Source organism: Indicator indicator, chromosome 17 (genome assembly GCF_027791375.1).
Source record: "Indicator indicator isolate 239-I01 chromosome 17, UM_Iind_1.1, whole genome shotgun sequence".
Lineage (NCBI taxonomy): Eukaryota > Metazoa > Chordata > Aves > Piciformes > Indicatoridae > Indicator > Indicator indicator.
This window is the reverse complement of record NC_072026.1, coordinates 15,043,577-15,165,472: the sequence shown is the minus strand read 5'-3', so window position 1 is coordinate 15,165,472 and position 121,896 is coordinate 15,043,577. Positions and strand designations below refer to the sequence as shown.

Below are 121,896 nucleotides of genomic sequence, written 5' to 3'. Positions count from 1 at the left end.
AGTCCAGAGGAGGATTCCAGCATTTCGGGTTGTGTAACGTGGCACGACCTACTTTTGGAAGACTGCACAGAAATAGGCCCAGATGTACCAAATATTGAGTGGTGCAGCATATGGGTCAGACAACCAGTGCAAAGTGGAATGGCCCAAACAATCCCAGAAGAGCTAACCCAGACCAGCCCAAAGAGCTGGCATCACATGTGTTAGTCATAGCCACCTAGGCAAGACAGATGAATGGACCTTATTGTGGCCTTCCAGTATCTGAAGGGGGCCTACAAGGAAGCTGGGGAGGGAGTTTTTAGGATGTCAGGTAGTGATAGGAGTAGGGGGAATGGAGCAAAACTAGAATTGGGTAGATTCAGATTGGATGTTAGGAAGAAGTTTTCTACCATGAGGGTGGTGAGACATTGGAACAGGTTGTCCAGGGAGGTGGTGGAAGCCCCATCCCTGGAGGTGTTTAAGGCCAGGCTGGATGTGGCTCTGGGCAACCTGATCTAGTGTGAGGGGTCCCTGGCCATGGCAGGGGGCTTGGAACTAGATGATCCTTGAGGTCCCTTCCAACTCTAACAATATGACCTGAAATACTGATGGTCATCCTCAAAAGTGGCTGAGCCCCTCAAGAAAAGGCACTGAAGATGTCGGTCTGCCAGCAGAGCTGGTCTTGCAGGAATGGTTGTGTCCTGAAATGGTTTCTCTTAGTGCCACCATGTGCTTGTCTGCATCATGGTGCTGCCAGGAAAGAGTTGGGAAGTGCAAGCTGCACTGTGATCAGACCAGAAATGGGTATCTACAGCTCACACTGTCTATACAGGGTTATTTCTACACAGTATCACAATGGCAGGGATTGGAAATGAACATCTGGAGATCATTGTGTCCAACCCCCCCCTGCTAAAGCAGGGTCACCCACTGCAGGTTGCACACGATCACAATGTCCAGGCAGGTTTGGAATCTCTCCAGAGAAGGAGACTCCACAACTTCTTCAGGCAGCCTACTCCAAGGCTCCAGCACCCTCACAGCAGGAAGTTTTTCCTCAAGTTCCTACACAGGACACCTGAGCAATAAGCTCCAGTGCAGACATCTCACTGGGGAGAGGGTAGCCCCATCCCTGTTATCAAGACAGCTTCAGTGGAGCTGAGTCTGTTCAGATCCCTGATGTCTTCAAGCTATGGGCAATGCCAGGAGGTTATGGTCCTGCTGACCTGCTTTGGAGTTGAGTGTGTGAAATGGGTTTGGCTGTGAATTTCCTTAAGCAGGATACAAATGGTGAGGATATGCTGAGATGCTTAAAGGGGAGAGGATGGTGTAAGAGCATAAAGGTGTGAGGAGGTGAACCTTGCTACCTGCACCTGAGGTGCCCAGCTGTCCATCTGCCCTCCAAATGTGGCCTGTGGTCAAGACCTGAGTTCCATGATTGTCAAGTGCTTTGCCATACCCTGATAGTATCACCATTGTGTCTGTGTTAATGCCACCCCACAATGAATGCTGCCTGGTGACTGCTTAAATGTTGTGCTGAACTTTCACAAGCCATTCTGAGCTTCCTCTAGGCCCAACAGCCCTGGCCAAGGAAAGGCTGTGTGGGGATCACAGGGGCTCTCTGCCTGCAGGGAGATACCAAGCTTTAGCCAAAAGCTTTTGCAGACATCTCTTTGTATCTCAGAGGGTCAAGGTCAGAAATGAAAGCACCTGGTGAGCACTAAGCATCAGCAGTTTCCTGGTCACCTGTAGTACACCATCTCCCTGCCTGCTTTGGTCATCCTCTGTTCCTGCTCTGACAATCAGCCCTGCTGATGTCAAAGGGAGCTTTCCCTAAGGAAAGGAGGGGGGCAAACTAGAGGATGTGGCCCATGGTGGGATACCCATGACCAAAGCCTTTCCCAGTCACTCTTGCCCTCTCCTGCATTCATCCTGCTCCTCCATTTAAGCCCCACACTTAGCACCACAGCCCAGATGTGGAGCTGCAGAAGGTGTCATGTCTGAGGGACAGCAGACCATTTTGTGTTTGTCAAGAGAAGGGAGGGCTCCTGGGAGTGTTTCTCAGCAGCTGGCCAGGCATTCATTGCATCTTGCCATGAAAGGTGGCTTACCAGGAGGAAAATGAGCAGATGCTTGGGACATCGTTCAACTCTAGCATTTCTCAGGGGGAGTTTAAAGGTGGATCAGCCTCTGAGCCTTTTGGGTCCCAGCCATATCCTCCCACCTCTTCTACAGGTCTGGTCACTTCTAGTCAAAATACTACTTCTGTAGCCATCACCTCCATGGCTACTGGGAGAGATGGGCAGGTGAGCTCAGAGCCCAGCTTCTCCCTAGAAGACATGCAAAGTGGGGACTTGTCTTTCCCCCCATTCAGGGACTTGTGGTATGTGAGAACACAAGAAAAGACCTCAGGATGCTGTGTCAGGCAAGTGTGACTAGTCCTGGCCAATTTTCTGCTGGTGGAGAACCTCTTCCAGCTCTCAGTTGCTTCTCCCTCCTGATATTTCCACTGCTCCTCATCCCCTTCCCTCTGCCTTCCCATGTCTCCTCCCTTTGTAGCTGTGTGAAAAGCCTTCAAAGAATCGTGGTCAGGGACAGGGCAGGATTAGTGCCATGGTCTGAGTTGATCTCAATTGTAAGGATGCAGTTTGTGAGGTTGCAAAGTGCAAGCTGAGAATTTACCTCAAATCAGCATTTTGTCTAATTTTTTTTTTTTAATTAACACTGAAATGGTGAAGCCCTAAAACCAAGAAGAGCTAGGCTTGCGAAAGCTCCATGGGCACTTCTGCTTTCTTATCAGCAGCCCATTTTGCCCCCAAGAAGAGCACGTGTTGAACCTCTCAAACTTCACCCTTTTCTCCCAGAAAAGTGGTCCTAAGGATAGATATTAGCTCAGGTCACCAACACCATGGTCTTCTTCAGGGAATGCCAACATGATGGTGCCCATCTCTATGTGACTGCTATGAAATGTGCTGTATTGCTTTATGGGGATTGAAGTTCCTGCCCACACATAGTTTTTGGAGCTGCCTGATCCTACAAAAGTAGGCAAGTAGATCATCTCCAAACCAAGTGCATGGCCCATGGTGGCAGCAGTTGTGCAATCAGGCTGCTTCTTCATGAGCTCCTCATAAACATGTTTAACATCTAGCTGAAAAAGCACTACTGCCTCTGGGTTTTCCTTCTCTATCAAAGCACTCTCTGGTCTTGCTCCAGCTGTAAACCCAGCATAATTCTGCTAACAGGAAGAAGTTTTGAAGTCATTACACATGAAGGTGCTGCTAATTTGTGGTCTCACTGCCTCCAAGGTGGATCCTACCAGTGCTGCTGCCCAAAAGGTTTTGGACATGGTATAAAAGCAAAGCTCCTTAAAGAGTGGGGGCCACCTGCACTTGTTGGCATCGAGGAGTGGGGAAGGTGCCTATACACACCTGGGACAGAGCTGGGAGCTCTGTGCCAGTCCAGCCCCGGGGCCCCTCAGTCTGACCACTCGTTATCGTCTAGCTCGGAGTCATCGTCGGACTCGCTGTACTCCACTGCGATCCGGCGGGACAGGATCGTCGCCACGTCATTGCCCACAGGCTCTTTTTTGGCCTCTTGTTCCCACTGCTCCTGGACTTTCCGGAGTTGGATTCCTGTGGTAGGGAAAGAGGGAATGCTTTAGAGGCAACACGTCCAGCACTCATAGAATGGTAGGTGTTGGAAGGGACCTCTGGAGATCATCAAGTCCAATCCTTCTGCTTATAAAAGATCATCTAGAGCAGGTTAGCCAGGATCACAATCTCTAGATGGGTTTTAAAATTCTCCAGAGGAGGAGACCCCACAACCTCTCTGGGGAGCCTGCTTTAAGGCTCCAGCACCTGCTCACCTGTGGCTCATCTTTCACTCAACAAAGCCAACAGCACCCAACCCTGCACCACAAGGTACTTTGCCACCATGCTAGCAGCACTGGGGACCTGTCTCCTGCTTACCAATGCCACCACTTACCCCTACGGATGGCTGCCAGCAAGTCGCTCCGGGCATCGCTCATGGGCATCAGTGGGATCTGCGGCTTCCGGGGCTCCATGGCAGGCGCCGGTGGCGATGCCGAGTGCGCAGGTGAGGCGGCAATGGCAGGGGGACCAGGCGGTGGTGGTGGTGGGGCCACCGGGGGTCCCATGGGGCCAGCTTGCGGCGGGGAAGCAGAGTAGGGACCAGGGGGTGCAGGGGGTGGTGAGGGTGCATAGGATGGGGGAGCAGCTGAGCCAGAAGCCAGTGCAGGGGGAGCTGAGATGGGGCTGTCAAAGGCGGTCTGAGCCGAGGGAATGATAGGAGGTGGGGGTGGTGGGGCAGGAGGCACGAAGTACTCTGCCATTGGCATTGGCTGCGGGCTGCAATGGGAGGGCAAAGCCATGTCAGTGGTACATGAACAATGGCACCTACCACCTGTTTTGTGTACCCACCACCCAATCCCAGGCACCTACCACTCTTCCTAGGCATTCAGCACCCATCCCAGGCACTTAACACATCCTGGATACCCACCATCCACCCTTGGCACCTACCACACATCCTGAGTATCCACCACCCGTCCCAGGAATCAACCAGCTGAGATCTGGCTTGGTTTGCTCTGGATACTCATGTAAGCTCAGTCCCCATGGAGGCTGGAAGGGGGTCTGCTGGTTGGATGGGCTGTGGGGTATATAGTGGTTGGAAGGCAGTCAACATCCCAGGGAAAAATGGTCCTCTCCATCCACCTTGTCCCTTTATCTGGGATGAGGTTACCCTAGAAGTGTTCCTGTTTGGTTCAGCCTTAGGTCTCGCTGGCAGTTTCAGAGCATGGTGGCCATAGAGAGGGCTCTCTCCAGTTTGTCAGTCCAGAAACTGGGGACTCTAGACCCCCACCAAGCCCCTCTTTCCCTGGACGTGCCTCCACCAGGACAGAAGAGGCAGAAGAAACCTTACCCATAATCCTTGACTAAGTGAGGTCTTGGCCCATTGAGGACAGCTTCTGGGGGCTGTGGTGCGTGGGGCTGCTGGAGGCGGTTGAGGCTGTTCTGCCGGCTGCCCGCTGCCGGGCGGTAGATGTGCTCCTGGGGGGTGGCAGCCACCAGCACCCCCTCCTTGTGCTCAGCTGGGGCCAGGTGGGACGCTGGGGCCAGCAGCTGTGCAGGGTGGTTGGGGCTTGCTGGGTACGAGTGGTCAGCCACGTCTGATGCGTAAGATCTATGGCACAAGAAAACCCTGGGGTTGGAGTAGATGACCTTTGAGGGTCCCTTCCAACCCAAACCATTCTATGATGCTCATGGATGTGCTCCTAGGAGCAGGGGTGGATTGGTTTGGAGGTCAGAGGGGCATGAGTTTGGGAGGTGTTTTGTGGTTAGAATCACAGAATTGTTTTGGTTGCAAGAGAATGTTAAGCACATAAAGTCCAACCCTTAACTCAGCACTGCCAGGTCATCACTAAACCATGTCCCTCAGCACCACATCTCCACAGCTCTGAAACCCCTCCAGGGATGGGGACTCCACCACTGCCCTGTGCCACCTGGGCCAGGCCTTGACAACCCTTTTAGGTGAGAAATTGTTCCTCATGTCCAAACTAAACCTCCCCTGGTGCAACTTGCTTGAGTCCATTTCTTCTTGTCCTATTGCTTGTTCCTTGGGAGATCAACCTCCACCTGGCTCCAATCTCCTTTCAGGGAGTTATAGAGAGCCAGAAGGTCTTCCCCCAGTTTCCTTTTCTAAAGGCTGAACAACCCCAATTCCCTCAGCTGCTCCTCACAAGCCTTGTGCTCGTTGAGACAGTAAGACAGAAAATTGCCACAAAAATACAGACGTACAAGAAAGCAGAGAGACAGTGGAGGCGACGTGGATACCAAGGCAGCTGAGGTAGTCTCTTTCTTTAGCACTCTGACACCTAGGCTGCTCCTGAGGTCCAGAATGTGAATCCTGGGGCTGTCTATGAACCTACCATGGGTTTACAGCTTATCACCCCCAACCCTGCTGCAGGCAGCACGTCTCCCAGAGATGGAGAAGAGAAAAGCAAAGGAGAGGCAGTGAGCTAAACGTGCAGTAGGTGAAACCTGCCTATTGTCTGGGGACAGTGATCCTTCCGATGACGCCATGTGATAGGGGGATGGTGAGAACCTGTTATCGGGTCGGAACTCTTTATCATACGCCATCATGTTCCACTCCAGGCGCCGGTTTCGGGCTTTCCTCACTTTCTTCACCTCTCGGGTGGAGTCTTCCACCAGCCGCTGCTCCTGGGGACACACACAAACCATGGCTCCATCTCCAGCCCACCCCCTTGGGACTGAGAGCGGTAGGTACCCAGGGAGCATCACGATGCCCCCACCAGAGCAGGAAGGAGCACATGGGTTGCACTAAGAAGGTGATGGTCCCCCAAGTCCTGGACAGCTCGGTCCCCCAGCTCCAGCCCCCCCAGTGTCCCTCATCTGCTTGTTACCTTCTGCCTGCGCTTCTCCTTTCTCTTATCTTCTGTTGCCTGCAACATTTTCTCCTTCCATAAATTGAAGAAGTATGAGGGGTCAGTGTAGAACTTGAGGCCATCCTTTTTGTCATCCCTGAGGGGTGGGAAAAGAGGAGTTATGTGCCACAGGAGAAGACCTTCCTTCCACTGAGCAGTGGGTTTGGTATGATCACAGCCATAAGCTGTTGCCCCACCATGACCATGTCCAACGTGGTGGTCACTACCTGCAGTATCACTGCATGGGGTCACTCGTCCCAAGTGCTCTACAAATGGAGACGATGGCACAGCAACCAGAGAAAACAGCCTCTCAGCCCTCACTAAGCAGCAAACAGGGTGCACCTCTAGGTGCCTCTTCTGGAAAAGGCCCTCCCAGAACCTCCCAGGATGCCCTTGGTGTCCCCAGGGAGGGATGCCCCAGCCACCCTACCTGTAGGGTGTGAGGATGTTGAGTGGTGGGGGCTTGTCGCAGCGCTGGTACATCTCCATCACTGGGTTGGGGATGGAGTTGCGAGACACAACCTGCTGGTTCTGCACTGTGGAGCTCTTGAAGGCTTTCCGCATGTTGATGTCCTGCAGTGAAACTGGGGGTGCAGGAAGGAGATGGAATGTAGGGGTGACCTCACACCCCCAACCAGGCACAACAGGTGGTCTCACCCTGGACATGGGTCTCCCACCCACTTGCACCCAGCCACCATCTCAAAGTAGCCCAGGCCCCTTACCTTCCTCCACGGTGGAGTCCAGCTGTGTCACCTTGATGACCAGCAGGTCCACCCTCTCCTGCAGTGAGTTCATCCGCATATAGAAACTATTGGCTTCATTGAACAGCTCACCAAAGATGTCCTCTGCGTGCCTGCCTGGCAGAGGACAACAAGAACTGGTCAAGGGCAAGGGTAGCAGGCACACAGCCCTCTCCCAGCCCATCCCCTGGACCACAGCTCTTCTCAAGCCTTGTTTTTTTTGGGAGCTGAGCCTCATCCTCTCCCAGACCTGGCAAAGAGCTGCATGGAAGGAGAGGAGCACAAGCCAATCTATCCTACACACAGGAGCATCCTTGTCAACAAGAGCGGTGCCTGTGGGAGGCACCAAACCATGGTGATGATTCTTTACTCTGAGGGTAGTGGAACACTGGAACAGGTTGCTCACTGAGGTGGTAGAGGCCCCATCCCTGGAGACATTTAAGATCAAGTCTGAAGGGGCTCTGAGCAGCCTGATCTAGTTGGGGGTATCCCTGCTTACTGCAGAGGTGGGGGTTGGAGTAGATGACCTTCCAATACAACCATTCTATGATGTTCATCCTAAAAAGCCTTTAGATCTACCAGGCTAGATGCAGCACAAAAACCCAGCTGTCACCACACCACCTGGCCATCCAGCATCATCTGCAGAAATCCAGCCATGAAGGTGGAAAACAGAGAGCAGGGAAGTGGGGAGAGTGCCAGAGCAGGCAGAAGGCTCAGTTTCATTTTAGCACACGTTTTCCTGCAGTGCTTGGTGCATTGCTGGGACAGTTTTATTAGGACCGTTACCACCTCAGGGCTGAGCAGAGCATTGCTGACACCTGCAGGCTACAGGACCTGTTCCAGCCCAGCACCCCAGTTCCTCAAGGTTTCCTCCAAAACCATGTAGCAAATAGCTCCTAAGATCAAGGTATGTGTGATATCTGCTCAGCTTGGCCAATTGTATTTGATCTCTTTTCCTCTGGACAAGGTAGCCACGGCCTGAACATCCATGGGTGCTTCCAGCAGCTCCCCAAATTCAGGGTTTATTTTTCTGGGAGTGTCCTCAAGAAGAATTTCTTTCTGGAGGTGGGAAAAAGGTGGAGAGAGCCCTGAAGAGCCTGCATTTCTCTCTCTACGTTGATATTCGGGCAATGAAATCATTTACTCCTATTAAACCTTCACACTGGGATGTGTAGTGCCTTGGTTCTCCACTTTCCTGATGGAATCAGTCCAAGCGCAGAAAGCTGAGGATTTAGACCTTTTATATCGACCTCTCCTTCTCATAAAAATAATAAGTTGGGGTTTTTTAATCTTCACCTGACCTATTTCTGACCAAGTTTTCCATCCCCCACCACAAAGACCAGCTACTGAAGGACCCAGCATTGGAATAGGTTGCCCAGGGAGGTGGTAGAGTCACTGTCTCTGGAGGTGCTCAAGAAACCTGTGGACATGGCTTACTGAAACTGTGGGACATGGTTTAATGACCATGGTGGTGCTGGGCTGATGGACTTGATGATCATGTAAGTATTTTCTAACCAAAACAATTCTGTGATTCTCTGATTCTAACATCACCAAGTCCCCACATCAGGCTTGGTCCTGAGCATCCTCCTTATTTAATTAACTGGGGAATTCCCTCTGAATTAAGGGTGGCTCTCACATAGCCCCCATTTCTCTCTGTTTGCACCTGAAACAAGTGACCATGGCAGCCCACCAGAATCTCACCAACATCCCACCACTCCATCCCTCCTCCCCATCCCATACCAGGATCACTGTGTTGTGACTTACTGAGACTGCCCAGCTGCTTGATGATGGCAGCCAGTGTGCTGTTGGTGACACACTCCAGCTCACTTGTCACCCCCTCAGGAAGAGCTCCCCGGCACAGGTGCCGGGGCTCGATGTTCCTCTTCACCAGCGGCATGCTGCCGGTGAGGCCTCACGCTTCTCCTGGGTAAGGAAGAGAGAAAACCTAGAAAAATTTGCTGCTTATTTTTATCCCCATTTCCCTCTGCTCTCTGCCCAGGGACTCATCCTTCCCACACCGGGATATGGAGGATGCAGTACACACAGCACCAGCCAAGGCCCTTCCACATGGGATGCTCTGTGGGTGCAAAGCAAAGCTCCAGATGCCAGCAAGTACATGGATGTCTCATGGAGATGTTGCATAGAAGGTAGGACTTGATGATTTTTAGAGGTCTTCCCCAACTTCAATGATTCTATGGAGATGAGCATCACACCAGGCCTTGTTCCTACCACTGTGCTCCCTTGACACCCCACCATGCCCAGACAGCCTTACCCATGTACCTTCCTGGAGCTGTGCTCAAACCCTCATGTGCTGCAGCCCTTCAGCTGACCCCAAAAGGCCTCAGCCAACCCAAAGAGCAGCCAGAAGCAAGCGAGCAGCTCATAATGTTGTTACTTCCAGCTGGCTGCAGAGCTCTCTGGGGTCTTATTTGCGCATGCACTGCACCCAGGCAAACTGCCGCAGCCAGCTCGCCCTGCTCTCCGCTCCATCCCCGCATGGTTCCCACAGCATTCCTCTGTGACCCCCACGGCATCCATGCATGCTTCCATCAGCAGCTCTGTGTAACCCTCAGAGCATCCCTGCGTGGTGCCCAATCTGCTGACATGCCTGGATGGTTCCTTTTCTACACAGCTCAAGGAGATGTAGGGAGATTCCCACACCTGATGGCCTCACCTCCAGTGAAAGCACCCACGGGAGCTGATGAGGAAAGATAAAGGATGGGCTCTGGTTTCTCTTCAGATTGTGTACATCTCTCCCCTCTTAGTAAAGATTTCCATGGAGAAGAACACAAAGCTTTCAGGGTCAGGCTTGATGGGGCTCGGAGCAACTTGCTCTAGTCGGGGATGTCCCTGCTTCTTGCAGGGGGTTGGACTGGATGACCTCTAGAGGTTCCTTCCAACCAGTGCTTCTATGGTTCCATGATTCTGTGGTGGGATATGGAGGACACTGGGGCAGGTTACCCCCATGAAGGACAATTGGTACCAAACAGGCTGGGAAAGGAGAATAAAATGTAGAATTCGTTGACTCTGGTGGCATTACCTAAGGTGCTGCAGCATGGGACTGGGGACAGAGAAAGGCACAAAGCAGGAAGTGACCCCAAAGGCTTGCAGAAGGAGGTCTTACACGACACAAGTGTGTCAGGCCTCAGCTCCACGCCCAGTACAAAGGCAAACTGGTGGGTTTGAGCACTGAAATCACCATGAATTAGATCCTGGAGAACACAAAGAGCCTTCCCAGCTCCTGAACACAGCCACCTGAGTCCCTGCTGCTTCACACCCTGGACACCACCCCACTTTCACAAACCCCCACTCTACTTTGGCAGCAGAGAAGAACCAGCGTGCACAGAGCTGTTGGTAGCTGGGAGCAGAGCAGCTGAGCACTGCCCCCAGCAGCTCTCACCAGGGCTGGAGCCAGCAATCTGCAGAGCTCACACTTGCTGGCAGAACAGTTTTCCATTGATAGCAGCCGGCCAGTGCCCTCGTCCCCCGCCAGCTCCTCTGCAGTTTTCAAATGCAAATGCAAGTTCCCTTCATGAAAGAGCCCCAAACTGGATTCTGCATCATTCAGATGGAGGTTCCCAAAGGGCTGATTGTGCTTTCAGGTCTGTCCATGCTGGGGGTGACTGGCTGAGCTCTGTTCTGCCCCAGGGCAGCCAGGGTGCCGTGGGAAGGACCCCAGCCCTGAATCCTCTGTAGGGTCACACAATGCTTCAGGCTCAAAGTAAACAGTGTGTCCCAAAGCCACTACACATGGATGACAGGGCTGGTACTGCCCCAGGCTCAAAAAAAAAACCCACCAAGAGGCTTTTGCCAGCTGCTTATTTTTCAGCTGAGAAAACTGTGATGGAGTTTGCAGAAGAGGCCCTGTATGGACACCTATCCTGGTCACATACAACCCTCCTTTCTGGGCACCCCCCTGAACGTCTCCTAGGGCTGTGTATAGAGGTGAGCAACACTGGCAGCTTCATCCCAAGCTTGCTTTGATGTGTCACCTCAAAACCCACACTTGGAGGCTGAGCTCTGGCACGTCTCTGCGGGGGGTTCCCCGCCAAGCCGCGGATGCAGGGATGGGATGACGTGGAGCAGGGCGATTAACAAGTTGCTGGGGCTCAGTAATTAGAACCAGGGAACAAAGAGCCATTCTCAGCATCCGCCTGGGACACAGCCTCCAGCACCCAGGGCTTTTTGTCCCGGTGCCAGGAGGAATCAGGGCCACCCGCACCTCCATCCCCCACGGGGAACCTATAAGGGAGTGAAGAAAAAAAATCATTTGAGGTCCCAGTAGGGCCAGACCTGAAGAGGAGAAGAAGGTGGGTATGTGGTTTCTCCCAAGGAACAACCAGCAAATTGACTGCAGCATCCCAAACCCCAGAGCTGTTAGTGCCACTGGAGAGCAGCCCCTGGTTTTCCAGACCATGCAGGAGAAGCCTGCAGGAGGGATGGAAAAGAAACCCTGCCTCAGACCACCACTGTCAAGCCCTGATCCCTGCAGACCAGACTGGCACAGTGTGACTTGCAGATGCTGGCTCACAGGTGACCCCTACAGCTGGGTCCTTCCAGATGTCACCCTTCATCTCAGCAGCTGCCACGTCTGTCACTTAAGTCCCTGGGGTCAGAAAAACACCTCTTGTTTTGTAAGAGAGTTACAAAAAATAGAGTTTTGTGTCCAGCCACTGTTCCTTATTTCCTTTGTGATAATTTTTAATGTACAAAATTGCCTCCTCACCTTCACTGAGTCTCCAAACCCTCTTGTTCTCTCCCACTGGGCAGGTGATTAAGCTGTTACTTGCAAAGCCAAGATGGATTTCACTGGCAGGATATAAAGTGGCCTGAAGGATCATGTCTGCTCTGTATGGCCCTGTAGAGAAGGACAGGCTGGGTGACAAAATGTTTCTCAGGTGCTGGCTAACCTCCAAGACATATTTGGTTTGATAAGTGCCTGATACCTGTAGTCTCAGCCCCAGTGACCTGCTTCACTTTCCATGGAAGCAGAGCCATCATCCCTGGAGGGATTTAAAAGCTGTGTAGATATGTTGCTGAGGGACAGGGCTTAGTGGTAGACTTGGCTGTTATGAGCCAATGGTTGAACGTGAGGGTTTTAGAGGTCTTATCACAACCTAAATGATTCTATGATTCATATTTCAAGAGAGAGAAGTTCCTTGCTGTCACACTCCATTACTGGACCAAGGTGGGATAGAAGGCAATTTTTGGGTTTTCTTTCTAAGGCTGGGAGCATCCCACAGGAAAAACCTGCATTGCAATGGACTTATGGCAGAGATGAGCAGAGCTGGCTGGGAAGGATGTCCATGCTTCACACTACCAGCTTGCAAAGACATCAGCCATCAAGGTGTCATCAATACCTTGTGTGATGATACTGAAGCATGGCTGGATTGTGTGTGAAGCAGCAGCTGAGCTTGGCCAAGGGGAACTTAATTCAGTGTGTAGACAACCAGGGGAAACCCTGAGCTTGGATCTGGGGAGAAGGTGGGTAAGTGTGCACTGAGCACAGCCATGACAAACACCTTAAATCTGGCAGTTTGCATCAAACCTAAGCTCAGTTCTGGGACAAGCCTTGGAGCCAGTCTGTTTGCTCTACCCTTGCAGTCAAAGCTCTTACCCACACTGGGCTCCCTAGGGTGCTGCTGTGCCCTAAGGACCAGACACTGCCAGGAACTGGAGGATTTTGCAATGGAGCAAGAGCTTTGGTTGGATGCCAGGAGCCAGAGTAGTGCAAAACCCTTGAGGAGGTGTATGGACAATCTGTTCTCCTGGAATAGAAGCTTGCAAGTGAATATCAGAAGTGTCAGATCTTCCAATGCCTGCTCAGGACTGACACCTGTGTTTTGGTGCAGGTGGATTGGGAGTGGTAAGGTGAGTAAGTGCTGCAAGGGTAGGAGGGAGAAGGAGACACAAGGCAGTCCCAAAATATTGAAAGGAGATTCAAGAACCACCTCTGGAGCTGGGAAGAGGACAAGAGGTGGAGGTGACACTCAGCTGGCTCATAGGTGCCTGAAGGAGCTCGTCCTGTGGAGCTTGGCAGGACAGATCTGGTACAGACGGGGGCTGGGAAGGATCCCTGCAGCATGCAATGTCTCTGAGCAGACAGAAATAAGTGGGAGCTGCAAAAGCAGCAGGGTTTTGAGTTGCTCATTTGTGGAGCTCTGCCACCAAGTGTGCTGGAAATGGGTCCAGGAGTGTTCAAGGAGCAACAGGACAAACATGCAGAGGACAGACAGTGCCACCAGCAGCTACCTAATGGATGAGGAGCAACCTCCCTAAACTCCTGCTTTTCCACCCCAGATGTTTGGCTGTGGGCCATTAGCAGCCTCACAACGGAGAGCAGAGCCTATAGGTGCTAAAGCTTTGGTATCTCAGAAGAAAAATCAACCAGTGAAATCCATGCAGGTGGCTGTTTGCAACGTGGAGAAACCTGCTTGCTAAAGCCAGACCAGATCTGCTGCTTTCCTTCACACAAAATGGAGCGTCAGCTGCACCCCATGGACTCCTTGCTCTAATTTACCAAACGCATCCGTGACCACTCCTGAGTTTGTTGCTCACCCAAATGACTGTGAGCACAACCAGCACGACAAATGTCATTGCTCCCTGGGAAGCTGAGAATCACTCCAGAGCCTCTATCCGGAGGTTAATTAAATATATTGAAACTGGCTGGATTCTGAGCATTCCCCTTGCTTAAAATAAACCAGTGAGGGTAAATTTGTGATTGCACTGAGGATGATGGGCATGGAGAAGCAATGCTATTGCCTGGCTCCTTCTTGAGACCTTTTTGGCCAGAAGTCTGGCTTTACAAATGATCTGGGGCTAGGGAAAGGATCCCAGCTCCATCCTGAGCATCTCTCATGGCAAAGAATTAGGAACTGAGAAGCCCCAGGATGTGGGATGCTGTCTGTGGTCCTCCATCGGTGAGTTACTGGGCTGGGGGAGACTGGGTTGGGGAAGACTGCTGTGTCTTGCAGCACATGTGAAATGAATTGAGAGATCTCAGCCCAGATTCCGAGTGGCACAGAGAAATATTTGCTGCAAAGCAATGTGGGCTGAGCTGTGATCGCAGGGAAAGGGTCAGTGCCTCCAGCCAAAGGGAGGAGGGAGTCCTGGGGCAGAGCTGCATCACTGCCAGAGCTGGGGCCAAATCGGTGCCCTGTGCTCCACCAGGAAGGCAAGGCACATCACCCACCCTGGCTGGGAGTGCTGCCCACACCTCTCCTCCAGTCCATCTGCAGCCCCCCTCCTCTGCTCACTCAGCCAAAGGCAGCTCCACCATGGCTCACAACTGCCAGGCGGCTTCAGCAAACCAACACTTCCCAGCAAAGTGCAACACAATGTTAAATCACAGCTAAAAATATTCCTGAAGTGTTTTATTAGCAAATGCCACAGGATTTATTTTTATTTATTTCTCTTTTTTCACTCCCTTTCTTCTACTGTAGCATGTTTCAGCTCTAGGAACAGCACTTGACTAAATTGCCTCTAAATCACAAATGCCTCTGAAGGCTGAGCTCTGCAACACCAACCTTTGCCAAAAAAACCTGCTTAGGAGGATGCCATAAATGCAACAGCCTCCTTACCTCGGGATTGGGATAAAAAGCTCGTCCTGCTGCAGGGCTGGTTTCAAACAACCAGGCTCCTTCACGGGTTTTATCTCCGTGTTTTTTCTTTTGGACTTGGCAGCACTGGGTTAATGGTTGCACTTGATGTTAAAGGTCTTTTCCAACCTAAATGATGCTGTGATTTACAGGTAGGCAACTAACAAGCACCACATTGTCAAGTGGGTTTTCAGGCAGGTGTTTCCTATGGGTTTTGATGCGGGGCTTGGGTTCTGTCAGTTGATTTCTCAGAAATGCAGAGCCCTCAGTACTCCTCCACGTTGGGAGGTGAGGGTCACTTCAGCAGGTCCTTCCCATTCCCCATAAGCTGCTGCCAGCCTCTGGGCAGATCCACTACCCCTCTGCTTTAGATACAAGCTAAACCCATGCAAATGCAACACCAGCTTGGATTGCAGGGCAGGGGGTCACACATGGCAGGTGCCACCATGCTTCTGCCCTGCTTGGTGCTGCTCCCCCTGTTTCCCCAGCCAGGAGGTGGTGAGCCCTGCTCTACACTGGCTGCAGGTGCCTCTCCCTGTGCCTTTCACAGAGATATGAAAATGAAAAGCAATGGTGCATTCTCCCTGCCCAAGATGCAATGGTAGAAGTGATGCCCTAATGGTCTAATGCTGAAGGGATAAAGGGATGGCTAAAAGGTGTGGATGAAACTATGTGTTATCCTCAGTCATCCTTCAGCTGCTCCATGCATGGCTCCTGTGCTAGCGCTGCCTTGGGAGCAGCCTTGATCTTCAGAGGAGCCAGGGCATGGAGTGGTGGGAGCCACCACAGATACCAGCTCTGTTTTGGCTGGAAAAGATCCCTGCTGGCCCAAGAATCATGTGTTGTTTTCAACGACTCTTTATCACCAAAGGAAAACCTTCAATGAAGGTTATTCCACCCCCCTTTTGTGCTCAGCTCATTAACAGAAGGATCTCTCTGGCTGGCTGGCGTGAGCAGGACGCTGCTGAACAAACCAGCCTTTTTCTCCCCAACATAGAAGGCGCTTTGATAAACCCAGGAAACCCTCAGAGAAGCAACAAGGGTCTTGCTGGAAACCCAGTGCTCACTCCCTTTGGGAACAGCCACAGGACCAGCCCCTCCAGCCACAGAGCATTCCCAGCCAGCTCCCATGCCATTCCCTGCTCTGTGCCTGGGTGATCCCATCCCTTTCCATGCTGTACGTGCAGCCCTGCAAACATCTCAGTGGGATTTAGGGCAGTGGGACCAGCTCCTGCCTAGGAAGCGGCCTCTCAGACATGCTGCACCTCACACCCATGAGGTGCAGCTCAGAGGGTGGCTTTTGGGATGAGCAGCTCTGCAAAAAGAAGATTCTTTTTAATTTCTTTTAACACTTTTTGGCTGGAGGGCTGTTGTTCATAACTTGTCAAGATCTTGGCATCGGCAGCTGATTTGTCATCCACCATAAAATGGAGGCTGAGCATCTTTTTTTGGTTCAGAACTGGGCCAAGGGAGATGACAGCTCGAAGCAAAATATGCTTCAGCTCGAGTTTTCTCTGTGGGCTTTAGCTCCTTGGGGAAGGAGCAGACATTTGGGGTCTAAGTTGCATCACAGGGATTGTGTGTAAGAGCCCTTGGCATGCTCAAGAGCATGGTGCATATTAACCTTCTAGCTGCCAGATTAATTTTGCTGTCTTCACCCTCTCCTCACCACCAAGCTCCTTCAACCTGTCACAGGGGATGCTCCCAGGATACAGAAATGCCACCAAAATATCTATTTTTTTCCCCAAATGAAATCAGAAACCTCTCTGAAATTCAGGCAAGGAGATGCAGCAAACAAGGAGCATGCTGAAGTTTGGGAGATGAATTATTAATTCTGTTATTTCCATTCTGTCCATATATCCAGGTCCTGTGCTTCCCTGCTCCAGACTTATGTCCAGCAGTGGATCTGGCAGTGTGTGCCAGGCAACCCCAGACAAAGCATCCACAAACTGGATGGCAAAGCATCTAAATCCAGAGGTATTCCATCCCGCTGACACCACCACGAGGCAGCCACAACTCCAGTTTGAAGCCATAAAACTGCAAGTAGCTGAATCACTGAGCATGTGGAGGCCCCAGACATGGCATCCTTAAAGGGGGTGTGCCTGCCTGCAGCCTGCATCTGTGGGTGCCCCAGGCTTGGGGTGTGGGGGTGGTAATGGGGGGACCTCGAATGCCAGGGACTGTCCCAAATCCCAGGGAAAGCCCAAGGCTGGATCAGGGGTGGGGTTGGTGGGGGCACACATGACAGGTGCCACCGTGCTTCTGCCCTGCTTGGCCCTGTTCCCTCTTCTTCTCCAGCCTCATACCAGGCTGTGTGATGCTCCCCACTCCCAATTTTGCACCCAGAGAGTGGGGAGACCTGCCCTGTGCAGGCTGCAGGTGCCTCTTCCTGCCCAGCTTCTCCTCCAGCATAGCGATGTGAAAATGAAAAGCAGTGGTGGATCCTCCCTCCCCTAAGATGCAAGGATGGAAAGTGATGCCCCCCCTCTCCCCAATGCAAGGATGCAAAGAAGCCAGGTACCTCCCTTTCCATGCAGGAATGCAAAGTGACAGCACTCCCCCTGCCATGCAAAGAGGCCTGATTTCCCCCTCCCCTCCACCTTAGAAGGTTTTAAATCCAGTAGGGTTCCCTCATATAAGATGCAAAGCAAAGCACCCCCTACCCCAAAGGGTTCAAAGAGGCCCAGAGCACCATGATGGTGCCAAATGATTTGAGGATGCCCCCCCAGACAGCCAGACATGCACCCACGTAAAAGACCCCCCCCAGCCCACGATGAATAGGTGCAAACTGAGAAGGGAATCCCCCCACGAAAGAATGGAAATCAGGTTGGAGAACCCCCTCCTAATGCAAGGGTGCAAAGTGACATGCACAACCGCTCCTTCTCCCCCCGCCCCTAGTATAAAGCTATGGAGGACACCCCTGCAAAACAGGGATGCAAAGTGGTGGGGACATCCCCCACTTCATTTAAGGGTGCCAAGAGATTGACACACACCCCCCAGTCCGTGCAAGGGTGCAAACCAATGGAGAGCCCCACCCCCACCCCACGCAAAGGTACAAACCAGTGGAGACACCCCACCCCCCCATTTAAGGATGCAAAGCAGTAAAGCAGCCTGCTCACCGCCCCCCATCCCCTCCCCCAAGAATGCAGAGCCATAGGGGATACTCTTCTATGCAAGTATGCCCCCCCCAAATGATGGAAATCCATGAAGAACCCCAATACAACGAACCCCGCATCACCTCCTCTTTGCAAGCTCCCCCATTTTGAGGTTCATGCTCCCCCCAACCTTCGCCATTCGCATCCTCCTCGCTCACCTCCGCCCGGTTTCGTTTTTCCCTTGGGGGAGTTGGGGGTGCGATGTCGTCCCTTCGCAGCAGCCCCGCGGGGGCTGTGCAGGGCTGCGGCTGCCGCCGCGCTCCCGGCGCTGCTCCGCTCCGCGCCGCTCCGCAGTGCGCGTACGGCGCATGTGCCCCCCCCCAACACCAACCTCCGCCCCCGCTCCGCCCCGCTCCGCACGATAGGCAGCGGGGTGCGCACCCTAGCTCCTGCGGGTGCCCGCTGTGGCACTGGTGAGGCCACACCTCCAATGCTGGGGTCAGTTTCAGACCCCTCACTCCAAGAAGGACATGGAGGTGCTGAAGTAGGTTCAGAGAAGGGCAATGAAGCTGCTGAAGGGTCTGGAGAACAGGTCTGGTGAGGAGCAGCTGAGGGAACTGAGCTCGTTCAAACTGGGCAAAAGGAGGCTGAGGGGAGACCTTGTGGCTCCCTACAACTCCCTAAAAGGAGGTTGGAGTGAGGTGGGTGTCAGGTTTTTTTTCCCTAGTATCAGGAGATCGAATGAGAGGAAATGGTCTGAAATTGTGCCAGGGGAGGTTTAGGCTGGATATTAGAAACAATTTCTTTCCTGCAAGAGTGGTCAGGCACTGGAACGGACTGCCCAGGAAAGTGGTGGAGTCACCATCCCTGGAGGTGTTCAAGAAATGTGTGGACATGGCACTTGGGGACATGGTTTAATGGCCACAGTTGTGTTGGTTTGATGCTTGCACTTGATGACCTTTTACAACCAAAACAATCTATGATTCTTCCAAAGAACAACCAATAGGACAAGAAGTCCACTACTAAGCCATATCCTCAAGCACCACATCTAGATGGCCTTTAAACACCTCCCTGGGCAGCCTGTTTCAATGCCTGATAACCCTTCCAGTGATTTTTTTTTTTTTCTAACATCCAAACTAAACCTCCCCTGGTGCATCTTGAGGCCATTCCCTCTTGTTCTACCACTATTTACTTAAGAGGAGTGTCTGGTTAGTAACTGGCAGATGGGATTTTTAGGTATTGGAGGAGCTGAAATGTGGGAAACTGTGTTTGCTTCTCCTGTCCCCTTCCTCTCAGCCTTGTGGGGGAAGAGGGAGAGCTTCAGCAGAACAAGGGATGTCCTTGACACAAGAAGGATATTGACCTGCTGCAGCAGGTCCAGAGGAGGGCCATGAAGATGATCAGAGGGCTGGAGTACCTCTCCTATGAAAACAGGCTGAGAGAGTTGGTGCTGTTCAGCCTGGAGAAGAGAAGGCTTCAGGGAGACCTGAAGGATACTACAAAAAGGCTAGGGAGGGACTGTTTGCAAGTGTATGTAGCTCTAGGACAAGAGACAACGGTTTTAAGCTGAAGCAGGGTACATTCAGATGGGACATTAGGAAGAAGTTCTTTACTGTAAGGGTGGTGGAACACTGGAACAGGTTGCTCAGAGATGTGGTTTGAGGCCCCATTCCTGCAGACATTCAAGGTCAGGCATGATGGGGTCTTGAGCAACATGATCCAGTTGAAGATGCCCCTGCTCACTGCAGGAGGCTGGACAAGATAACCTTTGGGACTCCCTTTCAGCCTGAGGGATTCTGTGATTCTATGATTCTGTGATCTGTGACATAGTTTGAGGTTTGGAGTGGGATGATTTACATGTGGATGTTGTGGGTTTTTTGGAGCGCTCCAGGGCTGGATTAATCCCTGTTTGTAAGGAAAGCACGGCAGTGAGTCCTTGGAGGCAGTGGGGTGAAGCTCCCTGTTCCTCAGCACATCAGGCTGCTGCACCCCCAGCACTGCTGTGATCACTCCTGGTCCTCTTCAAGAAGAGGAAACAAGAATGGATGCATGGTGAGGACATGCCACAAGGGACAGCTGCCATCTCTTGCTCACTCACTAGGCTGGACCTAGTGGTTTGGCACAAGGCTATGTCCTATCCCGATTCACATTTCTTCTGCAGGCAACACTTAAAGGCAGCTTTGATGTGCCCAGAGGTGCTCAGGCAGGTCTGCAGCATATGCTAGTCCCAGTTGCTGCACCCTCATGCCAACCCCATCTCTGGGTGTCTCCAAGGACTTTCCTGGAGGTGCTGGGACAGCTTGGCCACTCAGACCACTTTCTTCAGATTCAGCCTGGGCTTGCTTGGTGGCCTGTGCATGAGCTGGTGCTAGCAGAAGTGTTTTCACCTCGAATGAAGTGGAAGTTTTCTCTTACCCTTGCAGAGCCAGAAGTGCAGCCGGTTGGGGCAAGAGAGACTGACACTCCTCCCTGGACCAGCACAGGCTGTGTGGGCACCACCTCATCACAGGTAACAGGGATTTGAGGGATTCGTCTTTAGCTGGGAGGTGTAAGCAGTCCCACTGCCATGGCTTGTTGTGTCCAAGCTGAGAGCTTTGGTCTCATCTAGCCTGTCCTTGAAGCAGCTCTAGGGCTCTTTGGGCTGGCAGGAGAAGATAACACATCATGAACCCACACTGCCAGGAGCAAATCTGATGGGTGTCACAACCACCTCAGACCTCTGTCCCAGGAGCTCCTGGACCATCTCCTGTACCACCTGGATGAGCATGCTTACAGCCTTGGCCTATGTCTGAGCTTGGAGGGCACAGGTAGTGAGCAGGCAATGTGCCCAGGATGTCCCACGCAGCTTGGCCATCTGGTCCACATGCTGCAAAGATGAGCAGAGGAAGGCAGCATGATGCTTCTGTAGCAGATAGCCAGAGAGCATTAGCTCCGGTGTGTGAGGCACCTTTGCTGTCGTCTCATGGGAGGGGGACATTTTGTTGATAGGGGGTCTTTGAAGATCTTCTCTGCCTCTTTACCAGCTCTACAGATGAGGAACTTCTCTTTCCATGCTGGGACCTGTGGGAGGAGATGCTTTGTGCCTTGTGCACAGGCTGGCAGGAGCACTCATGGAGCTGAGCAGCACCCTCAGCCTGGAGCCAGCTTCTGCCCAAGCTCTGGGCAGCAGGTGTGGAGCTTTCACCCAAGCCTTTTTCCTTCTGCACATGCAGGTTGGGTCTTAGACTGGTGATGCTCTCCTGCTTGACCTATGTGAACCGACTACACTGATGCTCCTGTGCTCCCACTTGCCTTGAAGATGTTTATGCTGGCTTTGCTCTGGGCCATGTGGCAGGAGCAGGCAGCCCGCCTGGCCACGCAGCTTGTGGAGATGGTTTGGGCTTCCCATGAACAGTGTGGGATGCTGAAGCTGGGATGTGCCCCCCCAGCATCCAAATCAAGAAGCTGATGGGGAATTCAATCTGTGCCTAGATTAACTACGCAATTACCAGTTACTACCACTAATTAATGAACCATGGGAACAATTGATCCTGGGGGGGTGCATCCACCAACTTCTCCAGTAGTGATGCCCTGAAGACCTGGGGGTTTTACCTACTTGGAATCAATGATGGCTCCCACATCAGTGTCACTGGGGACAAACAGGCACATGCTGGCACAGAAGTGCCAGGGTAAGTACCCAGCCCAAAACACTGTAACTCCAACCTTTCCTCACACTCAACTCAAGCACTGTGCATCTAGAGTGGGATGATGGGAGACTGCCAAAACCCAGTTTAGCTCACAGACCCCCATCCAGTGAAGGAGGAGGTGCCAGGTGCCATGGCACCTCAACACACGCTTGCCTCCCGTGCAGGCTGTTGCAAGGGCTGAGGTAATCCTGGGTAATTCCTGACTTCCATGGAAATGCCTTCAGGCCGTGATGATTATCACTGTAATTAGCCTCTCTGATTTTTCTTGGTGTTCTATAAAATATTAATTTACAGCTGGATCCTTGCCGCCTTTGTGCGCTGGCTTCAGCTCCTCCCCTTCAGCAGTGCGTCCCTGGCACCTCTCGTTGAGGTCTTGTGGGGTTACACGGCGGAGCTGGAGCGGCCACTAGTGGCTGGACAATGGTTGGGGTTGGAGGCTTTATCCAGGAAGTTCCATTTCCCAACAGGAACGTGCTCTTGCAGCTCCTGTTTTAAAGGAAACACTCAAAACAACTGAAGCACTCTTCAAAAGTGCCCTTCACATCTCTTCATCTGAAGGTGAGCAGGCAGATAAACTGGTCCAGAAGCCCTTTAACACAACACAGATATGTCCCATTGCTCTGTTTGGGCCAGAAATATAATTTTTGCTCATCTGCAGCTGTGGGACTAAGACAACCCTCCATGGCCAGCTATTGACAGCCGTCTTTCCACAGCCAGCTCTTCAGAGTCATCTCTCCAGGGCCAGATGTTTGTGGGGTAACTCTAGACAGCCAACCCTGCACAGGGATGACTCCAGACAGGTTGGCAGATTCCATCGGTCTGCTCCATCTGTGTGTTTTGGGCATTTCCACCACCCAAAATGAAGCCAAATGCAGGGCTCGGTGGCACATCATGCCCTGAGAACCCACTGCTCACACCAGTGCTTTTCACCTGCCTGGTTTTCCAGCCAAAGTGAGCAGAATCAACTTTAATCTCACTAATGAGGCAGAAGATGCCAGCTCTAAGATTTTGTTCCCAAACATTGGGAAGGTCAGGTGGAGAAAGGATGCTATTGTGTGGGTTTTGCCCTGGCTGGGTGTGACAGGCAGCAGCCCAGCAGTGCAGCCCATGCCCTAGCTGCCTACCTTTGGGGTTTCTGTTCTCTGAAGGTAATGCTGGCAGTACACCAAGCCCTGGTACTCTCATTGCTTCTCACCATGACAAGCCTTGGGTATCAGACCCTATGTCCCAGCATCCCTACCAGTGGTTGATGGCTGTTGTGTTCCTTCAGGCTGTCCCCAGGTTGTTTGAGGGTTGGACTCTTCTCACATATGACAAATGATAGGACAAGAGGAAACAGCTTCAGTTTGTGCCAGGGGAGTTTCAGGTTGGACACAGCGAAGAGTTTCTTCACAGAAAAGGTTGATGAGTACTGGAACAAGCTGGTGGAGTCACCGTCCCTGGAGATATTTAGATGATGTGTGGATTTGGTGCTGAGGAATGTGGTTTAGTGGTAGTAGCTTAGCTTTGATGACCTCAAGGGTCTCTTCCAACTTCAACAATATTATGATTATTCCTCTGGGATAATATATTTGTTGTCTCTGTCAGGCTAGATGTAATGACTCTCTTAATTATGGCTGAAATCTAAAGAGAAAAGTGTGGCTGTGATGGTAGGGGGTTGTGCCCAGCATGAGCATGTCTTTACTGGGAGCTGCTCACTACTGGGACTGTGCTTTTGCCCTAGCAGGAGACATTGTCAGTGATGTTTTGTCCTCAGGACAGCTCTACATGTCCCTGCACCACGGCACAACGCCCACTGAAAGAGAGTCAGGTTGCAAACCTGGCGGGAATTTGTATTCTCCTCCAAGGCCACGTCCCGCCACAGTATGTCCCAAGGTGTTTGCATAAGATAATTCCCTTTGGTCACTCCTCCCTTTCTGCAAAACCAAACACACATGTTTTGTGGCTGCCAATCCTTTTGACAAAGGCTCTGGCACCATGTTTCGGAGACAAGCAACAAGCTGCTGACAGCCACACTTTGGCTGGGCAACTAGCGGCCTGTCTGCTGCGATACAAGGTGCCAGCTGCAAACTCTCCAGTGATGAGAAGAAATGGACTCAAGTTGGACCAGGGTAGGTTTAGGTTGGATATTAGGAATAATTTCTTCACCAAAAGGGTTATCAGGCATGCCCATGTAGATGGTGGAGTCACTGTCTCTGGAAGTGTTCAAGAAACGTGTGGACATGGCACTTTGGGAAATGGTTGAATGGCCATGGTGGTCTTAGGTTGAAGGTTGGACTCGATGATCTTAAAGATCCAACTGAAACAATTCTATGATTTTATTTTTGGACTCAGTGATCTTAAGATCTTTTCCAACCAGGTGATTCTGTGACATCAGATGTGGGTCCTGGAGAGCCCAGCTCAGCCACAGCCATCCACCATGTCCCTTATCAAGCACAGCTTTGAGGAAAGATGTGCTGCTGACAGAGAATATTTTATCAGCCAGGGAAGAAGAGCTTTATCTGTTTTTTTTCTCTCAACATGTGGTTAGGGAGCTCAAACCCTCTGGGTGTGATGCTCCAGTCTAAATAGAAGCTGGTTTTACACCAGTGAGAAGGAACCATTTCTGCCTGATGCTACCAGAGCTTTCCAGATCCTTCCTGATTGAAGTCTCTACCAGCCCACCCAGCCCAGCCCTTTAACCTCTGCTTCATTCAGCCTCCACCAGGGATTTTAGCCCCCAACACCCTGCTGGTGTTGTTCAGCCCAGCCCTGAATGCTGCAGTGATGCCTGGCACAGCTGGCACCAGAAAGTGCTCTATCAAGGACAAGACACAGTGCATCCAACATGGAATCATAGAATGATTTGGGTTGGAAGGGACTTTAAATTTCCACCCCACTCTCCACCATGGGCTGGGACACCTTCCACTAGATCAGGATGCTCAGAGCCCCCCTGTGAACATCTCCAGGGAAGAGGCATCCACAATCTCCTTGGGCAACCGGTTCCAGTGTCTCACCACCCTCACTGTAAAGAATCCAGGAGAAAACAGCCAGGAGAGATGTTCCTCACTGGGTTTTGTGTCTGGTGCAAGGTCCACAGTTACTATTCAACACCCTCTTCCCACTCCACAGGAGCTTTCCACAGCTCCTGAGGGGAAAAATCTCCACTAAATGGTGTCTTCTGTGGCAAAGGGCTCTCTCACCTCTATCTCTGTTTTTAATCCAACCTCAAGCTCTGCTGCTGTGGGGAAACAGCATTTTGGGGGGCAGCTCTCCTGTGTACCTTCTAAACCCCTTTCCTCTCCCATTTCTGGGGGTTACAAAATAACCCCATCAGGCCAGCAACCTCAACTGCCGTGTGACAAAATGGTTATTAAAACCGAGCATTGCAGCTGCTGGTGTCAGCAGAGGGCAGTGGAAGATGCTCCCAAACCTCCCAAGCTTTCTCTGGCCTTGCTGCAGAGATGGGGATCCGGGGAGGAGACTCCACCAGGGAGGAAGGGAAATAAAAATGCAGTTCCTCCAGCAGCGAGCCTGACCTGAGTGCGGTGTTACTGACAGTCACCTCGCTGGGTAGGGGGAATTCGAACTCATCCATCAGTGAAGTGGGATCACACCATCACACCTCTCAAGCGTGGGTGTTCCCACCACCTGTGGTCACCAACAATCACTGCCCCACATGCCCTGGGTGGGAGGAAGCAGGTGGCAATGGAGCAGTCCTGGAGCCCGCAGTAATTTGCAGCCAGGGGCGGGCAGGCAGGCATGCCATGGGGAAGTTTTTCTGGCTGTGACAATGTCCTAGAGGGTCTTCACCAAGGTCTGCAAGATGCAGCATGCAGGCAAACATGTTTGCAGCCTGTGACCCAGTGCTGGCTCTCTGAGGTGGCACGGGAAGCAGGGAGATGATGGGGCCCTGCCTGCCACCTCACTCCACAGCCTGCGAGGAATTATGCTGGAGGTGAAGGAAGAGCAGCATGAGTTTGGGATGTATTATTTTACCCTGATAGGAATCTGACACAGCCAGCAGGGTAAAGAAAGAATAATAACTCAGACTTGGCATCTAGGAGAGGCTGGATAGCTACAGTGTGTGAAAAGACATTGGTGAGTTTATAAATTATTTACTGAAAGAAGGGAGAAGGTAGAGATGGAAAGCGAGGGTTGGATTGTCATCACCTGTCCTGCTTGGCCAGCCCCAGTGCTGAGGTGAACCCCAGTGCTGGGATGATGTGGTGTGACTTGGTGATCTCAGAGGTCTCTTCCAGCCTCAACAGTTCTATGATTCTATACGACACACAGCCCCAGGGAACATCTTACTGTGGGTTCTAACCTTGCTGGGAAGCTTTGCATGGTCCTAGGTGGATGCTACAAAAACAACACACCAAACTTTTCAGGGTGGGGGATGCAGCTGAGCCAAAAAGCCCACTGCAAATGAGCATGAAGCAAAACTCACAGCCCTCCCCGGAGCTTCTTTTTGCCACCTTCTCGGCCTGCTCCCGGTGTGGTGGCAGGAGCAGCATCATCACCCCGCCGCGGCCATCAAGGTCCCCCCTTCGTTGTCCCCATTCCTATTTCAACCACCCCGGGTCCGCAACCGGGGGACAGGGCTCGACAGGGCTCCACAGCCCGGTGAGAGCCCGGTGAGAGCCCGGTGAGGCCCCGCGGAGGCGGCGCTGGCGGCGGAGCCCGCCCCGGAGCTGCTCCCGCCGCAGGATGCAGCAGCAGCGGCGGCGGCGGCCCGAAGAGCGATACAGGGCCGCGGCAGGGCCCGGGGCCGCCGTTAATCCCGGTGGGGCGGGGGAAGCACCGCCCGGGGTTAACCGGATTGGCCGTTGGGGCAGGGGCGAAATTAGCTGCAGGTAAGGACCCGGGTGTGATGATGGAGGAGGAGGAGAAGGAGGAGGATGGAGGCGGTGGAGGAGAGGCGGGGAGTGAAGCTGCGGCAGGAGGGGGCGGGCGGGGGGGCCGGCCGGGGGGGCGGCGGCGGGCATGTGGGACCGGCTGCGGGGCAGTCGGGCGGCGGGCGGCGGCCAGAGTGCGGCCGCGATGGCGCAGCGGGACGAGAAAGCGACGGGGGAAGGCGAGGGCGATGGAGAAGCCCGTGCCGGGGTTCAGCCGAGCGGGGCCGAACGGGGCCCGAGCGGGGCCGCCGCGTCCTTCCAGCCCCCCGAGGGCGGCTTCGGCTGGGTGGTGGTTTTCGCTGCCGCTTGGTGCAACGGCTCCATCTTCGGCATCCATAACTCCTTCGGGATCCTCTATATGATGCTGCAAAGCGACCTGGGAGAGAGCGAGAAGGACCCCGCGCTGGAGTTTAAAACAGGTACGAGCTCCCTGTTTCCTTCCCAGCCCCTTTTCCCGGCCCCTTTTCCTGGGAGGGGAGGGGAGCAGAGGAAGGTGCGGGGGAAGGTGCGGCGGCTTGTGCGGCGGCTCGGCTGGCTCCAGCCTTCCGAAGCACAACGAGAAGGAGGAGGTGGAGGCGGTGGGGTTGAAAGCTCCTTCTTGGATGTGTTGAAGCGGGATTGTTCCCTGCCCCCTCCGACCTTTTAGCCGTGGCTATATTTATCTCCCACAGCATCATGTGTTTCTAAGCTGCTGTGTACTCAATTAAAAGTAATTCATTTGAAAAGCTTTCCCTCAGCAAGTCCTGCCTGCATGTGTTTTGGAGGAAGGAGAACAAGGGCTGGGTGAATCCAGCAGCTGCTGTGTGAGAGCCACCCCCTTCGTTTTTCATTATCCTTCTTATCTTGTTATGGGGTTTCCATATGGTTGCCTTATCCGCTGGGCTTGGTGCAGGAGAGCATCAACCTCACCAACACGCGTCCGCCCAGTCAGTTCAGTGAGAAAGCCAATGTAGGGCAGGTCTGGCAGCGCCACCGGCATGGTCACACAGAGGGTGGTGCAGGGTCTCAGGTAGTTACCATCCGTTAAGAGCAACACCCACAAACTGCACCCAGCTGTGTGTTTTGGAAGGACCTTTGCAAGGCTCATCCAGGGTGGAGATGGTGTGGTGTTGACACAGAGAAAAGAGATGTTTCTCATTGCAAAGACCTCACTGCCTAAATAGACTGAGCATGATGTCCATGGTGGACACAGGTGGCTCAACCTTGTCCCAGGTCATGGTAATTCTTCCTGAGAAGATCATATCCCCATTATGGACAATGATGGCCCACCTTGCTTTTATCTAGTGGGTAGAGGTAAGCACTCGGCATTGAGGGAATGTGCTTGTGGTGTTGTCCTGGCTCTGGATGGGATGTGAGCAGCAGTCAGGAACTAAAGTGGGAGCTTGCTGCAGAGAGAGTCACTGCTGAGGGGCACCGGAGGACCTGAAAGTCTTATTCTGGAGACCAGTTGTTGTGCCCAGCTGTAACCTTTCAGCTGACATACAGCTGATGGTGATGGCCATGAGCATGAAAGGAAGAAACGCATGAGGAGATACACCCCATCTGCAGATCAGAAATGCACTCACCAATGCTGTAACTGGAGAAACGCTGCAATCGGATAATTGAGGGTAGTAACAGAGTGCGGAGGGGAGCTGGGGGTGAGTGGCCATTTGTAATCAGGGTGATTGATGGGCTGTGTGAGCCTGCGTGTGATCCGCAGGAAGCTCATCGCCTTGTCCTCCGTTTCCTGCTCCCTGTGATCCGTATCTAGAAAGCCTAAGGCAGGGCTCTAAAGGTAGAAGCAGTAACAAAAGGAATTAAATACTGCAAGTCTGGGTGATTTAAAGGCTCCATGCCCAAGAGGGAGGTTGGAGGAGTCAGCATCTGCCTCTTGCTCCTTGCGATCCATTTATTTATGGCTATGACCGTGCAGAGGCCTTGAAAAAGAACTGTGTGTGGGTGTGTGAGGTGAGCCCAGGCTCGGTAATTAAATTGCCTGGGTGATGAATATATGCATTTTGGTCCAGGCGCTTAAGGAAGAGGCTGTTAATAAGCCCTGTGCTGCGATGCCTCTGCCCTTGGAGGCAGCAGTGCAGGGGTTCCAGCAATACCGGTGGCGGCAGAAGAGAGGTGACGGTGATGGAGCACATTTGCAGCAGGGAGTGCAGTACCTCAGGGGCTGCAGCTGCACTGTCTGGGGCTGAGGGCAGCAGGGTGCAGCATGGGGGCCCCCTGCAGTCCTTCCTCTTGTGCTCCCACCCCTCCCCGCTCAGGGTTGCATAATTTCCCTGCGGCGCTCACTTGCGTGCAAACATAATCAGGAAAATATCGTAGCTCCTTTCCAAGTGCTAAGTGATATGGCCTTCCTGAAAAGACCGGTGCTGTCTGTCCTCCAATGTTAGTCTGTTCCTGCCTGCTGCAAGCAATAGCCATATCCTGGCGTCTGGTCAGGGGACCAGGAGCAGGTCAGGGAGACAAGGACCTGCTCCAGCACCAGCATTTTCATGGCCATGGACACATCACTTAGCTCTTAAATCTCCTCTTTGGTCCTGGGAAGGTGAGTTTGTATGAGAGACCTCATTGTTCTATACAGCTCCCTAAAAAAGGAGGTTGGAGTGAGGTGGGGGTCAGTCTCTTCTCCCTAGTATCAAGTGACAGATGGCCTGAAATTGTGCAAGGGAAGGTTTAGATTGGATATTAGCAAAAATTTCTTTACTAACAGTGGTCAGGCATTGGGACAGGCTGCCTGTGGAGGTGGTGGAGTCACCATCCCTGGAGGTGTTCAAGAAATGTGTGGAAATGGCACTTTGGGACATGGTTTAATGGCCATGGTGGTCTTAGGTTGACAATCGGTCTCAATGATCTTACAGGTCCTTTCCAACCATCCCAGTTCTATGACTATAGGAAGGTGGGGATTTGGAGGTAAAATGGGGTGTGATGTTGTAAGGTGGTCAGGCATCATGTTAAAAATAGGGTTGTGTTTATGCTGAAGCGTGTACTAGTCAGCACTAAACAATAGCCGCCGCAGCGCTCGGCTATAATTATCAAGGTTTATTTCTTGTTTGCATCGGTCACGTTTTTGCTCGCGTTTGATCTTTGAGAAACGCAGGATCCACGGAGTTCAGGTCTGGGGTCAGGCTTTAAAAACAAACCCTTGGCCCAACGATGCATTGAATGCATAGGCTCCTCTGTTTAAAGAAATATACTGCGCCGCATAGATCAACAAGCAGCACGGGGCTGAGGCAGGCTGGCTGCTGCGACCACCGCGTGCCCCTTCACCGCGGGGTGCCATTGCTGCTGGGCCTTTTGCAAGGCACACTCTGTGCTGTTGAGCTTGTTTTCTTTCAGGGGGGAGAGGAGGACTCATGGCTGAATTGCTGAGACTGGAATTTAAAAAAAATAATATACATGTGAGCACTTGGCCAGGAAAGAATCCGTATCAGTCTGCTCTGCTGGAGAGGTGTTGAGAGATCCTTGCAAGGGTTTGCTGGGAGATGAATGGTGGCGTTTCCCTCCGGTTCCACACAGCTTGTTCCGGTGCTGAAGGATCCATGGGGCACATCCACTCCTGGTGCCAGCTTTGCCAGACATGGGTTGAGCCAAGGGATAAATGAGCCACGCCAGCATGGTTGCCTTCCCCAACTCCCAAAGCCAATTTGGGTGACAGAATTATCCTGATAAGCATTAAGTGAGCATTGACCCTTTTTAAATCCATGTCTGCTCTGCTGCTGCTTGGATGCTCTCCCAACCTTGTGAGAAGTGAGCACAAGGTCCCTGACCTGGGCTTTGCCTTCAGCTGAGGAGGTCTTACTTGCCCTCAAGCTACTTAGCAACCTTCTCTCTAAAGTTCACTGAAAGGAGGTTGCAGTGAGGTGGGGGTCAGTCTCTTCTCCCTAGCATGAGGTGATAGAATGAGAGGAAATAGCCTGAAACTGTGCCAGGGGAGGTTTAGGTTGGATATTAGGAAACATTTCTTTACTAAAGAGTGGTCGGGCATTGGAACAGGCTGCCCAGGGAGATGGTGGAGTCCACATCCCTGGGGGTGTTCAAGAAATGTGTGGACATGGCACTTTGGATCATGGTTTAATGGCCATGGTGGTGTTGGGTTGAATGTTGGACTCAATGATCATAGAATTGTTTTGGTTGGAGAAGATCTCTATGATTCAAGGGTCCCAGTGGTGTGCTGTGGCTATCCAAGGAGAGACAGGACAGCAACACGTTTTGGTGCATCTTGTTCCTCCAAACACATCCTTGGTGCCATGCTGGGATGCCTGGCAAGCACTGGAGAAGAGCATTGATTTTTTTTTTTTTTTTTTTTAAAGAATGCTTATTTATCTTTTTCTTCTCCCCTCCTCCACTTTGTGTCAATATCCCAGGTGTAGATTAACTCTCTTTGCTTAATATTTAATGTTTTGGTTGCTGGAAATGGGAGCAGCAAGCACTCACAGGGATGATAGCCTGAGGAGCTGGTCTGGTTTGGCTGCAGCTCCTCTGAGTGTGTCTGTGTGTCTGGCAGCATCCCTCAATCTGTGTGTGGGAACTTGGGGAGCAGATGTTACCAGCATGCGGTGTTTGGGGAAGCCAGGCTGGTGCATGGACCATAGCCCTTGATTTATCATATCTCATTGTGCTCACAAAGCTAAGGCATTGATGCTGTCAAGGCATAGCTGATGTCATCTTTATCCCTCAATTCCCATCTGATTTGGTGGGGAATTTCTTCATGAGCATTGGCTTCATGTCCTTAGGACAGGGAAACTTAGCTGGAAAAGGCTCTTCTTCCTCTGACATTGTAACAGAAGCTTGGTAAGAAAGGCTGAGTTGGTTTCTTGAGGAAATAGAGCATTTCAGTGTTAATAGTCATAGTGAGAGACGAGGAGAAGCAGCCACGGATTCCTCTCTGGGCTGAGCAAGGATCCCAGGTTGTGTGAGGGTGGCTGGAAGTGTAAAGGGAAACCTCAAGGAGAGCATAAATCACAAGAGGAAGTTCTTGCAAATGGTTCCACCTAAATTATGGCAGTACTCATATCCTGGGTGAGACCCAACAGGGGCGACTCTCACAAAACTGCACTTGATTTAGCTAGCTGCAATGAAAGATTTTTACCCCAGTTTGGGTTTGGGCTTTAAGGACACTCTTACTGACACTCCTAACTACAAATTACAGCTGGTGTTGGATCTGAGAGCTGTGGTGGATGTTGTCACTCAGCACTGGTGCTTGGAAGGTTCCTGTCTCCTGAGCATTCTCACAGGTTCACAGAAAGGTGAAGGTTGGAAGGGACCTCTGGGAACCACGTCCAAGTTCCCTGAGACATGCACGGTACCAAGTGTATCAGCACTTAAAAACAAGTGATAATATTTTGTCCCAGTGCTGATTGTTGGGGAAAATATTTATGTCAAGGATCTAAACACCAAACAAGGAAAGAAAATACTTACACTGACCTAGGTGTGTCACACTGTGATGAAAGCCAAACCAAACAGTTTAGGTAGAATAACAAAACTTACGAAAGTACAAAAATATCTCTGAAGGGACATCTCTCCCTAAGAGCATTCTGTGTCTTAGCACTGATGGGATTTTGAATGGCATCTTTCATAATGTAGTAAGAGGCCACCAAACTCTTCACAGAATCACATCATGGTAGGGTTTGGAAGGGACCTTTGCAGATCAACCAGTCCAATGCCCCCACTGAAGCAGGGTCACCCACAGTGTCTTGCTCAGAATTTCAATGTCCAGCTGGGTTTGGAATCTCTCTAGAGAAGGAGACTCCATAACCTCTCTGGGCAGCCTGCTCCAGGGCTGCAGCACCTGCACACCAAAGAAGGTTGAGGCCCCTTCCCTGGAACTATTCTGATTCTCCCCCTGTTCAGATGAAACCTCCTAGGTTCCAGTTTGTGCCCATTGCCCCTTGTCCTATCACTAGGCAGCAGTGAAAAGAGCCTATCCCTGTCCTCTTGACTCCCTCCCTTTAGCTATTCATCAGTATTGAGAAGATCCCAAAATGTGTGGTTATGGTACTGGTGGTCACATTCTTACCCAAATCTGGAGGATTTGGTGCTTTTATTAATTGCCAGAAAGCTGTGCTGGCCCCGTTTCACAGACATCTTGGGTGTGGGAGCTGTGGACTTCAGTGTTCCTGGGGTCTTCCTCTCATCACTCTCGGTTTCCGTCCATCTTCCACATTCCCTAACCCTGTGGAGAGATGGGAACAACATTTTCGTAGCCCAGATGGGAATGGAAATCTGGTGAAAAAGAGACACACAGAAAGCTTTTAATCACCTAACCCTGCTAGCTGGGGAGTCCAAAGGGCACTGGGGAGCTTACCCAGCTTTACTGAGGGTCTCCTGTGGTGGTGATGTCAGTGTGCCAGCACTGGGCTCTTCGCAGCTGAGGTCCTGCCATTCTGGGAACTGAAGCTTGTGACTGGAGGGGAACAGGGAGGAATTTCAGAGAGAGGAACTGGATTTTTGTGGCTTGAGCTGAGTACAAGGTGCGGTGTGAGATAAAGCAGCCTGGAAAGCAAACAAAGCCCAGCCGTGGCATTAAATGCAGTTCTTGGGGCTGGCGGGAGCGATTAAGGTTATTAGGAGGCCAGAGAGTTGTTTCTAGGGGAGGTTCTTGTTTTCACAGGCTGCAGGGCCCCTCTCAGCCACGCACTTGCCACTTTAGTGAGGTTTCATTTATTTTTAAGCATTCCTCCACCAGCTGGCAAAGGAGATGCTCCACTCTGAGTTGCGTTTTCCAGTGTCCAGTGTCCATAGGGAGGAAGTTCTGCACAATGAGGGTGGTGAAATACCGAAACAGGTTGCCCAGGACTGTGGTGGAGGCCCCATCCCTGGAGATATTCAAGTTAAAACTTGGTGGGGCCCTGAGCAACCTGATCTAATGTCCCAGCTCACTTCATAGGGGTTGGACTAGATGATCTTCAAGGGTCCCTTCTAACCCAATGTGTTCTATGATACTATTTTTCTGCCCTCAGGTGGTATCAGCTCTTGTGACCTGGCTGTGGTGCATGAAAAAGCAGCACATGGGCTTGCACAGTTTGTTTAGTTTGGGTTTTTTGGGGTCCTTTTAGTTACAAAACCCAAACAAAACTACCCCACTTGGCTGGGATTTCATTGTAGTTGAAACTTTGAAATCACTGGGTTTCAACTCCATGACCAAGACTGGGCTGAGAGGAGGAGGAGGAGAAGGGTTTGGAAGGTGAAGAGGGTGCGTGCTTCAGGGTGCAGGACCGAGATGGATGCAGAGGTTCAGCATGAGATGGATCATAGAATTGTTTTGGTTGGAAAAGGGTTGGGAAAGGTCCTCTAAGATCATCAAGTCCAACCTTCAACCTAAGACAACCATGGCCATCAAGCCATGTCCCAAAGTGCCATGTCTACACATTTCTTGAACACCTCCAGAGATGGTGACTCCACCACCTCCCTGGGCAACCCATTCCAATGCCTGACCAAAATGGATGTGACACCACAGGGCTAGGGTGCTCAGCAGCTAAGGTGCCATTTCTTTTCCCCTTCTTGGGGGAAATCTAGGAGATTAAGAAATCAGCCTTGATTTAATCCCCTCCAACCGCCTCTGCAGCTGGAAGCTGGCCATCAGCAGGGACAGTTGACATCCAGCACCTTAAAAAAAACCTACCCCATCAGGATGGGTGAAGCTTCATAGCCAGAAGGCACCACTGACCTTGCTGGTAGTGCCCGTTGAGCCGGCTGCACATAGCTCATGTGGGTGTTGTCACCAGCATCCCGCCCCACGTCCCTGAGGCAGCTCCCCTCCCTCCCTCCTTATCCCATTTGTTATAGACATAGCTGTTCACAGGACTCATCCAGCTTGTAGGGCAGCACCATCAGGTCCCCCATCCCATCATACACTTGGTGAGCAGTGTGAGAAGATGTCTTCCCAAAAATCTGATGGTTTGATAGAGACCAACAGGCTGACTGGACATGGAGCTGGGGCTGCTGGATTTCCTGTGGGATTTGTATGGCTGTTTTGGGGAGGAGGTTTCCACAATCCCAAGGCTGGTTTTGTATCCTGCAGTGCACAAAGGCAAGTTCCCACTGGGGGCATGGTTGGGAGGAAACAAACCCTGCTCTCATCATGCTAACAGGGAAGTAATCCCAGTGGGATGGTGGCACCTGCTGGGATTTGGATCAGTCAGCACCAAGGCCTGGATAACCTTTAGCTTTTTTATACTGATGACTCCTTAGGACTTGTGCCAAAGCGACATGGCATGTGTGCCAGCATGGGAGTGACAGTGCAGCTGGGCTGGGTGTTGTGTGGGCTGATGGACACCTCGGTGGCATTGGGACCGGTGCCACAAGTGCTTTCTCTTGCCTGCTGCTCCCCATGTGGGCTCCCAAAATTGTCCCCCCTTGCTGGAAACAGCTGAGGCTTCCCCCTGGCTCCACAGCTGAGGGGTCGCCCACTTCTGGTTGGTGGCAGTGTGCCGTGGGGAATTGTTTGGCACATCACCAAATAGCTCAGTCTCTCCTGCTCACTTTTTTTTGGGATAATGATTCCTCAGGGCTTTCCTACGAGCTGGGCAGGGCATGGAGGAGGATGACAGCATTTCCTGATCAGGGCAGTGGCCATGCAGCCATCTCTGTCAGCCAGAGCTTTCCCTGGGGGATCACTTTCCCTTGGTTTTCTGCATCTATGAGCCTGTGCATCCATGACATCTCCATTCCTCCTCTGGCAATGGTGAGAGGACAGGTACACCTTGTATGCCAATAGAACACGTGTGAAAATACTGCTGCACCTGCTGCAGCAGGCATCTGCTGGCTTTCCCTTCCTCTTCCTCGAAAGATTGATTCTTCCCTGTTGCAAGGGAAGGTGATACTGTCTGTTAGCATTTGATACTAGAGAAGGGGAGATTTAGGTTGGATATGAGGAGGAAGTTCTGCACAATGGAGGTGGTGGAACACTGTAGTAGGTTGCCCAGAGAGGTGGTTGAGGTCCCATCCATGAAAGACATTTAAGGTCAAACTTGACGGGGCCCTGAACAACCTGATCCAGTTGGAGATGTCCCTGCTGACTGCAGAGGGTTGGACAAGATGACCTTTGAGGGTCCCTTCCAACCCAATGCATTCTGTGATTCTGTGATCCCTGTGGAAAATGTTCTGATGGAGGAGCGTGTGCCAGGCTGGGCATCACTGTGGGTACCCTGCCCAGCTGTGGAGCTGGGGCATTGCCCATGCACACCGTGGGTGATGGAGAGCTCGGTTCACTCCGGGGCTCCTTCTGTGCATCCGCCCGGTGACAGTAGAGGTGGTTGCAAAACCCACATGACGTGTGCTGGGAACTGCTGCAACACGCTCGCTGCCGGGCGCCAACCTTCCCCAGCTCTCTCCCAGGCACCTGGTACAACAGGTCCTGCCGGCTGCCTGGGCAGGCAGGACAGGAGGCTGCCCGCAGCTCCCTGCCTGCACTGCCGCATGCCCCTGGTCCGTGCTGCAGGCAGCAAAGCTCCTGCTGCCTCTGTGTTCTCCATCAAGCACACACACAGGGCAGGGGTGCAGCCAGGGAGGGTGGCACAGCCCTGGCTTCCCTTAGTGCATTTTCAGGCTTGATTTTCCTCTTTCGCCCTTTTGTTTGTATCACAGAATCATAGAATTGCCTGGTTGGAAGAGACCTTAAGATCTCATAACCTAATGTCTTCCTGTGTACAACTCTTAGACTACGTCCTTAAGCTCCTCATCCAAATAACTTCTAAACACCTCCAGGGGTGGTGATTCCACCACATCCCTGGTTTGCCTGTTCCATTGCCAAATGATCCTGTTGGTGAAGAAATTTTTTTCTAATCTCCAATCTAAACCCTGCCCTGGAGCAGCTTGAGGCCATTTCCTCTTGTTCTATCACTTGTTACCTGGGAGAAGAGGCTGGCCTCTACCTGTCACCAAACTCCTTTTAGGGAGTTGTAGAGAACCACAAGATCTCCCCTCAGCCTCCTCTTCTTCAGGCTGAACAAGTCCAGTTCCTTCAGCTGCTCCTCACAGAACCTGTGTTCAAGACTCATCACCAGCCTTGTTTCCCTTCTCTGGACATGCTCCAGCACCTTAGTGGCCTTCCTCCAGAGTCCTAAAAAAATTGCCTCATGCAAAATCTGCATCTAGCAGATCACTTGAGAGCCAGAGTGGGATGAAACATGGAAGGAAAGACCTCAGGAATGGCTGTCAGGTCACAGCAACTTTGGGGTTTGTTATGCTGGGACTTGCCTTTGGCATGCTTGGCACCCATGCCATATGATGTTGTCTTGTGTGAGGGTGCTCTGAGCAACCTCCTGGGCTCTTACAGGACAGATAGGGCAATGGTGGTGATGTGGTCATGTTGGAGTCTCCTTCTCTAGAGCCTTTCAAGACCCGCCTGGATGTGTTCCTGTGTGGCCTGCCGTAGGTGATTCTGCTTTGGCAGGGGGGTTGGACTTGATGATCTCCAGAGGTCCCTTTGAACCCCTACCATTCTAGGTTTCTGTGGTGGCAGCTTGACCCCATCACCTCTTTGCACCTTTGCTTTACATACCCCAGGGGAGCTCCAGCCTGGAGATATCCCAGACCTACATCCCTGCTTCCAATGCAATGTCCCAGTGCAGACACCTCAGTGTGAGGTGGAGATGGTGTTTTAGGGTCAGTGTTGCCAGCAGTGTGGCTTTTTTGAGCATCTGGTCCTCAAAACCTTACAGCAGAGGAGGCAAGCTTACCAGACTCGGTTTCTACTCATCTTTGGGCTGTTTTTTTTGGCACTGGGTTTCCTTTAGCAGCTCAGTGATGGATTTTGGCATGCTTACCTTGGTGCAGAGTAGAGGGACAGGGAAGCCCCATGTGCTGCATGGGCTAACTTGTCGAGGTTCACCCTGGGCGAACACTGGGGCCATCCTCAGGGAGGAGGAACAACCCTCTTGCAGTGCCTGCAATGAAGGAACCTGCTGTGAACACCCACCCATCACCTATCTCTGGGGACCAGTTGGGATGAGGACATTCAGTGCACACAAGCCCCCCAACACCATCCATCAGCATCCCCCAAAAGCCCTTTTTCTTGGCCACCTTGCATCAGGCACCAAAATAAAGCTTTTGTTTCAAGCTCTTTGCCTTAATCTGTTCGCCTGCAGATCCTGTGCGTTTTAAAAGCGAGGTGAAATCCTTCCCTCTGGGGGGGACGTTGTGTGAGTGGCTGTGTTGGTGCTTGCCAAGGAGTCAGGCATTTTGGCCAGAAAGTTTATCCAAACCCCAGGGTCTCACTTCATAAAGCTGAAGTCCACCATGGTGGAAATTTAATGGCAGCTCCAGAAGTGAAGCTTGTGCTCCTGGTGCACCACCTGAACAGGGTCTGATGGAAGAGAAAAAAATCATCTGTGATTAAAGATTGACAGTAATTACATAATAGGTCTGCACCAGATGGTGCCCAGACAAGCTCCCTTCTGGGATTTCCCAACTTTTGGAGTCTTTAAATTTGCAATCATCCTAAATTGCTGCTACCATGGTGGGTAATTATTGATATTACAGCAGCACCCGGTGCGATTGCACAAGGTGGCTTGCTGATGGGTGAGCTTGCCTCCTCTGATAGACAGAGCAGGTCTGGGTCATGGTCAGGCTCTAAGGATGTAGCTCCCCATTCCATCCTCAGCATTGCACTGGCAGAAAATAATGAGAAAGTAAGACAGAAAAGCTATTTTTTTAGGTCTGTTGGTGAGGCGAGCAGAGCAGCTGGGGCCAAGTACTTCCTCCGTGGCTGACCGGTGACTAAAAAGCAACGCCAAGATGTTCTTGATGGTGGGCCAGCTATTAATCCCCATGTGTTTTAGCAAAACCTAGTTTATTTCTGAAGATTTGTGTAAGCAGTGGAAGTGGGGAGCACTGGGAATGTGGGGAGCTTGTCTGGGATTAAATTGGCCTGAAAGCCAAGCACGCCAAGCTCGCAAGCCCGGGGAGAGCTTAATTAAAGTCTAAGGAGAAGCGTTTCCAAGAAAATAATACAGGGTTATTTAAACTGGGATATTTTTGTTCTGGGCCCAGAATGTCTCTCTTCATTCCCTCTTCGGTGTCAGCTTTAATAAAACAAAATGAGATCTCCAAGAAAAACAAATTGGAGCTCTTAAAAAGACGGTGGGGAGATAAAAATCAGTTTAAGAGTGTTGCTGGTAACACCTTGGCTTATTAAAACGGAAAGAATGCTAACGATGCGATTTGCATCCCCCTTTCTTGTGGCTGCACCCAGGAGGGAGCCTGCTCCCTCTGGGAGAGGGGCAGTGGGCACCACACAGCCCTGCCACCCCTCACCATGGCCTCTGGGTCGGTGTGCAGGGGTCAGGAGGCTTCGTTGGCAGGGTGGATTGGGCCCTGTTTTGGAGGGCTTTGGTTTTGCTTCCTAAGGCTTGGATCAGGAGCTTGTAGGGTCAGGGGAGGTGGAGTCACCGTCCCTGGAGGTGTTCAAGAAATGTGTGGAAATGGCACTTTAAGAGATGGTTTAATAGCTGTGGTGGTCTTAGGTCGAAGGTTGGACTCGCTCTTAAATGTCTCTTCCAAACAAAACAATTTTATGATGCTATGAGATGCTGAAGTCACATACTAAAAGGAAAAGAATCAAGGCAAGAATCAGGATTGAGAGGACACCAAACTTAAGAAAAAAAAAAGGTCTCATCAATGTGTATAAATATCTGAGGGGTGGGTGTGAAGTGGAGGGGGCCAAGCTCTTTTCAGTGGTGCACAGTAACAAGACAAGGAGCAATGGGTTCACACTTGAACACAGAAGATTTCAGCTCAACATGAGGAGAAACTTCTTTACACTGAGGGTGACAGAGCACTGGAACAGGCTGCCCAGGGAGGTTGTGGAGTCTCCTTCTGTGGAGACTTTCCAAACCCATCTGGATGCCTTCCTGTGCGGACTACCCTAAGTGATCCTGCTCTGGCAGGGGGGTTGGACCTGATGATCTCTTGAGGTCCCTTCCAACCTCTGATATACTGTGACACTCCAAAGGCTGGGAAGGGACTGTTTAGGACAGGTTGCAAAAGGACAAGGGGCAATGGTTTGAAACTGGAGCAGGGTACATTTAGGTTGGACTTTAGGAGAAGGAGGAGAAGGTTCCTCACAATGAGAGTGGTAAAACACTGGAAGAGATTGCCCAGAGATGTCATTGAGGCCTCATCCCTGGAGACAAGGTGACCTTTGAGAGACTTTTCCAACCTGATTCATTCTGTGATTCAGTAAATCCAGACTGACCTTGGAAAAGGTGCTGCAGCCCATCAGAGCTCTTTTAGAGATGACAAACCTGTGGAAGAAAATATCAAACTGGACTTATTATGTCCAGAGAGCTGCTGGCTACAGTTTTGCTCAGCATGCTGAGATGCAGGGCTGGGGAACTGGCATTGCCTTCTCTAAAACCAGTGCTCTGAGCATGCTGAATCCTGACCTGCTCTCAAAATGTCCCAGTTCTGGTAGGCTCTCCTGCCTGTGTGGTCATAGTTTGCTCCCCAGGATGCTGTAGCAGGGACGTGAGGAGAGCTGGGGAGCAGCTGCTGATGTGGTGTTGAACTTTGGTCCCTCAACCATCTGCTTCTACCTTTCTGCAGAAGATTGAGTGAGAAGCTGCCCCCCTCCCCCCCCCCCCCCCTTTTTTTTTTTTTCCTTGTGCTTCCATGAGGGGTTGGGCTAGATGACCTCTAAAGGTCCCTTCCAACCCAGTGCCTTCTATGATTTCTATCCTGGACAGAGCTGACCATCTCCTGGTCGAATACTGGAGGCCACTGATGCCTTCCCAGGATACCACCCATTGGTCTGTAGGGATGGAAGTGGGGCGCAGGCAGGTACAGGGGTGATGCTTCTGACCCAGGTTTGGGATGAGGAAGTCATAGGGACTGCCATAGGCTCCTGGCTATCGATCTGTCTGCCAAGCAGGAGGATGCTTTTGGAGAAGGTGGCTTTAAAATGCCCAGTGTGATGCCCAAACTTTTGGTACTTAAAGGGGCTGATCAGAAATCTGGGCAAAGACTTTTAAGCAGGGCCTGTTGTTATAGGACAAGGGGTGATAGTTTGAAGTAAAAGAGGGAGATTCTGACTAGAGGGAAGGAAGAAACTTTTCACGCTGAGGGTGGTGAGAACCTGGCCCATGCTGGCCAGAGATGTGGTAGATGCCTCATCCCTGTGATCATTCCAGGTCAGGCTGTTTGTGGCTCTGAGCAACCTGCTCTAGTTGCAGATGTCTCTGCTGACTGCAAGGAGGTTGGACTAGATGACCTTTAAATGTCTCTTGCAACCCAAACTGGTCTGTGATTCTACGATGCTGTCTGCCCTGTTACCACACCCTACCCTTGCCTACTGCAGGATGGGGCTGCAGAGGCCAGCTCCTACCCAGCTGCTGTGTCTGGCTCTATCAGATTGGGCAATTACAGCTTTAGGGCTTAATTGCAGAGGGTGGTGATAGCAGAGTGTTATTTAGATAGGATGCTTACAAGGGGTGGATGTGGGCATTGTTGAGTTTGGGTTTTTTTCCTGTGTTCAAAATAAACTTGGTGGGGCCTCAGTGCTGCTGGAGGTGTGAGGTCTTTGTGGAGCTCCTTCTGCTCATACCCTACCACATCCCATGGCCAGAGGGAAATTCAGCATCACATAAAAACCATACCAACTGCCCCAGTGCTGGAGAAGCTTGCCCACAGTTGATGAGAAACCAGGCTGGGAGAGGAAAGGGTGAGAGCCAACAGGGAGAGAATCATAGAATCATTAGTGCTGGAAAAGACCTCCAACCTTCTACTCAGCCTCTCCATGATCACTAGACCGTGTCCCAAAATGCCACATCTACTTAGTTTTTGAACATCTCCAGGGATGGTGACTCCACCACCTCCCTGTGCAGCCTGTTCCAATGCCTGACCACTCTTGCAGTAAAGAAGTCTAAACTGATATCCAGCCTAAACCTACCAGATTTGGCAACTCTTTCCTAGCCTGCTGGGGCTGCAGTGAGAGAGGTGAGCAGGACATCAGCTCAGTACCTGGAGCTTTCCTTGTCTCTGACACATGGGGTCCCTGTTTTCCACTGTCCCCATGGAACTCTGTGGCCATGAAGGTGGCTGTGCACTCCCAGTGTTGGGATTTGGAGCATTTGCCTGCCCAGACTGGCCTGAAAATGGGGATTTTTGAAACCCATATTGGTGCAGGATGGGTTTCTCCCCAAGAAATGAAGTTTTGCAGTGTTTGTTCTGATGTCTGCAGTGTAGGCTGATAAAACTTCAGGACATCTGGGCACAAGGCATCATGTTGTGGGCTTTTAGCTGGGAGAGTGTGGCCCTTGGGATCTGCATTTTGGGAGAGGAGTCATATAAAATCAAATGTGTTGTCCAAAGCTAAGACAGATTTCTTTTTTTCAAGCTGTTAAACTCTGCCCTGCTTCATCAACCAAAGCATGAACCAGACAGCCGGGGAGTAGAGGTACTTCAGGTCCTGATTTGACCTCTGTGGCTGGCTGTTAACCCTCACTGACCCATCCTGAACAACACCCAAAGATAAGCCCCAGTCTGGATTTTGGGGCTTGTTTTCCTCCTTAGGGACAATATATTCCTGATCCCAGATTTCCCAGCCAAGCCATCTGTAGCCTCTCTTCACCATGGTTTGTGTCCCACTGACCTCATAAAACAAAATATGCCCCAGAAAAAAAGGCAGAAAACAGTTTCTTATGGCAGGGTGGTGGAGAATTTTTCAGCTCAATGAAGTTGATTACTTAGATTTCTATTGTGGGATAAAGAGGGAAGGAAGGGGAAAAAAACAACCCAAAAAGCTGTTGGGGAGATGATGCCTGGCAGAGCAGCATGACTTTTAATGGGGCTTTTAATGTTTCCTCTGGTTCCAAAGCAAGAATGAGCTCTTGTGAAATGTCAGGCATTGCTGGGTGATGTTGGTCCCCTGGCCACAGGCTGATGGCTTTGCAGTTGATAGCCCTTGCTTTTTAGCACCCAGGGCAAAGTTCAGGCTCTGTTTGAACATTTGAATTTGGGGAGCTGATGAAGAGCCAAAAAAAAAAAAAAAAAGGCAAGATACCAAGGTTGGTGTGCAAGCAACAGGTTGTTGGCTGGCTTCTTCATTAGTCAGGGCTGGTGACGAGTTGATCTCCTTTTCCATTTTCTTTTGAATGAATCAGTTTTGGCTCAGCCTGATGGTCAGACTGGTTAAGCAAGAAGCAGCTGGTATTATTCTCATTTGTACTGGAGACAGAAGCCAGCCTCTCCCCAGCTCTGTAAACCTGCAAACCTTCCATGGTCCCCAGCCAGCTTCCAGAGCTGCAGTCCTCCAGACCTTGGCTAGGAAATGTTCATCTTCTCTGTCACCCCATTCCCTGTAACCTCTGTCTGCAGAAAGGGCTCAATATTTTGCCATGCCTCTGGATGTAGCTGTTGGCATTTGGAAGCTCTTGCTCAGGGAAGCAGTGGTGGGCAGCAGGGAGCTGTGAGCTTCATCTGCTCAGCCCAGTGGCTGCAGAAACCATGGTGCAGACTTCTTAAAAACATGGAATGGTTTGGGTTGAAAGGGACCTTTAAGGTCATCTGAAATCAGCAGGGACATCTGCAACTAGAACAGGTTTCTCAGAGCCACAGACAGCCTGACTTGGAACTGTGCCAGGGATGGGGCATCTACCACCTCTCTGGGCAATCTGGGACAGGGTCTCACTACTTTTAGCAGGAAAAATCTTTTCCTACTCTCTAGTTTGAATCTCCCTTGTTGAGTTTAACCCCATCACCCCTTGTCCTGTCACACCACATTCTGTCAAAAAGTCTATCACCATCTTTCTTATTGGCCTCTTTAAGTCCTAAAAGGCTACCAGAAGGCCTCCCTGGAGCCACCTTCTCTCCAGGCTGAACAACCCCAACTCTCTCAGCCTGGCCTCCCATCATTGCTATGGCCTCCTCTGGCTCTGCTCCAACAGATCCGTGTTCTTCCTGCGCTGAGGGCTCTAGAGCAGGTGGGGTCTCAGCAGAGGGGCAGGATCCCCTCCCTCCACCTGCTGCCCATGCCGCTGGGGATCAGCCCAGGACATGTCTCACTCTGGGCTGGGAATACACAGTGCTGGTTCATGTCCATCTTTTCATCCACCAGCACCCCAAAGTCCTTCTCCATAGGGCTGCTTTCCAGCCTTTCATCCCCAGCATGTGTTGATACTTGGCGGTTGCCTTGACCCCTGTGCAGGACCTTGCACTTGTCCTTGTTGAACCCCATGAGGTTCACATAGTCTCACTTTTCAAGCCTATCCAGGTCTCCCTGGATAGATCTGGCCCCTCAGGCATCTCAGCTGCACCTCTCAACTTCTTGTCATCTGCAAACATGCTGAAGGTGTACTCAATCCCTGAGGGTCTTCGTGAATCCACTTGGCCCCTCCATTCTTCCTTGTGCCCCGAGGCATGGATGAGCTTCATGGAAGAATTTGGAGCTCAGGCACTTGAAAGCAACCCCAGGGACTGCAGCAGGTGTTACCTACAGATATCCCACACCTGACACCTGTGCAAAGAGCATCATTTTGACTCCTACCTCAAAATGTAGTATTTCTCTGGGGAGGAAGAGGAGGCTCCCTGGCCCTGGAGGTAGGATATGTAGCTTTTAAACCTGAATCGCAGCGGGACTAAAACTTACCCAGCAACTGACAGAAACCTTTAGTAACCTGCCCTGTTATTTATTCTGATTTCAAAGCCCTTGATGCAGCAAAAAGTGAAGGAATTTCTCCAGGGAAGTGCATTAATGTTTCACTGGGTATTGGAGCACTTTGCTGCTGGGGCGCTTTCAATGCTATGGGCTGCCCCCACTTGTCCCCAGTTCCCCTCGGTCTTGTTAAACATTGTGCGGCTCCAGGGAAGCCATGAGGCAGCTCTGCCTGTGGCCATTGCGTGGGTTGAGGCCTGAGGGGTTGCTGGTTTAATATATATGTATATGTGTGTCTGCAGAGGTGCAACAGGCACATAGAGATGTATCCCAGAATCCCAGCATGGTGAGGGTTGGATGGGACCTCTGGACATCATCTAGTCCAGCTTCCCAGATAGAGCAGGGGCACCCACAGCAGGGTACCCAGGACCACAATGTCCAGAGAAGGAGACTCCACAACCTCTCTGGGCAGCCTGCTCCAGGGCTCCAGCACCCTCAAGGTACAGTTCTTCCTCCTGTTCAGACAGAACCTCCTGGGTTCCAGTTTGTGCCTGCTGCCCCTTGTCCGGTCACTGGGCACCACTGAGAAGAGTCTGGCTTCATCCTCTTGCCTCCCACCCTTTAGCCCTTGCTGAGCATTGATCAGATCCCCTCTTAGGCTGCTCTTCTCCAGGCTCAACAGCCCCAGGGCTTTCAGCCTTTATTCCTCCCAGAGATGATCCAGGCCCCTCAGCATCTTTGTAGCCTCCACTGGCCTCTCTCCAGTAATTCCTTGCCTCTCTTGAACTCACTAGGGTGAGTAGAGGTGGAGGCAAACCTCCCTTGACCTGCTGATCACACTTTTCTTAATGCACCCCAGGAGACCTTGGCCACAAGTACACACTGCTGGCTTATGGTTAACTCGTCCACCAGCAATCCCAGGTCCTTCTCTGCAGCGCTGCTTTCCAGCAGGTCACCCCCTCTCTTGTACTGGTGCAGGGGGCCATTGTGCCCCAGCTGTAGGGCTCTACACTTGCCCTAGATGTATAGGTATGTGTCTATGTATTATGGATCTTCACTGGAGGTGGAGCTGGAGGGCTCAGGGCTGGGTTCCTGAGATACTAATGGGAAACATGGGGCTGGGTACCATCCTCAACGCCTCAGCTGTGACTTTTCTCCACTTGCCCAGTGCATCAAAGGGAAGGGCTGGCTGCCAAAGCCACCTGGTGTCTGAAAAACTTTCAAATGAGCACAGGTCAGCCAAAAGTAACAGCCCATTGACAAAGGGGTCTAACCTGTTTCTTCTTGGGGAAGGAAAAAAATAATTAAATAAAAGAAAATGTTGAGGTTCTTCAGTTTCCTTTAGCTGTCCAATTTGCTTAATTACATCATGGTTTATTTTTCTGGGATATTCAGTTCTCAAATATGTGCTTTAATGTAAGGAAATGCCAAGAGATTAAAAGCATATGGATATTTTACTGCTCTTTTTGGCCTCAGGGTGCTTGGTTTCATGATGATGCACAAGTCTTCCCCATCAGTAGGTTTCAGGAGCACCATCTAAAGATGTTAGTGTCTCCATTCTGGAGATCCAGGGAAAATTCTGGTGCTGGAGGAGGAAATTTCCCAGTGGCCATAAGGAAAATCATAGAATGGTTTGTGTTGAATGGACCTTGAAGGTCATCTATTCCAACCCCCCCCTGCAGTCAGCAGGGACATCTTTAACTAGAGCAGGTTGCTCATAGTCCCATCCAACCTGACCTGGAATGTTGAGCCCAAATCTTCCACCATGGAGCTGCTTTCTCCCATGGACACAGCTGGGGATGCTGCTCTGACTGTGTGCCCACTTGAGGACTCTGCTGAACCAGCTTGCAAACAGCTTGTCTTCATATATTTTGGTCTTTAAAGATACTCATCCAATGGAGAAGACTCACTCATGGATCCCCCAGTCTGTTTGGCAATCAGCTTGTGCCATCCTTCAAGCTGCAGGATGGTTTGGGCTGGGGCTGAGCACTGGAACCAGCCCAGGGAACCACTGATGTGGTGGGAGAGCCCTGGTGGAAGAGCCATGGTAGGGAGGTGTTATCTCCTTAGTGAATGAAGCTTGGGGGCAAAATAACTTAAAACCCAACTGGTGGAGTGTGGAGAAGGACCTCCCTTGGGAGTGTGCCCGCAGCAGCCGCTGCTGGATCCTCCCTTTCTACCCTGGATTTCTGCCCTGTGTATGGTCTGGATTTGGGCAGACTTTGTCTTCAGGGAAATGGGGGCCCTGTTGGGTGTAGGCAAACAAGTAATATAACTGAAATATTTTGGAACTCTTCAGGCAGGAGGCTCTGCCTGGGTGCTGCCAGGAGGTGTTGCTGCACCCCCACTGCTCTCCATCTCAGGGTGCTTGCCCCAGGCTGAGGTTGCTGCAGTGCTTTTTCTGTCAGAGCTTGGGGGGCTCCATGGGGTTATTTTGATCTAAGGAGTACTTGCTGGAGCGGGTCAGAGCCAGCAGCACATGTGGATGCTGCTGGGAGCAACACAAGGGATGCTTTTCTCCAACCTTGCTCATCCTTTGGGTACACCAGCCTTAACTGATGGGTATTTGGGAAGTTTGGCTTTTCCCTCACTATCCTCATCCCCATCCTGCTGGAGGAAGGCAGTGAGCAGGTCCCAGATGAGGCACAGCCATGCTCCCCTGTGTTCTCTGAAGCATAGAACCATTTTGGTTGGAAGAGACTTTTAAGATGATTGAGTCCAACCATTAACCCAGCCCTGCCAAGTCTGCAACTGAACCATGTCCCTCAGCACCACATCTACATGGTTTTTAAATCCCTCCAGGGATAGGGACCCCACCACTGCCCTGGGCAGCCTGGTCCAGGGCTGGACAACACTTTTGGGGAAGAAATTGTTCCTCATGTCCAACCTAAACCTCCCCTGGTGCAACTTGAGGCCATCTCGTCTTGTCCTATTGCTTGTTCCTTGGGAGAAGAGACTGACTCCCACCTGGTTCCAACCTCTTTTTAGGAGTTGTAGAGAGCAAAAACAAATGGAGGAGAGAAAAGGGGATGATGTGCAGTGCTGAAGCTTGGGCTGGGGTTGTTCCTCCTAGAGAAGGGAAGGTCCATCACTGCCTTCAGATCTGTAGAAAGTTGTGCAAAAGGTAGGAAGTTGTTCTCCTTGTTTAGGTTGCAAAGTGATTTTCTGAAAGTTTGTAGCAAGGCACGTGTTGGTTGGGGGGAATATTTGGAGTGCAAGAAGACCAGCCCTTGCCTAAATGAAGGTTGGAGATGCCCTTCACTGGAGGGGTTGGAGAAAAGGCTGTTTAGAAGTCCTTCATGGCTGGGAGGAGTCCATAGATGTTCTGCAACAGCACCTATTCGTCTGAAAAATGGTGGTTTAAGTGTCTGGGCTGGGTGGAGGAGCTGTGGCCAGGGCTGCTAGGTTTGGTCTCAAGCCCTGGGTGAGTCTGCTATTGATGGTCAGGGCTGGCAAAGCACTGGAAGTGTTTTTCTTTCTGAGTATCCCTTAATTAGCTGAAAGGCAACACTGTCAAGTACCCAACTGGGAAGGAAAAAAGATCTTCATGAGCCTGTGACAGCCCAACATTTCGCCTCCATTTATTTTCCTCCAGCATCTTTGTTTTCCCTTTGAAAAAAAGGGTGTTTTTCTCTGTCCCTCCATTTAACTGCTATTTATTTGCTGGTAAGTGGAAGGAATTCAACTGGGATCAGCCTGGCTCCTGCCAGCAACTGGAGTTGAAAAGTTTCCGTGGGGGAGATGTAAGAGCAGAGCCAGGGGGTTGTTTTCCACCCGCTGCCAGTCCCTGTATCATGTCCAGCCAGGTTGGGTGGGTTTAATTCTCCTGTTTTTTCACTGGGATGTTGACAACGGCCCCTGGGAGTTGCAGTGGGAGGTGCAAAGAGCCAGACCAGAGGGTTTCTTCTTACTGTTAATGGGAAACAGAATATGGCTTGGGAGAAATTTAGCAATGAGGGAAACATTTCTGTCTCTTCTAGCTTGGAAGAAAAGCATCCTTTCTCACCCCAGCCTCTCCACAGAGGGGGGAGGGTTCCCAGATAAGGCCCAAGTGGGGTTTGATGGAGAGAAGGAGAGGAGACTCGAAGTGGCCGGTGATTTCGCAAGGGATGGAGCAGTCTCGGGCCACCAGCAATGTTTTGGGATGGGTACCAAACCTCCCTCTCACTAGGGGTTAGGAACCTTCCCACCTTTTCTCAGATGAAAAAAGGGTTGGGGTGCCCCAGATGCTTTCACCTGAGAGTAACGCTGGAGCTTTTTGGGGTCCTGCAGCCATGTCTTGGGTATATCAGTGTGCAGATGGAAATGTGGTGCTAGCTATAGGGGTGGGTTGGTTTGTGCTGGCTCTGGGCACCCACAGAGTTGCAAACGTACTGGGCCAAGAGGTGAACCACTGACCTTGGCCAAGCTGCTCCAGGCCAAGGAAAGGTCAGAGCAGCCACATTCACGGGATGGCTGGGAGGAAGCTGGAGTTCAGGTAAGTGTGAAGCAGGGGGTGAGGTGCTCCCAGAGTCACTCTCCTGGGTTTCAGGTGTCCCCTCAAAAGTGGCAGCACTCATCTTTGTCCCAGGCTAGGAAGTAGTGGCCAGCACTGGCCAGCCACACACCTCAGTGCTGCTGGCCCAGTCCTGGTGCCAGTGTCAGGCTGGGATGGGCGAGTAGGCTGCTCCTCATGCTGCTCATGTCCTGGCAGGTGCTCACTGATTCTTCCCTGCCCAGTTTGCACACATGGTGGGTTTTCCTTGGATGGATGAACATGTCTTGCAGAGCCATCTCCTGATGCTAGTGGTCTCCAAAGGGAGAAAATGTGGTGGGGTGAAATCCTTAAGCTCCACAACACCCCTCCTTCAGCTGCACTGTCATCCCAGTTGTCTGTGTGCTCAGGAACTTATTACCAGTATGAGTCAGTCAGCTACAAGAAGCAATCATGGTGGGGATTTAGAGGAGATGACAAGTTTCAGGTCTGAGGGAATAGGAAGAGGGTCACCACCACCCTGTTGGGGACAGGAGGATAGCTGTGGCAGGACGTGAATGCTGAGATGTTCCCAAGCAAACGCTTGTTGTGTGCTTGTACAAGTGACCAGAGGAGGTTAATCATAGTCAAAGCTCAGTGAAGTTTGGCCAGGTCATGGCTTTTCCAATGGCTGACAATTTCAGATGTGCAGCAGCAGATGTCTGGGGCCCCAACTGACCCATGTCCCACTGGAATTAATCATTGCTGTCAGCTCCTTTACCTGCCTGGCTTTGGTGATGGGAACTGTTTCCCCAAGATCAGGGTGAGGAGCCAGCACATGCAACCTGAAGGAAACCCCAATTTGCCAAAGTGCATTTGGCTGCAGGGAGCTGGGCCCCCTGATCCTAACTCTGACCATGACTCTGCCCCAAAGCCCTGTGCCCAACACTGATCCTAGCCCAAATTCTAATCCTGTCCCAAACTCTAACCCAAACCCTAATCCTGACCTTGACCCTGACCATAACCAAACCTTTAACCCTTACCATAACCCAAACTCAAACCCAAACCCTGCCCCTTTTCTCTCCCTTTCATTGTATAAGGTAGACATAGGGTTCATTGCCCAACATGGTCATGCGGGGCAACTTGGAGCAGCTGCTAGCAGCTCCCCCCATTCTCACCACTTATCCCAATGGGCCTCAGGCTACCAGCTGCACTTGGGACTGGATCAGGAGGGAAAGATATGACCCACTTTGGTCACTCAGTCCCAACTGGAGGTCCCTCAGGGCTACTGGTCCAGCCCTGAGCTACTGCACTAGGAGATATGTCCTCTGTATGCCCGGGATGTGTAAATCTCAAGTCACTCAAAATGAATCCCAAGAATCATGAAACTTGGGTTCCATAGAATCACAGAATGGTTGATTTGGAAGGGACCTTAAAGATCATCCAGTTCTAACCCCCTGCTATGGGCAGGGACACCTTCCACTGGACCAGGTTGCTCAAAATCTCATCCAGCCTGATCTTAAACACTTCTAGGGATGCAGTGTCCATAGTTTCTCTGGGCAACCTGTTGCAATTTCTCTCCACCCTCAGAGTAAAGAACTTCTTCCTAATGTCCAATCTAAATCTCCTCTGATCAAGTTTCAAACCATTTCCCCTTGTCCTGTTACCACAGGCCCTCATAAGTAGTCCCTCTCCAGCTCTCTGTAGCCCACTTCAAGTACTGGAAGGCCACTTTAAGGTAATTTTGGTCTCAAGACCCTGAGGTGGGTTCTCCAAAATGAATCTGGGGACTGTTGGTGGTTTCCCCACCATGTTTTCCCCACTCTTCTGCTGCAGACCTGTCAAATGGGTGGGGATTTCTATCCTTTCAGTGAGTGTGGGGGTCATCCAAAGTGCTGCACAGCTGGGGAGAAAAATGAGAGAAAAAAGGTAAGGAAAGATGGCAAAAATCAGCAGGAAGGTGCCTGGGTTTGGTACCATGTGTTTGGGTGAGGGGGGCAACCAGACCCCAAGCTGTTCCTGTGGTTCTGCACTCCCTGATGGTGTTCCTGAGGCTGGAAAGGTTATTTTATTTTATTTTATTTTATTTTACTTTATTTTACTTTATTTTACTTTATTTTACTTTATTTTACTTTATTTTACTTTATTTTACTTTATTTTACTTTATTTTACTTTATTTTACTTTATTTTACTTTATTTTACTTTATTTTACTTTATTTTACTTTACTTTATTTTACTTTATTTTACTTTACTTTATTTTACTTTATTTTACTTTACTTTATTTTACTTTATTTTACTTTACTTTATTTTACTTTATTTTACTTTACTTTATTTTACTTTATTTTACTTTACTTTATTTTACTTTATTTTACTTTACTTTATTTTACTTTATTTTACTTTACTTTATTTTATTTTACTTTATTTTATTTTATTTTATATATAAATACTTTCTTCTCCCTGTGGGTGTGTTTTGAAAAGGGGCTTGGGAACAATGAGGATTAACAAGCAGATAGAGAATTAAAGGCAGGGTTTGAGTCTTCAAATGTGTGCAGATTGCAGAGCCTGTGGTGGTGCCAAGATAAACTCTGTCAGGAATAAACATCATTTGACATGAAAGGCTAATTACAGATTGGAGCTCTGCGGGTGGGAGGAGGGAATTTTCACCAATTAAAAGGGAACTGTGCTGGGTTTCATCAAATTGCTGCATTAAATTCAGCCAAAGGCTGGTGAGGTGTTTGGCAGCATGGTTGAATAAGGGGATGCTCACCCTCCAGGACATGCATTTTGGTTTCCCACCAGTGCTAAAAAGGTTCTGCCAGCTTATTCTGGCAGGAGCTGCGTGAGGGCACTGGTTTCACCCAGCCTCTGAGAGCTGCCCTCTGGGCACACAGCCCTAGGGTTTCACCCAGGGAAGCGAACCATGGACAAACTTGGTCCAATGTGACATCACTTGAACCACCCAACGTCAGGCAAGATGGGACAGCAAGAGCTGCATCCTCCTTGAGGGTGCAGGTCATGGAAAGACGTCTAGATGGGATATGGTGGATGGGAGCCCATGTGGAGATGGAGTTGTTGCAACCATAGCTCCTCTTTGTTGGGTAACTTTAGTGTGTGGTAGGTGAATCATCTCCCAAAAATTGTACGCCAGAAGGCAACACAGAGAAGAAAAACCTTCTTGGCCTGCTGAGGAGAGTGCTGGGGAGAAAATTCCAGCCTGGGCACATGGTGGGTTTCAGCTGCAGAGCACATGCTGCCTTGTTGCTTTTGGATGGATTTCACAAGAATTTGCATTTCTGGACCAGCTCCGGAGCCTCCAAGGCTGAGCAGAAGCTGGGCTGTGGACAGGGAGGACATGATGCAGCTCAGACATGATTTTGAATGCCATTTTGCTCCAACCTGGGTTGAATTTTACGGTCTTGGGATGAAAGGATGCAAAATGTGGCTGGGGCTGAGTTTCTCCAAGACAGTCAGTGCAGAACCTCAGGCAAACACTCTGTGCCTGCTGCTTGCCAAGAGAAACCACAGTTGCATCTCCATCCATACTTAACGTGGCTGCAGGACAGCTAATATTGGGATTTTTCTCTCACATAAGCTGGAATCTGTCACTTAGTGGTTATAGGAGGTGGCTTGGCCATAATCTCTGAAAATCCCCCTGAGTCCTTGAGGGCCAGGGAAGGCAGAGAGGCACAATCAGGAGGGATGTGGTAGAGTTTTTAAAGCAAAGTACATTCCCACCCTGCTTTGCTCAGATGCCCATGGTTCCTGAAACAGTTAGAAAATATTTTTTGGAAGCCTTCTATGGCAAAGACTTCCTGGGTCTGGTGTCTGAGAAGCTGTTGTGTTAGCCATGGTCAGGGGATCATGCCACAGTAATGGTAGCTCCCATTTCAAAACCTTCTTGAATGCATTCATGTGTGACTTGCCCTAAGTGGTTCCTGCTTTGCAGGGGTGTGATGGTTTGAAACTGTCTTTTTAATTTTTCCTTGCAAAAATTTTTCCTTCCTCACACTGACACAAGGGGATTTGGACTCGATGATCTCTGGAGATCCCTTCCAACCCCTAGCATTATGTGATTCTGCAATTCTCCTATGACATTCACTTTTTTCCTTAGTCTGTCCTAATATCACCACTAATGGGACGCTGAAAGGGTCTTTAGTCAGACCTGGCCCTGAATAATTCCTCTGAATCGTGCCATTTATCCCAATTTTCAGGTTGTTATGGAATTATTTTTGAAAGAAGGGAGGAGGGAGAAGTCAGCCAAACCTGATAAAGGAGGACTTTGTTCTGAAGCTTTAGGGTATGGTACCAAGCAGGGCTTGCTATACAATTAATGAGTTTAGCTGGCTTTTAGTTGCACATGATGCATGGTAGCTGCCACCCCAGCACCACCTCCCATCCAGGGGAGCCTGGCTGCTCCTCAGCTTCGGTTTGCTGCTCCTCAGCTTTGTTTCCCTTCCTGCTGCGCGTTGTGGTGGCCTCCTCAGAGTTTGTGTCTGCCTTTATTCAAGCCTTGACCAACCCTCCCTGGGCTGGGCTCAGTCCACAGGGGTTGCTGAGCGCATGGGGCCAAGCCGTTGGGAGCTTTTCAGGCTTTGAGCAAGCAAGAGAATGACGCAAATTGCTTGTTTAGGGCAGAAGATAAAACAGCTGCTTCGTTTTCATCGCAGATGTGCTGTGAGCAGCACTCATCAGCTCCACAGAGGGGGGGCACAGCCAGCTGCTTTCCCACAGTGTCTGCAGGGGCAGGGCCACCAGGTTGCTTGGGCAGCCAAATCACCCAAAAAGGGTGAGCTAGGAAGGGCTTTTGAAGATGTGTGATGAGGTTTGTCAGTGGGAAGCCAGTGGAGCTTCCCTGACAGCAGAAAACATCAGTCAAGAAAATATGTTTCACAGGAGAAGTGCAGATGGGGAGGTGTCTCTTTGTCACAGAATGATAGGGGTTGGATGGGGCCTTGGGAGATCATCTGTTCCAAAACCCCCATCCAAGCAGGTGCGCAGTATGGTGTCCAGGCAGGCTTTAATGATTCCAGAGATGGAGACTCCACCTCAACATGAGGAGAAAGTTCTTCTTGTAAGGGTGATGGAGCACTGCAACAGGCTGCCCTGAGAGGTTGTGGAGTCCCCTCTGGACATTGTGATCCTCAGCAACCTGCTATGGGTGGCCACGCTTTATTATTGAGGTTGGGATAGATGATATCCAGAGGTTCCTTCCAGCCCCTACCATTCTGTGATTCTGTGATGTCCACCCTTTAGGTATTGATAAGTATTGAGAAGATCCCCCCTCCATTTCCGCTGGGCTAAAAGCCCTCCAAGAAGTGCTTGGGGAATGTCCCCTTCTGCAGCCTGTCCCTGTCCTCTCCTGCAGTTGCCTTCTTCTGGCTGTGCAGCGCGAGTGGGAGAAGCCGGGGGAAGCGAGGGAAGACACTTCCTCCAGCGACGGATCTGAGGTCACCTCCTGGCCCTTGATCCCTCCAGCCTGGGGTATGTGGGTCAGCGGGGAAGCACAGCTGAGAGCGACGTCCCTTCCTTCGCTCTCCCTGGGGACCTGTTTTTAAAGGAACAAGTCTTACGCAGTGCCATTTTTAGTGGCCTTTTTTGGAACAATGAGCTCAGTACCAGGAGGTTTGGATCTGTGTCTCTGAGTGGTGATGTTTTCTCTGGTCGTTTCTCACCTCACTCTGCTCTGCCATGCCCAGAAAGCTTTCTCTGCTTGGGAAAATACCAGCAAGGAAGGGGTCTTTCATCCTTTTTGGATGGCTTTGCTGGAAAGAAAGCTGATTTGGTGTGTAGGACTTGCTTGTACCAGCCCCAAGGACCCTGCCCACCTCTTGCTGCCATGAACGTGCAGACATGGTGCTCACAGACCTTCCTAAACTCTCAGTATTGCCATCGCCATAGAATGCTTTAGGTTGGAAGGGACATTTAAAGGTTATTTAGTCCAACCCCCCTGCAGTCAGCAGGGTCATCTCAGTCATCATGGTCAGTTGACCATTGTAGGTTCCCACCGTCACTTGTCAGCCGTCCTCTGCCACAAAGTCCCCAGCAGTGTCACCCACAGGCAAGAGGAGGACCTGCTGGTCAAGGCGTGCCTGCTCCCAGAGCTTCTCCAGCTTGATGGTGTTGGGCTGGTGGGCAAATGAGTCCAAATGAGGCTGTGTTACCCACATCTCCTACACCACCGCATCCCTCTTGCCCTTGAAGATCTTCAGCCACTGTATTCCTCTGTCCATACCAGGTTGCTTTGAACCTGCCGTGGATCAGCCGTTTGTCAAGTCAACTTTGTTACATCAAGTTTGTCTTTAAGTCAAGGTGGGAAGGAGTAATTTGCATCACTTGAGCTGGAGCTTTACCCTGTGTGATCGTGCTGGGCAGGGGAAGCTTCTGGAGGAAGAATGCTCTCCTTGGTCATCCTCTCTTCTCCAGCGAAGGGACTCAGCCCCATGCTGAGCTCTTCTCAGATTCAGGACCACCAGGAAGGTTCCATAAGCTCTGGAAGAAGCTATGCTTGCAGGTGGCCTGGATTTGGTTGCCAGCTTGGGCTGCTGCTGTCCCCAGCCTGCTGTTGTACCTCTGAGGCCAAGAAGCAAGGATCTGGGTGGGGTCATGACCCTCCAGCTGCTGTTTTATTGCCTTCAGGAGGGGCTGTGTGTGGGAGCAGAGCAGTATGGACATGACTGGTCTAGGTGTAACACACAGTGCCAAGCAGGGTCAGCAGAGAGAGGGATATTGGGGAGGGACAGCATCTGCTGAGAGACCTCTAACCAGAAATTATCTTCACTCCTCCTTGTGAGAGTGCTTTAAATACCTTTTTTCTTTTAACCTAAAAAAGTGATTTCTGATCACTTGGTATTTCTGTGAAGGCATCCCTCAGAGTTGGAGGGTTCCTGGACTGTCACCAGCCAAGTCCCGCCATGGCACCCAGTTCAGCAGCTCCAAAACCTGCCTCTTCATCCGGCATTCCCAGGAGGTGGTTGTACTCACAGCACCTTGATATTTGATCAAGTCTTAACCTGACTCCTGTCCAAGTTCTGTGGAGCTCTTGAGCTTCTTCCAGCTCTGTCCTCAGCTGGATTTGGTCCACCATTTCTTTTAGGATCTGCTTGATCACACTGCACTGCTGATAAGGCTTCATGCCTCTTGTGGGGGCTTGTCTTTGTGTGTTTCAGTATCTCACTCAGGTTATCACCCAAGGAGGGTTGTGAGGTGTGGCTGGGCTAGGAATTAACCATCTCATCCAAACCTTGTGGAAATCAGAAGCAAATATTCCACCTTTGTTTCCCCTATGGGGTTTAAATCAAGTCATAACTTCTCCAGCATCAGAGGAGCAGCCCAAGGGAAGTCCTGACTCAGGCTCGTTAAGCCTTGTCTGGTTTCTACCAGAGGAATGACTACTTCTGCCCTTCATGTCCAGGAAAGTCCAGGAGAAATTTCAGTGCTGCCTTACACAGATAGCCAAAAATAAACCCTTCATCCCAAGCAAACCCAAGGACTCCAGCTCTGTGTCTGGAATGGCAGGTTTGGGGCTACACTTCACATGAACTGCATTTTTTCCCCCAACTTATGGTCCCTGCCATGGCTTTCCTCCAGCTTTGTCCTGACCCAGGTGAAAAGAAATCACCATCCCAATGGGGCTAAACCAGGGGTGGCTGTAAATTGTGTGATCTTCTCCTGGGAGGCTTTTTGGGTATGAATCACACTGGGACCAAAGCAGCTTTCTCCTACCCTTAGATTTTGCCATGGTTTCTTCCCAGCACTGGAGCTCGCCCAGCCCTCCTGGCTTCCTGGGGCTTCGCTGGGAAGCACTGGGAAGACAAAACCCGGCTCTGGAAGTGGAGCTATTGTTCTTACTAATTTTAACTTGATGTTCTTCCCTGAGCCTATTTTTATTCATTGCTTGTGGTAAGCCCTTTCTCTAAGGTAGAGCAATTTGCCACAGGACTCTTCTTTTTTTTTTTTTTTTTTTTTTTTTTCCCCCTCCCCTCCATGTGTTTACCAATTTGAATCGAACAATATCTCCTCTTTCCAACCCCAAAGCTGGAGGAGCTCTTAAGTGCCCATTGCTTTGTGCCCTCTCTTTGCTTTGATCTCTGCAGGTGAGTGTGCCTTTTATTTTGGGACAGGGGCCCAGAGATTGATACTGCTTATTTGCATGTAAATCCTTGGGGTTATTAAGATCAGAATCTGGCCCTTTAAATTTAATACTTCGCTTTATGCTTTTATTTCCGCGTTTCTTAAAGTAATTTCCAAAAATAACAAAACTTCAAACATGACTGGGCCGTCTAACGTTTTACTGCTTGGCTAGAGTAGAAGGAACATTTCTGGAAGTATATTATCCAATTTAACGAGCCTTTTCCATCTTGGCTTTGCTCCCACCCCTCACCCCCTCTTCTCTTGGAGTTGTTTTGGACGGCTTCTTGGAGTTGTGCCACCTAATCCTATTAGAAGGACTTTCATTACACTGTGTCTTGTGTTTATAACCAAGAAAATCAGCTGGAGGGGGGGGGGGTCCTCACCCTCTCCCTTGTCCTTTTGCATCTTGCCCAGTGTCAAGACAAGAGCCCAGCGAATCCCATGAGGTTCCTGTGCAGCCTTTGCTTTTCTTTTTTTATTCCTCCACTTTGCATTTATTAAGGAAGGTTTTGGAGTAAACTGAGTCCTTGCAAACTTATAATTAGTTTGGAAGGGTCAGTTCTTCCCAGGTTTCTTTGGATGGCCTTTTCTGAAAGGCAGAGAGGTTGGAGAGGTTAGAGAGTTGGGGTTTGCTTTTTCTGGCTGTTATCTGAAAATCTCACAGTTCTTGAAAGATGAGTTGTTGTCATGTGGGGCTGGGCTAAAAGGGTTGGCAGAGCACTCGGTTTGGGTGCAAAATGAAAACAATCCCCCCCCAAAAAAAATAAAAGAAAAGCAAGGAGCACATGTCCTGAGGGCTATGTGGGGCAGGTCATGCTCCTGAAGCTGGGAGATGTTCCAAGAGGCCCCTTCACTTGGGTGCTGGGTAGGACTGAGGGTCCGTCGTCTGTCTGTCCATCCTGCTCTGCCTCGTGTCTCACCAAGGCTCTTGCTTCTCCTCAGAGCTGGTAGACTGAGAATTTTTTTTTTCTTACTACATTGCTTTTCTTGAAAAGCTGCCTTTCCTCCCCAAAATAGTCACAGAAACCATTAACAAGAGAAAGGGGAGGGCAAGGAGAAGATGACAGGCTGAAATAATCTGTAAATTATCAAAGTTTTTGTAAAAAGACAGACAGACAGTGGTTTTCTCTAGAGATGAGTCGGAAGAAGACATGAGATCATGATCCTACTTGGGCATCACTGGGCAGGGCCAGGGATGTGATCTAACCTGGCACAACTCATGTGTCTCCTATCAGCTCAGCTGCAAGGAGAAATCCCCACTAAATGTGGGACAAAGGGGTGGTGAGGTAGTTCTGGCTCTGGGGAAGGGGGAGCAGCAGTGGATGAGTGTGGCACCTGGAAATCCAAACCTAAAACTCTTCATAATCAAAGCCAGGGAGCAGGGGGCCCTCAGGAGCTCGGGGATCTTTTGGCCAGGGAGAGAGAATCATGGAATCATAGAATTGTTTTGGTTGGAATCATCAAGTCCACCACTAAACCATGTCCCTCAGCACCACGTCTACACAGCTTTGAAACCCCTCTGAGAATGGGGACTCCATCACTGGCTTTGGACAACCTGTACCAGGGCTTGGCAACACTTCTGGGGAAGACATTGTTCCTCATGTCTAACCTAAACCTTCTCTGGCACAACTTGAGGCAGTTTCCTCTCATCCTGCCACTTATTCCTTGGGAGACATGTCTCCACATGTCACCAACCTCCTTTCAGGAAGTTGTAGAGAACCAGAAGGTCTCCCCTCAGCCCCATGTCTCCATCACATGGGTGAACAGAGAGGTGCTGCAGGGTGCATCCCAGCCATGACACCAGTGGGCAGTATGGGAGGTAACCATGTTAATGAACAGTGTGAAGGGACTACCTCTCTGCTGAGACCCCCTTCAAAGCTGGAGTTGATCCCTGGTTGTTCCCCTTCTGGCCCCTATTTGGTATCCCACCCTGACCATTGCTTTTCTTCTCTTTCTCTCCAGCATGGGTTGGCTCCTTGGCCATGGGAATGATTTTCTTCTGCTCTCCTATTGTCAGCATCTTCACCGACCGGATTGGTTGCAGGACCACTGCAGCCTCAGGAGCTGCCATCGCCTTCATTGGACTCCTCTCCAGCTCCTTCACCAAGTAAGGCTGCACAGGGGCCGTCCAGCTCCTCAACAAGCTCCTCTTCCTCACTGTTCCCTGCAACCTGTGCTCCCTACACATTGCTGGTGTCTTTTGGGGCAAAGTAGGTGGTTTCCATCCAGATGAGAGGTCTCCTGGCATTCCTGCAGCCCACGTGTGCTCAGCTTGTTTTTCTCTCCAAATTGAACCAAGTTGCTCTTTTGTCCTTACATAACAGAGTAAATTTTACCTGGGTGAGGAACTTTGCTTTATGGGACTTCAGCCCTCAGGTCCTTCATTTGATCTTTAAAACAGGCAATGAAGAAGTTGGCACACCTCTTGCACGCAGCTCCAAAGAGATGCTTGTGGACAAAACTGTTCTCCTTTGGAAGTGATTTCACATTTGGAACTGGAAGTAAATTAATACTTAAAATAATATTTGATGTTTTATACCTGGCAAGAGGGACTTTCCATTCAAGGCAGATGGGAAGGGGGACATAGAAAGGGTTTAGAGCAGTTTGTGCTTTCCTGCTCTGGCTTGGCAGTTTGAGGAAACACGGGTTTGGTTCTGCTCCTTGTTTTCCATGGCTGATCCCATGCCATTGATTTCTGCTGACAGGGGCTCACTGATGTGCATTTGGATGGCAGTTTACCTGGTGAGAAGCTTTCCAACCCAAGATAGCTGCATATTTGGGGGAACAAAAAGAAGTCACATCTGGGTTCTTTTATGTGGTACTTGCTGGAGCCACCACCCAAAACATTGCTTGCCCCATTTTTTTCTGAATAAAAACATTGCTTTGGGTTGGATTTCACTTAAAATCAGTATTTGTTTAATGAAAATGCTTCCAGAAGTGGGACTTTTGAAGCAAGCACACACTAATTTGCTGGAGGATGACTTGCTGTGCTGTGCTCCTCCCTGTCCACCCTGCCCACATGGGTCAGCAGGGCCCCCGTTCCCTCCTGTTCACCCCAACCTTAGTTCCTTGTGTGGTGGTTCCTCCAGCCCCGAGATGCAGGAGCCCCCCATTATGTTGGGAGGTGGGACACATCTTCTGAGAGGGGATCTTCTCAGTGTTTATCAATATCTAAAGGGTAGAGGTCAAGAGAATGGGACGGGGTTCTTTTCAGTGGTGCCCAGTGATAAGAAAAAGGGAAAGAGGCACAAACTGGAACCTAGGAGGTCCCATCTGAACAGGAGGACAACTTCTTTACTGAGAGGGTTCTGGAGCCCTGGAGCAGGCTGCCCAGAGAGGTTGTGGAGTCTCCTTCTCTGAAGAGATTACAAACCCACCTGGATGTTGTGATCTTGGGCAAGCTGCTGTGGGTGCCCCTGCTTTAGCAGGGGGGTGGGAGTAGATGATCTCCAGAGGTCCCTTCCAAACCCCACCATACTGGGATTCTGAGCCCCCTGGCAAAGCCCTAGGGACTTGGACTGATAACAGTCGAAGTGGCTTGGGATGCTAAAACCATCTTGGGCAGTGGAATTGAAGGAATCACCTTCAGTGACTTCCTCTGCAGATGCCACCCCTTTGTGTCTCAAAAAAAAAAAATAGTAATCAGAGAAAGCACAGTTGGTGCTCAGGGAAGATATGCCCAGGCTCCTGGCAGCACAGATCACAGAGCTTTCCATAGAATCTTGCTTTCCTTCTAATCAGCAAAGCTTGGAATTTCACTTCCACCTCTCTATTGTAAAATGTTCATGCAAAGAAAAAGAGCTCTTGGGACCATGTCGCTGCCAGTGGCTTGTTGTGTTGGGCTCAAAAACAATATCAAACAGTACAGGCAGAGAAGAATATTGTTTCCAGGGGAGCTCTAGAGCTGAAATCCCTATTTCCTGCCTTCTTGCTCTTGGTTCACATTCCTTTGGCTGCCTTTTAAGGGAGAAAGGAGCCCCTCTGCAGCTGGACTGAGGCAAGGGAAGCTGCCTTCAGCACAGCCCAGATGGAGGAAGACTAGCAAAGCTGTGGGATTTGGCAGCCTTCCATCTGGTGGTGAAGGCTGGTCCCAAAATTCAGAGCCTAACAGCTCCTGCTCACCCAGAACAATGGAGAAGGGGGTGGTGTGGGGTTTTTTTGGTCCCCCTTCCCAGCTCCCTGCAGCTGGAGATGACGCATCCAGCGCCGGCTGGGCTGCATGCAAAGGGAGCTGTTGTGCATGAGCTGCAGGCTGGGTTTGGTGGGCTCAACCCTTTAGCTCCTGGTTTCTCTAAAATGGATTTGCTTTGGAGCAGCAGCTGTTCCTAGCATGGCACCAGGCTGATCCAAAAATACTCCTCAGCTACCAAGCCTGTGTGGCAGGACCCCAGTGCCTCCTACTTTCAAAATATTAGTACTTTTTCATAAACCCCCCAAAATAAGTAAAATATGATGAAAAGCAGAGCTCTGGGGAAGGCTGAAGTTTTCTGGATGAAGTCAAGGAGGAGTTTTCCTTGCTTTGCTGCCTTGCACTAGGACATCTCCTGTACTCATGATCAGCTGAAGCAACCGCAGATCTTATATGCCCTCAAGAAGAGGGAAATCCCAGTTGTGTTAAGACTTCACCTTCCCTCTAGCTTTAAGGGGGATGTTTTAGCGTGAGGAATCTGGGATTTGACTACATGACCTTTAAAGGTCCCTTCCAACCCAAACCATTCTCTGAGTCTATGAATGGGAGATGATGGCCAGTTTAGCAGGGCTGTTTTCATATGACTCCAGTGCTCTCCCAGCCCTCCTTTTCTGCACTGTTAAGCATTTTGTGGTGGGGTTTGAGTCCCTTTTCATCTTCTCTTTCCCCTCTGCAGTTTCTGCTCAGTTTCTCCTGCAGGGAGAAATCTCCCAAACCTCTGCCAGAGGGGCTGAACGAGGGCTGGTGCCATTGCGAGCTGTGAGAGGCAACCATTGGAGGGACACCTCCATGTTCCAGGAGATGTCATTATCCATGGGAGACCTCATTATGTGCAAGAGTCAATGCCACCCTTCCAGCCGGAGAGCAGCTGGCTGAATCAGAGGGTGGAAAATCTTGGCTCAGAAGCATGGCTGAAAGGAGCCACTGCTCATGCAGGGATGTCTTAGCATCAATGGAAAGCAGATGAGGACCATGGCATTTGTCTCCACTTATTCAAATTCAGCTTAGCTGCAATACCAAAGCTGGTGTGACCCAGCAGAGATGGCCAGGGCTAGTGCATGGGAGGTCAGAGACAGCCCAGCTGCTTGCCTGGCTCCTGCAGAGAGGGTTTCTGATGTGGCTTTGTTCTGGAGTAGCTGGAAATTGCTTTCATGACAGTCATTTTCTTGGAGCCCTTGGGCACAGTGAGCATGTTCTGCTTTCTGCTTGGCTAGCTAAAAAGGCAAGCATGTAATGGAAGGAATGATGTGCTCCTGAAGGTTTTCTTGACTTCAGACTACTCCATTAGTCTGGGCTGCTGTCTTCTCCTTTGCTTCATGAGCACCACGCACTATTTCACATGAGTTGGTCTGAATGTTGGAGTAAAGACCCAGCTCATGCAGCATCTCTTGCCCCATGAACTGCCCAAATATTTCTGTCTCACTCTCCTCCCATGCAGTATTTCATGGCTTTTACAGCTGAATGTATTGCATGGGGATGAAGGAAAAATGCTTCATCTGGAGGAAAGCACAACAGATTGTTAGGACCACCTAGCCTTAGGCTCCTTTCTCAGATGCTTCTGTTGGGAAAACCAGGCTGGCCGTTGGGAAATGGCTCCTTCCAAGGGCTCTCAGACTTTTCACCTGTTCTGTAGAGCAGCCACTTCACTCCCTCCTCAAGTGCAGCCATCAATGTAAGGTACAAATGAGATCTATTAACAGGCTAATTGAAACTCCCAGAGGAGCTTAAAGAAGAACAACTTCATTAACCAGCCTGGAGCCTGGGCAGAAACTCAGTGTTCCCTTCTTAAGTGCCTAATAACCAGGAGGGTTGGTGCCTTCTACTTTCAAACACTGGATCAGAATGCTTTCAATTCATTCTTTCATTGGAAAAATGAGCTAAAAATAGCCCATCCTGCCTGCCTTAGAAAAACTTTCTTGCTGTAATTTAAAAACCATTCCAGTTAGGTCAGCTTCCCAAGGAGAACAGATTGGCTGCTGCCTTTTCCTCCTTGCAGAAAGCACTCCCCAGCTAGACTTCATTTTCCTGAAGACTTAACATGCCAGCTGTGAAATGAGGATAATCCTTGCTTTAGCTAAGGATTAAGCTCCTTGAGGTCAGACTGTCTGTGTAGCACCTGTGGTATTTGAGACGTGGGTCTTGGCTCCAGGTTTGCAGGACCACAAGAGAGAAGGTTTCCTTATCTCCACCTACCATAACCACCTTGACATATTTTTCCCCACTAGATCTCTGGAAGTTCGTTATTTCACCTATGGGATCCTCTTTGGCTGTGGCAGCTCCTTTGCCTTCCAGCCCTCACTGGTCATCCTTGGTCACTACTTCAAGCGTCGCCTGGGCTTGGCTAACGGCATCGTGGCCGGCGGCAGCTGCCTCATCTCCGTGCCGCTCCCCTTCTTCATGAAGGTGGTCGGGGAGGCCATTGGGCTGGCACATACATTCCAAGTACTCAGTGCCTTATTGCTCATCCAGATATTCTTGTCCTTGACCTACCGGCCCATCTTGCCACCTTCTTGTGAATCTCAGCACGCTGGGCAGGACAAGCTGGGCAGCCGGAGCGCGCGGCAGCAGTGCTGGGCTCAGACACGCAAATATTTCAACCTGAGGATTTTCCGGAGAAAGACCTATCGGATCTGGGCCTTTGGCATTGCTACTGCTGTCCTGGGATATCTCGTACCTTACATGAATCTGGTAAGAGCCCTGGCTGGGCCTGGAAGGGGAGGGAGGTCCCTTTGGCCAGAGTGAATGGGCTCCTCCATGCAAGTGAGGAGAAGGTGGGAAGGTGAAGATGGGCAGCAAGGACAGAGCCACCAAAATCCTGAAAGCTTTTTAATGCTCCCATGTGTGCTCTGTGTCTTCTGAGAACAAGCATAGACACTGGCATTCAACAAGTCCAAGTGCCGGGTGCTGCACTTCGGCCACAACAACCCCATGCAGAGCTACAGGCTGGGGTCAGAGTGGCTGGAGAGCAGCCAGGTGGAAAGGGACCTGGGGGTACTGGTTGACAGCCGCCTGAACATGAGCCAGCAGTGTGCCCAGGTGGCCAAGAGAGCCAATGGCATCCTGGCCTGCATCAGGCATAGTGTGGCCAGCAGGAGCAGGGAGGTCATTGTACCCCTGTACACTGCACTGGTTAGGCCACACCTTGAGTACTGTGTCCAGTTCTGGGCCCCTCAGTTTAGGAAAGATGTTGAATTGCTGGAGCATGTCCAGAGAAGGGCAACGAGGCTGGTGAGAGGCCTTGAGCACAAGCCCTATGAGGAGAGGCTGAGGGAGCTGGGACTGTTTAGCCTGGAGAAGAGGAGGCTCAGGGGTGACCTCATTGCTGTCTACAACTACCTGAAGGGAGGTTGTAGCCAGGAGGGGTTTGGTCTCTTCTCCCAGGCAACCAGCACCAGAACAAGAGGACACAGTCTCAAGCTGTGCCAGTGGAGGTTTAGGCTGGAGGTGAGGAGAAAGTTCTTCACAGAGAGAGTGGTTGGCCATTGGAATGTGCTGCCCAGGGAGGTGGTGGAGTCACCATCCCTGGAGGTGTTCAAGAGGGGATTGGATGTGGCACTTGGTGCCATGGTTTAGATAGGCATGAGGTGTAGGGTGACAGGTTGGACTCAATGATCTTTGAGGTCTCTTCCAACCTTCTTGATTCTAATTATAATTCATAGTAGGAGGGGAGGTAGCTGTTGGGTTGGGGAAATGTGCAGGTCAGCGTGGTGCAGACCTGAGGCTCACACAACTACCTCCAAAGCCACAAGCCCTCCGTGGGAAGTCCTCTCCCTTTCAGGGATATGTGGGGGATTAACTTGCTGAGAATTCATGACCTTGCATCCTTCCCTCCATCCCAGGTAAAATACGTGGAGAAGCGCTTTCAAGAAACCAAAAAGGACTGGATCCTCCCAGTGTGCCTCGGAGCCATGTCTGGGCTGGGGCGCTTGGTTGCAGGTCGCATTGGTGACTGCATTCCTGGGCTGAAGAAGATTTACCTGCAGGTGCGTTGTGTGCAACCCTCCACACAGCTGCTGGCTAACCACTGAGGATCAGGGCATCCCTGCATCACTATCAACACTCTGCTTAATAACAGCCAGCCAGAGATCACAAACCCTTCTCTGACCATTGCTTGACACCCATGTCTGCTGTTGGGGAAGAACATTTACTACAGAAAGGTGTACAAAGAAGTGACACACTTCACCTGAGGTCTCAGCAATCAAACTCTGTGGTCCCAACTCTTCCCAAGCTGCTGGACACCCTGTCACCTTCTTGTGGTTTTTGAAGAACAAACTGCTGAAATCTAGCAGCTAATCCAGCAGATAATCCTTCCTAAAGCTTCTTAAAAGGTTATTCCTAAGGGCCTCTCTGAGATGAGAGCAGAGGATGCTTCCCCCCATACTGGGCACTGGTGAGGCTACGTCTCCAATACTGGGTTCAGTTTTGGGCCCCTCAGTCCAAGAAGGGCATTGAGGTGCTGGAGCAGGTCCAGGGAGGGGGCAGTGAAGCTGGTGAAGGGTCTGGTGAGAAGCAGCTGAGGGAACTGGTCTTGTTCAGCCTGGAGAAAAGGAGGCTGAGGGGAGGCTTCTCATTCTCTACAACTCCCTGAAAGGAGGTTGGTCTCTTCTCCCAAGGAATAAAAATGAGACAGCATGAGAGGAAACAGCTTCAAGTTGTGTCAGGAGAGGTTTAGGTTGGACATGAGGAACAATTTCTTCCCTAAAAGCATTGTCAAGGCCTGGACAATGCTGCCCAGGGCAGTGGTGGAGTCCCTGTCCCTGGAGGAATTTAAAAGCCACGCTGATGTGGTGCTGAGGGACATGCTTTAGTTGTGACCTGGCAGTGCTGGGTTAATGGTTGGACTTCATGATCTTAAAGGACTTTTCCAACCAGAACCATTCTATGATTCCATGATGGATGGCATGAATTCAGAGGAGGAAGCAATGTCGTTGCCCTTTTCAGTGACACTTCCTTGGGGTGCCACTCATCCTGCACCCCAATGACATGCCCACTTTTGTCTCCTTAGGTCGCATCCTTCATGCTGCTGGGCATCCTGTGCATGATGATCCCCCAGTGCCGAGGGTTCGAGGGCGTCATTGTCATCTGCCTCTTCCTTGGCCTTTGTGATGGCTTCTTCACCACCATCATGGCCCCCATCGCCTTTGAGCTGGTGGGACCCATGCAGGCATCCCAGGCCATAGGGTACCTCATGGGGCTGATGGCAGTGCCCATGACCGCAGGCACACCAATAGCAGGTTGGTAGCACTGTGGTGTCAGACCTCTACCCATCTGCTGGGAGGGAGAAGATGCTTGTAGAGCTTTCACCCATGCTGATATTTTGGCATGACAAAAACATAGCTTTGAATGCCCTGGCTTATTGTGTAGCATAGGGTTGAAGTCCATGCTATGTTCTGTAGCATCTCAGGACCTTTCTCCAGGCTGGTGAAAGCTGACCAGTGACAGCAACCCAGGATTACTGTTTAAAGCTGAGCTAAAATTTGACGGATACTGGTTTTCTAGAAATCTTTTTAGGTATCTGAGGAATGATTGCTGATCAGCAGGATCAGCCTTTGAGTTATTGAATCAAAGTTAGAGATAGAGATACCCAAACTGCTGTCTTCCCAAGACTTCTATTTGGATTTAAGCACAATAATAACCACAATGTCCTTAACAGTGAGCATTTGGCCAAAGCTGGCCCTTGGACAGCAGAACATCTTCATCATCAGTTGCTAAGCTAAAGCAGTATCAGCACCTCTGGTGGAAGGATTGTTGAGGCTTTTCTTCTTGGCTTCTTTCCTACATATTGGCTTCACGCATCCTTTAATCCAGGGAATAAAAACTCCAAAGAATGCAATGGATAAAAAAAAGATTGTTTTAAAAACCCAAATCTCCCCAGATGGTGGTTGGAGCAAGCTGCAGCTCTCCATTGAAGGAGGAAACAGGTCAGTCATTAGACTGATGTGGCTATAACTGAGGTGGCTGTAACTGAGGTGGGTGTTGGTTTCTTCTCCCTAGTATCAAGTGGTAGAGCAAGAGGAAATAGCCCCAAGTTCCAACAGGGGATGTTTAGGTTGGAAAAATTCTTTGCTGAAAGCATGGTCAGGCATTGAAACAGGCTGCCCAGAGAGGTGGTGGAGTCACCATCCCTGGAGGTGTTCAAGAAACACATGGGTGTGTCTCTTTGGGACATGGTTTAGTGGGCATGGTGGTGTTGGGTTAATGGTTGAACTTGATGGTCTTAGAGGTCTTTTTCAACCTTAATGATTCTATGATTCTGTGATGTGGCTATAGCTGGTGTGGGTGTAACCACGCTTGTTCTTCCCCTTCAGGATACCTCAACGATTATTTTGGGAATTACGACGCTGCCTTTTATTTTGCTGGAGTCCCCCCCATCATCGGCGGCTTGGTGCTCTCTGTCGTCCCACTGATCCATCAGAAGATGCTGAAGAAGCAGCGCCTGGATTCTGGCAAAGACAAGATGCTGGTCTCGGAGGCGGTGGTGAATGGGGAGCTGCTGCCAGGCTGTCCTGCCTCTGAAGCCCCCATGTAGCATGTCACTGATAGTCACTGTGGCCACCAGCAGCCTTTCTGTAGCCCAAGCACAGGCCTTTTTCTGGACAGCCCGTAATTTCTGTGATTATAAAGGAAAAAAAAAAAAAAAACAACACAAAAAAGTTCTTCTAGTTAAAGGCTTTTAACTAGAAATGCTCTTTTTTTTGGTGACAGTTTTGATTTCAAAGCCACCTTTGTTGGTTTTTTCTTTCCTCTAACCATTTTTCTAAGGAGAACCCTCACCAGGATTCAAACTTGATCCATCTCCAGCTCCTCCCCCCCCAGTTTTCTATACGTCACGACAGAGGTTTACAGCTAATAAATGCCTTTTGAATGCAGGCCACAGATGGAGCTTGTTGAACATTGCAGCTGTCCATCCTTCTCCTCCGGTGTCACTGGGGTGTCATGTCCAAGACCGCCCCCTCCCTGTCCGGCACCGGAGGCTCTTTTGGAGCCAGCAGCTCTGAAGGAGGAAATGCTGCTTTGGTCCGATGCACAAACCAAATAAATGGTCGGCGAATCCTGCTTTAATCTTCTTCTCTCCTCCTTTTCCTCTGCTCTCCCACACCCCCAGGGAGCTGCATCTGGGACCACGGGGAGCTCAGCCAGCTCCAGTCCTGCCGCCCTCATCGGACGGAGCCACACGGGAGCATCCCCTTCCTGCAAAATAATATGCCTTAAAAACGCATGGACAAGACCAGCAGGTCCTTTGACCACTTCCCACCTCTGATTTCTCATCCTGCGACTCATGATTGACCTTTTGATGTGCAAAAGAGAGGGGCAGCTTCCAGCACAGCCCACAGTGGCCGAAAACTGTGGGCAAGGCACTGAGATGAGCAGGTCAGAGGTGCTGAGGCACCTAGGTTCAGGACAGAGCCCCTTGGGTCTATGCCATGCCAGGAAGCAACTTCCTGGTACCCAGGGATGCAGGATGTAGCCAACTTGGAACATGGGGACACCCATGGGTGCAGGGATGCAGGATGTAGATTTAGGGCACCCATGGGTGCAGGGCTGCAACCAGCTTGGGTCACAGTGTGCCACCACTCTTTTTTGGGGCTGTTTGGTTACTATGCAGCAATAACCAGGAGTAAGTATTGGCTGGGGAAGCCTCGTGTTCCCAAAGGATTTCAAAGCCCCAGTAGCATTCAATTTGTAGCCCAGTGCTGTCCTTAGGGAAGATGACGAAAGCTCAAGGACATAGCCCAGCCCATGGGTACCCATCACACAAGACAGAGCTCAGTCTGTGTAAAAGTTGTTCAGCTCCAGGCATCACTAATGAGCATGGCACAGAGCAAGGAGAGTCCTCGCCTGATGGATCTTCGTATAAATGAGGTGCCAGCTGGGACAGGGATACCTTTTCCTGGCCATAGTGACCCAGGAGAGAGTGAGAAGCAAAGCTCACATTTGTCCTGGCTGCATACCCATCCTTCAGTGGATTTTTGTTTGCTTCACCTGCCATTCAAAAAAGAGAAGCCTGAGGAGGGATTGGTGCTATGGGGAGTCATCCCTTGGCCACTGGGTGAGGTGCGGGGGGTTGTAACATCCAGACAAATTCTTCTGTGGAAAATTGGTTTCAGTGGAGGGTCGTCCCATGGGCAGCAGTGGGACATTTGTACATAAGCTCAGGGTCCTGCATGTCCCTCTGGCCCTGTGTTTAATCCACATTGGCTAATCCATTGTAAGGTATTGTGTTCCTGTGGCCCTTCTGTCCCAGTATGAGCTAGAAAATTAAGTGGTGTGTTGTAACATGCCTGTTGATGACTCTAAAACAAGATGTCCATTTGTCTCTTTCTTCAATACCGTTTTCCCTGACTGTTATTCCCCTTCGTTGCTCACACCTCATCGTCTGCTACAGCTCTGTTGACTCATTGCTTGGTTGAGGAAGTCCCAGGAGGCAGCTGGAGCTGCATCAGAAGGCAGGACATGAGTACACCTGGGCATTGGTGGGACCCAAGCCTTGGTTTCCTTCCTCTGGTGGCATCTGCCAGGCTTAGCCTTGGGCAGGTTATTAAAGTGATGCTTTTCAGATGGGAACATTGGCAGTGGGGCATCTCCAAAGCCATCTGACAACTGAAGGAAAGAAATAATGTTGCATTGTAATTCCTTGGGTGAGTTTGGGGGATTTTATTCATGTTGATGATGTTCTTTTAAATCATGTTTTGGACTGTGAGAGCTTATGAGGGGTTTAAATTCAAGAAGTAGCTTCCTCAGACCAAGAAGAGGACGAGCAGAGCTTCCTCAAACCCATGTTGTGGCTGCATGGCAGAGCTCACTGATGACTGCACCCAGCTTTGTATGAGACTCTTGTGGTAAAAACTTCCTGGTTCATAAGGTGATTGATGGTTCAAATCCCAAATTTCCACAGCTTCTCATTTGCCTTAAATGCTCGACCTGCCTGCAAAGGTCTTTACCTTGAGAGGAGCCTGCAGTTGATGCAAAGGGTACTTAATGCTGTGATGGCATCAAACCAACTCTGTCAGCCAGTAGCTAGCAATCTGCCCAGGAGGGATGATGGTACCCACATTCATCCCCCCTAATTTTGGTCTGTGCCCATGGCTCTTACTATTGATCTTCTTGGAGGTTCTCAATGATGAGGTGCATTCATAGGCCACCTGAATCTGGCCAAAGGAGTCCACCCCTCATCCTAAGCTGGATGGATGTCTGGTACCAACCTTCCAAACCCATTCTCAGCGTCTTCTTGTCAAGATCCTGCCCTTGGCCAAGATGAGGGTGAATTCTGCAGCAGGGAAGGCATATTTGAACAACAGCAAGGAGAGGTTGGCCTCGTCTGCAGACACAGCTGGGAACAGGAAGGGCAAAGGTTGGAGCAGTCTGTCAACAGAAAGGGGACTGTTTGGGGGTTTTGTTGGCTAAATGCTGCTACTCTGCCTTTGGTTTGACCCTTGAGTACTGGCAAGCTTTGAAGAATTCTTGGAGACTCGTGGTACATGAGAAGTGGGATTGTGGTGAGCTGAGCATCTAGAAATGGGGAAATGGCACTGGTCTCCATCTCAGAGATGTTTCATCCTTTTAGCTTGTTATAGTCTGGTGCTGTGATGCCAAATAGGTCACTACCTGTTGCAAAGAGCTTCATCCTAAAATCCCTCCTGTTTCTTCCCATCAGGTTCTGTACATCCATGTCCTCCTCTGGGCAGGTGGGAGCTGAACGTTCATGGCAGAAACTCCCATTTACTAAATTTTCTTGTGAAAATCCTCCAAGCTTCTCCCTCCTCTGGACCATGATTTCTGGATTAGAAGGTAAACCCTGACGCTCCAAGCTCAGCCATTTTTTTGGAAGCCGGTGAGGACATGGGAGAAGGTCAAGCTCCATGGTGGGAAGAGGGTAGAAAGGAGCAGGAAGGGAGCAGCTTTGGGGTGTTTGGAGAGCTGCCGGGGCGTGCGTAGCCTTATGTAAGCTACAGCAAGTACAGGACGTGTCCCAGCAGTGCCCTGCTCGGGGCTTGGCTGGGGCTGCCTTGCTAAATCTTTAGCTTGGGGGTGTTCAAAAAGAAGTTGTTCGGGTTTTTTTTGTTTGTTTTTTTTTTTTTGTTTTTTCTCTCGTTTGAGCTGCTGCAGTGAGGTGCTGAGCTTAACTCCTCTGGCTCTGGCTGAGGGATGGGGTGGGACAGCCAAGCTGGAAGGGTTCAGGGGCTGGTTGTGTTTTTAGCTTTCTTGGGCTGCCCCGGTGATGCGAAGGCTGGCAGGGCAATGACTGCAGTTTCTGCCAGCAGGGAAGTGCCATGATTCATGGCTTAGAGCGTTTTTTGTGTTATGAAACAAAGCTGGAAGCATCTGCAGGGTGCTTCACTGCAGCATGCCTTGCCCTGAGGTCCTGCAGCCAGGGAAATATGTGTTTTGAAGTCACATCGCTTGAATTTAACAAATTCTGGCCACTCATGGGCTGAGGTTGAGGTTTTCAAACATCTCCCTGCCTGAGGGCTTTTGCAGAACTGCTGCGGTACCATGGGGTTTGGAGATCCCCAGTTTCAAGATGTTTTGGCTCTGCCTCTCACCATCGTGGTGGTTTGAGGCTGCCAGTTTGGCTTTTGAGGAACTTCGTAGCCCTTTGGGCTGAGCTGCCTGGTCCAGAGGGGCCAGGAGAAGGAGGTGGCCTGCAGCTGGGCAAGGAAATTCCTGTCCTGATATGCATGACAGTGCCACAGGAGCATTTTGCACGGGGACAGAGGATCTCTTTTGGTGTTGGTACGTTGGTGCCCAGAGCAATTTGCTCTGGGCAGTCTGATTTGGTGCTGAGGATCTTGTCTACGCTTGCTCAGATCAGTTCAGCATCTCAGGAGGCTTAGGGTGGATTTTCACCCTGGCTAACATCTGCATCTGTATAGAATCATAGAATGCATTGGGTTGGAAGGAACCTTCAAAGGTCTTCTTGTCCAAACCCCCTGCAGTCAGCAAGGACAGATTGCTGTACCTTTATGGTCAACAACCTGCACAAAGGTGAACTTGGACCAAATCCTTTGGACATGGAGGGGGGACAGATCCAGCTGAGACCCTTACTGTCCCTCCCTTCACTGCAAACCATTGCTCAGCTTTCACATGCCTGACAGCTTTGTTTGGGGGTTACCTTGGTTATTTTAGCTTCAATAATTTTCACGCTGGCAGAGTTTTCTTCTCCCTGTCCAGCTGGAAGCAGAAAATGAGGATGACTTTGAAAGCCTTGGCCCCTTTGCCAAGGGAAGCTGAGGAGCCCCCTCCCACCACTGAAGCTGCTGCCTTTGTGCCACGAAAACCCCACACTGAGGCAGCTCTTTTGGGCTCTTTTGTTTAAATCACAGCTGCCCTCTAACCTTTGGAGAGAATGATGTCATTGACAAGTGCTCCTTCTCCAATGTCCTCTGTGTAATGCTGGGTGAGGATGGAACTGGCACTGTAGAGGGGCTCCATGAGCAAGCAATGAACTGAAATAAAGCCATTCCCTGTCTTTTTGATGGCCTTTGTAAGGAAAGCAGATGTGGGAATGGCTGGAGCTGCCACCTAAACGCAGTGTATGGGCTTTGCAGAGGTAACTATCCCTGAGGCCAAAGGGTCAGCATTGCTCCAGGTGCTTTATCAGCTTGGCATGGTTGACTTTAGTCCTGGTGACATCAAGGTTATCACTGGGCTCCCCTCTGGGGAGCACTTTGTTGTTCACGTTTTTGCAAACGTTGCATTGCCCTTAGTGCTCTGTCAAGGACATGCTGTGAGTGTCCCCATCTCACCTCTTCACCCCACCGTGGTGGCAAAACACCAGCACCACCAACTGTGGGCATGGAGTTTGGGCCTCCTCTCTGGGCAGGAGAGGAAAGCACAGAATCCCTCCTATTTTCTGCAAAAACATGGCTTTGGAAGGAGGCTTTGGCCCTCCGAAGCTTCTCCTCTTTTTGTAACATACTTCCCAACTCTACAACCACCTCTGACTGGCAAGGCAAGCGTAGCTCTTAACCGTAGTGCTAGAGACAAGACTTAGTGTCTGTTTTACTAAGGAATGAAGATTTTTCTCTTTTTTTCTCTCTCTCTTTTTTTTGTTTTTGTACATTTTTAATCATGGTGTGTAAGACAAGTTGTTTACTGGAGCAGGGCTTTCCAGAGCATGGATGCATGGTTGGTGATAGTCAGATTGCCCTGAGTGCAGTTGGGTTTTTGGTTGCCAAGTGCATTCAGTCAAATCATTTCGGGAAAGAACATGACTTCTGGAGGGCTGAACTTTCCCAGGATATCCTGTTTCAGCCATTTGAACCTGTTCATGCTGGAGATAGGACTTTTCGGGGGGAGGTTGAGGGCAATTAGGAAATTACCCTATACTCCCTACCCTGAAATCCAGCTGCACGAAGCCAAATATTTGCTTTCAGATGGGTGGATTTTGGAGCTGACTCCACATATGAGCACTGGGGTGGAGGCTTGAATTTTTGGCTGTTTCGGGTAACTCATGAGATGGCTTGTTTTTAAAGCAGGACCTCCAAACCTGCTGCCATCACCTCCTGCTTAGTGGATCCTGATGTCATGCCTTTCTCCAGCCCCACTGCTCTCCAGTACCATCATGGTTGGTGTTAGCACCATCACCAATGGAAAGAGTCCCGCCTGTGAGTTTTTGCAGTGGGATGCTTTGATGATGTGGTGGTAACACTCACCTTCATGATGTCTGTGCCCACTAAAAAGACCCAAGAAGAAGATGCAAGCACCATTGGTAGCTTTACAAACCCAATTTTTTTTCACTGTGCTCTCAGCTCTGCCTCAGCAGGAGCTATGTGCATCTCCAAACTGGGTCCTGTGAGGTGCCCAGGGCTGATGGGCATGCTGGGAGGACCAGCAAAACTAGTAGCATGAAAGCAGCCACTCAATTGGATGCAGAATTCAGACTCCAAAGTCTAAAATTATATATTTTTTTTAATGTTTGGTTTTGGTTTTTTTACGTCCGCTCCTTGTAAGCGCATACAATTTTGTATCTGGAAGTATTTGAATGTGTGTCTTCAAAGTATGACTATCCTTTCAAAATGTGAATTTCTGATTGTTGGTAAATAAAAAGTAAAACAAAACAACCCAAACCTACCCTATATTAGCACATTTTTTGTAATTAATGTTTTATGAATGTTGTTTAAAAAAAAAAAAATTGTGTAGAATAAAACCAGTTTAAAAAGAAACTGGAGTCATGCCTGTGTCCCACCAGGTTTCCCTAATAGGGAAGAAGAGGTTCCTGATGCAGAAGGGTGAAAGCTGGAGATGGTATCGGTGGGTGGAGAATGGTCATTACCCAACCCATAATAAAGACAGAAATCCCTGAGAGCCTCTCGGTGCCAGTGTTTGGGGTGAGCCCCCCAGTGACCCAGATGGGTTTCACCTCAGTTCCCCCAGGGTCTGGCTTTTATCACCTGAAATACCAAGGGTTGACCTGTCCCAGGGATAAAACCTTCCACTTTGTTGTACTTTATTTTTGGGCGGGGGCGGTTGAGCAGGGGAGCCTTTGTGGCTCACTGTTGTTCCTCTCTCCCACACAGGGCCAGCACCAGGGCTTTTGTTTAACATTCTGTGATTTTGTTTAATTATCCTTAGCAATATTATTTCTTTCTTTTGGCAGCAGATCGGGGGCACAGGGAGGCTTTCCGGGTATTAGCACTGGTCATGGGAGAGCTAAGCTTCTCTGTCAGTGAGAGTAGCTATGGGAGGGTTGAGGGGTGGACTTGATGGTCTTAAAAGTCTTTTCCAGACAAAAAGATTCTGTGATTCCAAAGAGCAGGGACAATTATTCCTAGGTGAGGTTACAGTGGCTGTGAGACACTTTGGGGAGACCTTATAGAGGCTTTCCAGGATCCTGAAAGAGACCTACAAAAAAGCTGGGAAGAGACTTTTTGCAAGGGCTTGTAGTGACAGGACAAGAAGGAATGGATTGAAGCTTGGGGGGGGGGGGGAGATTTAGACTGGATATGAGAAAGAAATTCTTTACAGTGATGTGGTGGTGGGGGAGGTGGTGGGTGAGACACTGGTTGTGAATGCTGCACCTTGGAGGTGTTCACAGCCAGGTTGAATGGGGCCTTGAGCAGCCTGGTCTAGTGGAAGGTGGCCCTGCCCATGGCAGGGGGGGTTGAAAATAGATGTGGCTTATAGCATTGTCTTCTGATGTGTTTGTGGTAGGTGTGGTAATTGCCATGAGATGAAAGCTGAGATGTGAATTGGCTTTATATAGATCAGGCTTTTTTTTTTTTTTTTTTTTTTTTTTGGTTCTTAATGTGCACCTGAACCCTTTTTCAAGTATTTATTGCAAATACTATTTCAAAACAAAACAAAACAAACCCACCAGGAGATAAGAGACGATAAATAAAGATTCAAAGGGAACAAGACGATGGCAACAAGCCCTTCCGTGCTGCGCGTGCAGGGATGGAGCAAGGAAAGGGAATGCTGCACCCCGTGGAACAAAGAGAGGGAAAGCTGCATCCCATTGCTGATAGGGGAAAGTACCATGTGAACACCCTGCACAGCTGTGGCAGATCAAAAACCCAGCTGTGCATCTTTAATATTACAATGATTGTCTTGGGATGGTTGCAGATTTGGGTAGGAGGAGCTGAGAGGCTGTTGGGGTGGGTGATAAAAGTGGGCTGCACACCCATGGGGATGCCCAGGAAGGGAATAGGGGTGAGAGGTATCAAGCTCCATAGGAACAAACAAACAAAAACCCGAAACAAATAAATGGATGCACCTCACTCTCTCTCTTTCTCTCTCTCTCTCTCTCTCTCTCTCTCTCTCTCACTCTCATCTACCTATCATTTTAGGTCTTTCCCCGCCCCCCCCCCATCCCTAGGGGTATTTGTGCATGTTTCATGGGGACACCCAGTAAAGAAACGGGGTGGGGGGAAGACCCCACAAGTTCCATATAAATACATACATAAATGTATACCTCTCTCTCCCCACCTAAATTTGGTGGGTATTTTCTACATCCATAGATGCTTTTGTACATGTTCCACTGGGTCACCTGGAAAAGGAATAGGAAGGAGACCCTGCAAGCTCCATATGAATAATAATAATAATTATGAAAACCCTGCCATAAAATTAAAAGGTGTGTGTGTTTAAAAAAAAAAAAAACACGAAAATTTTGGTGATTGGGTTTTTTTTACATCCATAGGTGTATTTGTGCATGTGCTCCCTGGGAATTCCCTCATAGGCTCCTTGCTGGCTGAGCCCAGGGCATCAAGCAGCAGTAACTTTTCCTCCTTGCTCTACCAGACTGCTGGATCGGGCCCTAATACATAGAAAAGCTGAAAAAAATGGGGGCAGGGAGAAGGTATTTCTTTGGATTAGAGGCTTTCCAATAGAAAACCTGCAAGCTACAAAAGGTATTTCTTTGGATTAGAGGTTTTCCAGTAGAAAACCTGCAAGCTACAAAAGACCAAACCAAACAGCAAAACAGTAACAACAACAGCAATGTTTTGTTGTTACTGAAGCATGATATATGATTATATTAATATATTATTTCATTTATATGTCTATTCATGCAGAAAATTGGAAATACCATGGGTTAAAACAAGTTGATCAGATGGAACAGTTGCAATTTGTACTTTAGAAGTGAAAAATTTGCATATATGTCTTAGATATTAAATATAAACCGTATGCAAATGTTTTCTGTGAGTTTAATAGCCATAAATTGCAAATGACAGGTGTGGTATCTATAGTTACATTTGGCTGGAAAGTTGCCCAGCAGAAAAGGACCTGGGGGGCGCTGGTTGACAGCCAGCTGAATGTAAGCAAGCCAGCAGTGTGCTCAAGTGGCAAAGGCTGCTACCAGCATCCTGACCCGGAACAGCAATGGTATGGCCGGCAGGCATAGGGAAGTGATTGTGTCCCTGGAAAGGGCACTGGTGAGGACACACTGCGAATCCTGGGTTCCGTTTTGAACCCCTCACTCTAAGGACATTGAGGGGCAGGAGCAGGTTCACAGAAGGGCAATGAAACTGGTGAAGAGAATGGGGAACAGGTCTGTTGAGGAGCAGCTGAGGGAGCTGGGATTGTTCAGCCTGGAGGAGGTTGAGGGGAGACCTCATTTCCCTCTACAGCTCCCTGAAAGGGGGTTTGTCGTGAGGTTGGGGCTGGTCTCTTATTTCTAATATCAAGTGATAGAATGAGAGGAAAAGGCCTGAAGTTCTGCCAGGAGAGATTTAGGTTGGATATTGGGAAACATTTCTTTCCTGTAAGAGTGGCCAGGCTGCCCAGGGAGGTGGTGGAGTCACCATCCCTGGAGGTGTTCAAGGAATGTGTGGGCATGGCACTTTGGGACATGGTTTAACAGCCTAAGGTAGTGTTGGACTTGATCTTAAAGGTCTCTTCTAACTGAAACAGTTCTGTAATTCTATGATTCTAGCTAGTTGGGGTTTAAATGTTTGGAGTTTATATATATATATATATATATATATATATATATATATATATATATACACACACACACACACACACACACATCTGCATGTATGTGCAGTTAGGTGAGGCTGCACATGGTTACTGAGCATTTGGAGGCTGAGGGCACATGCTGTGCCAGCCACTCCTCTGCTCCTCTCCCCATGGGCTCTGGGCTGGGCTTGTTTTCCTTCATTGTCTTCTCCATCTGTTTTCTTTTTGCAGGACTTAAATATTATAATTCTGCAAATAAAAGAAAAAAAATCCCCCATCTGCAAATGCTTTTGAAGGACTTGAAGGATGCACCCATGAGTGGCAGGAGCTTTATTTTAATCATCTCTGCTTCCAAATGCAAATCTTTCCTTTGCTGTCATTATTTAAAGCAATACTTTGGCAAGGCTCCCTTCCTGGGGCATTCAACCACCCCCACACTCAGCAGGGTTGTTCCTCGGGCAGCTGTGAAAGAGCATCAAACTGGGGTGTCCTGGGAGCAGCGTGCCCAGCACCCAGCCTGGGTACTGGGATGCATCACTGAAAGTAGAAGGTGGAGGGTGCAGCTGATGGGGTGAGCTCAGGATGCGCTCGCTTCGGGTTGGATTTAGAGGCTTTTTAAAATGCAGTATGGGAAACTGCTTTGTGCTGGCAGCAGGGCAAAGCAAGGGAGGAAAGAAAATGAAATGCTTAGATCCAAGGCAAATGCAGCAGAGGGCAGAGGGAAAAGGAAGTGGAGGGGGTGAGGGGAAGAAGGAGGAGAGGGTAGAAAAAGGAGGGGAGAAAATAAAGGAGGGATGAGTAGAAAGGAGAAGAGGGGAAAGAGGAGAAAGGGAAAAGAAAGAGGAGAGCTGAGAAAGAAATAGGGGATAAAAGAGGATAGAGGAGAAAATAAAGGAGGGGATGGGGAAAAGAAGCAGCACATTGGGTTGCAAGAAGCAGTGATTGCTTTTGGACCTGCTCACTTGTGTGTGCTTTATCCTGTCCCAGGCTTCAGGTTATGCTGCTTTGTTTTTTATCTTCTATGTTTTGGCACAAGGGCTGCACTAAACAAGTTCTTCCCAATCACCTGCAGCCCCACTCCATCCTGTACTGGAAACACAAGCAGCATTTGGGGGCTTTTTCTGCACAGTTGTGTAAGCAGCCACTCCTGGGGCTGGGGCATGGGGTGTGAGAAGGGCTCTATGTGTGTTTGTCCCACACCCCACTCCAGCCTCGACAGGCTCCAGCTATTGTTCTGGCATGCACCTCTTCCACCCAGGATCAGGGGTTTGTGTTATAAACCTGTTGTCATCTCATCTGGAGCATCGTTCAGGCTGGGTCAGCCCGGGCATACGTTGCCAATGCTGCATTCCCGCCAGCAGAACCTGACACCCTCCTGCTCAGATCTTAGACCATGGGCACAGGTCTCTTCTGGACCTGTTTTGTGTCCTCACACCTAGACCCCAAGGATCTTAGCAGCTTTTCTCCCACTTGTATTCTTCTTCCACCTGTGTCGATGTTTTTATCAGTCGCATTCAGATGAGCACAGTTCAAAAGGCTTTTTTTTATCCTGTCCCTAGTTTCCCTCCTTTCTCCTTTCCCCTCCTCTTTCCTTTCCCCTCCTCTGTCCTTCATCCCTTTCCATCATTTCCCACTCCCAGTCTTTCCCTTTCCAACATTTCCCACCCCTCCCCTTTCCTTCCTGGCCATGACACATGTGCAGAGAAGAGGGACGAACAGCACTGCCTAGATGCCATCTGACAGCCATCAGCTTCAGGGGCATCTTCCACTCCCCTCCCTCCTAAATAATTCTGTTTACTTAGATCCATCCTTGCAAATTAAAGCAAGATCCTCCCAGAGGTGCCAGCAGCAAAGGCCAAGCCATTTTCAAGTTTATTTAGTATTTATTTAGTTTATTTAGAAGTCAGCAGTATCTACAGAGATTAAATTTATGTTTCCACTGTATGTTCCTGCCAGTCACCTGCTCAGTGTTGCCCTCATCTCAGCTGGTAGGGGGATGTTCAGGCCAGGGTCGCAGGTGTTACACCTCTGTTCATACCTCAGTACAGATCCCTACTCTGAGGTCAGGAGATAAAGCCTGTGGACTCGTAGAATGTCTTCATTTCAAGAGCTTTCAAACCCATAACACCCTCCAGGACCAGCAAAACCACCAGCCTGCCTACAGGCAAGCTCCGGCTTTGCAGACACAGGGCAAAACACGGAGCTTTGATCTGAGGTGGTGTTGCTGAGGGTGTTTCAGTCCTGTTAAAGACAGACTAGAGCAGGTATTAAACCCAAGAAACCAGGCACTTTTTGCTTCATGGCATTTCATACAAGACCCATCAAAATGTGCAAAGCTGCTGCTCCAGAGCATAAAACCACCAGACCCAAACTTTCATAGAATCACAAAATGGTTTGGGTTGGAAGGGACCTTAAAGATCATCGAGTTCCAACTCTCCTGCCATGGGCAGCAACACTTCTTATTAGACCAAGTTGGTCAAGGCCCCATCCAACCTGGGTTTGAACACTTCCAGGCTTAGAGCCTCCACATCTCTGGGCAGCCTGTTTCTGTGTCCCCACATCCTCATGACAAAGAATTTCTTCCTGATGTCCAGCTTCTTCCAGTTTGCAGCCATCACCCCTTGTCCTGTCACTCCATGCCTTTATAACAAGTTCCTCTCCAGCTCTCCTGTAGCCCCCTTCAAATACTAGAAGGCTGCTCTAAGGTCTCCCTGGAGCCTTCTCTTTCAACATAGAGAATCACATTCTGCAAATTGTCAAGAAATCAAACCAGTGCAAAAAAAAAAAAAAAAAAAAATCATCTCTGTTGGCAAACAGAAGCCCTGCACTGAGTTCCTGGTACTGCCATGGGCAGGGACACCTCGTATTAGACCAGGTTGCTCAAAGCCCCATCCAACCTGTAAGCTTTTTCCTGGAAATCCCAGGACCCTGCTGGCAATGGGTGCCCAAGCTCGAGAAACCCTCAGCAAATAGGGGACGGCTCCTATTTCATGAAGTAATCATTGTTGAGGGGACTTGACGTCTGGATTTTCCCATGCTTGGTTTAACAGGGGATTTATTCAGGGGAACATTTGGAGCATGCAGCATCTCATTAGTGTCACAGACAATGCCCCTCCAGTTTACGACTAAAAAGTAGGGTTAGTTTTCTCCTATATCACTTTATTGTAAGGATTTAGGGAACCACAACAGAGCTGAGTTTAGATTCATTACCATAACATCCCCAAAACAGGTTCACTCACACTTTGAAACAGCTGGGAAGGGCAAGCAAACAGCAGCCAACCTTTGCTTTTCTCCCCACCTCTCTTATTTCCATGTGATCCCACCAAGGAGCGGTCAAAAGAGCCCTTTTGGAGGTGAGAAGCCCCTGACCATGTAGTTATTCCTCACCCCCATTGCTCTGGGATGGACAGGTTTGCCAAACACAACGTTTCTCCTCCCACCAAGCAGCAGGAGCAGCAAAGCAGCCAAACACATTCCCCTCTGAAGGTCTGGGTTTGCCATGGAAATACACCCCGAAGGGAGGAGTAGGACAATGTAAAAGGTTACAGGGTTTAAGCACTGAGAGGAAGGAACGAGGTTATATAAAGTTTTGCAGGTCAGAACAGAGACCTCAAGTATATTAAAGAAAACAAACATAGGGATGAAGTCAGCCACACGTGCTCTCTAAGCATTTGGATTTTTTAAAGCCATTTGGGGGTTGATGGATAATTTGTAAGGAACAAAAAATTAAAGGGCTACCCAAACTGAGGAACTTCCAAAAGGGAGATGAGGGGCTGGAGCTGGCGACCTGGCAAAGGGCCCCTGGTATAGAAAGTGTGGGAACCACTTTGTGATTAAAGTCACCAAAATAAAACCCAACATCTGTTCAATACTCATTTTCAGACTGAACTGCACACTTGCAGAGCAAAAGAGATCATGGAGCTCAACACAAAGCATGCAGGAATCGGGGGAAAAACACCCTTATCCCAGAGCTCTCCCTGTGGAGAGAGGAGTTGAATCCCTGGAGAAGCCAAACACTTCCCTCCATACTGAACAGCAGCATCACTCCCAGCAGTGTCAAGCATCAGCCCAGGAACCAGCACCAGGCACTGCATGTTGTTACCCTACACATCACCTTCCTACCCCGTTTCCATGTCAGCATGTCCCGCTTGGAGCAGCTCCCACTTCCTTCTCGAGGAATGGAGTTCAGGTGAGCGAAGCATTGATAAAAAGATAATAAAGCTTCCCATGCCCTAAAAAACGTCCTTCCCACTCAGGTAAGTATTTGCACGTACAGCAGCTACTAATTTTAGCACAAGCTTTTAGCCATATGTGAGAGCCTCTTGTGAAAGCCACTGAGCACTGCAAGGGGTGTTCCTGGGGAGACTCAAGAGCCCCCAGAGCCTTGATCACCAGGCACTGCTACAGAGAGGCACCTCCAAAAGTCACAGCTACTCTTTGACTGACAACTTGCAGACACTGCTTTGGTATCCCATGTTATTCACCGACAGGTTTACACAAGTTTGGGGCATCATGACATTTATTGCCTCAGCTCTGTGTACTAAGGAACAATAAATTCTTCCAAGAAATCAACTCTACATCATTCTGGCTCTTCCCTTTCTACCCAGCCTCATGAGAATAGGCAAGGAACTCCTACCACATCCACCATTGTTTTCTCCAGTGCATGCCTACTGCAAGGAGAACAACCCCCAAGGAGTGATGCTCAAGCACAAAACAAACACTTCATGCATTTTATTGAGTCTATTTCAATTTGCATTATGACATCTTACATAGGGAACAAACTCCTCCTAAATGTTAGCTATCAAGTTGGGTCAAACTGTTGTCCAATGACTTCAAAGTGCCATTTTGGGTTAAACAAGTCTTGTATAAACAGATGTAAAGCACTGTACAAAACCAAACCAAAACAAAAACCAAACAAACAAAAAGCAGCAGTTACATTCTCAGTTGAATTCTAATGAATTCAAGGCTTCCCAACCAACACCTGTCAGGTAGTGACATTGAGGAACAAAACTAGTTAAAACAAAACAATTCAATGCTATTTTTCCCCAGAAGAAGGAAAAAAAAAAAAAAAAAAAGATACCTCATATCAAAAAGAGGTTAGGAAGCCCTGGCGTAACAGATGCAAACTTCCTTTCTTTTTTAACACAACGCAACTTGTGTGTACTTTGGGTAAGTGACCAATGATTCTGTCTCTTCCCTCCCTCATCAAGGACAAACAAACAAAAGGCCTGGTGTACCTAAGAGTTGGGAATATTTCTGAATTCATTAAAAGTTCCCCTAACACAGCTCCAGGCCAGCCCTCATTCAAAGCACCTCCTCCTGGGAGCAGGCAGAAGAGCAGGATAAATTTCCACAACTATTTACTCATCAGCTCCATGCTTGCTGACGTACCCATACTCAAGGAACATGAGCCCCCAGGGCAGGAGAAAGAATGTGCAGTGAGAAAACCCAAACATCAGAGACATGAATTAAAGGAAAGGATCCTGAACTTAGCTGTGTCTAACCCAACAGGATGGAGCTTTGTAGTTGCAGACCACTCCGTAAAAGTCAGAAAACCCCTCACCACACTGCTGTATGTCAGAGACCGATGGTCAGCCTCAGCAACTTTATTTTCAGTTAGACTCTCATTATTCTGAGACCACTGGGAACCTCCTCTTGGTGTAGCCAACCATTTCCAGGCAGCAGATAGAACAGGGCAACAGTCTGTGGGGACTCTCCACATTTGCATAACCCAGACAAGTGACAGGAAACTGGAGTGACAGTCATTACGGTCCATTGTGCCCACTTTGGTGGGAAACCCATTCGTCTGCAAGCCCACACAATGGACAATTACAGCTCCTGCAAAAGTGGTACAGTGTCACAGCCATGCAGCTGCTGTGCTGCACATCAATGCTGCTCACAAAGTGCCCTCAGACTGAGTCATTCCCAGACATGAGCACCTACCCTAAACAAATCTTTTTAAAAAATTTCAATGCCTGCAAGTTCTGTGCAAAAATCCCCAACTGGTTCAGAGAAATAAAAAAGTGCCACATGAAAAGGAAATCTAACAAATCTCAGGACTGACTCTTCAGTTTAACAGGTAGAAGTCCCGATCAAAAATAAAAATCTTCAACTCTGTATTGGTTCATGAAACTCCCAAACATAGCTGGCAGCCAAAAATAGTGTGTGTGCTCCTGGGCTTTGGCCTTTTGACTGCTTTAATCGCCCTGCAAGGAGGTCCTGTGGGTGCAGGTCTGTCCTGAATTAAGCTCACGTAAGAGAGACTCACAGCAGGAGCTTGGGTGGCTTGCAGCTTGAAAAAGCACCACAGCAACTACTCAAACAGGCAACAGGGAACCTCCTTCAAAGAGAGCACTACAGCCTTTAATGCAGAAGAATCTGAGACTGGGCCTGGCTTTGAAAGAAGGCTTGAGAGAGGCTCCCACATGGTGGCACTGTGGACCAGGCAGCTGATGCAATGAGTCTGCCTCTGCCCCTCCAGACTCACCATTTCCATACCATCAGGCCTGGGAAAATGACAAAACAAGCCATCTTAACATGGCATGCTGTTACCAACAGGACATAAGAAGCTGTATCTCGCCTGTAACACCAAGAAAGCATTAACTGAGGGATGTGGTAAGTGCAAATGCTCAACACCAGACTGATTCATAAACTGTAAGCCAGGCTAATCACAAACCTCGTTAAATTAAGAGTTTCTCCTATTTTGTTAGCAACTGTTAGTATTGGCTTTTCCTAACTCCAACCTAACCTGAAAAGATTAATTGCCACAGTGTCTGAGAGATGACTCAGCTACATGAAGAGCCTTCTGCTGTATCAGCAGTTTGAATTTCTACCAGCTCTCCCAGACTTCAGACCATGAACCCCAGCACCTTTAGCATGACTGGCACTGGAGAAACCATAAAAAGCACAGAGAACAGTCAAGGCCTCCTGAACTGAGGTGAAATTATTTGTTCTTGGTACCATTTGGGAAACCCTCCAACATTTTATTAAGTTGCTGCTGTTACAAAAAAGGTTAAGGCATGCCACTATCAAGCTAGAAATGGAAATTGAATCTAAGGTGAACAGTTACTGGGAACTGAGAACATGATAAAGAAAGCAATGTTGAGTGACATGTGTCGTGGCCATGCCCCACCAGCACCAATGGGCTGCTTCTTTAGTCCTCAGAGGTTAAGTCACACTTTCAAATCTAAGAGGATTCACGTAGAAAGGGGTCTTCTCCTTCTAATTCTATGCTCCAGTAAGTCAGGAAAGCTACTGGGAATGCACCTGATATTTGCTGTGTGAATGCTACTGGAAGAAATTCAAAGTGTTCTTTTGTTGAGGAAATTTTGGCATAGGGAGCCCAGCACCTGAAATGAGTAACCAACATCCACTATACACTGATGATGTCAGAGGGAAATATTCAAAAACAGGAGCTTATTTATTCTTCTCTTCAAAAAGAAGACACATATCCCCTTGGCCACAACGGTGTGTCCCACCAGCAGGAGAGCAAGCTCCAGAGCCAATCAGGGTTTCCTGCCAAACCAAACACCACAAAATGCACACGCAGAAGAAAACTGGGAATTTTAGGACAGCGTGGAATCCTTAACTACCTGATGAGATGTTAAAATACCTTAGAGCAGAGATTATAGTTTATGCGACCACCACTATAAAACACCAAAAACATGTTTTGATTAGGAGAAAAAGCCAAGCTTTGCTTCTGTCATCTGAGGAACAAGCAACACTTGCCCTAGAGCCAGCAAGAGCAGGTCATATCCCTTTGGAACTACTGCCCTGGAGTGGAAAAAAAATAGTTCTCCCTGTTGCACAGGTCAGCTAGCAAAGGAATAATCATTAGAGAATAAACCAAAGACCAGGTCACTGAGAGTAAATGATGCTTTCCCCTGACACTGCTGAGAACTGACCTACATTCTCCAAATCTCAATATTCCACACAAATCTGTAAGTAAATTCAACTCATTTTAATCTGTTCAATAGGAGGATAAAAAGTCTGTTGGGTTTTAATGTTATTGTTAGAATTGGTTACACCTTTAAGTGTACTCTCATAATCAATTCTCATTTTTAAATTTAACTTAATCATCTGTTTCCCAGTTCGTACTTCAGATATTTTTCTGTGGCACCCAAATCCCAGGCTACCAACTCTGGGTCTAGCTGAACATTGGGAGACAAATTAGGCATAAACCTCACTGAATGAACTGGTACACACTGGTTTGTGTTACATTAGCAACCACCTCAAGAAATGAACAGCTGTTGGAACAGTTTCTACTTTTTATCAGCTTTTTTGGTGGCATTCCTGAGCCAAAGCACTGCAATTATTTAATTTCTGGGTTTTTTTTTTCTTTCTTTCTTTAAATGGAAATAAGATGTCTAATTCAACTGGCTTTGTATTACAGTAGCTGCTCACACAAATAGTACAGATACACACTGCTCCTGACAGGGCCACAGGTACAAAAGCAGCTCTCTGGGGTTTAGTTTGGCCTCTGGCTGGTGGGATCTGTATGAAAAGCATTCTTGATTTCTAAGCATGGTACAATTTTAATTCTTAATGCGTTAGTACAACAGTGCATTGGAAAAAGTACTGAGCTTCTACAAAAAAGCTTTACAATTTTAAAACAGATTTAGGGTTTTGTTTGTTTTGATTTTTTATTTAAACAAGCATAGGCAATTCTTAGTATTTCCACAACAAGATAAATATCCCAATGAAGCTACCAGCTCATCCTACAGCGTGCCATAGTGATGGGGAAAGGGCTAACATTAGTGTTATTTACACAGGCATGTCCAATATTAACCCAGTATGGAAATTAAAATTATGTTCCAAGTGTGCAATCAAGTTCATATTATTTCTTTTTTCAGAGAGTTGGATTCCTTGCAAAAATTCCTCTTACAGCTCACAGACATTTAGCTGAGATGACTTCTCCAAGAGCTCCTTGTAAGCACAATCTTGAGGACAAAATGGTTACTGGACTGGGATGGGAAGGGCTGCGTGGGAGAAAAGAACTTAATACTTCTTCACAAAGAAAAAAAAATATTTTTAAGTGAGTAGATGTCTTTGGAGAAGTGAAATTTAACACCCAAACTGACTAGATCTTGAAAATCCTAATTAAAGAAATTCTCCAATTTGAAAAGCTTGAATAATCCAGAGAAAATGCTTTCATGAGGGAAGATTCACTCCAAGTCATTACTATACAGCGAGGTACCACTCAAAAAGTGGCCATAAAGGAAGTGACTTCTTTGCCCATCACTATCACACTAGCTGCTTGGCCATCAATTCAAAGCTCATTTAGACAACGCTTTCCCTGTTCCCAGAAGCTAAGACTGCTCTGCGACAAATGGGACAAGTGGAATTTTCTGATAACCAGCGGTCGATGCAGTGGACATGATACTCATGTGAGCAAGGCAGCTTACGGAGCTTGTTGCCTTCCGTGTACTCTGTAATACAGACACTACAGGTTTTCAGAGCATCGCTCTCACCAAAATTCCTCATGGCTAGGTTGTCAATTTGTTCTTTGGTGAGTCCTCTTGGTTGGTCATCATCATCTTCATTGAGTAGGAAAAACTGTGCTAGGCTAAGGAATGGTAGAGAACCGCTTTCTTCAAAAGTGACCGATCCCCTCGTATTCCGACCTTCCCGTCTGGCACCGGAGGTGGAACCGCCTTCATTACCACCTTCATAGACCTCCCCTGAGCTAACATCTGTACCTTCATTGCTTGAAGTCCCACCACTGCCATTCTGTGGCTCCGAAGCATCCACATTCTGATTTGGAGCTGGGCTGTTAGGATCTGCATCACTATCACTATACATGAAGTAGCTCAGCTCTCCAAAACCTGTCATGATCTGCCTCAGCATAGTCTGAATAGCAACTGATGTAGTCTCGCTCAAGCCTGTGTTTAAGATCCTACGGATTGGAATCCTAATGGTGCTAACGTAAGTTCTCACTCCAGCCCGCTCCGAACGGGAAAAGGTGCGCCTGAAGCCTCCCCGCTCGCTCTCATAGGTGACTGTGTTGTTGGGGGTCTGGGACCTGGATCGAGTTCTGTTGGCTATGCTGTCTCTTTGCCGGTACTCCCCTGGACGAACTCTTCTCACCTGAAGATCAAGTACTATGGTAGGAGGCCTCTGCCCGGGAGTCGCAGACTCACTGCTGCCGTTGGTTTCCGAAGAACCTGCCACTTGAGGAGCGGGTCTTGTTTCAGGGGTCGAGAAGAGAACGGTGTTTTCACTGGGCACCTCAGTTCCTGCTGTGTGCTGCCTTAACGTCACATGCTGCCTAGTTCTAGAGCTTCCCTCAGCTTCATTCATTGAGGAGGGGTCAAGCGTTTGAGATGATGTGTTGTGATGAGACCTGCGAGCAGCTTCACTCACTGGATTTATTGGTGACCTACTTCTATCAGTCCTAGCCCGCGTTCTCCGCTGTTCTGGACTCCTACTTCTGGCTCTCCTCTGCCCTCTAGGAGGGGAAGCTTCCTCAGTTGCTAGCTCCTCTGAAGTGCTCCTTTCTGATCCAGGCTGCCTTACAGATGGTGATTCAGACCTTGGAATTTCAGAGTCACTTTGGCTGTTTTCCAAATCCTCCCCACCGGAAGGCTCCACAGATGGCTCATTCTCAGTTTCCGGATTCGTGTTCCCATTATTACGGTTGACATTTATTTCCAAACTGAATCTGAAGTCACCACTATTTGGGTTAGTCCGGCTCACTGCTCTCCAAGACTGGTTTCCTCGTTGCCCACTTCGTGTTGTATTTCCAGTCTGTCGGACTGAATTAAGCCAGTCTATGATGGAATCTCCATTTGAAACATCTTCTGCAGACTCTGTACCTGTGAAAAAGACAGGGAACTACCAAAATTAGAGCACTGAGCTAATTTGGGACTGATCTTTTCCAAGAACATTATTGCTTAAGTTTAAACAAGTGACAATTTACAAGTGCTTAACCATATCAAGTGCTAGCCTGGTTTCACACGTAGCATCATAGTTCTTATCTACCAGAGCTCTCTGGAGGGAGCAGGAGTGGACATTTTTCTGTACATACAGGTAAGCTGCAGCCAGCACAGAGCAAACAAGTCACCCAAGTAACACAGGATGTTTAATCAGAAGTCACATTTAGGTGTCATAACACATCAATATTGTGTTTACCTTCCCAAACAATTAGGTGATCTATTGATCACTAAATAAAGAACTAAGTTTGTCCTGACCCTTCACTTGAATACTTTAATACTGCGTTCAGTTTTGGACCCCCTCACTACAAGGAAAACACTGAGGTGCTGGAGCAGGTCCAGAGAAGGGCAACAAAGCTGGTGAAGGGTCTACAGAACAAGTCTTATGAGGAACAGCTGGGGAAACTAGAGCTGTTCAAGCTGCAGAAATGGGGGCTGAAGGCAAACCTCATTGCTCTCTACAGCTCCCTGAAAGCAGGTTGGAGGCAGCTGGGGGTTGGTCTCTTCTCCCTAATGTCAGGCTACAGAATGAGAGGAAATGGCCTGAAATCGTGCCACGGGAGGTTTAGGTTGGATATTAGGAAAAATGTTTTTACTGAAAGAGTGGTCAGGCATTGGAACAAGGAGGTGGTGAAGTCACTATCCCTGGAGGTGTTCAATAAACACGTGGACATGGCACTTCAGGACATGGTTTAATGGCCACGGTGGTCTAAGGTTGATGGTTGGCCTCGATCTTTATGTCTTTTCCAACCAAAACAATTCTATGATTTTATGGTAATAGCTTTAGAGCAAATCTGAGACTTATTCTTTAGTGAGGTAGTAGTTAAGTCCTCTACCAATATCTGTCAAAGTATGATAACAAAAGCAATACAGCATGTTTGGAAGGGAAGAATGGTGAACGAAAGAAGAGAGACTGCCAAAAAGCATCTCAGAGGGAGCAGTCAGGAAGGCGATCTTCAATAAACAGGAGCAAAGAAACCCAAATGAGACTATCTTGATGCAAATAACAGATGTATTATGAACAAACTCTGTTCCAAACTGACCTCTGCAGCAGATACCAGACATAAGGTTCACTTAGTTCCGAAACAAAGCTCACCTTGCACCTGCCTAGGCTTAACTTGTTCCACTCCTGCACTCAAGTTAAGGTCCGTACGGGATGCTAAAGTTAAGAGTTTTCACAAATACTGTATATACCTCTATTCTCATCACTGTTTTGCTGTGGTGGACCTTCTTTAACTTGGTGTAGCCTTCTCAGCAACTCTTCTTCAGTAATTTCACCTTAGAAAATAAGCAAAATTTTCCAAAAATATTTCCAAATCATACGTATGGCAAGCATCATCAAAAGCTTCTAAAGAAGGTACAAGCCACTGCTGTGTCTTTTTTCCTTTCTAATGAAATCCTGCCAAAACAAGACTGCCAAACAGGTTGCTAAGGGGAAGCTCATTTCAGCACCACTGTCCCAAGTTTTGCTGAAGATGAATGATCCAGTTTCACCCTATTAGGCTTTCTGTTTCTGGAACCTCTATATAACTTCGCAACAATTTTTATCATCCTGTACCAATTAAATGGGTGTCCAGAGAAAAATATTTAGGGTAATACCTTCACAAGCATGAAAAAAAAAAAAAAGTTTAAATTAGATGAAGTTTTAAATTAGAACTGGTTTGAATTAGTTATCCTACAAAAATTTATTACTTTAACTCAATTGAAAACTGATATAAAAACACCCATGCACAATCTCACACCAGGTTGGCTTGTTCTAGTTACAAACTCAACCTCACCAGCACAGTATTTTCACACGGATGCTTACAGGAGATTAGTTTTTGATAAAAAGAAGTGTCTAGCGGCCCATAACTGGAACTGAGTCAACTCTGGGTGTTCCCAACAAGTTGTGTAAACACTTCACTTTCATATCTGATGAATCCACATCTCTAACTACCTCTCCACTAGCCAGGGGACTACTCAAATTTGAGCGTGCACAAGTTATCAGACAAGCTACTTCCTACCACAGAACACAACTGCAGCACACAAACTAAATGGGTGAAACAGCTTCAGGAGAACAGAAAATTACACAAATCACCTACCAAGGTGTGTGTACAGAAGCATTACCGACCTGGTGTTCCTAGCAAATTGTTGTCTCTCATAAGCCTGTAGTCCTCTTCACTCAGGTTGTTTACAAACTGATAGAAAGCTTCTTCTCGATCCAGCCGATCTAGCTGGCTCTGACGTTGTGCTTCTGATTGATCAATATTGCCTTTATCACTAGAATCTGAGCTTTCCATCTTGATGAGTGGAAGAGCACCTAAAAAAAGAGAGAAAGCAAATTCTTCATCCAGCACAGTGAAATATGGCATGAAACTCCGGAGTGTTTAATCTGTACTGCACACTTCACTGTTATCCTTAAATTTGAGGAGAGAGAAGTGGTTTGGTAATGAAGCTTCAGTTAAGATGAAGTGAATAACCATAGGGATCAAAAATGAAGTAAGTCTCAAAGCACTAGTCTCTTGGAGAAGTAGAAACAATCCAAGTGAATTTTACCTGAATGAAGGAGTTAGGAAGGATTCAAATATAGAAGATGGAAGGTGCTATGGAACATTATATGTGTTTAAATAGAAAAAAAAATCCATACAAAGGCTCTTTGCTTTCTCAAAAATAAGATTTAGTAAAATCAACTTTATACTTTCATGTCAAGAGAAGAATTGGCCAGCAAGTTTCAGCATTTACTGGATTACTGATGTTGGCAACTATGATTTACAGAATGAGTCTCCACACTTCATAACAGGTGTAATTTCTGCTATACAGAGTTGTCTTCTAATTCCATGTATTTTAAAATATAATCTCCTTGTTGTTTTTCCAGCATGGTGGGGGGTGGGAGGGATCTTGAGTCCAATCCCCCTACTAAAGCAGCGTCACCCACAGCAGCTTGCCCAGGATCATGATGTCCAGACACATTAGGAATCTCTCCAGAGAAGGCGACTCCACAACCTCTTTGGGCAGCCTGCTCCAGGGCTCCAGCACCAACACAACAAAGAAATTTCTCATTTTCAGATGGAACCTGCTTTGTGCTTTGCTGTGTCTTGTCCTGCAATTGGGCACCATTAAAGAGTCTGGTCCTATCCTCTTAACCCCCACCTTTTAGTTCTTGCTGAGAAGATCCCCTCTCAGGCTGCTCCTCTCCAGGCTAATCAGCCCCAAGTCTCTCAGCTTCTCCTGACAGAGATGCTCCACTCCCCTCAGCATCTTCATATCATCCACTGGACTCTATCCTGTACTTCTCTAGCTTGCTTGAATTGGGGAGCTCAGAACTGGCCCCAATACTACAGATACGGCCTCACTGACACAGAGTAGAGGGGGAGAAGAACCTCCCTCAACCTGCCAACCTGCTGGTCTCATTCTTAATGGACCCCAAGAGACCTTTGGCCTTCTTGGCCACAAGAGTACATATCCTTGACTGTCTCTCTCAAAAAAAAAGGTATGGCTGATAGATGCCATGTCTGTATCCGATAAGCATAACAAAGTGCACGCAAATGTAGGAGACATTCTGGCACTAGCAAACTCCATGCAAATACATCAAATGAAGTTAACGTGATAACTAGTTTCCTTAATCACTGTGCCTTGCTCTTCACAACATCAAGAATTCTCCTGTACAACTGGTAGAATCTGGTTACTTGGAGAGGTGATTAGCAAGCTAATCCTCTGCATGCTAAGAAGCTCTGCCATAACATTCCCCATCAGAAAACATTCCTTTCATTTAAACCATACTTCATGTGACATGAAAATACTGGAAGAATAAAGCTTTTCTGCTTCTCACTGGAAAATTTCCAAAGCTCAGACATCTGTCTAGTGCAAAAAGCATCTTTTTTTTTGGTTTGTCAGCACAGCTGTCAAGTCAAAACTGCCCACAGTTTACATTAGTGCTTCTCCACAGCACAGCAGCGCTGTGATCTCTGAGGGCACCTCAGTGCAGCTGCTATTGTGAAAATTGAAGTGCACTGGCAACCTCAGTGTGGAACAATAGAAAATTCTACAGGATTGGATATCCCATTATTGCAGACTTGCAAATTATAGAATAGCTACTTCCACACTCTTCTTCTTGAATTCTCACCAGTACAGCTTGGCTTTAAGTTGGCCATATTAAGGCACACACAACTCGTTGCCACTTGGTAACACAGCACAGAATCAGAGTCACAGAATGGCAGTGTTTGGAAGGGACCTGTGGACATCAACTCCAACCCCCCCGCAAAGGAAGGTTCACCTAGAGAAGGTCACGCAGGAATGCATCCAGACAGATTTGGAATGTCTCCAGAGAGGAAGACTCTGCCACCTCTCTGGGCAGATTGCTCCATCACCCTTAAGTTCCTCTTCATGTTTAGATGGACTTCTTATATTGAATTTTGTGGCCATCACCCTTACCCTGTCATTGAGCACCACTGCAAACAACCTGGTCCCATCCTCCTGACACCCAACCTTTAAGTATTTATAAGCGTTTAAGAGATCTGCCCTCCCCTGCCCCCACCCCAGTCTTCTCTTTTTCAGACTAAAGAGACCAAATTCTTTCATTCTTTCCCTGTGTTCCAGTCTCCCTGTATTATTTGGGTTTGTGCATTTCTGCCACTTTACCAAAGAAATGAGGATTATTTTTCACTACATTTTTTTTTCTCTCCTCAGTGACTAGGGTTAGCACCATTTCAAATGGAAGCCTATCAGTCTCCTCTGTGTTGCTAAATCTCTAGTGCAATCTGCCTGGCCTGTCTGAAGACTTGTACATCATGTGTCAAACACACCAATAAATGAACCCATTCACAGGAGAAGTTGTGCAATGGTTCCAGCAGGTATGTTCTACTCCAGCTGGGCTCAGTTATGAAATCTGTATGCCCTTCAAATCTCAGACAGTTCTAATAAGAACACAGCTTGCTGGAAACAAACAACTTTTTGCAAGCTTTCTGTAGCAGAGTTATGACTCCAAGTGACTTCACTTCAAGACATATTTATTCTACAGAAGACACCAGAAGTACAAAGACAGATGCTTTTAAAAGAAACATCTGAAAAAAGCTTCAACTAGAATGAGACACTTGCATCCAAAACAAAACCTTGAAAGATATCTAGTTCTCTGGGGATACATATCAAAACTAAGCATTCCCTTTTTTCGGACAACAATGAAAGAAAGTTGACAGTAAGATTAAGAAAATAAAGAAATGTGATAAGACACTAAGGGACAGAAGCAGCATAAAGTTTTGTAAACTATTTTCCCCAAATGACTTCCACCTTGGTACTGATTGGCTTTCAAACACAGTATCTTCAGAAAAAATGGCAACATTAACATATTTGTAAGCATTAGACTAATTCTACAACAGCTCTGAAAAGAGAAAAACCACACTATGCATACAAAGCATGACATTTGCTTACTGCTCATGCTTTGAAATTCCCCTTTTAACTGCAAATTCCAGTGCTTGCAGGCACCTAGCCATATAATGCCTGTTTGATTCAAAGACATTGTCTGTTCCATTTCAAAAGATGAATGGGCATTGGTCTTGGTCAAGGAAAAAAGGAGAGTCAAAACAAGGGAAGGTGAAGGCAGGGGATCTCTTCTCTGATGTGTGCTTCAATAGCTAATCCTTTAGGAAATGCTCAGAGTAAGTCTAAGTCAGTCTTATTTATTTCCAGGTTTGCTCCTCTATTCTCTTATGAAATTGGCAATAATTAAGTCTTCTGAGGAGTGGCTGAAGGAACTGAGGTTGTTCCACCTGGAGAAAAGAGGGCTCAGGGAAGACCTTTCTTGACCTCCCTAACTCCCTGAAAGGAGGCTGGAGTCAGGCAGGAGTCTCTTTACCCAACGAACAAGTGACAGCACAAGAGGAAACAGCCTTAAATTGCACCAGAGGAGGTTTAGGTTGGACATAAGGGACAATTTCTTCCTCAAAGGGTTGTCAAGCCCTGGAAGAGGCTGCCCAAGGCAGCAGCGGAGTCCCCATCCCTGGAGGCATTTAAAAGACCCATAGATGTGTCACTTATGTACACAGTTTAGTGGTGGACTTGGCAGTGCTGGATTAATGGTTGGACACAAAGGTCTTTTCCAACCTAAATGAGTCTATGATTGTGTAATTATCCTCCGTCACCATGTCCAGAGAAGGGCAACGAAGCTGGTGAGGGGCCTGGAACACAAGCCCTATGAGGAGAGGCTGAGGGAGCTGGGGTTGTTTAGCCTGGAGAAGAGGAGGCTCAGGGGTGACCTCATTGCTGTCTACAACTACCTGAAGGGAGGTTGTAGCCAGTTGGGGGTCAGTCTCTTCTCCCAGGCAACCAGCAGCAGAATGAGGGGACACAGTCTCAAGTTGTGCCAGGGGAGGTCTAGGCTGGATATTAGGAGGAAGTTCGTCACAGAGAGAGTTGGAGCCCATTGGAATGGGCTGCCCGGGGAGGTGGTGGAGTCGCCGTCCCTGGAGATGTTCAAGAGAAGACTGGATGAGGCACTTGGTGCCACGGTCTAGTTGATTGGATAGGGCTGGGTGATAGGTTGGACTGGATGATCCTGGAGGTCTCTTCCAACCTGACTGACTCTATGATCATCCCTTCCTAAACCATAAAACCAGCTATTGGTCAAGACTGAAAAGATGGTGTTGCCAAGAAAAAAGCCTCAGAGGTGGGACTTTAAATTTTTAATTTAAGTTACATCAGGACTATTTCAACTAGCAACTGACTGACTATACTTTCCCATCTGAAGCTTCTGCCCACTAGCCCACTGTACCCCAATTTCATGCTGTTTGGCTTTAATGCCCTAGAAAGGCTATAGATCTATATGGGATGTTTACATTGACAGAAACACCCAAATGCACAGCAACACATTCTCCTTCCTTACTTCTGACAGCAAATGGGACGATACTCCTCAAACCAGAGCTTTAATATTATAACCAGTAAACAGAAAAATAGAAAGTAACAAAAGCCTTGGGGTAGAAATCCTATCCCTTCACTGTCTACTTAGCTTGTTAACAAGTCCACATTGCCCATTTTAAGCTTCACTGCCCACACCACTGCAAAGCACCACACTACCAGGTTGAACCTACTAAAACATTTAGACTATGACCACCTCGACATGACTCCATGGGTCCCACCTGGCTGTATACCAGAGTTTCCACTGTGGCAGTTACCATGTCCTCTCACTCAAATTTCAGTGTGGCAGGGTGATGCACAGAGAACTTGAAAACCTGTCCCTCCTTCAGGATTCTGCTCTCAGCTTATACACTGCAGAAACTTAAGACTGGCTTAAAGGAAACTTAAAGCAACACAGGAAAACATGATGAGGGAAAACCAGCAGGATATTATTGAGCTACAACCAAATTACCAACATTTGATTATCTAATAAGCAGGTATGCTTTGTTTCTCTTCCTTCCAGTGATTTAGTTCAACTCAAAGTAAGACTTTGTTCTTATCCAAGTTAAAAGGCATAGAATTTCCTTCTCAAGTGTCTTCCCTGTCAGTACTGAGTTTACAAAGGGTGGGGAAGGTCACATGTATGAGCAGGAAGTTCTGATCTGTCGATTATTGCCAACTTCAGCTGAGATATCCAGCAATGAAAATCTCTTTGTGGGAAAAAAGATGAGGGAGGAATCACCCAAATGTTTCACGAACAGAATTGTAGCTAGCATAAATTATTTTCTCCTTAAAAAAAAAAAATTAAGGGAAATATTCTTCAGAATATCCAGACACATGAACTACAGTGAATTCTTAATTGGTGTTCCCATCCTTCTACAAGTCAGCAGAGTGTCTTTCCTGCAGTTATGCTTCAACAACCTCAGAGATTTCAGAGCACAAATGACTAGCTGTCTTTCCATTTCTGCCACAGCCTGCAGCATCAAGAATTGTAAGCCCACAAAAGGAATTGTTTGTTACATTCTTTTCTTCGAGAGGAAGTAATAATCTGCTCGTTTGGATATTAACAATTTAAGAGTACTGGTTATTGCTTCAATAATGGACAGTTAACATTCCTCCAGTACAAGAAATATTTTACACTTTCCCTGAAGCCAAGTTGGGTGTAAACTAAACCCGAGCAGTCAGGAATTTACTGCTGCTTAATAACAATCTTGTGGGACAGAAGCAGTGATAAATAAAATACTCGTGTTGTCCTTTTATCTTCACCACCACCACCCTGCACCTGTGTACTGCTTAGCACTCATGGACTATAGACTTCATCTCAGAAAAAGTATTCATGGGCAATAAGGCACAGTAAAAAAAAAAAAACACCAGCTCTTCTTCCTTCAAAAATTGTGTGTAATATCTCCTGCCATTAGTTATTGTATTGAATATCAAGACTCTACCTTAATCTATTAAACTTAGATATTTCACAAAGCATTAGAACTCTCATTAAACTAACTAAGTAAAACCTGGAAGATCTGACAGATTCAGCGATCACTCATTTGCTGGGTTAAACAAAAAACAACACATTAAAGTTATAACCACCCTTAGATTTATGGGGCAAGTCTCAAATTTTAACTGGAGAAAAGCAAATTAAACTGCAGAAACTACTCAGATGCTCACGACCCAGCTGCGTAACAAAAATTGCCTCTAAAACCCCACCCCATATCTACATGTTACAGGTGTACTGCAGCCTTACATCAGAGCTCACAGTGCCTTGTATGTTAGGAATGCCTCCTGAATCATCTCATGTCCCGGCAACACAATTAATACCTCTGTATAAACAAACAAGATGATGGCAATGTGAGCGTTTCATAGATGTGCTCAGCAGAAGGCTAATTTCTCATCTGTGATTCATAACCTCATCTTAATTAGGTACTTCAAGCAGTAGAGCACCTTGCTTTACTTCCAGTCTGCAGAAATTATCAAATCCTTCGACTAAAAGAAATGACTGAGAAGTGGAAGACAGAAATACTTATTTTCTGGTTTGGGTTGTTAGAGATTAACTACTTTTTCCTCCCCTGCTTTCACTGAGCATAGCTCAAAGCCATTTTAGATCTATGGCAGAAGCATAACACAGCTGTCTGCTTGAAGCGCTTTCCATGAACTCTGACTTCAGCAGCTCTAACATACCACACCCCATTTGGCAGGGCCAGCCCAGCCCAGCCAGCAGTCTCTCCAATTCCATTTCTCAAATGACACAGGAACAGCAGCTAGAACGGGCAGTTCTGTTACCCCAGGTTCTTTAAGCACAAACAGAACCAACTTCATGCGCAGTATTCATCTGACTCACCCTCAGCTCCCAAGTACTACATTTTCCTAGAAGAATTCAAAGTCGAAAAATAGTTTCCATGCCAGTCTGCATTCAGTATCTCAATACCCAAAACCAGCAGGAAGACGTAACAAAAACTACATTTTCATCTTAAATATTTCATCATTCAAGTCTGCTCAAAAGCAGAAGCAAAGACTGACAGTGAATCCTATCATTAAAGGAGAAAAATACCACAGAACAGTGAAATGAAACACTATCTGCATTACACATGGTGCTTCATTATGTCAAGTTTGAGGTTTTCTTTTTGTGCAGGTGTAGAAGTTTCCTTTTGTGATCACACCGAAGGCTTTCATAGCAGAGGTACAATTCACTCAATTACATCTCAGAAACAAGCAACAAACTTTTCTAGTTTCCAAAGTTGCAACCTGAATTTTGGATATATTCTTTTTTCCCCCCTGCTATTCCTGTTTTCTGTTGACACACTGATAAACAACAGATCTATGCTCTTACTAGCTCTCTACTAAACTTACCACAAATTTTAAACACTCAAGAACTTATGTCCTCTTTGCCTCAAAAAAAAGTCATAGAACATGAACACATGAATATGGAAAAAAAAATTGCCTTCTATGAATTGTTCCATGTAAACCGCTTTAAAATTTAAAAGCCAGTTTAACAAGGAGAGTTAAACATCCCTTCAGCTATTTCACTACCCCATTATGTTTCAAAGCAGTAAAACAAGATGTCATTCTGCACAGACATTTTAAACAATAGAAAGAAGATTAATACATTTGCAGAAAATTCAACAGAAAAAAAAGAAAAAAGAGGAAAACATTTCAACAGAACAAACTGTTGAGATGAAAGGAAACACTCCTAGATGTAGCATAAACTCCTGAGAAGTAAAAAAGAAGTGAAGAAATCAAGATACAGAGTTCCAGTAGTCTCCAACAGCCCTACAGTACCTAAGGCAGAATGGCCATCTCCCTGTATAAATTACCAGCTCAAAGAGAGATCATTAAAACAGAAACGAAACTCATTATCTTCCAGATGAAAGCGTAGATCTTAGCAATTCCAAAATACTGAGAGCACATGGGAATCTGAAAATAAAACACAGTAAGAACTGCCAAATCTCCTGGCCTTACATTTTATCAGCTGTACTTACCAATAAAAAACCAAAAAACCCAAAACCAAAACCACCAAAATACTCTTCACACACAAGTTGAAAGGCAAATTAAGAGAGTACTTTCTTTTGCACCCAAATTCAGGTATCACATACAAGAACGTTTAGCAAATACAAGGTAAAAAGTTTCCAGAACTGGAGTCTCACAAAATGCTGCTCTTTTCCCCCAAAAGTGAGTCTCCTAGATCAGCAAGCCAAAGGCCCACCCTGAATCTCAAAGGCAAAAGTAATGCTGCATTCAAGTAATGGATACTGAGAGCCAACACAGCACTATACACGGGATCGGCATCCAAGGAAGTTGTACCCACAAAAACCACATGGTGACCACCATGTAGTGCTTCAATTTCTGACGAAAGAGAACTTTTGGTTAGGGAAAGCACTCAATAGTAACTCACTGAATTTTAGTTAGAAAGAAAATTTTATCTTTACATTTACCACTGAATCTCACAAAACTGCTGCTAACACAGTGAGAGCTGAAAGTAAAAGGCCAATAGAACAGTGATAATCACAACTCATATTGGAATTCCTATACATGGATTTTTTGTTGCTGATGTCTAGTGCCCTACAAATAGATATGGAAAATAAACTAAATACAATTTGTTTGATTTTTAAACAGGTATCTGCAAGACCACAATTCCATTTCTGATGATATACCCAGGCAGGCAAGATGAAGCATTTTAACAAGGCTATGTGCAACTTGCTTATTGAAACAATGAGTGCTTTGAGTAAAATGATTTTAAGTTACCAAAGTAAAAGAAAACATTGCTGATTTTTCCTGTATTTTCAATTATCATGATATGGTTTTATGAGAGAGAGAACTCTGCAGACCTCAAGAGCTTGGCTTCAACCCCACACATCAGCACCACGCTACTAAAAAAGCACCTTGTTAATACAAACCTGAACAGTCTGGAGGAGAAGCATGTCTGTGTGTTTCTCACAATCCTAACTGCAGCCAGGAACCTGTGCATATGCAAATTAGAGTCTCTGAGTGCTTCTGCCTATCTCTACTCACCATACAAAGGGCCTGTCTCTGCATTATTACACTGCTGCACTGTTCAGAAGTATGTGGTTTGAGATGCACAAGGCATCATAAAACTATATTGAAGGTGGAGATGTTCACTTCTGATTTTACCCCTTCAAGATTAGTTTTTGCAAGCTCAAGTTGTTAAAATTTTTCATCAAGACCAAGATTATGTCACAAAATCTTGAATAAATACCCAATAACCTTGTTTGGATTCAAATGTTTTAATAGATGGAAACGGACTTCTCTACAAAACAGTTTAGAAGAACCTAGTAACATGTAAAGTTAAATTAAACTGAACATAGATGCAAATCTTTAGGCTCGAGTATATGAAGTTGTAACATTATGTTCTGGGTATTAAAAAAAGCACATCACCTCCACTGCAACTGTAAGCATTCTACTAGGATCAAGACATTTATTTTGATACATTCCTATAAGAAAGAGGAATAAAGGAACGATCTAGACTGGTATATTAATATATAGGGCAGTTGAAACTATTTCTATTTGGCAATCACATTATCCATTCCCCTAAAAACCAGTACAAAAAAAAAAGAGAGTGGAGACCAAACACCTGTAACACTGTTTTCCAGTACACCCTGGAATGTCTACGAATTCAGTAATAAGACAAATATGATACAGGTGACAACACCTACAAGCTCAGAAAATGCTGGTGTGGGCATTGTAGTGACAAATATCTATATAATTAGAATTTCTGATGAAGAGAACACTGTAGCTATGATTTAGAGGTCTAGCAGAATTGAAAGCTCTTAATTTAATAATGTGTTGAGTGTCTTCCCCCATTCAGGAGCAGGCAAGACATAATTGTAAGCTATAATTCTTTTAATTCCAAAACGGTAAACCCGTAGAGGAAATACAGTTTAAATGCTAGTTGACCACTATAACCAAACTAAGCTTCTGTCTCTCAATCAAGATAATTAAGTGCACAAAAAGCAGCCAAATGATTCTTTTTTTAAAAAGTCTTGACAAGCCACTGCAATTAAAATTCAGGGACTAGGAAAATAAATCAGATGTGTGATGGTACTAAGGGGTACAAGCAAGTCTGAATTCTTGTTTAGAAGCTTCGCTGCATAAAGCCTCTATTTTGCTGAAAAAGGGTGAAACACAACTATGATCACAAAAAAAAAAAATCTGTATTTTGCCGTGAAACCTTTTGTCCATCTCCTTCTACAACAAACTAAACACACAACAAACCTTAATAACTATGTATATAGATACACTATTATATCCAATTCCACTATTAAAGCTGATCATTGAAGAGAATGTAGTACATACATCTAACTGGACCTGACTGGTTTTGAAACACGGTAAATAAAAACATTAAACGGCAAACGAACAGTATTAAAAAGAGAAGGAAGAACTCGCACAGGAAACTAAGGTGACTGAGCAAATATGACGTTACTAACTGGAGAGAAACTAACACGACAGGAATAGCAAACATCACAGGTTTGAACAGGTCACAAGACCCTTACAAAAGGCACAGCGAGTATGAAGACTTCCTCTTGCCTGTCTCCCACAACAGGGCTTCTTGTCTCAGAGCACGGGAATAACAGCGTGAAAACACGGTCTCGATGAGCTGATAAATCCTTAAGTAGGCATTAAGTATGATGAGGCCCAAGATAGTGGCTACAACTCCCCCACATACTCCATCCCTCCAAAAAGGTGCTAGTTTCAACTTCTCCAGCCTAACCGGTTAACTAGAGGGTGAGGGGGCCACTAGCCTTCCCCGAGGGGGGAGCGCAAGCTCTTCTCCAGCTCTAAATGGAGGAACAGGTTCGCCCCACCACTTCGGAGACCGGCCCCGCCACACGCCCCGGGAGAAAGGGGAAAAGCCCCCAGGGTGCCAGAACTCAGGCCATCCGAAGGAGAGGGAGACCGAGGATCCTCATAGTGCCCCGGGCACACCCACCCGCAGACCGCCATCACTGCCCCCAGCTCCATCACGGCACCCCGCTCCGCCTCTGCCGCGGGGCGGTTTCGGCCTCCCAAGCCCCGCGGAGCCAGGAGCCGCCCTGCACAACCGGGACCCTGAAGTTCACACAGCGAGGATCCAGAGCAGGGGCAGAGTGGTTTCGCAATCCCCGGGGACCCCCAACTCCGTGCTAGGGGCCGCGGGGGCCGCAGCTGCCGCCGCCACCTCCCCTGGGCCTGGGCCTCTTCCTTCTCCGGGCCATTTTGAGAGTCCGCCTCCGGCCTCGAATACTCACCTCCCGCCGCCGTCACCCGCCGCCGCTTCCCCAGCTCTCGGTCCTCTGCTATCCCCGCTCCTCAGCGGGTTCGATCCTCCCTCGTCCTGCTCCGTCTGTCCCCAAACAGCAGCAGCGTCGCCCTCCCTCCCCTCTCAGGCGGCCATTTTCTGCTCCATTGTTACCAAGGAACAGGGGCCCGGAAGCGGCCGCCGACAAACGGAAGTGAAGAAGCGCGCGCCTCTGCGCAGGCGCCGTCGCCCTCTGCGGGGTAGGAGGAGGGAGCGCGGCACAAGGAGAGGAACCTTGGAGGACCGCGGGGGTAGAGCGGCCGCAGCGCACAGGCGGTGCCGCCATTTTGGAGAGGGGCAAAGGCCACCGCCGCTGGTGTTTGAAGGATCGAGTTAAAAGCTTTTTATGTTAGGTAGGCATATAATGAACCGGTCTGAAAGCAGGATAACGAGCAAGGAAGGCCTTAAAACTAAAGGGTGGGATTACAGAATAACAATCCCAGGTTGGCAGGGCCCTCTAGGCATCATCGTTTGGGTTCTCTCCAAAGGAGAGTGCACGTCTGGGCAGCTTGCTCCAGGGCTGCGGCACCCTCACAGCAAAGAAGATTTTCCTTGTGTTCAGATGGAACCTCCCAGGTGCCAGTTTGTAACCATTGCCCCTTTTCCTGTCACTAAGCACCACTGGAAAGAGTCTGGCCCAGCTTCCTTGACTCCTGCCTTTTAGATGCTGATAATCATTGAGATGATCACCTCTCAGGCTGCTCTTTTCCAGGCAATAGCCCCAGGTCTCAACCTCTCATGAAAATCAAAGTACCATTTAGGCTGGAATACACCTCTAAGATCATCAAGTCTAACCATTAACCTAACACTACCAATTCCACCACTAAACCATATCCCTCAGCACAACATCTACACAGCTTTTAAATCCCTCCAGGGGTGGGGACTCTGCCACTTCTCTGGGCAGCCTGTTCCAGGCATTGAAAACCACTGAAGTAAAGAAATTATTCCTAATGTCCAACTTAAACCTCCCCTAGCACAACTTGAGGCCATTTTCTCTTGTCCTGTCACTTGCTACTTGGGAGAACAGACCACCACCCACCTTGGTCCAGTCCCCTCAGCATCTTCATAGCTTTCATTGAATTCTCTTCAGTAGTTCCCTGTTTCTCTTGAACCCAGAATGATTGCAAAGGTTTAAAAAAAAAAGAAAAGAAAAAGAATGCACCACCCCAAACAAAACCAAACCAAAACCAAACACCCCCCACCCCCCAAACAAGATAATAACTAAGAGCAGTGGGTTTATTTATTTCTTCCTTCAGACTTGAGAACTCAAAGACAGCTACAGTCCTCACAGAAACATAGAATCACAGAAGAGTAGGGGTTGGAAGGGACCTCTGGAGATCATCTAGTGTCATGCTAGAGAATGGTGGGGTTAGATACAGGGCATATTTCAGATCAGGTTTACTTGCCACAGCATGGGATCAGCAAAGGAAGTGTGTTAGAAACTCACTGAACTGAAGCCAAAATCATTAGTAACGGGGAGCAGAAATAGTTCCAGTTTCATCTGGAGTAGATGTAGGTTCTCAACTATAGTTTTGTTGAAATAACCAGAAGATAAAGCACAGGAAGTTTATTCCAGCTGCAGAAGGCCAGATGATACCTGATGCAGCATATAGTTGGAGTGGCGGAGAAGCGATAGTCCAGCATAAAACTTGCTTGCAAATGTTTAACCTGCTACGTTTTAAAACCCAGACTGGAGCTGGGAGAGTGCATTTCAATCAGATGAGTCCTTTGCAACATTTCTGCAATATAGATCCTGTGTTACAGGTGGATTTATTGTAGGGTCAATCCATGATGTAAGTTCTGCTTTGGCTGTTCAATGGGGGTAAAATAAAATAATTTTTTAAAGAATAAGAAAGGCAAATTTAATGTCACAAAGCAATTTTGCAGTTTTAATGAAGCAAAATACTTGTCAATGAGAAAAGCTGCCCTGTTCCTGACCTTTGATAAATGGATCTTTTTATGTAGACAGTGCCCCTGCCTCTGACAGATTCCAGGAGTTGAGGACACTGCAGTCCCCTGAAGAGAGAGACCCTGTAGCTGAGTGTATGTGTGTGTACTTTAATTTTTGGCAGACATCTTTGAAACAGGTAAAAAAAAATATTTCTCTTGTTAAAACATTGATAATTCAGGGAGCAGATGATCAGTGCACAATCGATCCACTTTATCATGGAAAACCTTGTGCTGACAATTGATAAGACAGCCACTGAGTGTAAGTATTGGCAATTAGAAACTCAGCAAGACATCTGTCAGGGCACTCCAATGACAGGCCTTAAAGAACTTGAAGAAACAGGAGGTGATGAGACTGCAAACAGGGTGATTTATGCATGAAAGTGAATCTTGTCTTTTCTCCCTACCTTTTTCTGAACACTAGGCAAGGGCAGAGCAGGATAAAAGTGGCTTTGTTGTACACCAGTAACCTAAGCAGCAAGATGTTAGGGATTATTGAGAAAATGGGAGGTGGAGCATATTCTGCTATTTGAACAGAGGGATAAGATGATGGCTTATGCTCCTGGAACATCCTCTCTGTGTTTTATATGTGACAGGTAATTCTGTTTATTTGCCTCTCTCTTTTCTCCTCAATAAAATACTTTCAATTACAGAATCACAGAATCACAGAATTAATCAGGTTGGAAAAAGACCTTCGAGATCATCAAGTCCAACCTATCACCCAACACCATCTAATCAACTAAACCATAGCACCAAGTGCCACACCCAGCCTCTTTTTAAACACTTCCAGGGATGATTACTCCACCACCTCTCTCATTGGAATGGGCAGCCCATTCCAATGGCCAATCATTCTTTCTACAAAAAACTTCTTCCTAACATCCAGCCTTATCTTATCAAAAAGTCTTGAAGATCCTCAAACAGCAAGCAACAGAGGAACTGACCTGGTTTACATTAGAACAGAACTAAATCTGCTCAGTTATTTGACTTCTCAGCTCAGTGAGGCACTTTCTGAAGTTCAGGACATGTTTGCACAAACAGTGGCTGCTTCTACCAGTGGGAAAAACTTGTAGCTGAGGTCCAGGACAGGCAGCTAAGGAAAAGTACCTCTTGTGGTGTGATTTGGTGGAGTTTATTTGTGAATGTCCTTGCAGGGTCCATCAGGAGCAGATCAAGCTCTGATTTTCCCAAGCCATTTAGTGGATTTCAGTTTCCAGTTGTCCTTAATAACAATGAATGGCTTGCATATTGGAAAAAATGAGGATCAGTGTAGCAATGTATTTCTAAAAGCTTGTAGGGGAAGAGATATTTGCATAGAGAACTTTGCAGTATAGCTAACCCCCCCCCCCCAAATCTATAGCAATGGCAGGGTAATTCATACTTAAGGGTTTTCAATTTGCTAGTGTATGTATAGCAGAGGAGAATTGCAACACTTTGCCATGGTAAGTTTAATGTAGTTTCCTCAAATGAATGTAAATAAATTTGCTGTAAATCCCCCAGGGTCTTAAAAACTGGTTATTTGGTATGCAGTGATAGATGAGAAAAATGTTGGTGGGTTGTTGGGGTTTTTTTTTGTTTTCCTAAAAAGATATTATAATAATTTATTCACAATATAGATAATAATAATCCAAATGCAGTGAGGTGAGAAAAATCTGAATCTCTTGGGAGTTTCTAAACCTGGAGCTAAAAGGTAAAAAAAAGAGAAGACCTGGCAAACTCAAATTCTTACTTACTCAAAGTATTAGCAGATCCAGGTACCGAGCAAGCAAATTAAGTCAGTTTACACTAATGTACCAGTCTGGAAAAAAATTGAGAGAAAAAACGAAGGATTTTACAACTCCTAACAATCCAGCTTTGCTCTTTTTCCCATCTAAATACTCTGCCTGTGTTGCTCTGACATGCTGGCTGGGTCCTTCTCTTCTAATGGGGAGAGAAGGCCATATTTATGTCTTCTACAACAAAATATTTTCCATTTAAACAGTATCTCTGGAGGTTATTCCAGCTGATTATTTGAGAATCAGTAGATCTGGTATGATAAAGAGCTGGAGAAGAATTTTGCAGTTTAAAGAGGCATTTTTTGACAGCATTCAGTAATTTGTTAAATTCTGATCTAGGTCTTGCTTAACTGGCAGTGCTGTGGTCTCCAGAATACTTGGGTACCAGCCCTCTACATCCAAGCTTTTCAGTTCCCAGCCTGTCTGGGGAGTAGGCAAAATCATAGAATCATTAAATCATCTAAGTTGCAAAAGACCTTTAAGGTCATCAAGTCCAACCATTAACTCAACAATGCAAGGTCACCACTAAACCATGGCTCAGCACCATATCTATATGGCTTTGAAATCCCTACAGGGATGGGGACTCCATGTTCCAGGCTTGACAACCTTTCAGGAAAGAAATTGTTCTCGAAATCCAACATAAAACTCCCCTGAAACAACTTGAGGCCATTCCATCTCATCCTAGCACTTATTAATTGGGAGGAGAGACCAAGCCCCACTTTGTTACCACCTCTTTTCAGGGAGCTGCAGAGAAAAAAAAGGTCTCCCCTGAGCCTCCTTTTCTCCAGGTTGAACAGCCCCAGTTCCCTCAGCTGCTCCTCACAGCAATTGTGCTCCAGACCCTTCACCAGCTTTGTGGCCCTTCTTTAGACATTCGCCAGCATCTCAATCCCACCAACCTGAACCTGCATTTCTGATGTAAATCTCGTGGTGGACCTTAAGTGGTGTTTGATGAAAGACAGCAGGAGAATTAATCACCTCAGTTCAGGCAAAATGTATTCTGGGGGGAGATCCTGAGAGGAAGATGACAACTAAACACAATAAGGGAAATACAGGAATTTAGCACCAAAGAGGTACTCTTTCTGCCTTTTGCAACTCTTCATTCCTTATACATAAAGACAGGAAGGTAACTTGGTGACTTTGTTTCATTCTGCCAACTGAAGTGTATTTTTGAGATAGAAATATCAGAGCTGTGTCTGAAGCCATGTAGATTTACAGTTCTCTGAGCAGGTTCTTGTATCCTTTCTGGATTTGAATCTATTCACAGGCAGGTCATGCTTTCCATGTCATTTCTCTGCCAAGCAATAGCCTGCAGGAGAGCTACCTGCAAATTCTGCAGGCTGTGTCCCTGCCTGCTGTCCAGCTGCAGCACTGATCATTAGGTAGTACATTAAATCAATTTTTGTCTTCTAAGTATTATTAGTACAGATGGCTTTATGATAACACAGCCATCCAGCTCAGATTTAAAAGTTCCTTGGTAGCTTGCTCCTAATCAGGAACTTCGCTTGTAATTAGTTGCAGCCAATCTTACCATTTCCTTAAGAGCAGCTCAGCCTCATTTAGAATCACAGAATGGTGGAGGTTGGAAGGGACCTCCAGAGATCATTGACTACAAAGCAGGGCTCACTAGGGCTCACTTGGTTACAAAAAACTCTTGGCCAGGTAGAAACAATAAATACTTTGATTGCTTCAGCACCGTTTTAAATCAATACTTACACATCAGACTTTTGAAAGCTTCAGAATGAATAATGAAACCAAATACAAAACTTGTGTAAAAATGAAGCAGAACAACCATTTTGTTCTCTTCTCTTACTCAAAGAGAAATCCTTGTGCTGTGCCTGGTGTTTGTACTCTCTGTGCTGCATTCCAGCACTACAGCACCGTCAGGCAGGTTTCTCTTCATCCTGGGAGCAAAGCAAAGGGCAGAAAGCTGCAGTGAAAAGTGAGTGTCCACGAGCCCAGCGTCAGTTCTGCAAATGCTGGAGACATGATGAGTCTCTGTTCTTCATGGCAACGTGCAAATGAACAGTCAGATCCCTGTGGGGAAACTTCACATTTCTCAGAAGGCTGCTGCTGAGATCTTTTTCCTTGGTGCATTATTGCAGCTGAGGCCACAAACATAATTGCAGATGGCTACTAAGGAGAATACAGTTTTGCAATTAGTATTTTTGGCCTTTAAAAAGGCTGTTAACTAGAGCTCTGGGCAGCATAAAAGCAGTCATTTTGACTGCACCCCCTGCCACCTGTGGTTTTAAAGCTGGGCTGCTATTTGCTTTTCAAATTGACTCTTTTTTTTTTTTTCTTTCTTTTTTTTTCCTTTTTGCCTTTGCTTCTGAAAGAAAGTCATGTACAAAGAGTGTGGTAAGTGCAGGATGCAGAAAGTCCTGTTGAATATGCACTGGAAAATAGAAATTGCTCCAGCAGTTTGTAGTCACTGCTGCAGGTAACAAAGGAGATAAAATATTCAGCAGTGTGGGTAGTTTGTTTTTTTTTTTTTTTTTAACATTCAAATAGCTCTTTAAGGGGTAAAATCAATTTCCACTTGCATTGGTGCAGTCTGTAAGGTAGATCTGTATGTTGCATTGTGGAAAAGGCCCAAAGGATTTATCTCCTGATGTTTACTGTCAACCTCTACCTAGTTAGGTGCTGAAAATCCAGTTGCACCCAAAAAATTCAGGCTCTAGAAGAATGAATAAGTTAAAGCAGAGTGTAGCCATTTATACAACCCCAATGCTGAAATGCTCAACTTTGTACTGAGAGTGCATTGTCATGGACCTGAGTCAGTGTTCAGGCAGAGACTGACCATGACTGATCAAAGTCAAGTATTTCCCCCTTTGGCCAAACAGATTTTGAACTACGCCCTCAACCCACTCAACAGTAAGAAAAAGTAGGAAAAAAACTCTTGTAATAGGACAGAGTGACATCTGTTTGTGCTGAGTGTGTCAGTCTGTTCCAAAATACTTCTGTCCAAAGTGTGTTGGTGCAAGAGGATGAACTTCTGTCATTAAAGTGGTGATATCTGGGAATTCCTAGATTGTGGATTTGGCACCTGTTGAGAGACAGCAAAAGCACTATCTCACCATGAGGTGTAAAGGACAGGCTTAGCAGGATGATGACACTGGGTTCCACAAGCACTTTGACAGCCTCAGTGACAGTACTGCCAGTGTCTAGAAGGTGAAAAGGGTAATTTTTTGTTTTCCTTTGCACAAGTTGAAGAATTTGTCCTAGGCCATCCCAAAATACCCATGTTATCACTGGTGTGTGACTGAGTGATGATGATGTCCCACTGGGAAACCATCACCTCTGCCTGTATTAACTGGAGAAAACTGGTCTCCTGATGAGAGAACTTCATCTCTGATCTGAAACAGCCAACTCTGCCAGGTCTAAGAACTGAAGTTGGTGGATTTTATGAAAGCCTGAGGCAGGAAAGCTCATCTGAAATAGTAAAATAGCAACTAAGAGCTCTATGTGTAGAACCAGAATTGAATCCTAGACTGGAAAAGTTTCTTCATCCTGACAAACCTTTCAATGTGCTTACTAGATTTTTTTTTTAATTAGTTCTTATCAATGTTTATAAATATCTGAAGAGTGGGTGTCAAGAAGAAGGTGCCCCTGCTCCATTGCCTCTCCTCAAGTGAGCAGCAAAAACCCAACAAGAGATGGTTACACCCTCAGGCACCTCAGACACCCTAGCAGCTGCAAGATGCTACAATTTACGGACAGTCCTGGTACTGCAGTGGTGAAGAGGTCTAAAAAGGAGATTTTTTTTTTTTCCTCAGTTCTAAGTGCTAAAATAACTTGAAACTCTCTTCATTTTATCTCTGCTTATACATCTTGCTCCCCACCCTTAACTATTGATGAGCATTGAGAAGATCCTCTCTCAGTTTTCTCTTCTTCAGCTCCAGGTCTCTCAGCCTCTCCTCGTAAGAGCAATCATCCAGTTCCCTCAGCCCTCTGTGGAACTATCTCCAGTAGTTTCCTGTCTCTTTTGAACTGGGGAGCCCAGAACTGGACCCAATAGTCCAGATGTGACCTCCCTAAGGCAGAGTAGAGGGGAAGGAGAACCTCCTTCAGCCTGCTGGTCATACTCTTCCTAATGCATCCCAGGAGACCATTTGCCTTCTTGACCACGAGGGCACACTGCTGGCTCATGATGAACTTGTCCACCAGGTCCTTAATGTCCTTAATAGTGCTGATAGAACAAACCTTCAGTTAGTGAGTCATCTGAACTGTCTTTCACAATATTTTGGCTGAGAAAGAGGAATGCTATATGTCAATATGACAGATTAATTGGACTTGAAAAGTAACTGACAGGCCTCCAAGTGCAACTGTAAGCAGAAGCATCATGGAGCAAGCCATGGTTCTTGACCCCACGCTGCATAATGTGACCTACAAGAAAATATAGCATCATTACTGGTGATCTGCAAATGCACACATTAGGGGCAGGTCACTGATACCAAACCTAATCTGGATCACTTAATGAGCTGAGCTTAAGTAAACAGCATATTTTTCATTGCCACCAGATGCAACGTTGTCAACCTAAGAATAGAGCAGCAGCTGGACTACAGGGTTTGGGTGACAAAGTCATGGAAAACAGTGATTCAGAAGAGGAATAATCAGCTGAACATGAGCTCCTAATGAGATGCTCTGCCAAGAGGAGCTTAATGCTGCTGTGAAACCAAAAAGGAAGACACCAAGGAAGACAAGGGAAGCTTCATTACCTCTATTGTGGGTTCAGGGAAGACTTGCCTGAGGGCTGGAAAACACACCTTCATGGGAAAACACCCAAGGAACACAGCTGATTAAGAACTAAAAGGTTAAGGGATATTTTAAATGCAGGCTCTAGAAGGGCATGTGGCTTACATTTGTTAGATTTAATGCTAGAAGTTGTTTGTTTTGTTTTATTTTTTTTTTTAACCTGGCAAAGTAGCATTTGTTAGCTGGACATGAAAATAGGTTGCTGTATATTTTTAGTAGTTGTCCACTGGAATAGTCCACCCACAATTTGCTGGCTATGGCAGAGTGCCCATTGCTGAAGAATCCCTGGAAATACTTAATGAGAATTTTTTTGTTGTTCCAAAGGAAACACTCCTGTTTGAACAAGAATTAATTCAGAGGAATCTGGGAGCCTTCATCAGGCTGGAATTTGGAGCAGGTTATTAGAACAGCTCCTGCTAGATTTCTTGGGAGCAAACACAGAAACGCCACGACTGCAGGCAGGGGTGAAGGGAAGAGGTGAAGCAGGCAGGCACAAGCAGCCAGCTCTAGCTGCAATACATGTGTGCTCCCAGTTATGTGGAAAGGCCATTTTGAGTCATCCTTCCTCCCTTTCCAGGTTTAGGCTGCATCCATAGCAGGCTGCAGCTTTCCAATGCTTCTTTTTTCCACCCACGTAAGATTATCAGTATGAGCCATGGCTGTCCTGAGCAGCAGAAGCCGCAGGGCAATCAGCGTTTGCAAGACAGCTACCAAAACATGCCTCTGACAGTTTTATTGCTTTTATTTTTGCTTTAACTCCGTGCTGTAAGAGCAGTATTAGCCACTGGGAAACTTAAACATGTTACCAGGCAAGAGTACCACCAAATAACATCAGCTTTATTGCTGTCCCTTGGCATTTTGGAATCATTGGGTGCCCATTGGGTTTTAATTATTGTTTAGGGGAAGCAGAAGCCATGGGCAGGCTTTATCTTTTAATTCATTTATATGGAGAAACTAGAATGGAGGATTTTAAAGTGTCAAAGTCCTCAAGAGAAAAACCAGGGAAAGTGTGAAGCACAGGATGGGGTTGGAGGAAAGAGACATTTCAAAGACATTATCTTATTCAGTGTTGATGGTCTCCCTCTTACTTACATCCAAAGCACACTTTTGATGGTCATTCACCAGTCCTTATCTTCTGGCATGATTTCTAACATCTCCTGTGCAGCTTGAGCATGTGCCAGTGGCTTTGGGTACTGCTGTCTGGTTAATCACAGGGCTCACAGGGGGGACCCAGAGTGAGGTTCTGCCTGTTCTGTTTTGCAGCTGTTTCAACAGCAAATGCTAATTCCTCTCTCAATGTTTTGCTCTTTCTGGGAATTTAAAAATAACCTGCCTAATGAAGCAGTGCTGAACAGCTCATATGTCCAGACAGATAGGAGTGAAATGCTTCAGCTCAGAGAGCAAAGTCATCTGTGGTGGCAGAGCCTTTGAACAAGTCCCCCAAGGCCCTTTTTCAAATAATCCAAGGACTGGCTGAAATTAATGCAGGAAGAAATTCAGAGAAAAGGGGAGAGAATCACGTTAAAGGGCCTGGGCCTTGGGAAGACATTTCTGGGCAAGCTGTAATCAGCCCCATCCTCTGCCACCCCTTTAGCAGTGCCACTTAATTACTCCATTACAAGCAGAGTTTGATGTATGTGTTCTATAGCAGGGACATCCAGAACATGAAAGAAAAAAATGGGGTGCTTATTGAATGCTTTACAAAGATCAATGAAGCTCCTTGTCCCTTGTCAGGGCAATGAGAAGCTGAGCAGAGAGTGACAAACCTGCCTGTCCAAGGGCAGCCACCAAAGCCCAAGCAGAGATACACAGGCTAGCACAGCTCTCCCTCAAAAACCACTTTGCCTTGTTACTCATCTTTGGTTTTCTTTGCTTGGTACTCAGAGATCACCATCCCCATGTCAGTTTACCATGCAGTGAGCACATAGATTCATAGAATGGTTTGGGCTGGAAGGGACCTTAAAGGTCATCCAGTTCTAACCCCCTGCCCATGGCAGGGACACCTTCCAGCAGACCAGGTTGCTCAAGGCCCTGTCCAGCCTGGCCTTGAAAACTTCCAGGGAGGGGACATCCACAGCTTCCCTGGGCAACCTGTTCCAGTGTCTCACTGTAAAGAATTTCTTTCTAATCTCCAGTCTAAATCTCCCTTCTTCCAGCTTAAAGCCATTGCCCTTTCTCCTGTAATTACAAACCCATGTACAGAGGCCACAACAGGACAGGACACAACATGTGAGAACCTCAAAGGATGAACATCTCTGTATTTCCACGAGTAGCTGTAAGAGTGATTATAAAACCAAGCTGGGCACAATGTGCTGAGAAGCAAAATTACTGTAGAAAGGCAGGCATGGGGTCCAGAGAGTTGCTTGACTTCTTTGTGCTGAGACTGAAGTCAGAAACCCTTCCCCTGCCCACTTCTAGCTGCCGTAGCCTCTAGGATTGATTTGCAACATTATTGTTTTCTTGTTCTTTTGAATTAAATCATTTACAGTGCAAGTCCTTCAGGTCTGAGACTTCTGTGGGTGCCTTAATGCTTATCAGAGAGTAAATGTTGCTCTTTCTAATATATCAATGATAAAATCCTGGGTTTTTACCCCCACAGCTGGATAAATAATTATAACATTCTTCAAATCAATTCTCATTTTTCTTTAATTGCTTCTGGTGCCCTTGGCACTGTTGAGTGACAGGGGCTGCACTCCATTCTAGGAGGCTGCTGGGGTAACTCAGCAATCTCCTCACCAGCACAAAAGGAGATTATTGATCGTCACAGGTTGGTGGTTTTATTTTGGGGTGGAGAGAAAAGGATCTGTCAGAAAAGTTTGCCAGGCAGAAACTCAATGCTACTACCTATGTTAACCCCACAAAGGATGCAAGATCTCTATCATGTGAGATAAGATGCCCACATGCTTTTATGGAATTATCCTTAGGAAATGCCAGCTTCAGAGCCCGTTGAATCTTGCATCACATATGCTGTAGTGTAAAAGGATGAAGTGAAGCCAAACCAGAAGGATCAGGTGTTACTTTGGCACTGTTTGGCTCAGGAAAATGGAGGATTTCTATTACTGGGATGCAACTGCTAAAAACCAGGAGCTTCTCTCCCTCTGTACAGAGCAATTAATTTTATCATCCTCCTTTAAACAAGAACATGGCTTGTGTAACATCCACAACAGTCCAGGCAGCAGCACATCTCCTTTTTAGAACTGAAATATTAATCCAGTTCATAACCATAGCCTTGAAGTTAGGCTGGTGCTCACTCATTGTTCAACAGCACAGCAGCTGTTGTCCATAACCAACATGAGCCTCCATCTCAGCGTTTTTCCTGGAGCTTAGCAGACTTCACAGACTTGGCAATAACTGAGAGTTCTTAAATCCTAATCCTAGTTTTAAGGAACCTTGACCAAAGCCATAAAGTGAATATGCACTTTGACCAGGGGCTCCCTGGGCCTGTCAGATTTGGTAGTAAAACTTACTCTTCAACTCTTGGTTTCACTAGTCTTGGCATCATCCAGCTGAGACTGGAATTTCTCATCCTCCAAGAGAGAAGCTCTCCATTCTACCTCCAAAAGCCCCAGAGATGCTAAGCCTGTTCATGGAGAGAGGGTCTAACACAGTGTGAGCCAGCCCCATTCTGTCAGGGTGTGTTGTGGAGGGGTCATACCAAGGACCCACCTTCAAACAGAGCCAGGGCCACATCCACCATTACCCCAAGAGCCAGATTCACCTTGAAACCAAGGGCAGACCACATCCTTGATGGACTCAGCTCAGTGCTAAACCTTTGACACAGCTCCAGGATAGGCCAGACAGACTCCTTTTGCTGAACAGCATGCCAGGGGCTCATCAAAAAGAACCATCTTAAACCATCACCATAGCCAACACAACATTCTGCAGCATTATCCTGTAGGAGATGACGGAGGGATAAATTCCTTAAAAATAATCCTTGAAGTGGTAAATAATGTGATTAAGCAGGCTGCCTAATTCTTCTCCTTGGTATTAAACTGTCCTGGTTATCACTGGTTTCAGCTTTGTCCCCCCCACTGCCCTGCCCTGCACACCCTCCTCTGCTGCAGCAGGGCTGGCTTGACAAACCCCAGCTTTAGCAGCTGCCTGCCCTTATCTCTCAGTCTGCAGTTTATACTCAGTCTCTTTATTTTCCTTCATGTAATCATCAGACATTCCTGCCTTTCGTCGTGATAAATACCAGACTGTTGAATCTCTGGGGCTGCCAAGAAATGCATCTCAGCACAGCACAAATAAAGCTGCTACTTTTTAATTTTTTTTTTATTCCTTCCTTTAGTTTAACATTTATTCCTGTTATTGTTGTCCTTAGAAGGATAAATAGGGCTGCACCTTGCAAGCAAGTTGCTCCAAATACAGTAGATGAAAGAATAAATAACAGGATGTACCAAAGGCTATGAAGACTAAATATATATTATATTGAGATAGTCAAGTAGAGGATGTGATAATGTGCTATTCATTATACAGGTGCACCAGTGCTCACTGCAGGATAAAATTAGATTGACTCATCTGTAGGTCATGGACCTTATACAGCTCAGAATTGGCAGAGATTTTTTTTCTCCTGGCTGTACTAGTAATGCATTGAAACAGGAGCATGTCAGTCAGAGCCCTGCACTCCGGATGAAGGTTTCCATCATCGTGCTGTATTGCACAGTATAAGGCACAAAGGATCCTGCTCATCACATCTTTAGTACCACATCTGAAGGCATCTTTTCTATTTCCACTTTTTTTTTATGCCATAGGTTCCCCCCTCTGATCAAAAAAAAGAAGTTGTGCAACCTGCAAAAAGATAAGGAGCAGGTGGTGTCTGATAGATGGGTTGGTATGTCAAGCATTACCTGGATTGTTTGCTCTAGATGATCATCTGAAGGTACCTGCAGTGATGCTGAGTGACTCTCTGAAGTGGTGATACTTTGATAGGTAAAACCATCGCTGTTTGCTGCTGTAGTAGCTTGTGCTGCCTTTCCAGACAGTAAGGTGGGCTGAGTGCATATAGATCCCAGCATGAGGGTTGGAAAGGATCTCTGAGGATCATCTAGTCTAACCCCTCTGCTAAAGCAGGGTCACCCACAGCAGCTTGCCCAGAGTGACAATGGCCAGGTGGGTTTGGAATCTCTCCAGAGAAGGAGAATCTACAAACTCTCTGGGCAGCCTGCTCCAGGACTCCAGCACCCTCACAGGAAGTGAATTTTTCTTTATGTTCAGATGGAACCTCCTGGGTTCCAGTTTGTGCCCGGTGCCCCTTGTTCTGTCACTAGGCACCACTGGAAAGAGTCTGGCGCCATCCTTCTGGCCCCCACCCTTTAGCACTTGCTGAGCATTGAGAAGATTTCCTCTCAGGCTGCTCTTCTGCAAGCTAAAGAGCCCCAGGTACCCAGTGTGTCCATTTCCTATTTTCCATGATGATCCCATCTCCACCAGCTGACAGCCACCCTTCTTCTTGAGACACTTCTGCCACACAGGCTAGCTATAAAATGTCTTGTGCTCCAGCAAACACTTTCTTTAAGCACATTTCTCTCTGAAAGTCGATTTGCTGTCTGAAGCTGCCTTTATAAAGCCACCCACCCCTATTGTTATTTCCATTAGAAGGCTGGAAGCCTCATCTTGCATAATCATGCAGTCTAGAAGATCTCTAAACAAATTCTGCTGGTAAAGAAATAAAAGGTGCCAGTACAGACAAGAAGAGGCAAAAACGTTTCTTTAGTCTTTGTGCAAGAAGCAAAGAGATGCAAGATGCAAAAATCCACAGAAACTCACATTTCATTAAGTTGTTCTGTCCCCCAAAGAGAGGGATCAATAAGAGCCTGCAATGCAATTTTGGCTGCCTGGGTTATCTCCCTGGACAGCTTATCTGCAAGAAAGACTTTCAAATGGGTACCCTCTAGGTATATCTGCTGCCTGGTCCCTCTGAGGATGACAATTGCTTCTGCTTCTGCATTTTAAGATGGCTCAATATATAAACTTTAAAAAAAAATCCCTCTGGGGCTTGTGATACCTTGTAAAATCACCCCAAAAGATGAAAATACTTCCATGTTAGCACTGTTCAGCTTTTAGCAGCCCAAGAGCAGCCCTCAGAGTGCCACTTGGTGACTCAGGCTCTGCCTTTCCTGGTCTCTCAGCTATTCCTTCTCACAGAGATGCTCCACTCCCCTCAGCATCTTCGTAGCTTCCCTGGACTATCTCCAGTAGTTCCCAGTCTCTCTTGAACTGGGGCGCCCAGAACTGGACCCAGTACTCCAGATGTAGCCTCATTAGGACAGTGGAGAGGGAGAGGGTCTAGAAAAATGTGAGAAGCAGGAACTAGGCATAAGGATAAGCTGAGATGGGAGCCAATGCAGGGAGCCCCAGGCATGTGGATGGTGGGCAGGGATGGTTGGAACCAGCTTCCCAGTCCTCCCACTGCTGGGAGCAGCACTGGGAAAAGCAAAAATTCACAATACTGACAAGAAGGGCAAGTGGAAAAAGTGAGTTTGTATGGCAAGGAATGAGACAAAGGTGGGAAGTGATAAAAACATTCAGGCAATGATAGACAGGTGGAGATGAAAGCCAGAAGAAGTACGAATGGTTGGCTCAAGGCAATTTCCCAGTGCTGGGGTCAGCCAACAGAGAGATCACCTTTTCAAACGCAGAAAAGGGCCAGTGCCACACTGTGAGGGATCTGACCTCCTTATCTTCACAAGACAGTTCCCCCAGCCCAGCAAGGCCACCAATGCCAGGGCAAAGCACACCCCATTGTTTGTAGGAGAGTGTTCCCAAGCTCAGTGAAACACAGAGATAAGTCCTGCAGCCAGGAAACTCCACGGCCTGCATAGGAGCTTGCCACCAACTACCCCAGCTACAGCACACTTAATACAAAAGTGCTGTGGTCTCATACCCTACACTGAGTGCCAGAAAGGATGGTGGTGGGTTGACCTTGGCTGGATGCCAGGTGCCTGTCAAGCTATTCTATTACTCTCCTCCACAGCAGGACAGTAGGGGGAAAATAGAACAGAAATCTCATGGGCCAAGATAAAGGCACTTTGATAGAGTACAAGGATAGGCTGTACATGGAAGCAAAGGAAAACAGAAGATTAATTCCTGCTTCCCATCAGCAGGCAATATCCAATCACTTCCTGAGAAGAAGGGCTTCAGTACATGTAGCCCTTGTTCCAGAAGACAAATGTCATAATAATTAATGTCCCCCACCTTCTCCTCCTTTCTCTTGGCTCTTATTGCTGAGCCAGCATCATATGGTCTGGAATACCCCTTGGGTCAGGTTGTGTCAGCTGCCCTGGCTATGTCCTCTCCCAAGATCTGGTCCACCATTCCTAAGATCTTGGGAATATTGGAGAGACACCTTGATGCTGTGCCACTACTGCTCAGCAGTAACCACAACATGGGTGTGTTCTCAGCACCTTTCCAGCTATCAATACACAGCACAGCACTGTGAAGAAATCTAACCCCATCCCAGCCAGACCAATACGTGTGTTGTACTGGAGAGGAGAGCTGTGGGTTGAAATGAAAATGGATTTAATGAGACAGCCAAACTAATGCTACTGCTAAAGCAAATACAAAGTGTACAAAGTTATACTCAGCCCAGGGAATACTCAATGGTCACAACCAATGGAAGGGTGCAGTCCTCAGGAGCAGTATGGTGAGCAAGACCCTCCAGGGATGGGGAGAAGCAGGAGAAGGAAGACAGGGATCAGGAGAAGCTCCTGCCTTCAGCAAACTTCCCCCTTTATATTGAGCATGGCATTTATGGTCTGGAATATAGTTTGAGCCAGCTTGAGACAGCTGCCCTGGCTTCTGCCCCCTCTCACCCCAGTCTCGTATCTGACTGGAAACTGCTGGCAGCCTGCACACCACAGCTGGACCAGCCAAACTGGGACACCATCTCTGTTACTTTTTGACACGCAGGACCCAGCACCATACGGATGTGGCAACCCTTACTGTTTCAGGAGATGTGATGGGAGCACCACCAAACACTGATGAAGGACCTTTCTTCCATTGCTAGAGCGAGGCTCATTCCTTTTTCTCCATTTCCTCCAGCCCTTCCAAGTCTCATCTTCTCCTCTCACATTTGCATGTTTATCTCTTCCAAATACTTGTAGATAGCTTCCACATCTTCCCTGGCATTGCTGAAAATGTCACTTTAAGAAGGGTCAATAAAATGAGCAAACAGAAAGGCAAAGCAATGACAAGGGCAATCTGCTGCCTTTAGCAGTAAAGTGCAGTGACTCCTGGACTTCACTCTCCTGTATTTAAATCACACGGGTGATTTCCAGGTGTGCAAAAAATAAACATCCTATCAAGCAGTTCAGAGAATGCTGCAGACCAGCGTGTCTTCTGAATGCTTTTGAGTTTTGGAGCATCATAAGACATCAGCTGAGTGGGAAATCATAGAATCATAGAACAGTGGGGAGGTTGGAAGGGACCTCAGGAGATCATTGAGTCTAACCCCCTTGCCAAAGCAGGATCACCTAGGGCAGGTCACACAGGAATGCATCCAGACAGGTCTTGAAAGTCTCCAGAGAAGGAGACTCCACAAGCTCTCTGGGCAGCCTGCTCCAGGGCTCTGTCACCCTCACAGTAAAGAAGTTTTTCCTCAAGTTGAGGTGGAGCTTTCTGTGCTACAGTTTGTATCCATTGTGCCTTGTCCTATCACAGGAAACCACTGAAAAGAAACCAGCACCCTCTTTTTGACACCCACCCTTCAGATCTTTATAAACATTAATAAGATCTCCCTTCAGTCTTTTCTAGACTAAACAGCCCCAGGTCTCTCAGCCTTTCCTTATCAGACAAATGTTAAAGTCCCTTCATGGTCCTCATAGCCTCTCTATGAGGCACTCTCTAGTATATCCCTGTCCCTCTTGAACTGGGGAGCCTGGAACTGGACCAATACTCCAGATGTGGTCTCACCAGGGCAGAGAGGCAGGAAATCCTTCCTTGGCCTGAGGAGTTTCATCCCCAGAGCAAGGTGGGCACCATCCATCTTCAAACATCAGCAGCAATCCTACCTCTGCCCCAGTACTGGGATGGAGAAGGCTCTCCAGTGACAGCAAGTGCTACTGGAGAAAAAGAAAACCAGCCCCTTGTTTGCATTAAACTTGGAATCTTTGGAATCCCTTCTCCCCCACCTCCACCCCTCCCCAGTTAGATGGAATTTATCAGAGTTCAAAAGTTAGGGCAATTGCCCAACAGGCAGGCTGGCAATGTAATTATGGAAGCTCTCTTTCCTTAGGAAATCAGCTTAAATCCCCTAATAATTGGAGAAACAGCCCCCGCAGCCCATTGCAATTTCAAGATCCTCATCTCCAGTGAGAGAGGACATCTGAACCCTTTGCTTCTCATCATTAAAGCTGATGAGCTGGAGACTCATTTTTAAGATGCCTCTTTCTGAGATGCCACTTTAGAGATTATAACTAATGATACTAGATTTTAATCAACTCAGATTTGGTCAGGGATGCTCCTTTCAGCTAGAGGAATCAAGTTATCAGCCTCTTGCCTTTTTCTTCCTTATATTTTAACTGCACTGTGCAAGAAAAATGGAGCATCTTGTTTTCTGCCAGAATTAGTCATTTACTTCATGTGGAAATCTTCAGCGTGCAGTAATCTCACCCATATTCAACCACGCAGGTAAGCACATCCTGAAGTCTACAATTAAAATCCTTAATTAAATCCTTAAATTAAGCACATACTTAAATGCCTTGCTAAAGAGGGATATAATCTCCAACGTGCTTAAGATAAAGTGTGTCTTTAAGTGCTACGTTGAACCAGTGGGTTTGCTGCAGCACGAGGTGTTTGTGAAGCAAAAAGCTGCTCTAGGTGTAATCCCACCAAAGTCCTGCAGCAGGACTGGGGAAGCCTCTGTGCATTTATCAACATAAACCACACGTCACCTGCTCTGACAGTTTCTACCCAGAATTTTAAGAGGTGTAAAAAACCCATGTGGATGTGATGCTGCCAGCCCAGGGGTACATAATTAGGTGTGCTGGGAGTGTGGCAACACAAGGAGCAACGTTCACAGCTTGGCTCTGGGTTGGAGAAAGGACCTCCTCTGGTGCAGCTCCAGGCCATTTCTTCTCATCCTATCACTTGATACTGCAGTGAAGAGACCAACTCCCACCTGACCCCAGCCTTCTTTCAAGGAGTTGTAGAGAGGGAGAAGATCTCACTTCAGCCTCCTTTCCTCCATTGTAAACAACCCCAGTTCTCCCATCTGTCACTCACCAGACCTGTTCTCTGAAGCTTTGTTGCCCTTCACTGAACAGGCTCCAGCACCTCAAGGTGCTTCAGGCGTTGTCTGCAGCTGGGCCATGACTTTGGAGATGGAAGGGGAGCCTCGCAGCGCACCAGTTCAGGCACCAGCACACGGAGGGCTGTTTGCATTGTGCTGCTGCTTCAAGAGCACTGCAGAGCCCACAGACACCCTCACAGCACTGCAACAAGCTCCTTATTTGTCCTACAACAGTCATTCCCAAGTTGGAAAGGTATTTGAGAAGCCCTTAACAAATATCCAACACGAAGAAATGCCCATTTTTTTCTCTATCAATTGCCTTGCATTAAGAGTCCAAAAACATTACATCCCCGATTTAAACTCATTCCCTGACACCCTCTAGAGGTCTCCAGCCTGCAAACGCTTTACCACCTTGAGAATGTTCCCTCCCACCTTGTGCTAACTCGGTTCAGCTGATGAACCCAGGGGGCATGCCTGCCCCAGGCTGCTGGCCTGGCTGGTGGCACAGCAGTGGAGATTTCATTAGTGAGAGACACCAGCCCAGAAGCACAAGGGTTGGGAAAAAAAAAAAGTCTCAAGTCCTCAAGATGCAACCAGCTCAGAGGAAGGCTCAGCAGAGAAGACAAATGGTGGCACATCCCATCTGGCCTTTTTCTGTTGGAAAAGCAGTGCTAAAATCATAGAATAGTAGGGGTTGTGACCTTTTAGGGTGAGGAATTTCCCCTGCAGCTACCAAAGAGAAGCTCTGGGACCTGATGGATGTTTATGGACATCCACAGCTTTGCTCAGGTCTGCAACAACCAAACCCAGCTCAGCTCTGCAACAAACCCAGTAGTCCAGCTACAGCCTCCCTAGGGCAGAGTAGAGGGGAAGGAGAACCTCCCTTGATCTGCTGGTCATACTTCTGTTAACACACCCCAGGAGACCACTGGCCTTCTTGGCCACAAGGGCACATTGCTGGCTCATGGTGAACTTGTTGTCCACCAGCACTTTCAGATCCTTCTCCATGAAACTGCTTTGCAGCAGGTCAGGCCCTTGCTTGTACTTGTGCAGAGGGTTATTCCTCCCCAGGTGTAGGACCCTACACTTGCCCTTGTTGTACTTCAAGAGTTTCCCCTCTGCCCAACTCTGCAGCCTGTCTGTCTGTCTGAAAGGCAGCACAGCCTGATGGGGTGCCAGCCATTCCTCCCAGTTTGGTACTATCAGCAAACTGGCTGAGCATCCACTCTGTCCCATTGTCCAGGTCACTGATGAAGATGTTGCACAAGATCCTCATCTATGGTAGCGATTTGGTCAAAGAAACGATTCCTACTGTTCAATAAATGGCAGTTTTAATTTCTTCTTCATACATGATCTTAAAATGAGATTTTAATCTTTTTTTATTTATTCCATAAACAATATAACAAAACTCAGCAAGTTAACAATATGA

The 121,896-nt window shown here is 48.0% G+C and overlaps 3 protein-coding genes across 3 annotated transcripts; 1 reads left to right on the top strand and 2 right to left on the bottom strand.

The window, feature by feature from the left end:
* Nucleotides 1–3,444: 3,444 nt before the first annotated feature.
* Nucleotides 3,445–9,067, bottom strand: LOC128972616 (actin-binding protein WASF3-like). Its single transcript, XM_054388689.1, has 8 exons — nucleotides 8,935–9,067; nucleotides 7,153–7,287; nucleotides 6,861–7,014; nucleotides 6,410–6,527; nucleotides 6,031–6,206; nucleotides 4,909–5,169; nucleotides 3,955–4,337; nucleotides 3,445–3,602 (listed from the first exon to the last, which is right to left on the bottom strand). Exons 1-8 carry the CDS (start codon nucleotides 9,065–9,067, stop codon nucleotides 3,445–3,447), a joined length of 1,518 nt encoding a protein of 505 aa, XP_054244664.1.
* A 17,447-nt stretch (nucleotides 9,068–26,514) lies between these two features.
* On the top strand, nucleotides 26,515–67,308 carry SLC16A2 (solute carrier family 16 member 2). Its single transcript, XM_054388702.1, has 6 exons — nucleotides 26,515–26,845; nucleotides 58,553–58,697; nucleotides 63,005–63,467; nucleotides 64,619–64,762; nucleotides 65,785–66,013; nucleotides 67,088–67,308. The coding sequence occupies exons 1-6, from the start codon at nucleotides 26,515–26,517 to the stop codon at nucleotides 67,306–67,308; spliced, it is 1,533 nt and encodes a 510-aa protein (XP_054244677.1).
* Nucleotides 67,309–86,407: 19,099 nt separating this feature from the next.
* Nucleotides 86,408–101,740, bottom strand: RLIM (ring finger protein, LIM domain interacting). The gene is made up of 4 exons (XM_054388527.1): nucleotides 101,710–101,740; nucleotides 90,219–90,407; nucleotides 89,303–89,386; nucleotides 86,408–87,991 (listed from the first exon to the last, which is right to left on the bottom strand). The coding sequence occupies exons 2-4, from the start codon at nucleotides 90,385–90,387 to the stop codon at nucleotides 86,457–86,459; spliced, it is 1,788 nt and encodes a 595-aa protein (XP_054244502.1). The 5' UTR covers nucleotides 90,388–90,407; nucleotides 101,710–101,740; the 3' UTR covers nucleotides 86,408–86,456.
* Between the last annotated feature and the right edge of the window lie 20,156 nt (nucleotides 101,741–121,896).

What these genes read in the sequence shown, in the direction of transcription:
- SLC16A2 (XM_054388702.1), top strand. Translation starts at nt 26,515, where the DNA reads ATGTGGGACCGGCTGCGGGGCAGTCGGGCGGCGGGCGGCGGCCAGAGT. An exon ending in TGAAGAAGATTTACCTGCAG is followed by an intron (nt 64,763 to 65,784) that starts GTGCGTTGTGTG and finishes TTGTCTCCTTAG; the next exon opens with GTCGCATCCTTCATGCTGCT. An exon ending in CGCAGGCACACCAATAGCAG is followed by an intron (nt 66,014 to 67,087) that starts GTTGGTAGCACT and finishes CTTCCCCTTCAG; the next exon opens with GATACCTCAACGATTATTTT.
- RLIM (XM_054388527.1), bottom strand. Translation starts at nt 90,387, where the DNA reads ATGGAAAGCTCAGATTCTAGTGATAAAGGCAATATTGATCAATCAGAA. An exon ending in CAATTTGCTAGGAACACCAG is followed by an intron (nt 89,387 to 90,218) that starts GTCGGTAATGCT and finishes TTATTTTCTAAG; the next exon opens with GTGAAATTACTGAAGAAGAG. An exon ending in AAACAGTGATGAGAATAGAG is followed by an intron (nt 87,992 to 89,302) that starts GTATATACAGTA and finishes TCTTTTTCACAG; the next exon opens with GTACAGAGTCTGCAGAAGAT.
- LOC128972616 (XM_054388689.1), bottom strand. Translation starts at nt 9,067, where the DNA reads ATGCCGCTGGTGAAGAGGAACATCGAGCCCCGGCACCTGTGCCGGGGA. An exon ending in GGACTCCACCGTGGAGGAAG is followed by an intron (nt 7,015 to 7,152) that starts GTAAGGGGCCTG and finishes CTGCACCCCCAG; the next exon opens with TTTCACTGCAGGACATCAAC. An exon ending in AACATCCTCACACCCTACAG is followed by an intron (nt 6,528 to 6,860) that starts GTAGGGTGGCTG and finishes CCCACCCCTCAG; the next exon opens with GGATGACAAAAAGGATGGCC.